Below are 144,179 nucleotides of genomic sequence, written 5' to 3'. Positions count from 1 at the left end.
ACTAGTGAACTATGAACCGATCGTTCCTCGTTCCCGGGAACTATAAGTAGACCGCCGCGACCGAAGTGAACTATGAACCGATCGTTCCTTGAAATTCGTTCCTCGGTCTTTTCGTTCATCTTGGTGAACCGTTCCTTTGCACCCGTTCGTCCGCGAACTACCCATCTCTAGTCAGGATGCAGCACGCGCCCTTAAGAAGAGCGGCGGCGTCGACATCAGAACCGCCGTGGAGGAAGCCACAGAAGCCCTCAAAGCCGTCATGGCGGCAGAGAGGCTGCCTTTGCAGCCGCCGTGGCTGCTGAGAAGGTAGAGGCATTGAGGCAGCTGCGTGCATTTCTGGCCTGCGTCCAGGAGAAGGGGTTGGAACCCCTGCGAACGCTCCTGAAAACTCGCAGAAGGGCGTTCGGGTGCCTGCCATACCGGCCGCTCCACCAGCGCCGCACAGGAATGGTGCCATGAAAACAACCCCCACCCCAACGGTATTGGCGGCGTCGCCGACCACCGTGCGGCAGCCCCTTCAAGGGATCGAGAAGTCAAAAGGGCAGCCTACATCGCGCATGCGCGAGAGAACGGCCTGCTGTTCTCCGATGAAACTGCGGTGCAGTACGCCGAGCAAGCAGACCTGCTCGAGGAGGAGCTGCGGCAGAACTGCGCCGCACAGTAGTAGGGTCGCCAACCAACAGCGAACTGCCGCCGTTCAACACCAGCCTGATGAAGCTGTGCCAAGTCACTGACGACACGGCACAGCGCACAGCAGAGGGCGTAAGGCAACGCACTGTGTTGCCGCACCGGACTCCTTTTACTATAACGACCAATGAGGTTGACACGGTATCTTTTTGCACGATACCAGCTATTAACATAACCTACTCTTGCATGAACTGTCGCAGTCAGAAAGACATCCGCTGTTGCTCTTACTACCTGACCTACTATCGCAGAGGTCTTCTTCACTTGGAGCTTGCCTTGGCACTTTTTTTCCCTCTGCCCTTCAAACCGCTACCCCTCTTCCACTTTCGACCAAGTCTATCTCAAGATGACCGCGTATTAATGGATAACCTTAAACAGACGTATGCCAGCATCGCAGTATCCACATCCTGCGACACTTCACTTTACTGAAAACTAACCCTTGCGCAGAGATGGCAGTAGACCTTTTGAGTTGGCCATCACCCTGATGTGGGCGTGGTGGGGCCTTACTTAAAGAAAAAAGAAACCACTCGGCAGACAGTAGAAGACGCGTACTAGCAGACCCGACTAGAAACCACGCCCTAGAACAGAGGCGCTGGAAGAGCCGTTAATAATGATCCATATGAACTCGTGTGAATTACTTTTATGGACATTGTGTAAACCGATGAACATTGAGTATCTGAATATCGCCCATCGCTTGCGACCCAAAGTTAAGTATTGTCAATCTAATTTAGTACAACAAAAACTATTAATGTGATTTGCTTGAATTGTTGTTTAGCAAACAGAAAAAAGAGCTTCCTTGGACACCCTATAAGAGAAGAGTGGGCAGGAAACAACAGTCACTCTCATGCTTCGTGTACGTAATAGACGGAAGACGGACAGAGTAGCAGAATGTTTAGGATTCTACTGAGAAAGTTAATCTTTAATTTTACTCCAGCCATAAAATCACGAGGACAGGACGAACAGCGAGTTGTACAAACTTCTTAATGGTAAGGTGATGCTCGAAGGAGCTTCAAAGAATTCAAGACTCACTGCTGAGACGATTGTGAATAAATAAGCAATAATAAAACATCTGGGATATTAAATAAAACATTGCATACAAATGTGAGCATGGAACGTGGAATCCTCGTATTATAGTTATGAGTGTACCAGTAAACTGTAACATGTAACAAGCCCACGCAGTGCTTCTTCTTAAGATAGACCATTAGAAGTTTGAATCCTGTTACACGGGGCTTAATAGAAACGTTGGTATTTAAAATAGAATATTTCATGCTTAATTGGTTGGAAGCTCGTAAGTACACATTACCATTTATTTCGCAAACGTATTATTCGTGGTCCCACCTTTACGGAACGTTTTTGATAACTATTCTATTCTTTTTAAAGGTGTCTGTTGATTCGGTCACCATTTCGCTTACGTATTTTGCATGTCGATTACGGGAGGGAACTTTGGAGTATTTCCGAACGCTCGCTGGCCGATTTCGATATCTTTCTGCTACGTGGGAGTTATTTAGGTTTCGCTGGCGATCTTAGGAGTATCGCAGCCAATGAACACCAAGGCCGCGGTGGTGTTACTTGAGCGTGTTGCATCTGAAGAAAGAAAACGAGGTGGTTGTAAGATGGCAGTTGTAAAGCGTCGGTTTTGTGGAAACAGTTGTAAAGCGTCGTTTTTTTTGTGGAAACAGTTGTATTCGTCTGGCGTGAGGCCGGTCGCTTGACGGCGCGTTCGGCACGGCCCTGTCCGTTGCCGGCGCGCCGTAAGGCACGGATGCTCGTACTGCGGCGTATCGCTTCCAGTCGGGCGTGCCGCGGCAGACCTCACAAGGGGAAGTAATCCGTCTCTCATAGCCTCTCCTTCCCAAGTGGCTCTTTCCACCTTCCCGTGGTGCCAGATGTTAAGCTCGGCATTCTGGCTTCCGACGAAAGGGAGAGCTGCGAGCCAACCCGATGCGAAAGCGAAGGGTGCGTGGCAGAGGGGGAGCTGTGTCAAGGAACCGAACATCAGTACCTCTCTGTTCGCAGGGCACAGACCAGCAGGTGCTCTGCATGCCGGACACCTCGTTTGTCGGCGTGGGATCGCGGCAAGATTCGGCAAGGGTGCTTCGCCGCGCCCCTGGGTAACCGGGGCGTGTTCTGCCAAACCTAGGAGGTGGTGACATTGCCTGGGCTAGGTCAGATGGGTCCAGACCGCTGAACGACTGGATGACCGACCCACCACCTGAGTAGGAGGAGGTCCTTGGCCGAGATGTGGAAGCCCGGGCTAGTAAGCGGCGAAGGGCGAGAGGTGCATCCGCCACTCTGGAGTGCGGGGTGCACTTGCTGTGGAGCGTCGGGTGAAATCGACGATGACGGAGCCACTGACGGGGACCAGTGCGCTGGCAACGGCGTGCTGAACCCAGCAGTTCGAAGAGTGCCCTTGGGCTTGGGGCGAGGCCGGTGGGCGAGCTGCCTTTTTGTCTCCCCCCCCCCCCCCCGCCAGAGAGGAGCCGGTCCAGGGTAAGAGACGGGCTCCCATCTTTTATCACTCGTTTATTCATCTTGGCGACAATTGAAACGAGTGATTCGTGTGCGTCGAAACGCGCTTCTACTGCGCCTGATCCGTCTCCCCAGGACGAGCTAGGAGGGTGAAACAGTAACACAAAGGCACGCCAGAAATTCACTGCTCTTAGAGCAGAATGTAAAAATTGGTAAGATAAGCCAAGTGGCTCTGTCTATCATAAAAAATGAACTTACAGCATGGGCCATTGCTCATGCAAAACTTGAAGGCCGGGTGGAAGAGGTAGAGAAGGAAAACAGCAGATTGCGGAACCAACCGGTCAAGACCTGGGCGGCGGTGGCTGCGCAAGTGCCAGCCAAGCCACACACAACCAAAGAGACAATAGACAAAGTAGCGAAGAGAACAGACACTGCGGTCTTTCTCCGGACTCTGCCTGGGCAAGACACCAGTGTGAAGAAAATTCAGGAGCTATTTACGAAAACAATAAATCCAGCAAAAGACAAAATCAGAATAAAGACGATTAAACCAAGTAAAAATTCGGTAATTGTGGAGGTTGCTGCGGAGGAGGACAACAATCAAAAACTGAACTCAGTAGTCAAGTGTGAACCTCCTAAGAAGAGAAATCCCCTAGTAATCCTTTACGATGTACCCACCATAATGACTGATGAGGAACTGACAGGCACAATAAGAGAGCAAAACTTTGAAGACGTAAACGAGGAGGAATTTAGAAACAGCTTTACATTAAGATTCAAGACAGGGCCTCGGGGGCTTGATGTTCATGACGTTGCTGAGGTCACGGCACCAATGTGGAGGAAGATCATGGCAATGGGCGGATTATACGTTGGCTTCCATTCGGTCAACGTCAGGGATTAGATCGTGGTACCTCGCTGCCACAACTGTGGTGACCTGGACCACATTCTAAGGCTTTGTACCAGGAAGTCGGCTTGTACGAAGTGTGGCACAAACGGACATAACCGCAAAGACTGCAAAGCAGCAGCGGTCTCCATTCCCTGCAAAACCCGCGGAAAAATGTCATGTGGTGCCACGGAACATAATTGCCCAACATATCGAATGCTAGAGCAACGTTTGATCTCTAGAATCGATTATGGCTGATCACAGCCCACAAAACAGGATGCCAAGGCGCAAGTCCCCGAGCAAGAGGAGGCGGGACGCTATGAGGGCAACCAGATTTAAAAACTTCTTGATGGCGCTCTGGGGCGCCACTAAGACAGAAGTAATAGACAAGGCCATCCAAACAGAGCCTTACAGGATTGACAACAGTATACAGTAGATCTCCCTGCAATGGGCAAAGATCCCACCCCTCAACGCCAGGGAACGAAGCCGACGGTCCATCTGAAGCGTCAAGGGCATCCTATGACTGTAACAACCCCAACAAAACTTAAGGGGCTCCGGAACGCCCTATACTTACAATGTTAAAATAACGCTTATAAATTACATTTTTCCTCACAAAGTATTTGAGGTAGGAAGTTGAATTTTTTACAGATTATTTATTGGAATATGGGCTACAACTTAACACAGGGATTTTACAAAATTTTAGTTCAGTTATTAAAGATGATTTTTTTTCAATTGTAATGAAAATTCACAACATTTTTTTGCAATTTTTTATTTATATATTCAAAAATATACAGTTTTTTGGAAAAAGGCTGTGTTAAATTATGCAGAAGGTACTGTGTAACATTTACTGAAAGTTTGAAACAAATATGTTTGGAAGATCCTTAGAAAACATGTAATTAGTATGAGAAAATAAAAGTTTTGGGAATCGAGCGACAAAGATTGGATTAACTTTTTAGTGCATTCCAGGTCCATAGGATGGATTATCTTCTTCCTCTGCAAACTCCTCCTCCAGCTTCCTCCTGTTCCTCCTCTTGTTTACTCTTGCTTGTATTTCTAGACTCTTTACAGCCCTGTCTGCAGCCCGAAGGCGTTCCTTGTCTAAAGCAAGCATCGCTCGTATCATGTTAGAACCTATCTTCATTCCCATAATTCTAAATACCTTGCACCTTACAATGTTGCCATCATTGAAAGTCGCAACAGCATCATACACACCAAAGTGAAGTGTTTCTATTCCAACAAATACAGTCTTGGGGATTCTCGACCATATAACACTATTTACACTTTCATTGGGGTTTTGAGTTTTTCCGTGAATACACTTTTTCAACAGTTCAGGTGCTGCTAAGTCTCTGAAAATAGGTTTTATCACCTTCATTATTGCATGAGGCAGACTATGCTTATGAGTGTACACTTCACCAGTTAGCAATCCTTTGTTATATTTACACCAACTGTCTTCTTCTTTGGGACACAAGCTATGTTGGGGATTTTCATCGGTTGAAGAAGTATGAAAAAAAAGAGCCCAAACAGCCTTCTTCATTTCGTCGACACTTTGTGTATTTTGCCTAATAGCCATTCCATAATAGTTCTGTATTTTGTCAATTACACTGTCAGTTAACCTTCCCTTCCCATCCAACCCTTTACCATCACACTGAGTTTTTGTTTTTTGTACGAAGCTTTCAGTCGCCGAAGTCTTGTTCCCATTCGCTTCTGTACGTGTCCAATACACTCAAATTTCTGCACTACAACATCATCACCACAGGGCTTCAGTCCTTGAACATGTTTGAAACTTTTAGAATCACCGTCACCAAGGTAATTAACATATCGCACTTTATCACACGCCTCAGAACGCTGGAATATACTGGCAACACCAGCCACTTCCATTCCTCCACTACTGCCACTATAGTTAGCTTTGCAATTATTTTCATGTGTACCTTTATATTTTTGTGGACATCTACAATACTTTGATATTACTGCTACATCTAAAACTTTCCCTGTATACATACTGGTGGCAGATACTACACCATGAAGAGATGTGTGTCCCCGTTTATGCCAGGTACCATCGAACGCTGCAGTCAAATCTCTGTTACCATTATTTTCCATTACTGCCTCTTCCACAGCGTTCTTCATAGATTCTATACAGACATATTCTACTTTAGACCCTATTAATTTATTATAGGTCGTAAACTTGGTTGGGGGATTTGAAAGATTCATGATGCCACAGAAAATTGCACCTGCAGTAGCACACTTACCAACTGAACGCAAGGAATAAACAAATCTAATGTTGTGTTCGTAGATTTTGCTACCATTTTCTTCAGTTGCAGTTACTGCAACACTGTTCCAAAAGGTGGTCATGTATGAACACTTCATATTTCAGTTGTATTTCACTAGCAAGTCCTACGTGCTTTATTATGGAGGGTTCCAGACCAACTTCACTACAATGAATACATCTTACACAGTTTGAAAAAATTCCTTTGAGAACCGACATATCAAATATTTCATTCACATCCGATTCGCCCATAAAACATTCATAGTTTTCACTCATTGAACCAAGCTTCTTCTGTGAAGTATTTTCTTTCCCACTTTGCTATGGGCAGGTGTACTTGAGAGGTTAGGTTCACTCACTTAGTTATCGTCTTTATTGTTTACAGTAATAACACTTACCTTTGGCTTTCCAACATTTCTCCATTTCTTAAAAGCCTTCAGAGGATTTCTAATAACTTTACTTTTACTCATTATTATACTTCAACAAAACAGAGACTCAAGAAACAGAATTAATTACGAATATTTTCGAGATAACGACAGAGTAAATAAACATGAAACAATCGACAATCACACCAGCGATATATATTGAACCATCACAGGTTAGCCACAACACATACTTTATCTCACATCACTAAAATGTACCTGATGAACACGGACGTTAATAATAACACCATTTGACAGCAGTTTAACAGCGCCACAGTGGGTCACGCCCATGTAGAACACATGTCAAAAAAAATTTAAAAATAGTTGTAGTCTTCGGAATTGAATAAGTTATATATCTATTAAAAGGTAATAGTCTGCAGATTCAGAAAACGCAAAAAAGTAAAAATTGAACTTTTCATGATTTTGAGCCTTTCCGGAGCCCATTAAAGAAAACCAACCTATTCAAGACAACGCAGTCACAAGTACAAGCCTGAAGTCCAGAACGCAGAGCTCTCCAGTGGTCAGATTTCCATCTATGGACCTGGTAAAGGTGTACCCCAACATCGAGTACACGGTGCCACTGGCCAGGCTGGAAGAGCCGATTACCCTGGCCACTGTCTTATTACATGTGGTCCGTGTAGGACATGAAGAGGGTAGGAAGGTAACCTTCTCGGTAATGGAGGCTGTGTACAGAATTCATCTAAAGTCAGTGAATCACCCCACTGACTTCGGAGCCCTGCGGGACCTGCTGAAAAAAGTCTTTGAGAGACATGGTGAGAAGTTTGACCTCCTGGACATCTAGGAACAGGCTGTACTGGCAAATGGACGAATTGCTTTCGACTGGAGTAAGACCTGGCCAGACGACCACATGCACACATACTTCCCATGACGACTGAAATAAGAATTGGACAATTAAATATCCACAATAGCCGACTTGTTATGCAGGAGCTCTGTAAAGAGGTGGAGGAGAGGAGACTGGATGTGCTCTGCCAACAGGAGCCGTACTCCCAAGCTGGAAAAATAGCTTTTGCTGCCGCAACATGGCTAATTGTCAGCAGAGAGGAGGACCCTAGAGCGGCGATAGCAGTTACAAATAAACTTCTGAGGGTCACCACGCTCTCACAATTTACAACTAGTCACTGCAACGTCGTGGAGCTTCAGTCCCCAGTTGGAGTAATTACTCTCATAAACATGTACTTCCAATACGGAGACGAGTTTGAACAGCATTTAGAACACCTGGAAAGAGTTACCACGGCTTTGCGGGGACGGAAGATAGTCATAACAGCTGACATCAATGCAAAATCCCCCCTGTGGTACAGCGGCACCAAACGGTGATAAAGTGAAAGAGTTTATCATGGCTTCACAGCTCGTGGTGCCCAACAAGCTGGGCAATCCTCCTACCAACGCAGCAGGAGGAGGACAGGGCACGAACATAGACGTATCCCTAACATCTCATAACGCAGCAAATCTCATACAGAGCTGGAAAGTCGTGAGCAATGCCACCACAAGTGACCATAATTTAATAACCTTCACGCTAGGTGAAAGGGAGTGCCGCTGGACCATGGGATGGGAACGCCTAGTAAGGGAGTGTGACATTCCTGCGTTACCGGAAGGTGACGTACATCAAGACATAGACGTGGACGAAAGAGCTGACGAACTGGTGGGCGCAGTACACAGAGCGGTGAGGGCCGCTGTACCAACCAGTAGGATGGCCATGGCGGCCTCACCGTCACCGTGGTCGGCCGAATTAGAGGCACTACGTCAGTCTGTAAGGAGGAACTACCAGCGCAGCGCAGTGTCGTCTGGCTGGAAAGGCAATGATGGCAGTTGCAATACAGGGAGGCCAAGCAGAGATTTCAGAAGGAACTACGCGAAGTGAGAATGCGTAGCTGGGAGAGCTACGTGTTGAACCAGTTGGCCTTAGACCCGTGGGGTCTCCCCTATAAATTAGTGAGGGAAAAAATCCGCTCTCCCCTGGAGCTATCTACACTCAGGCAGGGGGACAGGATGACGGAATCTTGGCAGGAGACTGCAGAGGTCATTCTCCGGTCCCTGCTGCCTGACAACAATGAGGATGGAGAAACCGTAATCCAGCAGCAACTGCGAGATACAGACCTAGATGATTACAACAACGACATGGCAGTCTACCCCTTCTCGGAACAAGAGGTGGCTGCACAAATAAGATCCCTAAAAAGAGGGAAAGCTCCAGGACCAGACGGCATTGTGGCTGAGGTGGTGCAATTTCTGGCACCCTAGTTAATCGCGCCGCTGACTCACCTCTTTAACGAGTGCCTCAGACAAAGGAAGTTCCCCAAGAGGTGGGAAACCGCGAACGTGGTCATAATAAAAATGGGACCAGAAAAAGACCCGGCTGAAGTCAAATCATACAGACCAATCTGCTTATTGGACCTGTTCGGGAAGCTTCCGGAAAAACTGCTGGCTGACAGATTGACGGCTCACTGGGTGCTGTGTGGGGTGAACGACAGGCAGTTCGGCTTCAGGCCGGGGCGGTCGGCATCTGAGGCTATCGCTCTGGCGGCTGAGGTCTGTGGCTCAACCCCGCATAAGTACGTCATCGGCATCATGGTGGATATCAGTGGCGCCTTCGACAACCTGTGATGGTCTTCGCTCTTCTCATGTCTGCGGGAGAAAGAGTGTCAAGGGCCGCTATATGGGTGTCTGAGGAGATATTGTAAGGACTGGGAGGTATGGCTATCATCCCCTAGCGGGAGAATTGGGAAAGTAATTACCAAGGGGTGTCCCCAAGTCTCTGTTCTGGGACCCCTTTTCTGGAACATCCATATGGAACCATTGCTAGACAGACTACAGCAAAGTGAAGAAGTGCTAGAGGTGATAGCCTACGCAGATGACCTCCTCCTGCTGGTCGGCGGTCGCAGCCGAGAGGACATCGAACCAAAGATCGAAAGGGCCATAGAGAAACTGCACAAATGGCGCCTAAATACAAATATGAAAATATCTCCGAGTAAATCTACATACTTACTGCTAAAAGGTGAGCTAATCAGGAATCCCACTGTTAGAATCGATGGCTCACCAGTTCTTCGGCGAAGGGAGACGCGATGCTTGGGACTCATAATTGACGAGAGATGGAACTTCGGGAAACACATAGAAACTGTAACCCAGAGAGCTCTCCAACTACTAAACAATCTCATCTCCATTGGACATAAAAGATTTCATCCCCCTCCTCATCTCATAAAACTTCATCATAATAGTATTCTAATCTCAGTAGTGGGTTACAGCTCGGGAGTCTGGGCGCACAGGCTCAAGCGGGTCATGCCCGCCGTGACAGTGAGAAGAGTCCAAAGAAGCATGATTCTGAGATCGGTGGGGGCCTACAGGACATCACCAGGGGGAGCCCTGTTAGTCATAATGGGGCTCTGCCCGCTAGATATCAAAATACGCGAGCAAGCGGCATGGTACGGGGCCAAAAAGGGGAGCAGGGAGAAAATAATAGAGATCATGGGTGTGAGGGTAGAGGATAAGAGAGAAATACGAAACAGAGGGGAGGAACTTTGGCAGAGGGTTTGGGAGGAAGAAGAAACGGGGAGAAGAACCTTCCAGTTCTTACCTGACGTAAAAGAGCGTGGGGACATGAAATACTTTGAACCTACATGAGGACTCATTCATTTTCTCACTGGTCATGGACCCTATCCGACATATCTATGTCGGTTTGGGAAAAGGGCAACCCCCGAGTGTGACTGTGGCGCGGCGGAGGGAACTGCCGACCATGTGGTTTTCGAGTGCCCTCTCTTCAATGATGTTGCGACAACACTCCGAGACAGACTTCCGAACAATGACACATACCATCTACTTAGACATGAAGACACTTTTCATACTTTGAATGCTCTGGCAGATGAGGTATCACGGAAAGTGTTAACAGAATACCTGAGGGACCAAGAATAGGTACCAATTCATAGACCTACCGATGGAATGGCCGACTTCCATCAGTTGGAAACCGCCACGTACGGGATTAGGGGGGGGGGGGAGGGGGGATCAATTACCACCCATTGTGACTAAAAGCACCGATGATGACATAGGTGAAGTTAGTATTCAGTAGGACTTAGATTAGGACATTAATTTAGGAAACTGCAGCGAATTCTAACCTTGGCCAGCCCAGTGCCAGGGGAATGCTCCTCGGGGTTAGCTCGTGGAGACTGGCTATTCTAAGTAGGTTTGTGTTTTACTGGCACACGTGTGACGCTGCAGTTAGTAGTCATTTCTAGGTTAGATAATTAAATAAAGTAGGTTAAACTAAACTGCCCACTCTTATAGAAAACTAACATACTGTAGTAGTTTAAACTGTAGTTCACTAACATAACTATAATATCAAGCTGCATTATAACCCAATTCTATGTATCAATTAATGGCCCACTAATCATGTTAGGAGGTGGGTTAATATGTATAAATAGTATTGTTGTAAAAATAAAAAATAAAAACGGTTGTACGCGTGTGAGCGAAGTCCTAAGTGGCCTCACCTTGTGTTAGAGTGTATCTTATTATGAGTTAGTGGGAGCTGACCAGTTTTGTGCGTGAGTTGCATGTTATTGTCTGTTGATGCGAGCAGGCTGTGCCGAGTCGGAAGGGACCGGTTGGAAGCAGTATGAATCTGACAAGCTGTGGCCTCATGACTGAATTTCCACTCAGCGGAAGAAAAAGAGTTCATGATGTTGGTACTGTTATTGAGTCTGGCTGCAACATTAGTTTTGAGAGAGCTAGCTGTATTTTTTGAACTGATTTTGACAAATACCTGTTGCTCCTCGCTATGCATTCTGTTCAGCAATCCGAAGTAAGATGTTACTGCTTTCCTTTCCTTGCAGCTTGGCGTATAACTAGTGGCAGTGTGACTGATTAGGTTTTCTGACAAACAACACAGCAGAGTGACAATTAGGCTGAGCTCAATATTCAGCATTGGTCACGTTCACGGCCAATATGTATCCCTTGTATGGAAGTTAGTAAATCATTGTTTTCTTTCACCAAACTGGTGGGAAATAGTTCTTTATTTTGGTAATACTGCCGATTCAGTATTTGAGCTAAATGTAGCTGCATTAAGTGCAGCAGATGCTACATTTCGTTTTAATTTATAATGGGTTTATTGTAGTAATTATTCTAATGAACGACAAAATTTATGTTAACTTTACAGTTAATTCACTTTGGTCAAGCGAATGTTCTCATGTCATACTTTTTCTAAGGTAATAAATATTTTGTGATTCATTTTAATGTGGATTATTAATTCCACTGCCTCAGTAGGGTGTCGATGAGGAATGGCAGTTGTATATTAGGGTAGAAGTAAGTCACGTTGCCAAACGACTAACCTGCGTCTGCCGCGTTATTATCTTATTTTTTCGGGTTCTTTGTCGTTGTCAGTCCCTGTATGAGTAATCGTATCTGTAATTTAATTTTTTTATTATCTTATCTGATGATACATACTGGCCATCAGTAGCGTACAGAGGTTGTTTGTTAATCGAGGCACACTAGAACATCTCTAGAAAGCTCATAGGTTGTACCGTTGCGCAATACATGTGTTTCTGTCTGTCCAAACGTTCTTGGATTTAATCAGTTACTCATAATCGATATAGATACTTTCTTTTTAACAGGCACCATACGCTTTCAGCCGTGTCAGAATCGACTAATAATTATGATATACGCTCTGCAGTGAATTTATTACTGGTCTTACATTTTGATTGTAGTTATGGAAAGATATTAACAGTTTCTTAATTGATTTTTGTAAAGGGCGAAAGAAATCAACTAGGTGCGCTCCAATATGAATAAATAACTTGTAGAATGAAAATAATTGTAATGTATTCTACTTATATTCCTGCAACTTGTGCATATAACCCTTTCATTTATTGTTAAACAGAAACACTTAACTCTATTTTTGATTGTTCATTAATATGGGAAAACGCAGTAATATTGCCCTAATTTAATTCCTGTACCACTGAACAGTTGGGTGAAATAGACGGTACTGTATGTGGTGTCACGAAAAAACTGAAACCACTGAAACTTAACAAAGTTCCACCGTCAAATGGAATTCCTAGCAAGTTCTACTCCGAATTTATTGTTTAGTTAGCCTTTTTGGACCTGTAAGCTATAGTATATTGCCCAAACAAAAAACTTTGCCCAGTGGTTGGAAGACAGCACAAGTCATGCCCGTCTACAAGAAGGGTATCACAACATGAACTTCCATTATACTTGACCTCCATTTGCTATAGAATCTCAGACATAATGATTGACTTTCTCCCGCATTATGGATTCCGAAAACGTAGATGATGTGAAACCCAACTCACACGTTTTCTCAGATGATATATAGCAACCCATGGATGAAAACAGATTGATGAAGTATTTCCCGATTTCAGAAGAGCATTTGATTGCGTACCATGTCTACGATTCTTATCAAAACTGTGATCGAATGGGGTACAAAGCGAAATTTGTGGCGGTGTTGAGAATTCATTGGTAGGAATGATGCAGCAAGTTATCTTTGATGGAGTTTCATGGAGACATGTAGAGAAATAAATTTATTAAGTATGCACCAGGAAAATGTATTTTTTTGCGTTGTTGTTCATGTTGTATATTACACCTTGCGAACAATATTAATGGCAAGCTCACAATCCTCGTAGATGATGCAGTTATCTATAATGAAGTAGTGACTCAAAGTTGCTGCACACATCACATATTGACTGCCATCTTGATAAAATTTCGAAATGGTGCAAGGATTAACAACTTGCTTTTTTTTTTGACAAATGCGGCAGTGTGAAATTTGCTAATCGAAATGACTAAAATATCGCTGAGTCACAGTTATAATTGGCCAACTCATACGAAGATTTGCGTGCAACAATTTGAACAGACATGAAATGAACGATCACATAGTTTCAGTCGTAGGTAAATCAGGTGGGAGACAAATGGTTCAAATGGCTCTTTGCACTATGGGACTTAACTTCTGAGGTCATCAGTCACCCAGAACTTAGAACTACTTAAACCTAACTAATCTAAGGACATCACACACATCCATGCCTGAGGCAGGATTCGAACCAGCGACTGTAGCGGTCGCGCGGTTCCACACTGTAGCGCCTAGAACCGCTCGGCCACTCCGGCCGGCAGGTGGGAGACATCACCCACTTAATCTAGCCGATTATACATGCAAATGTAGGTGTGGAAACCTAACTGCCGATTCAGTTTTCCATTTTTTGCCGACTACGAACTGTTGTTGAAATTTCTGCTCACAGTATCACAAATTCCAGAAAAATATTCCGTCATTCTCCAGCAAATGTCACTTCTTTTTGTTTGTACTCGTAGACTTCCATTCACCGTTACAGAAATAAATCTGTACCCCCTACACTATACTGAAAAGGCGTCTGCTGATATCCCGTGCAGCAGGTTCCGTTAACTGGATTTTCGACTCACGCCAAAGTCTATATTTTCCTCCTGAATACAGGACAATTTCGCCCCTGGCTCCGAAATACTAGGCAAATGCAGTCAGTGTACATAGGGGGCTGTATACAAAACTCTCGAGCGAACCTCCATGAGTATTACACTCCAGCGCGTCATCATACGCATCTTCTGTCAATCTCACAGACAAGAGTGTAAGTTTCTTCACTAATGAGCCCCATTCCAAACTAAGCCGCAGTGACTCGCAAAGGCTATGAAGACGCCCAGGACTGTGGTGCCTCTAACCCGCCATACTGCCCGACCACTTTGGTTGTCATCCGCGTCATACTTACAGCACAGCGGTACGTCGACGATAATCCACGCACCACTATTTTGTCCTTCAAGGCAAGCCATCCTGGGATTATGTTTCAGCCAGATATTGCCCGCCAGCAAACTGTGAAAGTTCCTAGCGCTTGTCTTGGTGCTCGACAAACTCTGCCTTGACCAGTAAGGTAACCAGACCTCTCCCCGATTGAGAACGATTGGAGCATTAAGGGCAGGGCCCTCCAACCATGTCAGGATTTCGACGATCTAATTCGCCAATCTGACACAATTTGGCACGATATACCTCATTAGGGTAACCAGAAACTCTGTCGATCGATGACAAGCTGAACCATTGCTTGCTTAATATCAAAAGGTTGTAATATGAGTTTTTGGCTTACTCAGTTTGTCAAGCTCTTTCTCGTGAATAAGTGTACAGTTTTTTGAAATTGTAATCACATTTATTTTTGTATTTCAGTGTACACCAGAAGACACTGAATGATTGGAAAGAAAGGCAGCACAGGTTTTTACGATCCATGGGAGAAGTCACAAAGATGTGGAAACAACTGAAATGGTAGACGCTTCAAGATAGCCTCACACTGTGTGGCCTCTAAGGATATGTACAACTCTCCAGGCAGCAACAGTTCTTCTGTTTAGTTTCCTGCGAGATTTCTAACTTCGGGTAGGATACTACGAGATGTGGCTAGAAAAAAACCGGACTAGTGCTGGTGAAACAATAAAATGAATGCAATAAGGCTGAATGTCGCGTGGCCTGTCATGTGACTCTCGCTCCGCCTACTGCTCGAGTTTCATCTGCCTCCTGCACTCAGTCTGCCCGTGGCGTCTGTTTTAAGTAGTTGACGTTTTGTCTGTGCGTCGGAAAATGTTGAGTGTACAGAAAGAACAGCGTGTTAACATCAAATTTTGTTTCAAACTAGGAAAATCTGCAAGTGAAACGTTTGTAATGTTACAACAAGTGTACGGCGATGATTGTTTATCGCGAACACAAGTGTTTGAGTGGTTTAAACGATTTAAAGATGGCCGCGAAGACACCAGTGATGACACTCGCACTGGCAGACCATTGTCAGCAAAAACTGATGCAAACATTGAAAAAATCGGTAAACTTGTTCGACAAGATCGCCGTTTAACAACCAGAGCAGTGTCTGAGTTAACAGGAGTTGACAAGGAAAGTGTCAGGCAGATTCTTCATGAAAGTTTCAACATGAACAAAGTGTGTTCAAAAATGGTTCCAAAGTGTCTCACAATTGAACAGAAGGAACGCCGAAGAATGATTTGTTCTGACATCCTGGAAAACATTGAAAGTGATCCCACGTTCTTACAAAATGTTATTACTTGCGATGAATCGTGGTTTTTTACTTACGATCCCGAAACTAAACGCCAATCGATGCATTGGAAAACTCCTGGTTCTCCACGACAAAAAAAAAGCACGAATGTCAAAATCGAAATTCAAGGCAATGATGATTGTTTTTTTTTTTTTTTTTTGACATCAAAGGGATTGTGCACATTGATTGGGTACCAGAGGGACAAACAGTGAATCAGCATTACTACATTAGCGTCCTGGCTACCCTACGTGAGCGAGTACGGAGAAAACGAAACGATTTGTGGAGAAAGAAGTCATGGATCCTTCACCAAGACAATGCCCCAGCACACAGTGCGTTGTCAGTGAAGACGTTTTTGGCAAAACACAACATTCCCATCTTTGATCATCCACCCTACTCACCTGATTTGGCCCCCTGTGACTTTTTTCTTTTCCCTAAAGTCAAGTCAGCTCTGAAAGAAACTAGATTTGAGACCGTAGAAGCAGTAAAAGAAAAAGCGACGGAAGTAATGTATGGACTTACCGAAAATGATCTGCAGCATTGCTATGAACAGTGGAAAATTCGTATGGAGCGGTGTAGAGACCGAGGAGGAGAGTACATTGAAGGAGATAACATGAAATTGTAAATAATTGTAAATAAATGTTTTTTCCAGCATCAGTCCGGTTTTTTTCTAGCCGCACCTCGTATCTTCGAGCAGTTATACCACTGCTCCTTTTTCTGTCAGATGGAAAAGAGATCTTGGTTTCTCGTTCTCTGGTAAGGACCAATTACATACACTACTGGTCATTAAAATTGCTACACCAAGAAGAAATGCAGATGATAAACGGGTATTCATTGGACAAATATCTTATACTAGAACTGACATGTGATTGCATTTTCACGCAATTTTGGTGCATACATCCTGAGAAATCAGTACCCAGAACAACCACCTCTGGCCATAATAACGGCCTTGATACGCCTGGGCATTGAGTCAGAGCTTGGATGGTATGTATAGGTACAACTGCCCATGCAGCTTCAACACGATACCACAGTTCATCAAGAGTAGTGACTGGCGTATTGTGACGAGCCAGTTGCTCGGCCATCATTGACCAGACGTTTTCAATTGGTGAGAGATCTGGAGAGTGTGCTGGCAAGCGGAGCAGTCGAACATTTTCTGTATCCAGAAGGGCCCGTACAGGACCTCTAACATGCGGTCGTGGATTATCCTGCTGAAATGTAGGGTTTCGCAGGGATCGAATGAAGGATAGAGCCCCGGGTCGTCTGAAATGTAACGTCTACTGTTCAAAGTGCCGTCAATGCGAACAAGAGGTGACCGAGTGGCTCCCCATGCCATCACCCCGGGTGATACGCCAGTATGGCGATGACGAATACACGCTTCCAATGTGCGTTCACCGCAATGTCGCCAAACGTGGATGCGACCATCATGATGCTGTAAACAGAACCTGGATTCATCCGAAGAAAATGACATTTTGCTATTCGTGCACCCAGGTTCGTCGTTGAGTACACCATCGCAAGCGCTCCTGTCTGTGATGCAGCGTCAAGGGTAACCGCAGCCATGGTCTCCGAGCTGATAGTCCATGCTGCTGCAAACGTCGTTGAAGTATTCGTGCAGATGGTTGTTGTCTTGCAAACGTCCCCATCTGTTGATTCAGGGATCGAGACGTGGTTGCACGATCCGTTACAGCCTGTCATCTCGACTGCTAGTGGTACGAGGCCGTTGGGATCCAGCACGGCGTTCCGTATTATCCTCCTGAATCCACCGATTCCATATTCTGCTAACAGTCATTGGATCTCGACCAACGCGACCAGCCATTTCGCGGTACGGTAAACCGCATCGCGATAGGCTACAATCCTACATTTATCAAAGTCGGAAACGAGATGGTACGCAATTCACCTCCTTACACGAGGCATCACAACAACGTCTCTCCGGCAAACGGCGGTCAACTGCTGTTTGTGTATGAGAAATCGGCTGGAAACTTTCCTCATGTCAGCACGCTGTAGGTGTCTCCACCGGCTCCAACCTTGTGTGAATGCTCTGAAAAGCTAATAATTTGCATATCACAGCATCTTCTACCTGTCGGTTAAATTTCGCGTCTGTAGCACGTTATCTTCGTGGTGTAGCAATTTTAATCGCCGGTAGTGTAAATTTCGAGGAGCTACTGCGCCGTATACGGAATTATAGCTTTATAAATAGCTGCAAAATACTAACACGAATTCTTTACAGACGAATGGAAAAACTAGTAGAAGCCAACCTCGGGGAAGATCAGTTTGCATTCCGCAGAAACACTGGAACACGTGAGGCAATACTGACCTTACGACTTATCAAATTCATGGAGAAGAAATAAAAACTTTGAGGTTCGCCGATGACATTGTAATTCTGTCAGAGACAGAAAAGGACTTGGAAGAGCAGTTGAATGGAATGGACAGTGTCTTGAAAGGAGGATATAAGATGAACATCAACAAAAGCAAAACAAGGATAATGGAATGTAGTCTAATTAAGTCGGGTGATGCTGAGGGAATTAGATTAGGAAATGAGGCACTTAAAGTAGTAAAGGAGTTTTGCTATTTGGGGAGCAAAATAACTGATGATGGTCGAAGTAGAGAGAATATAAAATGTAGGCTGGCAATGGCAAGGAAAGCGTTTCTGAAGAAGAGAAATTTGTTAACATGCAGTATTGATTTAAGTGTCAGTAAGTCATTTCTGAAAGTATTCGTATGGAGTGTAGCCATGTATGGAAGTGAAACATGGACGATAAATAGTTTGGACAAGAAGAGAATAGAAGCTTTCGAAATGTGGTGCTACAGAAGAATGCTGAAGATTAGATGGGTAGATCACATAACTAATGAGGAAGTATTGAATAGGATTGGGGAGAAGAGAAGTTTGTGGCACAACTTGACCAGAAGAAGGGATCGGTTGGTAGGACATGTTCTGAGGCATCAAGGGATCACCAATTTAGTATTGGAGGGCAGCGTGGAGGGTGAAAATCGTAGAGGGAGACCAAGAGATGAATACACTAAGCAGATTCAGAATGATGTAGGTTGCAGTAGGTACTGGGAGATGAAAAAGTTTGCACAGGATAGAGTAGCATGGAGAGCTGCATCAAACCAGGCTGAGGACTGAAGACCACAACAACAACAACAAAATAGATGAGCTCTTAATGTAAACACGGCTTCCACCTTCCACATATTTTATGGTTGCAGAAAAATTCTACCAGTGAATCTCTGACATTTACCAAACAACGTCGCCATTTTCCTGGAGCAAACCAACATAAGCGTTACCGTTTCACGCTAAAAAGTAACGTTACTTTCAGAAAAGTAGGGACGCAAGGTGCAGGCATGAATGGGAAGTGCACATAGCACCCAAATTCTTGGTGCAGTCGTGCGGAGGTCTGTCTCTAATCGTAAATGGGTCAGTGATCGTCAAACCTTTTCGATTATGAGTCAGTACTGAACGTTGTTGGGTGACATCTAGTGCAGCAAGGGTAGGGAGCCGGCCGGAGTGGCTGAGCGGTTCTAGGCGCTAGTGTCTGGAATCGCGCGACCGCTACAGTCGCAGATTCGAATCCTGCCTCGGGCATGGATATGTGTGATGTCCTTAGGTTAGTTTGGCTTAAGTAGTTGTAAGTTCTAGGGGACTGATGACCTCAGCAGTTAAGTCCCATAGTGCTCAGAGCTATTTGAACCAAGGGTAGGTAGGAGGGAAGGTCACTCAAGTGGCAATCAAAGACAAATTTAACTGTCACCAAACCATGGTTGTTGATGGAAACTTGCCTTTTACACACTTCTAATATACGTGTTATGTAACACAGCAAATATTTTTGAGTGAGAAGGAAAATAATATATCGGAACAACATCATTTTTCTGAAGGCTTAGATAGTAGCCAATTTCCCGTACCTAAGCGGATACTGTGGTCAGTACCATCATAACAGGTCTCCATATTTGTTTTTCCGATGTCTGGGTACATTATCTAAACGTCTTCATGCCCTGCAATCTGAAAGAATACCATTCTGCTTCCGCATACCATTTTGTGTCAGAATTTTGTATTAAGCAAAATAGAACGGAGACGGTTGTAAATAATACAACTTAATTGAGTCAGAATTGTCACATCGTGGTAGAATAGCGGATGATAGCTTTGTACATGAAATACTTTAGAAGGCAGTTATATTCGGTATTGGGGTGAACACATTGGCCACTTTTCCTAACGTGTAGTTTTGCCACTTTCCCAATTCGATACCATGACAGGCTTAGCGTTCCACAGAAAAAACTGTCAGGCTCAAATAAATAACGTGTAACTATATTTGTAGGTCAAATGACGTAGTTTAAACATTGTTACAGGGAAAACTGTGACTCTCTATACAAGTGAGATAAAAAGATGATATAAATGCCTTATCTTACCTCAGACGACACAGAAACAAAATCGTTTCTGCTACGGAATCACGAAAGGATCTCAGCGCGTTGGTGTCAATGACAACAGAGGCAATGTGCAGGAGAAGTACCAGGCAGGCAGCTTTGCTTCTCAGGGAAAAAATACGGAATGGCCACTTTTCCCCTTCTTGGCCACTTTACCACACCTGTTAATAGGTAACCTACATAAATTAGTATGTTATATTAGTTAATAACAGTAATCGTAGTATGAGACACGATAACGAAACTTATGTTTAGAATGTCAGATTTCCATTACTCACTGCAATGTATTACAACAGCCTTAATGTGATTCCATACTACTTGGTACAAAGACGAAATAAATTTGAAGATGAGTGTCTTTATAACGTGCATTCATGAATTCATATTACTTCCGTTTGACATTTATACCGTGGCAGCAGATCGGCGCTAGTTGCACATGCTCGTGACTTGTCGGAAACGGAAGGCAACTTATAAAATATTTCCCCTCTCACAGTGGCTGCTTTACACACCACTTACCACTGGCATAAGGAGCATACGTTAATTACCTTGTAACATAACATGAGGTAATCGGCAGTCCAGAATTGCTGTGAGGCGAGTTGTATTTGACACACAGCAAAGCGCTAGAGGGCACAGGGCACGCGGAGGCCAGCCTGGTTAGTTCACGTTTTCCAGCCAGTCACATGTAGAGAGAATGATCACGTTGCCGGAAACGGGTAAATCCTAGAGCTGGGAATTTGGTCGGCTGATACTCGCATTACCATTGTGCACAAAATGCTCCAGGAAATGGCGGAGTGTCAGAAAGTCTTAACTATGGCGAAGTTACAGCTCTCTGAGATTCGACAATAACTTGAGCGAAGACAACTTACTCTCTCCTCTATTTTTAACATACAGAAAATTATTAAAGATTTCATTACAATCTGACGCTTCTTGAGCGAGACTAAATAGTTAGCCTGAGCAGACGTTGATGGAGTCTCGAAGGGTGCTAAAAGTATGAGGTATTTTTATGTTTCTTAGCTCATAGAAACGGCCTGGCAGCGAGTCGATCACTTAGTAAATCTTGCTGGACAAGCCAACAGCCATACAGGACAGACAGGGCAGCCCCTCATCAAGAAAGGTTTCCAGTAGAACAATGCCAATGCCGTGATACCTGCTGCAGCGCCAGCAGAAGCCTGAGCTGGGGCAATGGTCTAAAGGAATGTGTCTACAGATTGAAGTCACAAAAAAGGCATTGTGTGCAGAGCCACACGTAATAAAAATTCATATGTTTTTATGTTCACCAATAGATTAAATAGGCTGTCTTGGTTGTATAAGAAAAATCTGGCTATGAGAAACGTTTGGAGATAGAATCATTATTACACCTCACAGCTAGGACTAACAAGCTCCAGGGCACAAGTGATTTAGATAAACATCTTTGGGATTGTATCTGTTCGCTTGCCGCCATGCAAAGACACATGACTTTGGAAGAAAATCATCCCTTCCACCTCTGTAAAAACTTTAAAAAAAAGCCAGTAACTGACGGTTTTTTTTTCAGAGATGCAGGTTTCTTAACTCTTGCTCTGGTTTGACATGAGTTTATAGTGTCATGTGGGAGCGGAGATTTAGCGCCTCCAGAGCCCTGTGATTGACTCAAGATGGGGTGAAGGTGGTGTCATTCATGCACTATGTGGGGAAATGGAAATTTTTTTTTGGAGAGGTGCAAAGCTCTCGGGTGAGGAACTTTGGTCTGGTAAGCACTTCTGGTCGAAGTTCTGGCATGTGTGGTTGGTACTTCTGACCTGTCATGACACTGACTTCAATTGCGAGTAGTTTAGACTGGGGAGCCTGTGGTGACGTTCTTACTGTACCGACAGTGTGACTTCAAAGTCTCGGACTACTCGTTTGCTGGCGGCTCACTTATTCATTTTTGGATTACCAGTTTTGACGTTTGGTATCCTTGTGTGCTCTGTCGTACAAGTGAGCCAAATTGGTCCTTGGTACTACCAGCGAGTGGATGTGTCACACATTGAAATCTAATGTGATTTCAGGGCTCTGGTAGAGTGTAAATTGTGATCGGTCTGCCTGATAGCTAGACCGTGAGATTTTACCATTTCTTTCGTGGACGCGATCGGTTCATATCTGCCGCCTCTATGTGTCACCTCTTCCGCACACATTTCGCCAGCTGCAAGTCACGTTGCCGCACGAACCAACAGGGTAATGTACTGCCGCTCCACCATTTTCAAGGCGTACAGATCTCAATCGCCACTTGCTCTCAGCCGCACCTATGTAGAGAAACTTCAGTGGATTTGATCAATCAAAGACTGCTAAGCGTCAGGCCAGTTCAGCTTGCGTTATCCACATTTCTAGGACCAGAGTTTAACCATCTTTGCCACCCAGGATCCACCCAATGTAGTCTTAAATCACACACAATGACACAATAACATCTCTGTATCAGACAGCAATAAACTGTTCTGTACGTAAGGTTTGGGATAAATTTCAGGGAGCTGTTTATATGCGTTACTTGTGATGCATTGGATGCGTTTCTCGTGTAATACGTGTAGTTTCTTTATAATTGTATTCCGCATTAAATTTGTTGTGTCGAGGTCATCATATCTCACTAAAATTTTAATTGCTTAGTGCAATTATGAGTGAACATTTGCTGGCACATGATCCAGTAGTGTATTGAGCTAAAACGAAAGCTAAGGGGCGATATCTGCATAGGGTACTGTTAGTTTTAAACTTTAAAATAAGAGACAATAAAATTGGAAATAAACGATAAATTTTTTGTTGATTTATGGCATTGAAAATATTTCATAGCACGAAATACATGTCTTCTAGTGGGAACATGGATGGAGTGTTTGAAATGTCGAGCTGAATCAGGTGTTTTGTCAACGCTATAAATCATTTTTGACTGCCATTCTGCCTGTGAATACATCGACTCTACTGTGCAGGGCGCTTAGTGCCTGATCCGTGGGGATTTGAGATGTCAAATTATGTATTGTATTTCGACAGCTATCGTCCTTCATCACTGATGGTGACTGCGGATTGACGCGTGTTTCGGCGCAGTGCATGGCCAAAGGGGTCATGAACTTCTGCAGAGGCGACTGGGCTGCGACCAATCTACACTTCAACGCCAGAATACTGATCATGTGGTGTGTCTGTGTTAGGGAAATGGTATGTTGGAGTGCTCAAAGCAAAAGGTGCTGCTAAATGGGAGTGCTCAAAGCAAAAGGCGCTGATATATGAGCGCAAAAGCTAATATGCCATCATTTCTATAATTTGTTTTAGGTATAGTAAATGTGGACTAGATCAGAGAAACAAATATAGCAGAAAACGAATAGTAGCTTTAAGATATAAAATACCGAATGCAGGAGAAGATGAAATATGTAGAAAGACAAGTAGAGTTCGAGTCTCGGTCCCGGACACAGTTTTAATCTGGCTAGAAGTTTCCTAGTAGAAATATTTGGGTAACAAGAGAGATACTGATTTAATTCATGAACGGACGAAACATAAAAATGCTGAAACCGAAGCAGGCGAAAGGGAATACAAACGTCTGTGTTGTTGCTGCGTTTTGACGCAGCTCTCCATGTTACTCTATCCTGTACAAGCCTCTCCATCTCTGAGTAACTAATACAACCTACATCCTTCTGAACCTGCTTACTGTATTTATCTCTTGGTCACTCTCTAAGATTTTTCCCCTCACACTTCCCTTCAGTATTAAATTAGTGATCCTTTGATATCTCAGTATGTGTCCTACAAACCGACCCCTTCTCCTACTCAGGTTGTGCCACCAACTTCTTTTCTTCCCAGTTCTATATAGTACCTCCACATTAGTTAAGTGATCTACCCATCTGATCATCAGCAGTCCTCTGTAGCACCACGTCTCAAAAGCTTCTATTCCCTTCTTGTCTAAACTGTCTATCATCCCCGTTTCACATCCATACATGGCTACACTCCATACTTTCAGAAAGAACTTCCTGGCAGTTAAATCTACATTGGATTTTAACGAGTTTCTCTTATTCAGAAACGCTTTTCTTTCCATTGACAGTCTATATTTTATATCAGATTGATATTTTCACCCTGCAGCGAAGTGTGCACTGAGATGAAACTTCCTGGCAGATTGAAACTGTGTGCCGGACCGAGACTCGAACTCGGGACCTTTGCCTTTCGCGGGCAAGCGCTCTACCATCTGAGCTACCCAAGCATGAATCACGACCCGTCCCCACAGCTTTAATTCCGCCAGTACCTCGTCTCCTACCTTCCAAACTTCACAGAAGCTGTCCTGCAGACCTTGCAGAACTAACATTCCTGGAAGAACGGATATTGTGGAGACATGGCTTAGCCGCAGCCTGGGGGATGTTTCGAGAATGAGATTTTCACCCTGCAGCGGAGTGTGCGTTGATATGAAACTTCCTGGCAGATTAAAACTGTGTGCCGGACCGAGACTCGAACTCGGGACCTTTGCCTTTCGCGGGCAAGTGCTCTACCATCTGAACACACTCCGGTGCAGGGTGAAAATTTCATTCTGGAAACATTCCCAGGCTATGGCTAAGCCATGTCTCCGCAATATCCATTCTTCCAGGAGTGCTAGTTCTGCAAGGTCTGCAGGAGACCTTCTGCGAAGTTTGGAAGGTGGGAGACGAGGTGGGTAGGGCTATAAGTGCTCTAGTTTTCTACATGTTCTAAGTGCTCTACTTTCTTACATTTTACTCTACGTCAACGATCAAGAAATCAAATTGACAGGAAGTGCAAAATAGCTAAGCAGGAATGGCTAGAGGACAAATGTAAGGATTTAGAAGCATGTTTCACAAACGGAAAGGTAGATACTGCGTAGAGGAAAATTAAAGAGGCCTCAGAAGAAAAGAGAAGCATGTATATGTATATCAAAAACTCAGATGGAGAACCAATCCTAAGCAAAGAAGGGGATGCTGATATGTGGAAGAGGTATATAGAGGGTGTACGTAAGGGAGATGTCCATCAAGACAACATTATAGAAAGGTAATTGGACGAAGATGAAGAGGAGGTGAGAGATGTGATACTACAAGAATGATCTATGTCGGAACAAGGCACCGGGAGTAGATGATATACCGTCGAAACTACTGACAGCCTTGCTACTCTATTCTGTGTGAGCCTTTTCAACTACGAACAACTACTGCCACCTACATCCTTTTCAAACTGCTTACATCTCTTGGTCTACCTCTACAATATTACCCAGCACACTTCTCTCCAGTACCAAATTGGTGATCCCTTTATGTCGCAGAACGTGTCCTGTCAACCGATCCCTTCTTTAGGTCGAGTTGTATTACAAATTTCTTGTTTCCCCATTTGTATTCCGTACCCCCTTAATAGGTACATGATCTACCCACCTGACCTTCAACATTCTTCTGTAATATCACATTTCAGAAGCTTCTATTCGCTCCTTGTCTAAACTGTTTATCGTCAATGTTTCACTTCCGTACATGACAGCACTGCAGACAAATACTTTCAGAAAAGACTTCATGACACTTAAATCTGTGTTCGATTTTCATAAACTTCTCTTCTTCGGAAACACTTTCTTCTCATTGCCAGTCTACATTTTATATGCACTCTACTTCGGCCATCATGAGTTATTTAGCTGCCCAAATAGCAAAACGCGTCTAGTACTTCAAGCGTCTCGTTTCTTAATCTAATTCCTCATGGATCAACTGTTTTTATTCTACTACATTCCATTATTCTTATTTTGCTTCTATTGATGTTCATCTTATATCCTCCTTTCAGAACACTGTCATTTACGTTCAGCTGTTCTTCAATTTTCTTTGCTGTCACGGACAGGATTAGAAAGTCATCGGCAAACCTCAGAGACTTAGATCTTCTCCCTGAAGTTCATTTCCATCTCGAAAATTTTCTTTGGTTTATTTTACTACTTGTTCAATGTACAGCTTGAATAACATCGATCATATACTGCAACCCTGTCTCACTTCCTTCTCAACCACTGCTTGCCTTTCATACCCATCGACTCTTACAGCTGCCGTCGCATTTCTGTTTCGCAGGTTCTAAATAGCCTTTCACTCCAAGTATTTTATCCCTGTTGCCTTTAGAAATTCAAAAAGAATATTCCACTCAAGATTTCTAAAGCCTTCTCCGAGTCTACAAATGCTGTAAACGTAGGTTTGCCTTTTCTTAACCTAATTTCTAAGATAAGTTGTAGGGCCAGAATTGACTTGAATGTTCCGAGATTTCTCCGGAATCCAAACTAATCTTCCCCAAGGTAAACTTCTACCAGCTTTTGAATCTTCTGTAAAGAATTCGTCTCATTATTCTGCAAACTTGACTTATTGAACTGATAGTTGGGTCATTTTCACACCAGCCATCGACTCATTTCTTTGGAGTCAGAGTTCTTACATTCTTTTGAAGTCTGAGGATATTACGCCTGTCTCATGCATCTGGCTCACACAGAATAGAGTAGCATGCAAAGCTGCTTCGGACTCATGATCACAAAAACAGCAAGAACAAGAAGCTGCGACATATTCTAGGATATATACGTTGTTTCATACACCACCACAAAGATACTTACACTATTGTTCTAACACGCATGAATCTTTTTATCGCTTGCGTTCATTTGTAAATCATCATATTGAACTCTGAACTATTTTGAGCCGTTGAATATTTAATGTACTGTGGTCACTAAATGGACTTCGTCTTCGAGTGTCTTTGATGACTATTCGAAACGCTCTCATTGTAACTGTAGTGCATCTGACAAGGGTATTTTCCGTCTGGATTTCAAGTGAATAGCCTAGGACCACTTCCCTTTTGTTTGAAATGTTCGTTCTTGAATGAGCATTATTCAAAATAGTTCTCTGTCATCTTCATCAATTACAGACTTTACAATAGAACCATGATTATTAAGTTATTCATTTATTTTTTATTTTTTATTTCTGTGTATTTTATTAACTCGCAATTCTAGCCAATGCAGGATCGCAGCTACATGTTATTATTTGCAGCGAATTGGCTGCGGGGCATGAAAACAGATGCGGGCAGCTTGATCCTATGACTACATCGAGCTATTCTTCAAACAGAACCCTGCATAGCCTCTGTAACTAAAGTACGAGAAACTGCAAGTGAAGATGTAGATGCTTTTCTCGTATGGACGGCTGTTTAGAAGGGGACCTACTCAGCAGTGATCTTTAGGTATCGTCGTAAGCTCATGGCCGAGTTGACCAATGTCAATAAAATTAAATATAACTTCAGTTATTACTGTATCTGTAAGTATATTCCTTTGTTACTTATAAGGAAAAGTACAAAAGTACACTATTAAGAAGCTCTTGACGTTGGTTGACGTTTTTAGATTTTACTGTTAGTTGCCACTAGAATTAGAGTGTCATTACAAAATACGGTTGAGAGATGCAGGCTGCACGAACACTTGATTCTGGCCACGTGCGACCCATGAGCCGCAGTTTCACGAATACTGATGTACTGTTTTTGGTGTGTTAACAAGCCTCGAAAGATGATTCCGAGCATAGACCTTGTAAGAATGGTTGTCAGTACGAGAAGGTGCCCTCTGAACTGGTCTAAATCAAAGCGACGTCATTGCAAAATTGAGACGCCTATGTACGACAATGTTCATAATCTGTATTCTGAGCGAAGAGATAAACGCTATCTACAGATTAAGGCACAGAGGCACCCCACGGAAAATTCAACAGGACTGCAACCTCCCTTTCGAAACCTACTTGATGGGGTCTATCGATGTAGAGAGACGCAATTATGTCTACAAATTCAGTTATGCCTCTATACTTCCTTTATGAACGACAGCACAAGCCCGCCAAGAGCCATTTCGGGTTAAGAAAGAGAGCAAGGTTACAACTGGAACGGAACTGACGTCAGTAATGACGGGATGTCTTCACTGAGGATTGTATAATTTGTCTGATGCCTGATTCTCATCCCAGTAGAGTTTAGAGGCGCAAGCAAGCATTCCCACCGGTTCAGCAGGGAAATGGACCAGTCATGTTGTAGCCTAGTACTTAATATTAATGCTGCACTTCTGCCAGCGCAATATAGGGTACTTAAGGAGATGAACAGTTTCGACAAAGGACCATCCTACAAATTGTGAGATTGTGTTCGTTTCAAGACAATAATGCAGTACTACTCTACGGCATCTATTAAACAATGTTCTTGCGTATGCGTACATCGTTTACGGTACTTGCGGATAGTGTTGCTTAGCTACCGTTTCCTTGGCGTCAAGTGGGATTAAATGCCTGTGCAGCTCACTCTCACTGTCCACTCAGAGCTAGGGGTTTTTCGTAATATTGCGCGGATTGGCAGCTTGTCCTGGGAGCTGTGGTTGTGCGAACTCTGATGTTTATCTTGTGACACAACAAACTACATTACAACATGGGTGAAGTATTTCGGTCATCGTGCTTGCGGGGCCCAAGCAGGGCTTAGGAGGGCGTGTCGGCGGCCAGCACTGGCGGTACATCTGACCAGTGGCAGCGACCGGCAGCCACGTGGACCTATCAGTGTCAAGCTAGCGGGCGTGACATCAGTTCCGACGCTAGCATTCTACTTCGTTAGCGTTTGCCCACCTACACCGCCAACTTTAGCAGACACACAGAAGGAAAACAAGTCTAATTAAGGAGGTGAGCATCACAATATTGCCAATATGCAGATATGAGTTCTAATTAATATATCTGAGAAGAAACAGAACCGAAATGATTTTCTTAACTGAAATTCAGAAAATCTTTAATAGCTTTTACAAAATTTATGATTCAAAAGAGATCAAGCACGCAAAGTTTAGCTGCTAGTCTTGTGCATCTATTGAACTACACATGTTCTATACTGTACTCAATTAAGGAGTGAAACGTTTTTATTTGCTGTTTATTTTAAAATCGATGTAAAATCTGACGCAAGACACGTACATAAGCGTGGCAGTTTTAGTTGGTGTATGTCATTACACATCACTTCTATCATTTAGTTCGTAGAATGGAACATTTTATTGAGTGTTATAATTAATTATTTATAAACACGTATAATTTCGCCTGTGGCTTAAAAGCGATAACAGCTATCATTATTCTGATTTCTTCTGTGGAAATAGAAGGAATAACCAAGCAAGAAAATGGCGCGATACCCACATGTATTGAGATTATGAACTGATCTTCAGCGCCGCAACAAATTTTTAGCATCTGTTTAAATTATAAGTCTACTGTTGCACATAAAATTAAGTTTAAGGCATCAGTTTTGATTAAAATTATAGGGTGCAGCTAATGACACAGCCACGATTTGGATATCATTTGCGTATAAATAGTTGAGAATCAGGATGGTTAAAGCACAAAGTCATTAAGTGATGTAGGTGCGGGGTGTGTTCTTGGAGGGAGGTCCGATGCCTGAATAGGGATGTGTCCATTTTGCAGTTACTTTCGGTTTCATACGAGTTTGAAGACGCAATATCTATGCTAGGCTGAGCCATGACCAACAACAAGCGTCTTCAGTGAGTTTTCCGCGTTGTTAGTTCACAGAACTTATATTCCTGCATGTGTAGCTGATTCTGGACTCTGAATCTGAGCACTGAGTTTGGACTTTAGATTGCCGGTGTTGGGCTTTTAATTACTTTCTTTGTCACAATGATACTTTGGTTTATTGGAAAGTGTGTGGTGAGACTCACATGTAAGTGGGGCTGGGGTGCAGCATCTGTTAAATTTTAGGTGTGAACACTGTGTGGTGTTTAACGTGTCGTGGCATGTAGAATGTCTGTCTGTATGAATCGTGTTACTGTACTGATGTATTGTAAAGGCATGCAAACGCTGTGAAATGTATCGTACGAAACTGATAAAGCTTTTTTGTGTGCAGTAAATCATTGAATGTGGGCATAGTTCAATATTGTACGTTACGTGAAACTTTCAAAATATACACAGAAAACAATCTGTGTGGATACTGAATGTATTAAAATGCAGAGAGCTTTACCTTTGAAACTTGCTTTAAATTGAAGCAGCATGCACATATGTAATAGTAGTTCTCTTTGGTGGTAAGATTCTATTAATTTTTCATCTGATTTATCAGAAACCATATCTCACCTACACGCACAAACTACAACAACACGGTATTAAAGTAGCTTTAGTGGGTAGAGCTACAAGTTCCGGATAGTAAACTCTCAAGACTATGTTTTTATTAAACAATAATTATAGTTATTTAGTAAAATATCCAACTCTCATGAGTTACGTCCTAGCACGAACAACTGTGTGTAACATCTAGTAATATTTAAAACTTCTCACGATAAATATTTCCTTTCTTTAAGTGATGATAAAACGTCGTCTTTGCCATAGATTCTATTAGGACATACAAGCACGATGTTTTTACGTAAAATCCCTTCAAATTAAGCAAAATATCTATTGATTCTGAAAGTGTTTTATTAGTATTAATTTTTATAAAACAAGTCTGAGTTTAATATTATTAATCAGTTCAGAAATATAGTGAAATAACGCTATCTTTCTTAAGATAGGCGACAACAATACGAATATGCGCATCTCGCGCGTTGTTTAAAATATTCATAGACACTTCTTAAAGCACAGGCTGGTGGGGGTTAGCAAATACTACAATAAGAAAGTGCAAATTTAGATAAAATTTCATCTGTTGCTTGAAATTACCAAATTACACTTAACAGGAATCACGTCTGGCCTCCAGCACACTCAAGCTACATCAGAAATGGAAGAAGAGGAAGTGAGAACAAAAAAGTCATACATGCATTTGTTCTAAGAATGACAATGATGATAGATATAAGAGTTATTTGTAGGTCATGACACATTTAATTAATATTTTTCGTAATATTTTTCTAAAGAAAATTCGTCATTATCCCTTTTTGTCACTTTATAACTCATAACGAAGGTTTTCGTGGTAAATAAAGTTTACTTTCACGAAAGTTTATCACAGAAAAGTCTGCTCCAGGACGCAAGCACAGCAACTGCCCATGTTTCCCTGGTATTTATTTTTATTATTTCTATATAGTGAGCTCGCTAACCACCATATTGGAGACTCGAGCTGTTTTAAAATCACTAAAGTCTGTACTTACGTTCATCAGCCTATGAATTAATGTGTGAATCTTAAAGACAATAAAATTTTATTAGTGAAATTATAAACGATTGAAGTTGGAGTGTGTTAGTTAACGTTGGACGCATAATATTCAATCTTGTAAAAATTAATCTGTCTGATTAACATATGAAAAGCAAATTTAAAAGTTAATTTCACTTTGAAAGGCAACATGTTATGCATCATTCCGCTGGTCATGGTTTGGCCAAAGACTAACATGGATCTGCATCACGTGATAAGTACCTAACTGTGATAAATTTAATTGTGGAAGGGTATCAATTTCAAAAGGCTACTTTCAGTTTCCCTATTTAAGATTTTAGTGTCTGTTATTCCCTGAATTTAAGCCTCTTTTTTGTGCTTAGGACGAAATGAGTGCTTTGGGGATCCTGCGTAGTGCCTGTCATTTCCTTGTCATGTTAATATAATTTGTATTCTGTTTTTGCATATGTTAGATACTGTATTGAATCATTCAAGTGTTTTGGATGTCTACGGAAAGTTAAACAATTACTGTGGAAGTCCCCATGGTTAATGTAACATATAGTGTTTGTATGTGTGTTTCTCTAAAGTAGTATCCGTAATGGAATTCTCACGCCAACAAATGATTAAAAATGATCCTGCCGTTGACAGTCTACACGTAACTATTTCCATGAAACGAAGTTTCGTTTTGTGGTAATACTTTACTTTGGTTTAACACATCAAACCAGTCACTGCTATCAGGATGCTACTAGAGTGCATCACAGCCTGATATCGTATAATATTTATTCTCAAAAAAGACAAGTAGAGAGCAAAAAATAGCATAAATATCAAGTACACGATGTCAGATCCTGTCCTATATGTAATTTAGAATTCGGTAAAACATATGTTTGACTTTCCTCAGATTATGCCCCCCCCCCCCCTCCTCCGCCCCATCATTAGATGTACACAAAATTGGCTATATTGATCAATGTTGTGAACGGCATTTTCAGAAAAATCTCAGTCGACAGTGAAATGTGAGTGTTTCTCCATCTGACGAACCAGAGTATGCATATCACGAATAGAAGTATGAACGGCAGCTGCAAAGATGATCTCTCTGTTGCCTCGTTGGTCGCTGTGCAGATGATATGTGTGGTGCACCTGTGATCCTCTGTCTACACAATGGATGTAATAAGCTTTATGCAAACTCCTAGCACTGAAGGTACTTCAGTACAAAACAGAAAATGAGTCAAGATTTCTGTTTGCTTACTAGCCAGGAACAGAGATATTCGACTCAAGTACTCTCTCATAACAAGTACTTCTGTGCGTCAGTCCACAGAGAGCTACAGATTAGTCACTTGTTTGAAGAGAATAACAGCTCTGTCACAGACAAAAGACTTCACATCTCCGTGTGTCAAAAGCAACATTTCTCAAAATGTAACTGCCATATTCTCCGCTGCAGCTCTTGCCAGTTAAATCTCTAGGTAGAATCAGAGAGGGAAGTGTCTTCGATCGATCTCAGCAGGGAAGTGTCTTCCGTCAATCCCTGATGGGAAGTGCCTCTCCACGCCATATCCCATGCACTCCTGGACATGTGTCTGTGTTTGTGCTCACTTACGAATCCCAGTGGCCGTTACAAAACATTATCTCCACACACATGGGTCTTGAATCTGCCAACCAATCATCTCAAGCTCTTACTCCTTTCTAAGGATTTTCTCGAATTTTCCATTTCCCCTCCTGCTCCTTAGCAGTCCATCAATCGAATATCCATTTGTGCTTTCAGGCGCGAAGTGTGTCTTGATGCTTCCGATTAGAAGACTGCTTGGAGGTCAGCTCGTGATCATCGTTTGTGACCCACTCATTCCTTGACACTGAAAAGATGACTTTTCACCTCGTTCTGCTCCAACTCTCTTTCGCCACATACACTAGTCTGAAATTTTTTTCCGTTCCACTAGAGGACAGCATTCCGTTCCTACTGTTTATGCTACGGGGCTTCAGTGGCTTTCAGCGTTGTAAGCCGCAGCCTGCTCGCTCTGCTCACTCTGGGCAGTAAATGTCTGCTCCTGCAGAACATAAGAAGTCTTCTCCCAGCCCCTCTCTTTGCTGGTAGTTGCTTCTGCGAAACCCGTGGCCTACGTCGCCCATTCTGTCAGGGCTGAGCTTAAGTTAACTTTCAGACATGCAGTACTACAAAATTTGTTAGTACATAGTGCTTGCCAGTATCAGCTAATGAACTTATTAATAATCCGATAGTGCATTGTCAACAATGATCTAATATAAATGTATATCGAGAAGAATATACGGAATATTAAATGTATGTTGCCAAGATCTTTCTGCATTGCAGTAGTATCTGGTACATGTGCTATAGGTCCTTCACTTTTCTGGTATGTTTTTGCTCATAAAACTAGCTGGTAACGCCAGTCGGTTGGTTAGTACTCCCCTTTGAAGCCTGGAAGTGACATATTCTAATACTTAAGTCTTCACAGTCTACCTCACAGATATATACTTTGTTTAGAACTATAATGAAAAAATAGGCAACCAGTTCCATAAAAGAAATTTAATTTCTTTACCGGTTTCGGGCAATTAGTGCTCTTCTTCAGAAAGCTGTACAGGAAAATACACTACAAATAAGACGAAGTCAGATAACAATATTAAAATTTGGGGACGAAAAGCTTAAAACATATTTAAAAAATTAATAGATAATAAACGGTACATACTTAAGCCGATCGCATTATTCGCTAGTGTCAATTATAAAATGTGTGCAGCGAGATGCCATGGTGCTAAAAAGTATATGCAGGAACGATAAGTAATGTAATATTGAATCCATTAATACAATTAGAGCTCTTACGTGCCTACAAGTAGTTCACAGTGTCTGCATGAAACTAGTGCAAAGAGTCGAAACAACAAGTGCAGAAGTCACACCAGAATATGAGCCAATCAGCCAGCGACATGCATATTTTGAAGATGGCCTCAAAGTAGGGGTGACATAACGATAAAATAATAAAACAAAACCAGTCATAAACAAAATTGTAAGTTTATAGAAGCAGTGTAGTAAGCAATAAAAAACATAATAATAAATCAAATAAGTTAATATCGACGACAAATGGTGCTATGGATGAGAAATTTGGAAACTAGTCTCCATACAGCTGTAGCGAGGTCAGTAGCACGCTTGTAGGGAACCTGTCAACTAAAACAAAGTGCGAAACGCATCTTGGGGCTGGAACATGTGACTGGAGTAAGTGGAGAGATTTTTATCTATCATAAGCTAATATTAAGTACCGGAAAGTGACAGTATAGGGAAAGAAGATTTGACACAATCATATAATAATGAAATATCTAGCACTGGAATACATGCGCGTCGCAAGTTCGTTTCAAAGAATTGTTTCAAGCTGCTTTAATATCAATTGTATGTTACTGTAAATTTTAAAACACGTTGGTGAATTGGTGTAGGGGTGTAAATGGCATGGCAACAGGAAATATGTCCGCGAAAACAGCGCGAGATGCATCAACCGGCGAAAAGCAATAACTGGAGTACGTGGAAAAGCAATTAGCAGTCAGTAGCTAAAACGAAGACTCAAAATTAACATTTATTGGCTGATTGGCTCACGTTCTGGCGTGACGTCTGTACTTGCTTCGGTTCTTTGTAATAGTTTTCCGCAGACGCTGTGAACTGCATGTGGGCATCTAAGAGTTCTTAATGTATTAATAGATTCAATATTGTATTACTTATTGCTCCTGCACTTATTTTTTACGACCATGGCATTTTACTGTATGCATTTTATTACTGACACTCGGAAATAATGCGATAGGCTTAAGTATGTACCATTCTTTAGCTTTTGATTTTTAAAATATGTTTGAAACTTTTCGTCCCTAATTGTAATATTCTTATATGACTTCCTCTTATTTGTGGTGTATTTTCCTGTACAGCCTTCTGAAGAAGGGCACTAAGTCCCGAAAGGGGTAAAACAATTAAATTTCTTTTACGCAACTCGTTGCTTATTGTGTCATTATACACGACTACAGTTGCTGGAGCTCGATAAAATACTTAATTTAGAATTTCCTAATTTCTATGTTTGAGAATATTAGGAGATAACAGTCTCCTCTATCTCCTTTACTGATAAGTACAAATTTTTTAGATGTCTACCATAAATTGTCTCATCTTTCAGCGACGGTGCCGTCCGGTCGGCGCCCTGGGGACCCATCTACTGGCTCGCCTCAGCCCCAGGTGTTACCGACGCTGCCTTCCATTATGCCCCATGGCGACGCGCCGCCGCCGCCACCTCCGCCGCGCCGTCGCTGCAACCGCCGGGCGCCTCCCTGGGTCACGCTCCGCCGATCGCTTCCCGTGATCAATTGTCCTCCGACATGGAACTCTTGCCCGCTCCGGACCGTATGTCGTCTTCGCCCGTCGGGTGCCCCGGCCCGATGGAGGTCGACCCTTCGGCCCCTCCTGTCTCTCTGCGGGCGCATACACCGCATGTTGGCGTGCACCCTGGAGCAGGTTTTCAGGCATTTCCTAGCTCCCCGCGGTCCGAATGGCAGGGTGCGGGTGGCACAGCCTCGTCTGTTGTTAGGCTCCCCACTTCGTCGCATACGTCAACATGGGGTCCTCCCCACGGCGGGCGGAAGCCTTATGCCACAACCGTTCGCCGATTTGCGGGGGGAGGAATGTGGTGTCACCGCCAGACACCACACTTGCTAGGTGGTAGCCTTTAAATCGGCCGCGGTCCGTTAGTATAAGTGGGACCCGCGTGTCGCCACTATCAGTGATTACAGACCGAGCGCCACCACACGGCCAGGTCTAGAGAGACTTCCTAGCACTCGCCCCAGTTGTACAACCGATTTTGCTAGCGATGGTTCACTGACAAAATACGCTCTCATTTGCCGAGACAATAGTTAGCATAGTCTTCAGCTACGTCATTTGCTACGACCTAGCAAGGCGCTATTACCAGTTACTACTGATACTGTGAGTCATGTAACGTCAAGAGCGACGTTCACCATTAATGGATTAAAGTTAAGTATTCCACCAGCTACGTCCGTTTTTTCTAAATTCTAATTTCCTTGTTCTGTTCCAGATCTCACGACAGCCTGCGTGAGCTAAAACGTGTGCCTTTCGGCTTCCTCTAGTAACACGGTGTTGGCTCTCCTGCCAACCACAACACTCTTCATTCACGCTTGCGATTGTGTATTTTTTTTCTCGCTCCTGTCTACCTACGCACTTGTGATTATAATGTAACTTCGCTTTCAATTCAGTATTTAGCAATTATTAACTTTTTCTCACTTGTGAGTTGGAGACCGAAAATTATTACTAGTAATTAAATTTCGTACAGTTTCAGTTAGAGTTACATATTCAAATATACAATTAACTGCAGTGTATTACATAATTCCAAACTTAATTTCACTGCGATCCTTGTCGCACGTGATTAGTATCTGGATGATCAAGCTATTGCATACTTTCGGTTAGCATTTATCATTGATATTGTAATACCGCAGCCACTTGCGCCAAGTCACCGCAAGTGGTCGTGTCGGAGGAAGGGGCCGGACTCCCTGGGACGAGTACCCGGTTGCAGTCATTCTGCAAGTACACAGTGGGAAGCGGGCCCGACGTCCTCGCTTCGCTCAAGAAGGGACACGATGCGAAGGGCCAGTCTGATAATGAGAAGTGTGCCGAGAGATGGTGGACACCTGCAGCCATTAGGATGGAACGCCAAGAATGTACGCGCGAAAGGCTTGGGTCAAATGGCTCTGAGCACTATGGGACTTAACATCTGTGGTCATCAGTCCCCTAGAACTTAGAACTACTTTAACCTAACTAACCTAAGGACATCACACACATCCATGCCCGAGGCAGGATTCGAACCTGCGACCGTAGCAGTCGCGCGGTTCCGGACTGCGCGCCTAGAACCGCTAGACCACCGCGGCCGGCTACGCGCGAAAGCATATGAGTTCTGCTGGCCTTGCGGCAGTCATTTTACCTGCCTTAGAAAACAGGAATGTGCTGACAATTCCAGCACCCCACGGGCACAGGGTGGAGTGTACGAACAGCGCAGGGAAGCGTGTAAAAGAAGTCAACATTCTTAAGAAGATGTTTTTTATCAACAGTGAGGACATTCCTTGTAAATGACGGACACCAACAGATTTTGAGACGGAGCCCAAACATGAGTCTGTCCAGGGTTAACTCAGATAGTGCAATTATAAAGAAGGGTTGTGTAGATGCTCTCCCAACAGCCTCGGAATGCACGAAAACATCTTAAGAATGTGAATGATGCTAATTCACGAGGCACCCACCAGCCCACGCCAGACAGAAAATTTCCACCCTGCACGGAGAGGCGCGGCGATAAAATGGCGATCTGTCCTTGGGCTACATTGAAAATTTCGTCCGCCAATGACAACGCCGAAATGAATCATCTTTCGAAGTGGAAGAGGAGTTGAGCTGAGAGATGGATGAGAAGGGAGAAAGGTGGAGTCGTGGAAACACTGCCGAAGCGAGAGGACATGGGAGCTCTTCCCCCAGCGCGAACATCCGCCCTCCTACGCCGTGATAGCATAGTTTTGGTCACGCAGCCGACAAAGTGCAGAAAACGTGGAGACCCGCCACAAAGCCGCGATTGCTGATGAGGACAGCCGACACTCGTAGCACAGCTCCGAGGCGACGTCCCACACCAAAGCAGCGCCTGCCTCTGACAGCACTACACGACGAACGATAATGAATAATGGTGAGACGATTGGTTCCTTCCTCCTTCCCCTTAATAACTGAGTCGTGCCCATGGCTAGTCAAATCGGCCCTGTGATTTATAATTTTGTTTTGTTTTAATTTCTTGAATTCACTACAATTTTGGCGCCCAACGTGGGGCCACCTGATTGGTAATTTTCATGGTATGTGATGTCACAAAATAATTTCTCGAGTTGACTACGACAGTATCGATGCCTTTTCTGCAAAATACGGAACGTGAGATCACACGGATCATTATATCACTAATATACTGATGAGTACGGGCGGGTTATAGTGTGAGATTCTCCCCTTTTCTTTCACGTACGGAATGCGGAAAGAATGATAGTTTAAAAGTCTCGGCCCGACCTGTAATTATTTTAATCTTGCTCTCGCGACTCGTACGTGAACGATACCTGTGGTGGGAGGGGGGAGAGTTGTAGTGTATTCGTAGATTAAGGTTTCTAAGATGACTGTCAATCAGCGACTGTTGTGTAATACAAAATTTTGAAAAACACAGGCCTCAGTCGCGAACACAATTAATTTGTGACCTAGATTTCGGTGTCACAAGGGACACCTTCTTCGGACAAAATTAAAACTAAATGTTACAGCATAACGTACCAAAAAATACGAAAGCTGCGGTCATACCTGACAGTTTTGTGTTGACTGTAGCAGAGGACACATGGCAGCCCCTAGTGGCTTGCACCTCTGTTGCATTTTATTTTAATTTCAACCATCTGACGCTGTCAGGTATGACCGTAGATTTCGTATTTTTTGGTACGTTATGCTGTAACATTTTGTTTTAATTTTGTCCGAAGAAGGTGTCCCTTGTGACACCGAAACCTGGGTCACTAATTAATTGTGTTCGCGACTGCGGGCTGTGTTTTTCAAAATTTAGTATTCGTAGATTAATTACTTCAAACTGGTCCTTCAAACTTCGTATGTAGGCCTTCTAGGGATAGGTCACGTTTGTCTTCAAGCCTCTGCCTGTCAGCTACCTCAGCATCTCCGTGAAAAATTCCAGTGCGTCAAATAAGCCTATAACCATTCGTGCTCACTTTCTTTGTATAAGTACAGTATGCCCCGTTATTCCTATTTGTCATGGTTTCTATAACTTAAGCAATATTCGGGGATGGACTGCGCGATAGTTTTGAAGGGAATCTTCTTTGTAAAATGATTGTATTTCCACAGTATTCTACGAAGGCATTGGAGTCTTGAACCTGCTTTACCTACGACTAACCGTATATAATCGTTCGATTTCATATACCCACTAATTGTTACACTGAGGTATTTGTTTGAGTTGAACAATTCCATCTGAAAAATCTTTGACATCTCAGTCATAGGACACTACGTGTTTTCGTTTTGTGAAACGCACAGTTTCACATTGCTGAGCATTTACAGTTGGTTACCAATCTTTACACCATTTTAAAATCTTACGAAAATCCCACTAAATATTTGCGTAGGTTTTTTCAGACAGTACTTCATTACAGTTAACCGCATCACCTGCGAAACTTTGAGGTCGTTGTTGACTTGAATAACGTAGGTTTATTGCGAATTACATCACACGTTTTATTTTTAAAATTGTGGACTTACATTTCATTTGTTAAGAAAGGAGATGGCCACAGCAGGCGGACTCGCAACAGTTTCAACCAAGGAATTTACTCTCTCTCTCTCTCTCTCTCTCTCTCTTTCTTATACACACACATGCGCGAGTGCGTACTTACCAAACTAAATTACAACGAACATTTACACTTCTGTTTATTCAGCACGGCCATGTGGATATTATTTTGCAAATTTTATAAAGTTATTGATATTGCAAACGCTTTAAGACTGTAGCAAAGTTTAGTAAGCAATCACGCATTACTCTGAAAATCAAAACCTCAAAATAGATCATGCACTTACTCTGTTTTCGATGGTACATTATCGTAGGCAACTACTGAAATATTTTATGGAAATACTAGTTTACGCAACTTGAGTTATGAGTAATATCAAATGCTAATCGTTAAAAGAGGGTAATGATACATGGAACATTAGCCCAGTTAACTCAAGCAGCCGTCATCCTCAGGTACTTTCTTGCTAAGGAAGATTTTTGCCATGAAAGCGGCTGAATCCTTTGCAGTTCTCGTCCGGTTCGGGCTATTGAAGTCCACCTCGTACAGTCCGAATTTCCTCCTGTAGAATAACAAAACAACACTGTAGATTCTTTCCGACAGCAAATAATTTACGAATTAGTTACATGAGCATATGTTGATAGAAGCTGTTTCGTGGTGCATGTGAATGGTAAGTAAATTTCCGCATTCCTATTGTTACACAATATTAAGGGCTCTGAATTATTGTGATAAGAGAAACAGTAGTCACCAAATCTCACATGTAGGAAGTAGGTGACTGTAATGTCACAGCATAGTTGTTGATAGCTGCAATATACCACCAAACATGGGAGTGGCCCTGTAAAGTGCTCCACGTGCATGAACTGTGTTTCATGATTAGGTAAAATTGAAACTTGAATAAATCTCGGAGAATAAACAAGTGGATTTATGGTTTATTAATGCAAGAATTGTCATTCTATTCTCTTCTCCTGACCAATAGAATTTCTGAAATCTTAGATTAATGAAATTCTTGAACAACTTTATAATCGTTCAGAGACAATGAACCATCATTACTCCAACATATCCTCTTAGGAAGGCGGTGACAGACTACCAGTACCGATAAAACAATGCGATATAGAGATGGAGTATAAATTTGATTTCCTGCATATAAACAGCTGTATCTCGGTGTGGAACACTTATGACGTTGTTTGGATAAGCTATCTTTTCACTGATCCCCTTCAATCACAAGAAATACCAAGAATGAGCGGGGAAGAGTGTATAATAGGCTACGACTACAAATAAAAGCATTGCGCTTAGAAACTGAAGAGGTTAATGAAACTGCGAGTTAACATATACGATAGCATTACAAATACGAACAACTTACAGGAGCAGATATCTAGGTAGTAAAGGAACTTGAATCTGCAAACTGAAAAAGGGATCTTAAGCACCTAGAAAATGTGATGCTCTAACTACGCGTAAAGACGAGATGAATAAATTTTTGAATCCTTTCTGTCTTGAATATTTAGAATATTTCAGAGGGATACGTATCCCTTTAAAACAACTCTACCTCATCTTCTTCTTCTTTCTTTTTCGATTAATTGCCAGCGTTTGCGCTAGTGCATCCAGATCTAGTAGAACTGGAATGTTGTATTTTAATCGGAGGTTGCGCTTCTACGCGACCAAGCCAATAACTTAAAGAATTTTCTACCTGTGAGGTACTACTCTACCTTCATCTGACCACTGACCCCTACCAAATTCAGTCTTTCCATTTCAACTTACAAATTTTCTAACTTCCTTACAACATTCAGACTTCTCATACACCATCCTCTGACTCACAGGACATCGTATTCTGATCTGTACATCACTCTTTTCCTCACGATAACCTCAGCATAGACTGTGCCCCCGAGGAAATCCGAATAGCTGACTAAATCGGCGTAATTTACAAAAAGTCGTCATTAATACTTTTCAAAATTCAAGCTGGATTTTGTGTATACTGAAAATAAAAGCCTCAAAAGGAACGGTTCCCAATGCCCGATGGCAGGACGAGGCACTCCTTATACAACGACTTTCCGGCTGCCTTTCTTGTTAAATCTACTTCTTAATCTACGTTCTGGTTCGGATCTAAACCAGCAGCTAGTGCTTTGGGACCGGAAGTCAAGTGCACTAACTCTAGAGCACCAAGCCAATAAATTGAACCTACAATCACAAATGTACATATTACTTGACATTCAGTTCCATATATTTTCAGGAGATTGCGGTACAATGTCATTTCGACGAGGACGTTTTTAGAGCGGGACCACAAACCCGGGTTGAGGAAAGGTGAGGAAGGAGTTGGTTCATGTTTATTTATTTCCGAAGGAATCATCCTTGCATATTTCTCAGGTGATTTAGGAAGATAAGAAAACGTAAATTAAAGTAGCTTAATAGGGACTGAGACAGCTGTACTCACGAATACGTTTTCATCTTTCCGACCACTGCGCTGCCTTGCTCAATTCAGTTACGTGGGAAGCAGAGTGATTACAGTTGTCAAAGCCGGAGAGCAATTTAAGACCACGGCACACGATGTCTTGAATCGTGTCATAGTAAAGATAACGAATGGAATATGAAGAGCAAGAGAACACTTACGTGAATCCTTCAGTCCATTCCAGATTGTCCATTAGGCTCCACGCAATGTAGCCAATTACTGGTACTTTGTCAATATTCACTGCTTGCTGGAGCTCTGTTAGATATTCCTGCAATTGGTGGTTATGTGTCTTCTTTACAAGAAACAAAGTGGCAAGGAATTGTAAGAGTGACTTAGGAGCAGTGTGTAGGGTCTTACCTTATAATATTGTATCCTGTCTATATCGTTTAATCCAGTGGATGTCTCAACTCCATTTTCCGTCACAAAGATAGAATAGCCGGGATACTCATTAACAATCCAGTTCAATATGTTCCGAAAACCCCATGAGTGTAGCTGAAACACGAAAATGTTTAAACTGTTTCATCTCAGTTTTAATAATAAATAAAGATTATTCTTAAAAAGTAAGTGAAAAATGTTCATTGTCAAAATATGTATTTTTTTGAATTCTCAATTTGTTTTAGATCGCTTGCTACGTAAAATACACATCCTCTTCAGTGAAGAGTAGGTGATTCGCCAAAGCAATATATCTGGCACATACATGAAGGACATCAAGAATTTTGCTATGTATTTCAAAATTGGAAATATATTTTATATTGTTTAAACCACTGGATCCTATTTCATTAAACAAGTCTTGGACATAACAGCGTACCGGCACCGTACAACAAATCAGAAATGATATTAACCTCTAAAGCTTGCTATTGAATACTGAATAAAGTAATTCATCTTACTACGTAGCAGGCGAATGCTAATAGTAATGTATGTTCTTGAGCAACAAATTGTATTTGTGATATACATTTTAAGTACGTAGAATATACCAGTAGGATAACCCCATGCAGTATTTATGTCTGTCTATGAAGTGACGTACGTTTTTATACCATACCTACAGAAATATCTCCAAATTTAATTTCTGGATGCCGGCCCACATTTATCAATTTAATGTACTATCAGTTTTGACTGTACAATAACATTTCTCGCTAGTTAATTTAGAAAGCCCAAGAAGACGTGTGTTATTTGTTGGGATTCACTCGAAACTTGGGCGTAGTGATGCACTTCACTTTATCAGTAATAGTACAGAGAAGAATAACATCCGTCTAGAATTAGTTTATACTGGTGAAACTCGACTGTCTCTGATTTTAGGTAAAAGCATGATATAATCATATTGATCAATGTAGGACAATTCATGCACAGAGTTTTAATGTATTATTAGTAAATAATAGGTACATGTGACAGTCGCTTTTTTGCAGAGAATCATGTTCGGTTTTGAGGAGTGTTGTCTGTTTACCAGATGAAAGAAGAAATGTTTATGTAAAATGCACCAAGACCTCGCAATATTTTCCTGACATTTTAGTCAATAAGGCTCCCTTTATTGTAAATAATGTTCATAATCATACGACCGCATCAAAACATTTTGCTTTAAATGCTAGAAACCAAACGCCAATATGTGCAAAATTGAAATGTTACGTGCTTTAGTCTAGAGATCAAAAGGATAAAAATTATCTGCTTAACTTAAAAATATAATTGTATTTTTTTGTAATAAATTACTGATTTCTAACCATTCCGTTCTTTCCTTCCATTAAGTGACTTATGATTACGCACATTGGCATGACTAGACCAGGATGGCTCCTAAAAGCTTTCCTCAGAAGCAGGCCATTTCTTGTTGGGAACGTGACATTAATTTTTTTTAAACAATCCCATGAAAATTAATATGATTAAGTCATTGTGATAAATTAGGAAACGTTATTATTATTGAAGCTTCCTGGCAGATTAAAACTGTGTGCCGGTCCGAGACTCGAACTCGGGACCGTTGCCTTTCGCAGGCAAGTGCTCTACCACTTTGCGAAGGCAAAGGTCCCGAGTTCGAGTCTCGGTCCGCCACACAGTTTTAATCTGCCAGGAAGTTTCATATCAGCGCACACTCCGCTGCAGAGTGAAAATCTCATTATTATTATTGACAAAATAAACAAGGGTAATCTTCTCATTAAGTCAAATATTGCTAAGTTAAAACCAGACAGCTAGTTCTGTGACTTCAGTTTTAATTCGTACAATTTTCGTCTAATTATGATGTCTAGCTTTTTGTTAGTCTTATTACAACAGTATTTCAGTTCTACTTTCCACTTCGCTGGAATAAATTATCCCAGTGGTAGTCAATGGTCCACAAACTGCAATTATTTCAATGAAGAAGGTTAAGGAATATCCCATTCCATTTTCCCCCTTCTTAAAACTTCCTCTGAGGCCATTGGCATTAATTCTGCAGAGAATAAAGTAATGAGACGGACGAGGATGAACAATCAAAACAGATAACTCGCAAACAAATTGTAAGACTGTGAAGCATACTAAAGATGAGAAACACAAAGTTAATAAGCATACCTCTCGTTTCTGCGTCCGACATAATCTGGACATGGAGAGAAGCGATCTAAATACTTTCATAAAATATTTAAAATCATGTTTTCACCACCCCTTTTAATAGTCAAGACCGCAAATGAAAACACATTAAAAGACGACTAGTTTTAACTATTCATACTACTATCTTCATACCTGGAATAAGAAGTAGAACACTAAATTTCAATTATAAAAAGCAAGCGTAGTGTCAGCTCATAAACTGAAGCTAGGACACAACCTCTGCAAATTGCTGTGCGTACGACACGGTTCATAAACGGTCCATTATTAGTATATTAATAGTTTATCAATACTATCTATGAAGTTTTTTGCATACAACATCGTTACATGAGCAACTACTTTACCATCAAAATACTATGTACAGCTATGCAGGTAGGTGCAGAACTGAGCTACACATTCAGAATCGTACGCAAATTTTATCTGACTGGTATGACCAACATTTTATTGACATGGACTTCCATAGGAGAATGCAATGTGAAGAGGAGACAACGTGTCCTAGGGTTATTTTACCAGCTGACACTAAGCTGGATTTTATAACCGCAATTTTCTATTATGCTTATTATTCCAGATCTGAAGATGGTTGTATGAACAGCCAAAACTATTTGTCTATCTACCTGCGATACTGGCGTATTTGTTGATCGAACAGTCCACGGGTGTAATGCCGGTCCACAGTGTCCAACGGGCGCAATATTTCGGTGATCAAGCATGTCGCCATAGTAAGGTCCGCTGACGAACTGAGCTCCTGAAGGCCCGGGCCCCAGGGCGCGCAACGACAGTCGCCGATACGCTTCCGTCGGCCTCTGTGGTAGCATCAACGTAATGGCACCGTCACCCCTGGTCGCCAGTACTGGTTCCCAAACCTTGGTGAGACTACAGCCGCAGTCTCGCTTGACAAATTATCCCTGGTGTGGATTTCGACGTTTCACTAACTACACTGTAGCAGTTTTTGGAAGACGACGTTAAAATGTGTATTCCATAGCATGATTCCCTGACAACAGTGCTCTGTGACCGCTAAATTGCTAGGGTACATTAGTCCAGAGTGCCTCTGGTGTTCTCGACATCGATCTTCTATCGTGCTCACTGTTTGTCCAACGTTCATCTAGCCACATTGGCACGGAATCTTAGTGCCCCGGCCTTCCGAAAAACCAAGCTCATCTTTGACAGTCCCCATAAGTACCAATTTTTTATTGGATGGGCAAAACACAGTTCTTACGTGGTGCCTTCTAAGTAAGCGCCCGACTTTTCCCGATAATGCGTAGTTTTATGGTCTAAAGGCTGTGACTAGCTCTTCGCCCGCGATTTCTTCGTGTCCGTATGTTGAACTGTAGCGTTTAATCTGCCATTGTGGATAACCATATTTTCGGAATACTGTTCTGAGGTGTTCCAGTTCGTGAAGCGGACTCTCTACGTTTGAGATTGAGTGCGCTTTATATACTAGTGTTTATAGTAAACCACTCCTATGTGCAGGTTGGTGGCAGCTAAGTGCGCCCAAATAGATATCAGTGTGCATTTTCCTCCGATTCGTCCTGTGGCCCAGAGTCGCACCAGCTCTTCTCCTGACCATGACGTCCAAGAATGGTAGGCTTCCATTTTTTCGGTCTCTGTACTGAATTTGATGTTGAGATTTTCGGAGTATAGATGGACAAGGAATTCAAGGAATCTGTCTCTTCCGTGGTGCCAGATAGCGAACGTATCACCCATTTGACGGAAGAAGAAGGTGGGTTCCCATCTATACGAGGTAAGGGACTCTTCTTCCAAGTTCTCAATACACAAATTCGATACCACTGATGAGAGTGGGCTGCCCATTGCGACTCCCTCCGTTTTCACATACTAATCTGCATTCAACAGAGAATACCTGAAGGTTAGGGCATGCCTGAAAAGGTAAATGGTCTTCTCTGACCAATGAGTTCTACTGACCCACATAGAGGTACTGAGGCAGCCTGGTGAATAAGGGAACGACATCAAAGCCCACCATGATTTCTGAGTCCAACAGGCTTAAACTGCTGAGGCCTTCCACAAAATCCAATGAATTTAGGATGCAATGTAGGCATTCACCCGCATAAGTAGCTCTTCCAGATATTTCGCCAGCAAGGACTACACCGATAACATGACGACTCCTACAGGATGATGAAAAATGACTTCATCAAGAAGGTGGAGAACAGGAGCAGGGGCGCTTTTGAAGCAAGTGGAGGTTGTCATGAAGAAATTGTCGCTGCAAGGACTTGTACCGCCAAATATTTATGCACTCCCCAAGGTCCACAAAGGTTGGGTGCCGTTACGCCCCATTGCCAGCAACATCACAGCTCCTACTTACGTGCTGGAAAAATCTTGACACTGTTACTAAGTCTTTATGTGGGTAAATTCCCACATCACACCCATAATTTTGTTGATTTTGTGAAATACTTTAACAACATCGGGCTGAAGGACTTAGATCTTATGGTAAGCTTTATTCAGCAAGGTGCCCCTATGTGAGTCACTAGAACTCATTGGTCAGAAATTTGACGAGAAGACCACCGACCTCTTCACCAAGTCCTAACCTCCAGAATATCTTGTTTAACGGAGAAAACTATGCGCAAGCGGAAGGAGTCGCAGTAAGTAGTCCACCATCGCCAGTGGTTTCGAATTTTTATATGGAGGACTTGAAGGAAGAAGCCCTGACGTCATCCTAGTGGAAACCAACCCGCCTTATCCGTTATGTGGATTACACGTTTGTCATATGCCCTCATGGGAGGAACAAACTCCTTGACTTCCATGTACATCTGAACTCCATACAATCCGACATCAGTTCACAACAGGGACCGAAGAAGATGGAAGGCTATGATTCCTGGACGTCGTGGGCAAGAGAAGTGCTGACGGCACCCTGGGCAACGGTGTTATCGGAAGATAACGCACACTGATATGTATTCACCCGCAGATAGCTGCCACCAACCTACGCAAGGGAATGGGATGTTAAAAACAACAAGTAGTACACATGGCGCATACCATCTCAGATGCAAAGAGTTTGCCCCAGGAGCTGCAACACCTTCAGAACTGTGTTCTGAAAAAACTGACACTCATAATGGCACATTATGGGCGCTCTTTGGTCCATCGCTACAGTCCAACGTGTGGAAACGGAAAAAAAACGCGGAGAAAGAGGTATTCACATCTTATATAAGATCGACCGTTGCGTTATCGGGAGAAGTCTGCCGCATACTGAAAAAGCGCCAGCTAAGAACTGTCGTTGGCCCGTCCAGTAAAACTCAGGCATTATTACGGAATGTAAAAGATGACCTCTGTTTACGGGAAGCCGGGAATCAGATTCCGTGCCAATGTGGCCAGGCATATATTGGACAAACAATGGGCACCATCGAAGATAGATGCCGAGAACATTAGCCGCACACTCGAATAACGTACCCCAGCAAGCCGGCGGTCGCGGAACACTGTTTGTCATGCTATGGAGTATGAAAATATCAGGATGTTAGCTTAGACTTCCATGTACTGGGACGGGGTCGTTAGAGAAGACATCAAAATTGCACCATGGATAATCTTACCGATCGGGACTGTGGCTATAATGTCAGCAAGGCTCGGAACCAGCCCTAGGACTAATTAAGAAGACGCCTAGCAAACACAACGATCTAACGAGCATGGCGGGCACAGTAACTACATCGATGTTATCACCGACGCCAACACAAGCGTTTCCGCAACTACTGAAGCGCACCCTTGGGCGCGGACCGAGGAGGGAACGGCTTGCAGGTGGAAGGGATATAAGTTGGCGGCGCACCCATGCCTGATAAGTGATCGAACCCTAAGGTACTCATACGGCCCGCTCTTCCGCTCTAATGGATAATAATAAAGAAACAGAGAGACAGAGAGACACAGAAGGATGAGAGAGAGAGAGAGAGAGAGAGAGAGAGAGAGAGAGAAAGAGAGAATGAGAGAGAGAAAGAAAGATGAAAGAGAGAGAGAGAGAGCTCAGCTTGTCAGAAACCTGACCATGTCGATATGCCTGATAAACGAAATATTGTGACTGTTGACACTATGACCCACATGTATACCCGTAAGTTGTTCCGTCATTTTCTGATGTGTTTTCGTTTGTGATCTAGTAATGAAATATATCGTGAAAAAATTTCTTAAAAATCTTTTTTGTATAACATGTCTTTTGAGGAGAAAAGGCACAGAAAACTTACAAAAGGTCTTTTATTACTTCCGTCTATAGGAAGGGGATTAGGCAGGGCTGTGGAAATTAACAGTGCATAGGAGATATCCTCAATAGCACGATTAAATGGGAAAATCTTAAAGGAAGGAATAGAGATGGAGGCTAAAATATCAGAGAACAGAATGGTTTTAGACCAGCGTGCTTATGGAATATTCGCATTGCAGAATCTAATAGAGAATAACCTTCTTGGATTTGCAGTAGCGTATGATACGCTGCCACAAAACAATTTGTGCCCCAGTATCAAGTATAGTGATGTATCAACTACCTATATCAAAAGAGTTAAACATTTCTGTAAGGACAACATGAGTGCTGTCAAAGTAGGAAATTCAGTGTCACCGGAGTTTCCTGTCAGAGCAGCTCTATTCCTAGGGTGTGCTATAGCACTGATGTTATTTAAAATCGATGTAGCGGAAACACTTAAACGGTGGAGGAGCAAATGTGACGGCGTGGGAGTCCCTGTGAGCGACGAAATCTTGCACACACGTCTCTTCACTGACGACCAGGCCATCGTAACAGGAAACCAGGATGTTGCTCTGAACATGCTTCGGAAGTTAGAAGAGGAATATGAAAGATGGTGTCTCACGATTAGCTTGGCAAAAACCGAAAATTTGGAGTTTTGAAGACAGTATTACAGGAAGTCTGGAGTCTGCAACCAGCAAGATTGAGGGATGGAAACCTCTTAAGTGTCAAATAGTTAGATATTACCGAAAGGAAGAAAAGTGAAGATTACATAAATAATAAAATAGGTCAGGGCAATAGGATCGTACTCCGTCGCTTGGAATAACAAAACAAGCAAACAGGTGACACATCGTTCATTTGTTGAAAACATAGCTACGTACTAGCAAAGACGTATGACATAAATAAACATCAGAGTAACAAGCTACTCGCGCTAAAGATGGACTTTTGGAGGTGAATTTATGGCATCACCAAGCTAGACCGTGTACCAAATACCAACAGATGACCGGCTAAGGGTTCCGGCAAGTCAATAAGAGACACCACAGAGACGTGTAAATTGTTTTGAATGTCTAGGGAGGACAGGCAGCAGTCGAAGGCCAAAAAATGTGTGGCAGTGGACCCCGCAGAAAGAAGAAAGCGTAGTGATCTAGGAGGATCTATGAACGAGGTGTGCGGAACGTGGTGGATGCCAGAAGGCTGCAAGAAGGAGGCTAGCGTATTCGGAGGAAATGGAATACGTGAAGCGAAATGTGGTGCCAGCCTTAGGATTCCGACAATGTGATGACGAGAAAGTGATGTAAAAGACAACCTGTGAACGGTGATGGTGTCGTCATAAAAAGAGATAAAAGATTTACCTTTTTGAGCCTATTTGGAGGTGAAGCTCTTGCAGTTACGTCCTCTGTTGACATACTGAAAATGACTTTACGTCTTAAAATTACAGTTGCTGAAATATTTCACGACCTAGTAGATCATGCCTATAATGTATTGAATATGCTAGCAGAGGTATTTGTGATGCGAAAATTTATTGTGACTCGCCACCAATAGAGACAATTATACTAGCGATGTTAATTTTCCAGGAAGCTCATATGTAACGCGTCGTCAGTACATTGCACTTTCTGTCCAATTTACCAGACAGATTTGTCTTGACACTATCTACAATGAACACTAGTTACGCACTCCATTTCCTTCCACTATCTTTCCTTCATTGAAAAATCCCTTAGAGGATGTTTGGAAAACTCCCATCGCCAACCGCTTACAACTTAAAAATGAGTATGTACTTGATCCCAATACGCAAGAATCGTTTAATGCTATATACGATTATTTACCAAATCAGGGTAATGTATATAATTTTATGTAACAGGAATAAAATTGTTTCTTAAATGCATCGGAATGATACTAGTATTGGATGACATCACAAGAAAGTACTATATAACTTACATACTTTGGAGTGTTCTCTTCAGTTGGTTTTGTCCCATGGAAAATAATTTATCTGGGGGTTTTCCATACAATAATGACTCGTGATTTCTGAATACGATCTACAACAAAGAATTGTTGTTGTAGTCTTGAACCAGAAGACCAGTTTGACGCAGCTCTCCACACTATCCTATACAAGGCTATTCGTCTCTGAATGACGAGTGCAACGTACATACTTTTGAAACCACTTCCTGTATACACCTCTTGGTAAAGCGCTAAAATGTTAAACCCCGCACTTCAAATACTGAGCTGGTGATCCCTTGATGTCTCGGAATGTGTCCTACCAACAGATTCCTTCTTTTAGGCAAGTTATGCCACAAATTTCATAACTCCCAACACAATTTAGTACCACTTCATGATCTACCCATCTAACTTTCAGCATTCTCCCTTAGCCAATAATTCTAAAACATTTGTTTCTGTCTAAACTGATTATTATCCACGTTTTAGTTCCATACAAAGCTACACTCCTGGCCAATAACTAGAGAAAAAACTTCATATCATTTATATCCACATTCAATGTTAACAAATTTCTCTTCTGCAGATAACGCTTGTCTTGCCGTTTGCAGTGTATATTTTATATCCTGTCTACTTCGGCCATCATGTTGTTTTTCTGCCGAAAATAGCAGAACTCATCTACTACTTTCAGTGTCTCGTTCCCTAATATAATTCTCTGAGCAGCAACTAATTTAATTCAACTACATTCCATTACTCTTGATTTGATTTTATTAATGTTCTTCTTACATCCTCCTATCTACACGCTGTCCATTCCTTTCAACTGCTCTTCCCAGTCCTTTGCTGTCTGTGATGGAATAACAGTGTCATCGGCTAACCTCAAAGCTTTTTACTTCTTCTCCCTGAACTTTACTTACAAACCTTTCTTCCTTTATTGTTTGCTCAATGCGCAGATTGAACAATATCAGGAATGGGCTACAAGCCTCTCTCACTCCCTTCTCAACCACTGGTTCCCATTCCGTTCCCTCGACTCTTGTAACTGCCTTGTGGTACCTGTACAAGTTATATATAACCTTTTGCTCCCCGTATTTTACCCTGGCAGGCGTATAACTCTTATACTCGTCTTCTTCGGATGTGATGTCAGTTTATTCATGTCTTAAAATGTGGAAACAAACAGCTGGAAGAAACCGTAATGTGTGATATCTCAGAACACGAATATAGTTTATTGACCTTCACTTAATACGAGTATGCAGCAACGGTGTTCGCTGTCAACTTACGCCATTTCTGACGGCAGTAGCGCCCGTGTCGCCAGCCTTTGAGGGTGACGTGGCGTTCACTTCATCAGTTACGAAGTCCGTCCAGTAGTGGTTCAACCCGAAGAAGTCAGCAGCTCCTGCAACAGTCAGTTAAATAGTGAAGAGCATATCTCAACAACTGACCGTTATGCCAGTGCCAAATCAGTAACATGTTAGTGAGAATTTTCCGCAGAGCAAGAGCAAGTGGAGACTTAGTAAGAGTCGATGTCACTTTGGAAGCTGGTAAAGGTTTTTTAAATTACCGCTACCAGTCACAAACTTTGTTAACTATAGTATTATTTATTTATATTGATAGATGTTTCGAGGGAATACCTCATCTTCAGGCTAAATGGCATTACAAAAACAATTTCACGCATACATTATACTGATGTTACACAGTCTTTTCATAAATGCTGTGGTTATTCTCTTACTCAGTTTCCTCTTCTTCCACAAGATAACCACAGCATTTATGAAAAGGTTATGTAACATCAGTATGATCTTATCGTGAAATTGTTTTTGTAATGCCATTTAGCCTGAAAATGATGTATTCTCTCGAAACATGTAGCAAAATAAATAAATAATACTACAGTTATCAAAGTTTGTGACTGGTAGCGGTGGTTAAAAAAAAACTTTTACATATTTCTTAGGACACTCACGGTCGAAAAATAGTCAAAATGACAGTAGATATACTATATGAAATACTCTCGTCTTATTATCAATTTCGTTCCCTTGAAACAAGGTCTATATGTTGCAAAATATGTTGACTACAATGCCCGACTGGACGCCACTACACTAAAAGTTGTCTCAATTGGAAATTACATAACCAGGGTAATTCATAAAACGAGCTTTTGAATGCTAAGATATAAGGTTTTACCACCACTGCAACAATTGAGTGTCAAAATGCATATAATTTCAATACATGAAAACGAATTTATCATTCGCCTTATGTCATTGCAAGGGAGCGCGCGCAGCTATCGCCAGGTAACTCGCTGACAAAACCAAAGGTTGCTCTTTGGATAGTTATAAATTTTCGCACTAGGCTTCAGGTACCTCCAAGACAGTGAAACTTTGCCCCCCCCCCCCTCCCCCTGCTCACTACAACCATCTTTACCCTAATAAGCTAGAATGTCATTCGATCATATCTGACGTCTCAGTGGTAAAAAGAGAGCTCCGCAACGGGGTACCTCAACTTGTTACCCTGCAAATTCAACCACTTCGTCACGATTTTAGTGAACACGAGATCATCGAGACAGGACCGTGAATCAATTAAAACCTGTCGGCTGACCGGATGAGTCGTCTTCTCCCTACGCCTGTTAGTTGTGTCCGGACATGTTGTGACACCGACGAACGGCAGCTTGAAATACGCACTGCGGCACAGATTTAGGCCGGTAGGGGAAGTATTAAGTTCTGGGGACATTCACCTCGTCTTCAATGCGACCTGTAGTAGAGATCGACTGGTCAGTAACAGCTGTGGACTTAGTGAATGTAACTGCAGACCATTTGCGTCCCTTCATGGTTGATATCTTCCCTGACGGTGATGGCATCTTTCAAGTGGCCAGTATCGTACTATACCGGTTTAAGAACCATGACAGTGAGTTCACTGCACTTACCCACCAAATTCGCCTGTTTTGAACACGAACTGGACCCCGTAGCAACTGCAGCCAGTTCTGCGCCCACAAACTGCAGGTTAATGAATTACGTTGCATGTACGTTGTCACCTGGTACTACATACCTCCAGAACCTACCAACATCTTATCCAAACCATACCACGAAAGTGTCTGCTGCAGTGCATTCCAAAGGTGGAGCAACATGATATCAGACATAATAATTTGGTCTATCACTGTATATCATTCGTCAATTCACGAATGGGGAAGAAACATTTATGCAGAACAATGATTTCGCATTGCAGTATGGAAGTTGAAAAACGTCACCGGGCACAGAGCTTACAAGGGGACCACGCCTTCCCTTTATCACCGTCTTCGTCCAGATTGAAGTTATATCCAGCATTTGGCCGCAAACGAAAGTTAAAAGAAGTGTTAATTTAAGGTAGCCAAAAGTTTAGAAAATAATATCATTTTTGAGGCGTGTTGGACGAACCGTGATACATTAACTTAGTCGTCACTAGGCAACGGACAGAGCAAAGAAAGAATTACAGAATTGCAATCTGAAGGTCGTGCGATCGACTCACTATGCAGAAAAAATTATTTTCAATTCGTTCGTTACATAAACTGCAAATCAACCGAGATAATGCTCATTATATTGCAGCTGATGTGATAAAACGCTATGTAAAGGGGAGCAAATTTCTTCTGATAAATGACTCTTTGGGAGGAAAATCCACAATTATGTGACGAGATTTTTGAAGATGAAGAATGATTGGCGTTGTGCAGTATTAAAGTGGGCCACCTGCCCCCACATACACTCGCTAGTGCAACCCTGCGATGTCTGTTTTTCTCGTCAGCTAAATAATTTTATCAAATACCTTCAAAACTGCTCTTATTTCTTCGAGAGAGAAAAAGAAAGCAAATCCCGAGCAGACTATTCCAAAATATATTTCATTGCACATCAGCTGTCCTTAGCAATATTAGGCGAAATGATGATGTGGTTTACTGCCAAACTGCGATGAGAGAGAACCTCTCATTACAGCAAACCAAGTTAGTTTTTCATTAGAAACTGTAAGATATGCGGCGTGTACAATGTGTGTAAGATGCTGGAAACATTACAGCTTCCTCTTATTTTACGATGACTATTACCCAGCATATACAGATCATCAACACTAGAAGTATCTAACTCTACATACGAATTCCTCGTGTACGCATTACGATCCCTTCCCAGAGATTTTTTCGTAATCTCAAATTTTCCTTTGTCTCTCGGTTTCATGCCTTTGATGAAAACGTTAAGAAATACAGCACACAGTATTATATCGGTTTATTTGCAGTGTAAGTAATGTAAACATTGAAAATTAAGAAAAAGCATCCGCAGAGGAACTGCAGCCCTCGACCTTCGGATTATCGGTCTGTACTGTTTTTCGTGGGGGAGCCAACCGCTGCCCGGAGCCTGCGAAGATGTAAATGGTTCATACCCGTGCCAAAAGTGTTATTTAGCTCCCAGCTCTGTCACTTTCATTTCTGGCCAAGCGCTAGACACTCCATGAATCTGGACGATATAGGTGATGACAAGAAGGTGCGCTGGCCTTGTTATCTCGATCGCAGGATCAGTACCATTGCACGTTTGAAGTACACATTGAGTGCGTCCGTATTCACGAGTCGTGTTACACGGCAAAATACGATTTCCTCGAAAACCACACGAGGCCACACATACTTCTGAACGGCGCAGCTCATGCACGTGGTGGTGATTTCCCCAGTGGGGGATGCAAATTGCGATGAAATGTCGGGTCTGTCATTGTCTGTAACAGTACAGAAACCTACCGTCCTTGAAATAGCATGCGTTGATTTTGCCTCTTGTATCCGCAAGAGACCTAAATTTCAACATCGGGCTCTGCCCCTTCACAACTCAGATGTGATTGAATGGTGATACAAATAACAAAGGAGAGCATAGTAAAACACTCTTGTTCACGAATATTAAAATACAGTGACAGAAAAATAATCGCAACATCAAAATATAGTTAATGTAAAGTCATGAAATTCCACGAATGCTTTTGTCTAGGTAACATATTTATGTGATTAACAAATGGCTCTGAGCACTATGGTACTTAACTTCTGAGGTCATCAATCTCCTAGAACTTAGAACTACTTAAACTTAACTAACCTAAGGACGTCACACACATCCATGCCCGAGGCAGAATTCGAACCTGCGACCGTAGCGGTCACGCGGTTCCAGACTCTAGCGCCTAGAACTGCTCGGCCACTCCATCCGGCTATGTGATTAACATTAGAAGATCACATGTTAATATAAGCGTGAGATAAGCCATTGCAAATGTGAAATGCCGGTACATTAATAATCCCTGGAACTACCAGAATGCGGATTGTAACCATGTAAATGCGCAAGCATTGTGTTGAATAGGTGCCAGATATCAGTTTCTGGGTTGGATTTCCATGCCTATTGCACTTGGTGGGTCTATACAGGATCGGGTAATGTTGGTTGTGGATGACGCTGGAGTTGTCGCCCGATGATGTCCCATATGTGCTCGATTGGAGACAGACCTGGTGGTAGAGCAGGCCAAGGCAACATGTCGAGACCCTATAGAACAAGTTCGGTTACAACAGATGCATGTCGGCGAGCGTTGTCCTGTTGGAAAACAGCCGCTGGAATGCTGTTCATGAATGGCAGCACTGCTGGTCAAATCACCAGACAGATGTACAAATTTGCAGTCAGGATGCGTGGGGTAGCCGCGAGAGTGCTCTTGTTTTCATAGAAAATCACACTCCTGACCAAAACTCCAGTTTATGTCCATTACGTCTAGCATACAGACAGGCTGGTTCTAGGCCCTCAACGGGCCTCGTTGTAACCAATACACGGCTATAAATGGTGCCGAGACAGAATTAGCTTTTCACTAGAAAAGGCAACAGATCTACATCCTGCTCTTGAGTGAGCTCTCGCTTGACGTCACTGATATCGCAAACGGCAATAGTTTGGGGTCAGTGGAACGCACGTTACAGAGTGTCTGGTTCGGAGCTGTCCTTGAAGTATCCGTTTTGTAACAGTTCGTCGTTTCACTGTGGTGCCAACTGCTACTCATACTGCTGCAGGAGATGCTGTACGATGCACCAGGGCCATAGGCGGAATACGGTGGTCTACCCTCTTGGAAGTGTTGAGGGATCGTCCGAAGTCCGGTTTCCATCCACCGTAACAATCATGTAAAATGGCTACGTTCCTCTGAAGTCATTCTCTATCATCACAGAAGGAACATCCAGCTTCTCGTAGCGCTATTACACGAGCTCCTTCAAACTCACTGAGGTGTTGACAATGGTGTCTGTCACCTTAAGGGTATTCTTGACTAGCATCAACTCACCATGGCCACTCTCAATGGTAACTTACGCACACGACCATTACAGTGTGTATTTAAAGCAAATGTGATTTTCATTCTCATAGTAACGCTATTAGCACCAATCTTTTGCGACTGGTGCGAAATTTGAATTGACACCATCTTTGAGATGTAGAAACACGCCTACCAACTTTTATTTATGTCGCACAGATTCTTCTCGGTATTGCGATTTTTTCCGTCAGCATAATTACTCCTGATTCTTCTTAGTTCTTAACTGAACGCTGTAGAAGAGATTTTGAATTATATCGATTTTATATTTGACAAATTCCCTTTGATCCACTATCGTCAGAAGTTTCGCTATCTGAATCCAATGACAGTGACAACATGAGCGTTCAGAGTGCGTCATTCTCTAGACAGAGGACGAGGCTTGGCCCAAGACATCCATCCTGTAACGATACTGATAACACTTTTGTGTGAAGCCACTCAAATCCTTTTTATGTTGAATAATGTTTACTGAAGTTAGGATCAATCACAGTCTATAATTCTATCCATTTGTGTCTTGTCAGTGGCCGTTATCGATTGCAATAAATAAAATATCATCCCTAAGACAATTCTCATTGGTAAATGCTACCTGCCTTGGAGGATTAATGCCACATTTCAATGTGTATGAACGTGGACAGGGGAAGCCACTAGCCTCAAGATGTTGGAGCTATGATTAAAGCCAATACCTTCTACGTTAGCGCGAATCAATAGCACTGCGATCATCGGATGGCATACCACCTACAAACGAAGGATTTGGTTACAAAATTCACCACTTCCCCTTACTACATTGTATCACAGTCTTCTATAATATCCGTCCATCGAATGGCTACGTTAAACCCCACAAAGTTCAGTTCTTTCCAATGGGAAGTGCTTGGGAGCCATCCCACCCACCCACCCCCCTAATCAGTCATTAGCAAGCAAACTCAACACCATCTTCTTCAGTCAACCATCACTTCGGTCGACTGTGAAAAGTTTTATTGAACACATCACGTGCTGTACATGAAGTGAAATTCACAACTGACATCATTAAAAATTCTTGTCTATTAACTGCATCATCTTCAGAAGACTTCATTACAAATTTAAATAGTAAACACATTCTGTACAACGCTTGTGATTTCCCTTCAATGTATTTTCTGTTGAGTGTAAGTACTGGTTAAAACGCACGTAACTGAATGTATTTGAATGTGCGAGTGTTGTGTGTGTGTGTGTGTGTGTGTGTGTGTTTGTGTGCATGTACCTCTGATGTACTTCACTTCCTCTGGCGTAAATATTGGCAGCCTCGAACGTGGTCGACCCTCCCTCTTGCTGTTGGCGTCTACTCTCTGGCGCATTATTGCCGGATAGTCACCTTCTTGGCTGAAGATGGGATGAGCGAAGTGTCCTGCCTGAAACAGGGAGTGTTTGAGTACAATCGCCGGCTAAATTTAGACTATGTGGAAATGTTGCTCGTGTACATTGAGCTAATTTGTACGCTAATGAAATTACTACTGAGAATATTGAACCCACAAGGCTTCAGACCAATGAGACTTGTCAGCTGAGTAACATCACAAAAGAATTTTACCCGTATTTCCTCACGGAATTTACCTCAAACTGCTGGTATCTGTCGGCAGCCACAACGTCTTCTGTCGAATTCGTAAGTGGGGCACTTCCTTGGACATCTAATGAAATCCCAACACTACCTGAAACGCAAAAAGTTCTTACTAAATAATTTTACGAAGCACAAAAAGTAGCACACATTTAACGTGAAACCAACTTGAACTTTATGTTGTTTTTGCGCACCGTTTAAATTGCAACTGAAAAAAAAACAGACATTTAGGATGATACTGTACTTGTATATTGTCATATACTATGTCAATGTATTAATTCGATTTCCTGCTCTTGTAGGTACACACTATTCATGGAAAGTATATACACAGTATGATACAATTTATTCAAAAAGGAAGAAAGGTATTTTAGGGTTTAACGCCCCTCGACATCGAGGTCATTAGGGACAGAGCAGAAGCTCTGACTGTTTTCAAGGACAGGTTCTAAAAATGGTTCAAATGGCTCTGAGCACTATGGGACTTAACATCTGAGGTCATCAGCCCCTAGAACGTAGAACTACTTAAACCTAACCAACCTAAGGACATCACACACATCCATGCCCGAGGCAGGATTAGAACCTGCGACCGTAGCAGTCGCGCGGTTCCGGACGGAAGCGCCTAGAACCGCTCGGCCACCGCGGCCGGCTCATGGACGGGGAAGGAAACTGCCGTGCCCTTTCTAAGGAAACATCTAAGGATTTGTCTGGAGGGATTTAGAGAAATCACAGGAAATCCAAATCAGGATTTGAACCGATTCCTCCAGGATGCGAGTCATTGAGTATTTCAACTGAGGAACAAAGCGGAAAAAATTCTACTGATATCGCGATTCTTTCCTTAGTGGCAAGCCCCTGAACATCAAGTTTTATTTCTTAAGGAACGATAAAATAAGCCAGACTCATAGGCGTTGAAGATGTCTTCCGCATCACATTTTTCAAGTATACCGTTCTTGTAGTCGTAATCGGTAAAACTAGATTCGCTTCACCGCAAACGGATGCACGAGGAATTGCATGAATATCTGTACATATTACACAAATGATTTGTGTGTGTGTGTGTGTGTGTGTGTGTGTGTGTGTGTGTGTGTGTGTGTGTATGTGTATGTGTATGTGCGTGTGCATGTGTGCGTGCGTGTGTATGAGTGCCTGAGTGTGTATGTGCTTGTATGTGTTCCACGTCTCCTAAACCACTGAATTAATTGCAGGCAAACGTGGTACACTTATCCTTTATCGTCAGGCAAGAATTGCTGTGGGAAGAAGCACCTACCTATCATAGTTCAGAATATTTGGCGTCATAAAGAGGTTCGTGAAAAACCACATGTCGTTTTAGTTTATTATTTCTTTGGTACGAACTCTACTCTGAACACATTCAACAGATTGCATCCACATACGCCGCTGAATGCACGTGCACAAATATATCACTGTACGACACATAGTTCAAGAGATATGACGTCATTAATACTGAGATAAGTGACAAAATGCCACCTGGTTAAAAAAAAATGGCTCTGAGCACTATGGGACTTAACTTCGGAGGTCATCAGTCCCCTAGAACTTAGAACTACTTAAACCTAACTAACCTGACGACATCACACACATCCATGCCCGAGGCAGGATTCGAACCTGCGACCGCAGCGATCGCGCGGTTCCTGTCGCCTGGTGCATGAAGTTTTTTAAAACTAATGACACGCGTAAGAGTCGATGTAACTTAAGGAAATCTCTGACAGCTGGTCACACTTTTGACAGCTTTCACCTACCAAGCGCAAACGGCTGTAGGCGAAAACAGCAGCCGTTTACAGCGCTATGAAGAGGCGTTACCATAGAGACGATCGTAAAATCGCGTTTTAGACACGCGAAGCAGTTGCCCCCAGCGTATAGAAACTGTCCAGGATAATGTTTCTTCTCCCGGATGCTGTACTTACACATATGTTCATTATGCACATTTATCGTGCGACTGATCATAATGCCAAAGATATTTTCACGAATACATTTTACAGTAGAAACACAGTTCACTTTTTGTTTTCGTTGGAACATTAGCAACATGGATACCCGGGCAACGCCGGGCTTGTCAGCTAGTATATAATAATAATGACATTTCTCGCGTTAATCAAATTCACTAGAGTTGTTATGAGCCTAAAATTACAAACATAAGGCAAAATAGGTATTATTATTCATAATAATAATTTCCTCACACTGGAACTGTTAATTTGACCTGCAGTTAGTGTAAATATTTATTCGTAAGAATACTGGCTTCATATCTTTATCTGTCGACAATAGAGGTGAATCTTAAGCGCATATTCCGCGAGGGGAATAGAAGAGCAGGTGCCCTCCGCTCCACACCGCATGGAATAAATCTTCGCTAACCGAAATCGCACCATGTGCCATAGTACACAGAGTAGACAGTCCACATCAGTTTTAATTTTTAGGATATGCTGAAAGCTGGAGAGGAATTTATGGGACATACGGCGAAAAAACGGTTCAAATGTCTCTGAGCACTATGGGACTCAACTGCTGAGGTCATTAATCCCCTAGAACTTAGAACTAGTTAAACCTAACTAACCTAAGAACATCACAAACATCCATGCCCGAGACAGGATTCGAACCTGCGAACGTAGCGGTCTTGCGGTTCCAGACTGCAGCGACTTTAACGGCACGGCCACTTCGGCCGGCACATATGGCGAATGTTTCGCGAATTATTCTAGCACATGAAGTCAGCTTTACGGAAGAAGAATTTGACTTAATAATTTTGAACTCTCTGTACAAGTTCTGTCCTGCTCAGTGGCGGTTTAATGAAAGATATTGAATAAAGATACGTTAGTTCGTCACAATCTTTATCTGCGCTCTGAGTATGTTACTATCATTTCCTTCTCCGGCTGTACAAAGCCGAACCTGAAATCTAAAAATGGAAATTCGTATTACATAAATGCACAATATACGTACACTGGAAAAGAATATAGAACTCTGAGACTTTTTGCTATCTGATTTGTTATGCTGGCTACAAAACACGGCCCATCTAAAACGTGAATTCGCATTCGGTAATTAAAGGAACGTGACACCGCACCCAACACAGGAGTTGGTAGCAGGTAGTGCAGCGGCGCCTGGGGTCGATGCAGTGGCTGGCGTGACGAGGACAACGTGTTATACTGGCCTCACATAGCGCCCCGTACCTTCCACTGTGTGCGATATTCACTCGCTCACTATGCACTCTTTATGTTGCCGAGATGGAGACTATTTCGCCCCAACGTCAACGTTCTGAGATAAGTTGGCGACGTTTGTATGTAATCCCAATCGTCGTGCTTTTGGGTGACAACGTTATGGCGCAGGTGTCAATATGGCCACATGGGAGCTTGGAAGTTGACTCACATTGCCACAGGATAAATTTGCAATAGGAATCTCCACGAGAAAACGACACCATTACTATTCATCTGACCTCCTGCTTCGTCCTTGCAACTTTCCCTTACAGACGCATGCTTAGCTACTTGGCGTCTACTTTGACTGCAAACTCACTTGCACGTGTCAAGTTGCGTTACAATAGACAAGGTGGAACACACTGCGAATACATCGCGGATGCTTGCGAGACTATGGTGGGGAAAGGAACCGACTCCTGTTACCTCTGTGTAAGGTCTTCGATTATGGCAGCATCGTCTATGATAAAGCGTCAACATCAATGTGCAACCCGATGTCTCCAGTATAGATGATCTATCTTATCCCTGGAGCCAAGAAATCTATGCCCACAAAGTACCACCAGTGGAAGCGTCTGCCATGTCGATCACCATACGACGACAAATATTGTCCGATAATTTTCTCTTTAGTCGGTGTTCCATAGTTGACTGCGCCTGCCTCAAGGAAGTGCTTCAGTTCTGGGGTCTCACACAGGCTCCTAACAGATGAAGGACGAAACGAACTCTTTTACCGCTAGTCCTGCAAAGCTAGAAACTCCTTTGTTGTCGCACTCTGTTTTGCAGCCCCGGAGTCGTACTTGCCATCCAATTTCGGAAAGGGGATGAACATTAATCTCGACGTGGAGCACTTCCTTACCCGACAATGGCCAAAGTATACTTCCACCGATAAGGCTGGATCTAAAATTCTGGCCCTCTAACGACACATACCAAATGTTTGTACTGTCGCTTGAATCTCTGTCTACACGGCGGAGTTACTGACAAATAGAAACAGTATTTAATATGGCAGGAATGTCTTCCGGCTCCTATTGATCCTTGATTCCCAAAGTTGCAGAAAACATAGTTCTTGAGTTTGATAAAACGCCCCTTTTTCAATTATGTTGCTATGCGTGTCATTCTCCTCTGAGATCGAACCGCTTCGAACCATGGGTAGCAATTTCGTGTTTTCTTTTTTTAATGTACACTAATGACCATTAAAATTGCTACACCACGAAGATGACGTGCTACAGACGCGAAATTTAACCGGCAGGGAGAAGATGCAGTGATATGCAAATGATTACCTTTTCAGAGCATTCACACAAGGTTGGCGCTGGTGGTTACACCTACAACGTGCAGACATGACGAAAGTTTCCAACCGATTTCTCATATACAAACAGCACTTGACCGGCGTTGCCTGGTGAAACGTTGTTGTGATGCCTAGTGTAAGGAGGAGAAATGAGTACCATCACGTTTCTGACTTTGATAAAGGTCGGTTTGTAGCCTATCGCGATTGCGGTTTATTGTATCGCGACATTGCTGCTCGCGTTGGTCGAGATCCAATGACAGTTAGCAGAATATGGAATCGGTGGGTTCAGGAGGATATTACGGAACGCCGTGCTGGATCCCAAGGGCCTCGTATCACTAGCAGTCGAGATGACAGGCATTTTATCCGCATGGCTGTAACGGATCGTGCAGCCACGTCTCGAACCCTGAGTCAACAGATGGGGACGTTTGTAAGACAACAACCATCTGCACGAACAGTTCGATGACGTTTGCAGCAGCATGGACTATCAGCTCGGAGACCATGGCTGCGGTTACCCTTGACGCTGCGTCACAGACAGGAGCTCCTGCGATGGTGTACTCAACGACGAACCTGGGTGCACGAATGACAAAACGTCATTTTTTCGGATGAATCCAGGTTCTGTTTACAGCCTCATGGTGGTCGCATCCGTGTTTGGCAACATCGCGGTGAACGCACATTGGAAGCGTGTATTCGTCATCGCCATACTGGCGTATCACCCGGTGTGATGGTATAGGGTGCCATTGGTTACACGTCTCGGTCACCTCTTGTTCGCATTGACGGCATTTTGAACAGTGGACGTTACATTTCAGATGTGTTACGACCCGTGGCTCTACCCATCATTCGATCCCTGCGAAACCTACATTTCAGCAGGATAATGCACGACTGCATGTTGCAGGTCTTGTACGAGCCTTTCTGGATACAGAAAATGTTCGACTGCTGCCCTGGCCAGCACATTCTCCAGATGTCTCACCAATTGAAAACGTCTGGTCAGTGGTGGCCGAACAACTGGCTCGTTACAACACGCCAGTCACTACTCTTGATGAACTGTGGTATCGCGTTGAGAGGTGCATGGGCAGCTGGACCTGTACACGCCATCCAAGCTCTGTTTGAATCAATGTCCAGGCGTATCAAGGTCATTCTTACGGCCAGAGATGGTTGTTCTGGGTACTGATTTCTCAGGATCTATGCACCCAAATTGCGTGAAAATGTAATCACATGTCAGTTCTAGTATAATATATTTGTCCGATGAATACCCGGTTATCGTTTGCTTTTCCTCTTGGTGTAGCAATTTTATGGCCAGTAGTGTATATAAGAAAGTTATCTTTGAACTTCACACTCTTATCATTGTCCTGTTATGGAAATTGCACTAATACACCTGGGCACTATTGTAACTACTACTGCCTCTCTGGTGTTCGTCTTTTAGTGTTTTTATTTTACATTAAGGACTTATAGTTTTACATTGAACTCTTTTTTATTGTCCTTCTGTGGAAATTGCAATTATGTTACATGAGCCGCTTTTGTAATTACTGTTGGCTGTATAGTCTTTGAGGTCCTACGCCAAAAATAAATAAATAAATAAAAGCAGTGGCTGTCGACGTAGAACCCGCATCTAGAGGCGGACTAGCGCTGGGCCTGCATCGACGTTGCTTTGGCCCCACCGTAGCGCAGCCTTAGTGATGGACGCCTGTTTACTTCGCGTGGGGAAAGTCTGTCGCCCACAAACGCGACACTATCCAACACTGTACCGTCAGCTGTGATGTAAGCAGCCAAGTCAATAGCCGTTACGGCAGGGCGCCCGACGTGTGAAAACACATTACGCGCGGAGCGTACCGCTGGTCAACATGTCCTGCATTGGGAAATACGATCGCTACAGAGCCTCGTCCAGGCGGAGTGCTCTGATGCTTGACATTCGACAGTGGCTTCTGGCTCCGCTTGTACGTCACCTTACGTCTTTTAGTTGAGGTGAGACAGGAGTCTGCATTTGATTTAAATATTCTTTCTTGTAGCTCCTGTTTTTCCAGTCCGATGCTGCTAGTTACTCTGTTTGACGCTTTACTGTTTCGCGTACCTTGTTTCACTTCGCGTTTTAAAAGTTTAGTCTTTCCACAGTACGAGTTGTCTGATGCATTGTGTTCTGATCGTTAACTGTAAAAAATGGTCCAAATGGCTCTGAGCACTATGGGACTTAACATCTATGGTCATCAGTCCCCTAGAACTTGCAACTACTTAAGCCTAACTAACCTAAGGACATCACACACATCCATGCCCGAGGCAGGATTCGAACCTGCGACCGCAGCAGTCGCGTGGTTCTGGACTGAGCGCCTAGAACCGCTCGGCCGGCGATCGTTAACTGAAAATGATTTTATGTTGTGATAGTATCTCGTCAATCCCGGAGAGACTGTTAGGGCAGCGATTTTATTTATACGGTGGAAACTTATATTTATCTGACCCTCATTAATCCGGATTTCAGCTCCATTCAGACAGTTTTTTTAAATAACCATCTACGACGAGAATCACTGCAATTAAATACATCTAACCATCGTACAGACCCTGACGAGGCGTCAGTCAAGAAGTAAAGTGTAGAGCACTGTAATGGCCATGTTTGTTGCGATTATAAAATGGCAGCAAATAAAATGACGGTGCTTTCTTGAAAGGACAACAGGTTATATGCACTAGATGTAATGAGGAACTGTTGGAAAACGTTGCTGCTGTATATATTCCTGAAACATTTGCAAAGATCCCAGGATCCATAGACGGAGGATGCGAAATAACGTTGGCTGCGGAAAGATTTTTGACGGCGGAATTATCGCCATTTGTTCGGTTGCGGCCAATAGCGATAGTCTTGATGGATTAACTGAAGACGTTGGTGGTTATAATATCTCAGGAAATTATATTATGACACATACAGCGACAACAACGAAGCTGAATTAAAACAATAGTTAAAAATATTTTTTGGAGTTGATGTACAGTTTTTATGAATTTTCAGAAATGCATTATGCAGTACACTGCTGTGCAGTATATTTTATTAGAGACGATCGATTTCGGTCTGAGATCAGAATACAATCAGTACAAAAATACATCTCACTACGTATTTGCTTAACTGGAATGACAGTTAACAGATGCACATTGTTCCATCACTGATAGTGAAGGAGACAATGTTACGCATACAGGGTAAACATTAATAAAACCGACATACGCAGTGGCGGATTCGTGACTGGAAATAGAGGAGCAAAAGCTCCTATGGAAATGTGTCCGGGAAAGCATCGTTGTCGTGGCGCTGACGAATGACAGTTCCTCAGACCACGTGCCATGTGCCCCTCGTGCGTTGCAGGCTGTGTGATTGATGTAACGTAATTTAAGCAGCAGAATCGTCCGGTATTCATGTTGGAAACAAGTAGAGATGGTGTTTGCGTACGGCCAAGCGGATGAAAACGGTCTAGAGGCAGTACGGCTATATCAGTACAAGTACCCTCACAGACACCAACGACATAACATTTCATTTCAAGCCCTTTTTTGGCGTTTGTGGGATCTTGGGTCCTTTCACACAGACGAACGTGTAGAGAGGCGGCGGACTGTGTGTACACCACATCTGGAGGACCCAGCTCTAGAGACTGTTGAGACGAACCCTAGTACAAGCTCCAAATCTTGTGTAGGCATAGTCCGCCACTCCACGAACGTTCGTCTCTGTGAAAAAACACAAGATCACACAAAAGCCCAAAAAGTGCTTGAAATTTTGTACGATGTCTGTGATGGTACTTCTTTTTGTGTAGCCGCGGTGCCTCTCGACCATTTCCTCCACTTCCAATCACGAATCTGTCCCTACAGTTCAACGATTTTATTAATGTTCACCCCGTATATACGTAAAATTAGGTCCGTTTAACCTCATAGACGTTTGAGTCTATGAGGTAAAATACAGACAATGTTACGTTACCTAAGGACCTCACACACATCCATGCCGAGGCAGGATTCGAACCTGCGACCGCAGCTGTCGCGCGGTTCCAGACTGAAGTGCCTAAAATCGCTCGGTCACAACGGACGGTCGTGATGGAATAATGTGCATTTGATAACCGTTATTCCATCCACGCAAATTCATAGCTGACATGATTTTTGGATAATATGTTGGTCTTACCCTAGATCGAAATCGATCGTCTCTAATAAAATATAATGTTACAGTTATGTATTGCATAATGCAGTTTTTAACAAATAATGGTTTGTTTGGAACCGCCATGCAGAAACAACTTCAACCGAACAATTCTTTGTAAATCGCCTACGAGACCGGGCGGAACGTAAACGGTATATTTAGCTCAATAGGAACTTCATGAGTCTTCCGGATGACGAACGTTACTCTTAAGCATTCTCTAACCAACATTTACGTGAAAACAATGTATAATATGTGCATATCTAAAAAATTAAATATTAATTCTGTGCTTCTAGCATTTGAAGGACGTCTTTCTTTATACATTCCAGATTCTCTGGCTTCTTAATTACTCAGGTGATCTATGATTCCATCTAGCCCAAATATACGCGGCCTCCGTACCATTCAGTTTTATTACTGAGGTAGCGATGTTAATAGCTGCTCTGGCTCTTTAGCGGTACATCTCTGGCTGCCTTGCTGTTAACAGGCATGGAATTGGAATTAAGTTCTAAACTTTCTGATCCATATCACCTTTATCTTCCTGCGCCAGGCAAAATATTCCGTTTTGTGTCTATTCTTAACAGTCAGCCGTACCAATTTTACTTTTCTTTAAATTTACGTTTTTTTATTTAATTATTTAATTTTTTTATAAATTGTACATATAGGTTTGTGAGAAACACTCCCGCTTATGGTGTCGAAATAAAATAGAAACATAAAGTGCTGCACGTCTTTCTGATTTTTATTAAGCGCTATGCTTCTGTTTATGATTCGAAATATTTATTTCTCTTTTGGTAGTCCGAGGATTTCGTATATTTTAGGTACGTATCCTGTTCAAAAAATGGTTCAAATGGTTCTGAGCACTATGGGAAGCTAAGACGAAATGGCTGCAGGAAAAATGTGAAGACATTGAAAAAGATATGATTGTCGGAAGGACAAACTCAGCATACAGGAAAGTCAAAACAACATTTGGTGACATTAAAAGCAACGGTGGTAACATTAAGAGTGCAACGGGAATTCCACTGTTAAATGTAGAGGAGAGAGCAGATAGGTGGAAAGAATACATTGAAAACCTCTATGAGGGTGAAGATTTGTCTGATGTGATAGAAGAAGTAACAGGAGTCGATTTAGAAGCGATAGGGGATCCAGTATTAGAATCGGAATTTAAAAGAGCTTTGGACGACTTACGGTCAGATAAGGCAGAAGGGATAGATAACATTCCATCAGAATTTCTAATATCATTGGGGGAAGTGGCAACAAAACGACTATTCACGTTGGTGTTTAGAATATATGAGTCTGGCGATATACCATCTGACTTTCGGAAAAGCATCGTCCACACAATTCCGAAGACGGCAAGAGCTGACAAGTGCGAGAATTATCGCACAATCAGCTTAACAGCTCATGCATCGAAGCTGCTTACAAGAATAATATACAGGAGAATGGAAAAGAAAACTGAGAATGCGCTAGGTGACGATCAGTTTGGCTTTAGGAAAAGTAAGGGGACGAGAGAGGCAATTCTGACGTTACGGCTAATAATGGAAGCAAGGCTAAAGAAAAATCAAGACGCGTTCATTGGATTTGTCAACCTGGAAAGTAGCGTCCGACAATATAAAATGGTGCAAGCTCTTCGAGATTCTGAAAAAAGTATGGGTAACCTTTAGGGAGAGACGGGTCATATACGATATGTACAACAACCAAGAGGGAATAATAAGAGTGGACGATCAAGAACGAAGTGCTCGTGTTAAGAAGGGTGTAAGGCAAGGCTGTAGCCTTTCGCCCCTACTCTTCAATCTGTACATCGAGGAAGCAATGATGGAGATAAAAGAAAGGTTCAGGAGTGGAATTAAAATACAAGGTGAAAGGATATCAATGATACGATTCGCTGATGACATTGCTATCCTGAGTGAAAGTGAAGAAGAAGTAAATGATCCGCTGAACGTAATGAACAGTCTAATGAGTACACAGTATGGTTTGAGAGTAAATCGGAGAAAGACGAAGGTAATGAGAAGTAGTAGAAATGAGAACAGCGATAAACTTAACATCAGGATTGATGGTCACGAAGTCAATGAAGTTAAGGAATTCTGCTACCTAGGCAGTAAAATAACCAATGACGGACGGAGCAAGGAGGACATCAAAAGCAGACTCGCTACGGCAAAAAAGGCATTTCTGGCCAAGAGAAGTCTGCTAATATCAAATACCGGCCTTAATTTGAGGAAGAAATTTCTGAGGATGTACAGCATTGTATGGTAGTGAAACATGGACTGTGGGAAAACCGGAACAGAAGAGAATCGAGGCATTTGAGATGTGGTGCTATAGACGAATGTTGAAAATTAGGTGGACTGATAAGGTAAGGAATGAGGAGGTTCTACGCAGAATCGGAGAGGAAAGGAATATGTGGAAAACACTGATAAGGAGAAGGGACAGGACGATAGGACATCTGCTAAGACATGAGGGAATGACTTCCATGGTACTAGAGGGAGCTGTAGAGGGCAAAAACTGTAGACGAAGACAGAGATTGGAATACGTCACGCAGATAATTGAGGACGTAGGTTGCAAGTGCTACTCTGAGATGAAGAGTTTAGCACAGGAAAGGAATTCGTGGCGGGCCGCATCAGTAGACTGATGACCAAAAAAAAAAGTGCGACTTAACATCTATGGTCATCAGTCCCCTAGAACTTAGAACTAATTAAACCTAACTACCCTAAGGACATCACACAACACCCAATCATCACGAGGCAGAGAAAATCCCTGACCCCGCCGTGAATGGAACCCGGGAACCCGGGCGCGGGAAGCGAGAACGCTACCGCACGACCACGAGCTGCGGACAGGTACGTATCCTGGATGTCTAACAACACCTATCACCATTCCTACACTGTTTTCCTCAATTCCGCTATTACAAAAACTTCGGTGGTGGTGTGCACCATTTCTGGGAATCGTTAGGAAAAATTAATTCGATAAATATAAAAATAATTGTGCAGAATGGAGATGGGAATCAAAAGCAGTTAGCCCTTGCGAACATTCACGTTCTCTGCACAAACTGTACGACCAAACGTTCCGTGCTTCATTTGAGAGGTCACACTGGTCATTGCATGTGTAGCCGAGTTACTGTCCTACATAAGCAGTTGGAGTGTTGCCTCTGGCACGGGAAAGTTGGTCGATTTTACTTACGTATCGCAGTGTTGCTAGCGTAACCCTTTCGCCGTATCATCCGTTAAGTTTGATATTAAAGTGTAATTGCGTTTATAAATGTCAGTTGGATCCATTGTTACTACATTTTTACTGGAGTTAAATTAATATACTAAATGATTTTGGTATGGTTTTATTCATTTCTGCAGAATGAATGCCCAGTTTGGTGATTAGATGGTGCTGACCTTCAAAATGTATCGAGTGCGTGTCGTGAATTGTTACAAATTATTATACCCCTGATACATTCTTTCCCGTTTTAAAATGTGTGTTACTTCCACAGGTCTCGCAAAGTTCTGAAGATGAACACGTTTTTAGTGTATTACTCTTCATGTTACTTGTCTTGGTGCCTGCAGACCACACAGGTCTCTGTGAACGTTCCATTTGAAGAAACAAGCTCAAATGAGAAACCTGGGAATATATTACAACGCAGCATGCATCGCTCCTGTCTTACAGCACGCACACACGCACAGAGGCATTGAAGTAAATGGTCTTAGTGCGCTTTATGCGCGTAAGGAACGACCAGAAACTGGTTCAACGTGAAGAGCACTTTCCAGTGCACAAACACATATACACACACCCGCCCACTCACCCACCCACATACCCACAAACCTACACCCTACACACACCCACCCACACTCACCCTCACACACACCCTACCACACACACACACACACACACACACACACACACACATATATATATATATATATATATATATATATATATATATATATATATATGTACACCACGGACGCTGCCGTTGGTGGGGAGGCTTGCGTGCTTCAGCGATAGAGATAGCCGAACCGTAGGTGCAACCACAATGGAGGGGTATCTGTTGAAAGGTCAGACAAACGTATGGATCCTGAAGAGGGGTAGCAGCCTTTTCAGTAGTTGCAGGAGAAACAGTCTGGATGATTGATTGATCTTGTAACATTAACCAAAACGGCCTTGCTGTGCTGGTACTGCGAACGGTTGAAAGCAAGGGGAAACTACAGCCATAATTTTTCTACAGGACATGCAGCTTTACTGTATGGTTAAATTATGATGGTGTCCTCTTGCGTAAAATATTCCGGAGGTAAAATAGTCCCTCAATCGGATCTCCGGGAACGGACAACTCTAGAGGACGTCGTCATCAGGAGAAAGAACACTAGCGTTCTACGGACCGACGGGTGGGAAGTCAGATTCCTTAATCGGAAACATAGCATAGAAATTTTAAAATGAGAAATGGATAGGTTAAGGTTATATATAGAGGGAATTAGTGAAGTTTGGTGGTAGGAGAAACTAGGCTTCTGTTCAGATGAACGCGAGGTTTTAAATACAAAATCAAATAAGGGTAATGTACGAGTAGCTTTAATAATGAATAAACAAACAGTAGCACGTACAGCAAAGCGAACGCCTTATCGTAGCCAAGACAGACACTAAACCCACGCCTACCACAGTAGTACAAGTTTATTTGCCAACTAGCTCCGCAGATGATGAAGAGATTGAAGAAATGTTTGATGCGGTTAAAGATATCATTCAGATAGTTAAGGCACTCGAATATTTAATATTCATGGGGGACTGGAATTCGATTGTAGGGAAAGGAAGAGAAGGAGAAGTAGTAGGTGAATACGGACTGGCGGTAAGGAATGAATGAGGAAGCCGCCTGGGAGAATTTTGCACATAGCATAACTTAATCATAGTTACCACTTGGTTTAAGAAACATGAGAGATTTAGGAGCCAGGTTCTAAATTGTAAGACCACAATCTATTGGTTATGAACTGTAGATTAAAACTGAAGAAACTGCAAAAAGATAGGAATTTAAGGAAATGAGACCTGGATAAACTGAAAGAACCAGAGGTTGTAGAGAATTTCAGAGAGAGCTTTAAGGAACGACTGACAAATACAGGGGAAATAAATGGTTCAAAATGGTTCAAATGGCTCTGAGCGCTATGGGACTTAACATCTGAGGTCATCAGTCCCCTAGAACTTAGAAATACTTAAACCTAACTAACTTAAGGATATCACACACATCCATGCCCGAGGCAGGATTCGAACCTGCGATGTAGTGGTCTTACGGTTCCAGACTGAAGCGCCTAGAACCGCTCGGCCACTCCGGTCGGTGGGAAATAAATACAGCAGAAGAAGGATAGGTAGCTTCGAGAGATGCAATAGTGAAGGAAACAGAGAATTAAGTAGGTAAAAAGACGATGGCTTGTAGAAGTCCTTGGGTAGCCGAAGAGATATTGACTAATTGATGAAAGGAGAAAATATAAGAATGCAGTAAATGAAGCAGGAGAAAAAGAAGACGAACTTCTCAAAAATGAGATCGACAGTAAGTGCAAAATGGCTAACCAAGAATGGCTAGAGGACAAATGTAAGAATGTAGAGGCATATATCATTAGGGGTAAGATAGATACTGCCTACAGGGAAATTGAAGAGACCCTTTCAGAAAAGATGACTACCTCTGTGAATATCAGGAGCACAGATGGAAAACCAGTCCTAAGCAACGAGGGGAAAGCAGAAAGGTGGAATGAGGATACAGAGAGTCTATACAAGGGCGGTGTCCTTGAGGGCAATGTTATGTAAACGGAAGAGGACGTAGCTAAAGATGAATGGGAGATATGATACTGCATAAAGAATTTGACAGCGCACTAAAAGACCTAAGTCAAAAATAGGCTCCAGGAGTAGACAACTTTCCATTAAAAGAACTGATAGCTGTCGGAGAGCAAGCCATGAAAATATTCTACCATCTGGTGAGCAAGATGTATGAGACTGGCGAAATACCCTCAGACTTCAAGAAGAATATAATAATTCCAATCCCAAAGAAATCAGGTGTCGACATGTGTGAAAATTACCAACCTATCAGTTTAATAAGTCGTGGCTGCAAAATACTAACACGAATTCCTTACAGACGTATGGAAAAACTGGTAAAAGCTGACCTCGGGGAATATCAATTTGGTTCCATATAAATTGTGGAACACGCGAGCCAATACTGACCCTACCACTTATCTTAGGAGAGGGATTAAGGAAACGCAAACCTACGTTTCTGGCATCTGTAGACTTAAAGAAATCTTTTTGACAATGTTGGCTGGAATATTCTCTTTCAAATTATGAAGGTGGCAGGGGTAAAATACAGGGAGTGAAAGGCCGTTTATAATTTGTACAGAAACCAGATGGCAGTTATAGGAGTCGAGGGGCATGAAAGGGAAGCAGTGGTTGGGAAGGGAATGAGACAAAGCTGTAGCCTATCCTCGATGTTATTCAATCTGTATATTGAGCAAGCAGTAAAGGAAAAAAAATAAAAATTTTGAGTAGGAATTATAATCCATGTGGAAGAAATCAAAACTTTGAGGTTTGCCGATGACATTGTAATTCTGTCAGAGACAGCAAAGGACTTGGAAGAGCAGTTGAACGGAATGGACAGGAGGATACAAGATGAACATCAACACAAGCAAAACGAGGATAATGGGATGCAGTCGAATTAACTCAGCCGATGCTGAGGGAACTAGATTAGGAGATGAGACACTTGAAGTAGTAGATGAGTTTTGTTATTTGGGCATCAAAATAACTGATGACTGTCGAAGGAGCGGGGATATAAAATGTAGGCTTGCAATGGTAAGGATAGCTTTTCGGAAGAAGAGAAATTTGTTAACATAGAGTATATATTTAAGTGTCAGGAGGTCTCTTTTTGAAAGGATTTGTATGGAGCGTAGCCATCTATGGAAGTGAAACATGGAGAATAAATAGAACAGACATGAAGAGAATAGAAGCTTTCGAAATGTGGTGCTACAGAGGAATGAGGAAGATTAGATGGGTAGATCACGTAACTATTGAGGAGGTACTGAATAGAATTGGGAAGAAGAGGAATTTGTGGCACAACTTGACTAAAAGAAGGGATCGGTTGGTAGGACACGCTTTGAGGCATCAAGGAATCACTAATTTAGTACTGGATGATAATAATCGTAGAGGACCACTGGATGACTGCACTAAGCTGGTTCAGGATGTAGGTTGCAGCAGTTACTCGGATATAAGATGTTTGGACAGAATAGGGTAGCATGGAGAGCTGCATCAAACCAATCTCTGGACTGAAGATCACAACAACACACACACACACACACACACACACACACACACACACACACACAAACACGCGCGCGTGTGTGTGTGTGTTTGTGTTTGTGTTTTTGTGTGTGTGTGTGTACTGAAGAGCCAAAGAAACTGGTAAGCCTGCCTAACGGCATGTAGAGCCTCCGCGAGCACACAGAAGTGATATGGAATCCACTAATGTCTGAAGTAGTGCTGGACGGAACTGTCACCACGAACCCTGCAGGGCTGTCCATACATCCTTAAGAGTGTGAGGGGGTGGACATCTCTCCAGAATAGCGCGTTGCAAGGCATTCCAGACATGACCAATAATGTTCATTCTGGGGACTTTGGTGGTTATCTGAAGTTTTTAAACTCAGAAGAGAGTTCTTGGAGCCACTCTTTAGCAATTCTCGACATTTAGGGTGTTACATTGTTCTGCTGGAATTGACTAAGTGCGTCGGACGCACAATGAACATGAACGGATGCAGGCGATCAGATAGGACGCTTACGTACGTGTCACCTGTCATATTAGTATACAGACGTATTTGGGGTCCCATTTTACTCCAGTTGCACAGCTGATTCTCCACCAGCTTCAACAGTCCTCTGTTGACATGCAGGACCATGGATTCATGAGGTTGGGTTCATACCCGTACAGGTCAATTCGCTCATACAATTTGGGTCGAGGCTCGTCCGACCAGGTATCACGTCTCCAGTCATCAACAGTCCAGTGTCAATGTTGACGGGCCCAGGCGAGGTGTAAAGCGTTGTGTTATGAAGTCATCAAGGGTACACAAATGGACCTTCGGCTCTGAAAGCCCATATCGATCATGTTTCGTTGGATGGTTCGGATTCTGACACTTGTTGATGCCCTACCGCTGACATATGAAGCAATTTGCGGAAGGGTTGCACTTCTGTCACGTTGAACGATGATTCCCTTCAGTGATGTCGGGAATTTGATGATTTACCGGATTCCTGATATTCACGGTACACTCAAGAAATGGTCGTACGTGAAAATCCCCAATTCATCGCTATCTCGGAGATGCTGTGTCCCGTAGCTCGTGCATCAACTATAGCATGACGTTCAAAGTTACTCAGAACTTGATAACCTGCCATTGTAGCAACAGTACCCGATCTAACAACTGCGCCAGACACTTGGTGTCTTATATAGGTGTTGCCGACTGCAGCACGGTATTCAGCCTGCTTACATATCTCTTTAGTTTAATACGCATGTCTATACCAGTTTCTTTTGCTCTTCAGTATAAATTTTGTACGACTCCTGGAACCATTTGCCATTTGTGAGTAGCCGTTATGCCCCATTGAGGAAAAAAAAACCCTGACAATAGTTTATTTTGACAGCATGGAAAAGCACTGAGAGGGGAACCTACTTTGTTATAGATAGGTAGCATTTACATCTACATCAGCACTCCACAAGCCACCTGATGGGGTATGGCAGGAGATCCTGCTAGCATTAACTGACGTCCCCTTTCCAGTTCCACTCGGTAATGATTATTGGTAAGCCTCTACATTGCGCCTAATTTCTCGAATTTTTTCGTCGAGGCCATTTTGCGTAACGTTTATGGGTGGGAGGAAGTAGTACGTTGTCTGAAACTGCCCAAAAAATACTCCCTCGAAATTTCAACTGCACATTTCACAGAGACGGACAACCTTCTCTTCTAGTGCGTACCACTGGAGCTTGTTGAGCAGCTCTGTAACGCTCTCCCGCCGGTCTGAAAGAGCTTACGACGCCTTCTACTAGATCATTTATATACATTGTAAAGTGTAGGGTTCCTCCCACTCCATAAATCACGTTTAAATTTATCGGTTTTGTTCCGTCAAGAGCGATATGTTGAGTAGTTTCTCCAACGAAGTCCTGAACCCAGTCGAGGATCTCGTCCGATTCTCGTTAACCTCGTATTTATCACTAGACGACTGTGCGGAACGGTGTCAAATGCCTTCATGAAATCAAGGAGCACGACATCAACCTGACGACAGCTACAGTGCTATGGATCTCATGGAGGAACAAAGCAAGCAGAGTTTGGTTAGATTTCTGTTTTCAAAATCCATGTTGCTTTTTATGGAGTACGTTTCCGTTCTCCGGAATGTCGTAAGTCTTGAGCTAAGACAACTTCCATAATTCTTTAACGGATTGAAGTCAACTGTATCGGCCTATAATTAAACGCGTCTCTCATACTACTTTTCTCTAAAACTGGAATGATCAGCGCTTTTTTTCCCAGTTGCTGGCTACCATTCATTGCTCCAGCGAACTTGATAAGCTGCTGCTAGAAGGGAAGCAAGTTATTTCGCGGAATCTTTGTAGAATGTTGCAGGTTCCCCGTCTGTTTCTCATGTCTTTCCAATGCTAAGCGGTTGTAGTTGTTTTTCTATTCGGTTATTTAAATATCTGACAATTCGACGTTCGTGCGGTGATTGAAGGGAGGCTTTCTATTGCGATTTTGAAACATTTTCAAAAGACCACATTCAGTACCTCAACCCTCTTTCTGATACCTTCCGTTTCTGTGCCCGTATGGTCACTGAGTGGCTGAATAGATGATTTCCATCCGCTTACTGATTTTACGTAAGACTTAAACCTCTTAGAGCGTTCTGTCAGATCTGGTGATAAACTTTTATTTTCTAAGTCATTGAATGCTTCTTTCATTGATCTCTTTACCCTTATTCTCACTTCGTACAGCTGTTGACTTCTCTTGAGTCTGTGATGAAGCTCTGTTCATCCAGCAGCACCGTCGGAGACACGGGCGTATGTGCAGGGCCCAATCTCGCTTCTCAATAGGAACAGTCATCCCTATAAAGAAACTCCATCGTGCACAATCGACTTCTGGATATATCGCCGCAAGAACAGGGTGAACATAGGCTATTGCTACTCTACTGTTTGTAGAAAGTGAAACACTACGAAGCAATAGTCTGCAACATGCCACGATAAGAGGATGTGTATAACAGCAGGAGCATAATAAGTGATTTAATTGGGATACAGGTAGCAAGCACCTAAGCCCAACAGCTCCCTCGTTTACGTGACGGTACAGGTCACTGTCACGCAATATTCAGTCGTTGCAGGGACGTGATACGAAGTGCCAGTATGCCTCGCCGAGATTACCGGGTGGAATATCGGCATGTGAATGCTTTCGAAATGGGCAGAATGACTGGTCTCCGGCAGGCGTGTCTGTCGTTTCGTAACACTTCGGCTCTTAGAGTGCACACTGCTTCAACACTAAGGCGTATTTGGAACCAGTGGGGAGAAGAGGAATGTCCACAATGCCGTCAGGGACGAAAATATGTGAGCACAGTGCGAGATGACCGCCATCATATTCTCTTGGCCGTAACGGACAGAATAGCCACATCCACAGTGTTGATGCGATGTAGGAGCACTGCAACAGGTGTGGAGGTGTTCGTAGAAGGTTAGACGCCTTCTTCTGCGTGCGGGACTGATGGGACGAATGCCATTTCGTCGGTTTCCGTTAACCAAAACCTACAAACGCCACAGACTGCTCTGGACACTCGAATGCCGAACTGGGATTCTGAGTGTCAAAATGCAGTGTTTTAGGACGAGTTCCGCTTCAATTTGTCCTGCAGTGATGGCCGCATAAGCGTTCGACGGCACCGTGGTGAACGCAATCGTGCAGACTGTATTGTTAAGCGGCATAGGGGACAAACTCCAAGTGTGATGGATTGTGGTGTTATTGCCTATAACAGGCGATCTCACGTTCTACGTCTTGAGGGCTAAATCAGGGAGGTTCTACAGCCCTGAGCATTGCCCCTCCCGCAGGCCGTTCCACATGTCATATTTCAGCAGGATAACGCCAGCCCCCACGTGACGAAGCACGTGAAAAACTTTCTTCGTAGAACGGCGGCCACTGCTTCCCTGGCCTACCCGTACGCCTTACAAGTTGCCCTTCTAAAATGTCTGGGATATGGTCGGTCGGTAGCTTGTTATTACTGTTCCTTCTGCAGCCACAGTTAAAACTTAGTGGGCACGCCTACAAAGCGCTTGCCAGAGTATTCCTCAGAATCATAGTCAGGCACTCTTTAATCCTATGCCATGACGTCTAGCAGCTCTGACTGCACAACATAGTGGTGCTACTTCTTTCTGAATTTTCACAATCACAGTGAATATAAAGGTGTATAAATCTAATCATTAGTAGAGCGTCATGTCCCCAATCGGAATAATTTTCACTGTGATCACATCCCTCGGTCTCGATGTTCCACTTTTTCCTAACAGCACTGCACTTGGTAGCAGCTACCATCAGGAGAATCCTTCAGCCGAAGCAGATTTACACAACCAAGAAAGGGCAACGGACGGGAGATTTGACGAAATCCTCTCCGGCTTCCAACCGGGTAGCTGCGTCGAAAATCCGCGACGTTTCGGTGAGTGTCGTTCTCATCATCTTCGGGCGAAGATGATGAGAATGACACTCACCGAAACGTTGCGGATTTTCGAGGCAGCTACCCAGATGGAAGCCCGAGAAGATTTCATCAGCAGTATTCACCGGGAAAGCCTGCATTCAGAGACGGGAGATTTGTCTAGTGAAATACCGATCGTTTAAAGATTAGTGTTGGTTCCCGCTTATTCCTAGAAGCAGACAGGCGTTCAAGACAGTGTGAGGCAGTGAGCTGTGCGACGCGCGCCACGCGCCGCCTCACCGTTCTGCGCGGCCCTGTACTGCTGATGGTACAGCCGGTAGACGCGGCCGTGCGCCCTGAGCAGGGTGTGCGCCGCCAGGTAGTCGCCGACGCCCGGCGCTGGCTGCGAGGGCGCCCGATCCTTGCTCGCGTAGCCCTTCACGACCATAGCTGGCTCGTTAAAAGTGATCCACCACTTCACCTGCAAGGATGAGTTGCGTCAAACTGTCACTGGAGACATGTCGTAACGCCGATGTTCAAAGGCGACCTGCTAGTACTCACCCTGTCGCCGAAGTTTTCAAACAGCACCCTGGCGTATTCCACGAAGTAGTCTGCCATCAGGCCGTTGGTCCATCCGCCAATGTACTGCAGCGCTTGTGGCAGATCCCAGTGATACATTGTCACCTGCGTCAGAAATGCACTCGTCGAAGAATGAATAACTTGGACTACAAAGGGTAGAAAGGACATACCTAACAAAAGCGGAAACGATCGGTAGACACAAATATCTTCGTAGATAGTTTGAAACAAAAAATATTGCTTTTCAAACTTTACTGAACCTTTGCAGTCATGTTTTGTCTCAGCACTAATTGGAAAACTGTTCTGACATGTGAAATTCACACAATTCTTGTTCAACATGTGAGGTTCATTCCATCAGTTATGGCAACTATGATGTATCATGCGAACATGTGGCGTCATCATAATCGCAGTTAATACTTTTGAAACCCAGTGGCAAACAGTGTAGAACTCAACCGACAGATTGCGACTACATCTGTTGATTGCTCGTTGCCAAGGCCCGAAACACTCAGTGTGACCTTGGCCACGCAACAATATGGTTGTAAACAGACTGGAGCAGCGAGTTCAAGTGAAAATTGCCTTTCTCGCTGTCAGAAATGCTGCTCAGTGTCATGCGGAGCTACAAGCAGCTGTGGGGACTGCTGGATAACACAGCCATACTCCATGATACAGCTCACACTGCAGGCGTCACCAAGAATTGTGTACAACGGTGGGGTGGTAAATCCTCCCCCACCCACCCTACTCACCGGACCCCAATCCATGCGACTTCGACCTCATTCCACAATTAAAGAGACCATTGGATAGGAGGACCTTTGTAAACAGGGCGGATATTCTCACGGCATTTCAGCCACAAGTGCCACACATTGATAGCAATGCTAGTGATATGTGGCGCCTTCCCCATCGTTGGCAACGCTTTCTGGATCCACTCTAGTCGTATTTTGAGGGACTGTAGTTGATTTTGTTTCATTTTTGTTCCATTTGTACTCCAATACAAAAAATTTCCGCAGAGTTCCAATGCGTGTGTTTCATTTCACCCCCTGCCTTGACCTCCTGTAACGAAACTCTATTTTACGTTGATATCCAGACACACAGTGTCTTGCCATTTCAACGCACATCCTAGAATTCCCATGATGTCACATTATTAATGCGAAATGCTATTAATATTTCCCACAACGAAACTTCGTCTCGAAATTGGTCATATTTTAAGTACACCAGCGGCAAGACGCAGTCAATATCTTCAATTTGTGATAACAATGTTGATGTTACTGATGGCAGTGCCACCAAAACAGAATTACTAGTCAAGGTTTTACGACATTCCTTCTCCAAAGAAGATATAATTTTCCCAAATTTCGAATCAAGAACTACTGCTGAGATGAGTAACTTAGAACGACATGTCGTCGGTGTAGCGAAGCAGCTTAAATCTCTTAATAGAATCAAGACCTCCGGTCCAGATTGTATACCAGTCATATTCCTTTTAGAGTATGCTGATACAGTAGCTCCTTATTTAGCAATTACATACAACCGCTCATTCGTCGAAAGATCCGTACCTGAAGGCTGGAAAGCAGCACAAGCCACCCGAATAACCAAGAAAGGAAATACGAGTATCCGCTGCGTTACAGAGCCATATCACAAACGTAGATCTGCAGTTCGATTTTGGACCATACGCCGTATTCGTACATCAAGAGTTACCTCGGAGGAAACGATGTATAGACAAATACCACGGATCCACTCAATATCATTCTTGCGAAACACAACTAGCTTTTATCCTTAAAAAGTAATGAGTGCTGCCTGCAGAGGATGTCTAACTGATTCCATAATTTTAGATTTCCAGAAGGTCTTTGACACCATTCCTCACAAGCGACTACTAGTGAAATAGCGTGTCTGTAGAGTATCGCCTCAGTTGTGAGTGGATTAGTGATTTCCTCTCGAAAATAACTGAACGAAGGTCAGGAGTCTCACATTAATAGAGATCATTTGGAACACTGAAAACATTCCACAAGACTGGAGGAATGAACTGATTGTCCCATCCACGAGAAGAATGATAGAATGGAATGTGAAAACTACCGTGGTATCACTCTGTTCAGTATTTGTTATAAGATCTTCTCAAACTGTCTTCTAGACCGAATCCAACCTTTGGAAGACACTGTTATTGGAGAATATGAAGGAAGATTTCGTCACGGGAGATCTACTATCGACCAAATCTGTGTCTTACGCCAGATCGTAGAAAAAAGGTAGGAGTTTGACCAAGAACTACACATGCTCCTTGTCGACTTCAGAAAAGCGTATGATTGCATTCATCGGTAAAGTATGCTGAGATGTCTGGAAGAGTTTGGTTTTGTCAAGAAAGTAGTAAGCTTCATGAAGGTCTGTCTGATGGATACTACCACAAAGGTAAAATTGGAAATAAGGTAACTGAGGCATTCAAAACAAATATTGAACAACGGCAGGGCGATGAACTACCTCCTGTTCCTTTCAATCTCGCATTAGAGAAGATAATGCGAGAGATGTCATCTAATGAACTCACGGGAGTCCAGACCGTGGATGTGGACATGCCGATGATACAGTGCTACTATCTGGGAAGCGAGAAGGATTAGAGGAAATGGCTGACATTCTTGAAGCAACAACGATGAAAATAGGATTTCAAATCAATCGTGACAAGACGGAACACATGGTTCTACACCGCCGACATAATGATACTCAAGAGCCACTTCCACTCCTACAGACAGCTGAAGGTTATTATCGTCAAGTCATGGAGTTGAAATATCTGGGCCCAGTATTCTGAGATGAACCATTCAGTAAAATGGAAGTACAGGCAAGACTACAGGCAGGTAATCGCTGTTACCACGACCTTAATTCTCTCCGCAAAACCAGAAGTTTGTCAAGACATTTCAAAATAAGCATCTACAAAACAGTCCTAGAGTCGGCAGTACTATACGGATGTGCCACCTGGAGTACAACCAAGCAAGATCTGAACAGACTAATGATATTTGAAACGAAAGTCCTTTGGAAGATTTTTGGACCAGTTTACGATAATGAGAGTGAAAAATGGAGGATTCGTCACAATACAGAGTTGTATCACATTTACAAAGAACCGAACATCGTGGCTATAGTGAAGGCAGGGCGACTCCAGTAGGCAAGGCATGTTCCTGGAATGCAGGACAACCGACGACCGAAAACGGTATCCAACATCAAGCCAACGGGCAGAAGGCCTGTAGAAGACCCAGAACTCGATGGAGTGACTGCGTGTCCAAAGACCTTCAGAGAGTGGGCCTGCTGGAAAGAGAGCAGAAGGGAGCCGAAGACATATAACACATCACAGCTGAGGATCCCGCATGCTGTCTGTTCATATAACTGATTCGCCTAGATGACCAATGGATCCTCCTTCTTCAGTGTGGATGCATAAAAGCGTCCGACCTCCCACGTGAATCTCAGAGTAGCGAGCATGGAGGAAAGGGACAGGGACGGCGAACAGGTGGCGCACGGCTGGAATGTGGGTCGGCCGTCATGCGTACCGAGGTAGTCAGCGCACTTGCGGTAGTCACTGTGTCCCGGGTTGCACAGTGGTTAACGCAACTGCCCAGTAAGCAGGATATCCTGGGTCCAAAAACTTGGTCTGGCACACTTTTCACTCGTTGCTGCTGATTCCGCGTCATGTCTCGATGCAGCTGACGTCACTCATCCCTTGCCTTTCCTTTCCTTTTTGGCACTCCCCCTTCTATTTACATATAATTCTCGGATATGACAGGAACGATCGGTTTATGCAATATACTTCATGTGGTTATTTGCCATATTCTGAATTGTTCCCAAGATAGAACGCAATAAATGCACTTCGGCATTTAGTTTCTTCATTATTGGATAGACTGTCAGGTATAAACCTGTACACATGACCAACTGTTAAGAAAGGTCACACCGTCCGTTTTGTAAAGTTTGAATTAAATATACGTATGTTTAACGCATTCACCTCCAAGCAGTGTAACGTTACACGTATGTAGGCGAGTGACTGGGCCATTTGGAAGTGATATGAGGAGAACTGAAGTTGTTGTGTGGTTGAACGCTAGCGGGTCCAGGGCTCAGGGCCCACAGCACCACGTCCGGCTAGGCGAGCGCTGCAGGTGAGTCCAGGTACAAATAAGTGCAGCGTCGCCGGAAACAGGTAAATCCCAAAGCTTTCAGTGTGGGCTGTTTTGGCTCGCATAACAGTTGTGCAGATGACGCACCAAAAATGGCGGATGTGATGCAAGCAAATAGATTGTATCTTAAGTGGTTGAGAGTCTATAATAATTCACAGTTCAGCATTAAAAAAATTCTGAATACAGCTGCGCCGCGCGGGATTAGCCGAGCGGTCTAGGGCGCCGCAGTCATGGACTGTGCGGCTGGTCCCAGCGGAGGTTCGAGTCCTCCCTCGGCCACGCGTGTGTGTGTTTGTCCTTGGATAATTTAGGTTAAGTAGTGTGTAAGCTTAGGGACTCATGACCTTAGCAGTTAAGTCCCATAAGATACATTTGAACAATACAGCTGTGAACTCAGTAAAATGGGATGCATCAAATGACACAACAATATTTCAGTATCTTTAAAACTAAACAAATTAATAATTCACAGCGAATAAACGTTTTAACAATGAACCTCCGAATTAACATCTTTTAAAAAAAATGGTTCAAATGGCTCTGAGCACTATGGGACTTAACATCTATGGTCATCAGTCCCCTAGAACTTAGAACTACTTAAACCTAACTAACCTAAGGACAGCACACAACACCCAGCCATCACGAGGCAGAGAAAATACCTGACCCCGCCGGGAATCGAACCCGGGAACCCGGGCGTGGGAAGCGAGAACGCTACCGCACGACCACGAGATGCGGGCCATCTTTTAAAAGCTTCATGCGATTTCTATTTACGTTATCTTAGACGATACCATTGCACAATAGCTATAAATCCTAGAACCTATATATCTTTAACTATTTTATGTCTTGATTTATCATTTTTTTTAAAACTTTCCATTATATAAATGTTTGTCAGAACACCGTATACAGCATAAATACAGAGCAAATGCATGCAGCGTGAATGCTTCACGATTTGTCATATTTCTGTATTTATTTAATGAACAGTTTACTATTTCGCCAGGAACTTTACATAATTTTCAAACAAAACTGATAATACAAAACCACGATAGTTTAAGAAATGGCCTGTCGCATGCTTTAACTATCACCACCTTTGTAAAATAGTGTCAGAGAAGGCCTAAATAATAGATTTAAAAACGTTTAACGACAATATATTTTCATTCATCGTGAGTGTACTTGCGCAAGAATACTTGCTTCTTTACTTATGAACAAATCCTTATATATAATTTTTGTGAATCGTCTGAGTGTGACCGAATGTTTATAATATTTATTTATTTAAATACTGTTGTAATGTTTTAGTTAAGTCCGGAAACTTGATCAGATTATGTCTGTAGCAGTTAAAAGTGATGTAATTTTGATGAGGACGGCCTTTAGCCAATGGGAAACACTGCGAGAGTGAAGCGGAGCTGCGACTTTTCGAGTGAAGAGCTCAGGGGAGCGACTCTGGGCAGTTTTTCGCGACTTCTGGAAGGAGGCAGACCTGCAGATGAGTGGGCAATACATTCTGTCGACGAATGGCTGCTGCAATACTCTAACCTCCGAAGGGACCTTAGATTTCGAGAGGTTTGAATGTGCTCCAGAGTAGAACTCTTCACCTTTTCCGCTTGTATTACGCAAATGAAGACAGATGAGTGTGAGTTACTGTCCTTTGTATCGCGCGTGTTACTTTGTTAATCATCATGTTGAACTCTGAACTGTTCTGAGCTGGTGAATATTTCGTGTATTGTAATCACGAAATGAACTTTGTTTTTGTATATCTTTGATGACTGTTTAGTTTGGGGATTTTGTTGCAAATATCGTAAGGCTCTCAACATAATTTTGCTGCATTTGATAAGGATATTTTATGTCTTTACTTTAACTGAATATCGTTGGCCCACTCCCATTTATTTGAGATGTCATTTCTTGAATGAACAGCATTCAACATAATTCTCTGTCGTTTCCATTTTTTACAGACGTTATATATAATAATTTATCTTCTGCTTATAATTCTGTATATTTTATTAATTTGCAGTTCTAGACAACGCTTAGAGTAATTGCCTGCGCGATAGCAGCTACAGATTATAATTTGTAGAGAATTAGCTGCAGGGCGGCATGAAAGCAAATGTGCGTGTGTCGCCTTGTGAGTACATCGAGCTATTCTTTTTAAATATGTTTTTCTCGGGAAATACCTAATTTCACACTAAATATGGCTTTGTCTATCAGGGACACATCGACAGAAACAGTAATAGATTCATTTTTCGCCATTCTGTTTGGAATGGAAAGGATTCGGTGAGTAGTGGGGCTGTTTGAAGATGAATGACTATGTACCCTGGCATTGGAAGAATGTTTTCTGCAATGTTAAGGGACATACCAGGTTTTCCGAAATATTACAATGCGACTTCATCTCGCCAGAAATTTTTAAGAGTTCATCTCTGCACGAAATATGCCGTGTCGAAGCTTAAACCGAAGTCAATACAGCTGCTCTTTGCACTGGGATATGATTTATCTAGAATCCCATGATTCAGTGGGTCAGTCAAATCTAGTCTGTTTGAATGAAAGACTCTTATCGCAGCGCGTAACTACCACTCTTTCTGCTGATAACAGAAAAGTAATATTGCTTCATTCCTCGGTACAATGTGGGATTTTTTGCCTCATCTAAATGCGTAACATTTCGATATATTCAAATTAATTTCATCTACTTTTGCCAATGTCAGCGGAGTTTTCATTCTGAAAAGCACATAAATAGAGAGAGAGAGAGATACGCAGTAAAATTAATCTCTCAGCGTGTGTCATGCCTGCCTTCAGAATTAGTAATCAGATCAATAGCTCCCTGAATTGAGTTTCGGTGTAACGAATTGTTTTAAACCGGATGAACATACAAAACTCATATTTATCCTAGCAGACAAGTGTTCTCGCTTCATCGCATCGCATCATCATGGAAATTTTACTGAAGTGCAAATTCAGCTTGTACTTTTCCTAGAAACTGAAAACTACGTGAGTATATCTCACGTAAGTAATCTGAAGTCATGTATTCCACAAAACGCGCTAGAGTTAGCGTCCAACGTAACATTTTGACTTACCATGGGCTGGATACCATTGTCGAGCAGTTCATTGATGAGTTTGTTGTAGTAGTCGATGCCCGGCTGGTTGATGATGTCCACATCTCCAGTCGGCAAGATGCGAGGCCAGGAGATGGAGAAGCGGTACACGTCCACCTACATCAGTATGTCAATCTTTTGAGAAATAAGTTACTTTGTGTGGCAATGCACATTCGTCAATAAGTAAAACCTTAATAAATGCCATTTCAGTACGTTCTTTTGTCAAAATGGGTATTTTACTTAACTGATCGTGTGCTTTCGGAAGCACACACAGGGGATCATTCTAAAGATATATTATACTATGTATAGGCACTATATACAGTATAGTGCATACTATAAGAGTGCACAACAAATAAGATGAGACCAGGCTGCAAGTATAAAGCACACCATAAACTGATCCAGGTTTCCTCCCGTTCAGAATGTCCTACAAAAAACTTTGGGTAAGGTTTGACAGTTTGGGCACCTTACCCTAAAAGAACTTAGGCCATTGTACAAGAAAGTACTTACTGAAAGGCGCTGTAGAAGGGATGGGAATAGGAAGAAGCAGAAGAGGGAGGAAAATAATGTTGATAGATAAGGTTAACAGAGAAGTGCCACAGAGTTATACAATTATTGAAAATTGTCTGAAGGAAGAAAACGGTGCAAAGACGTTAGTATGGGTCATCGGGAGACGGCTGAACTTGCAGTCTGAGTCATAATACGACGACGGAAATGGTGTACACCTCCAGTATGCAAACGGGCACCCTGTCCTGACGAGAATTTTAGCGTATGCCGGAGTGATGGAATTTGTTGTGGATGGATCTCAAAGGAAACAGCCAAAGCGTGACAAGGACAAACGATATGGATCTTGGACTGGTTAAGAATAGGAAACCGAAGTGCACAAGACTGGGACGAAATGGACAACAGCAAAACAATGAGTTAAAGACCAGAAACATTAACATGATGATATTAACTGAAATTACAAATGAACTAGAAGGAGAAAAGGATTTGGTTGATCATGTAATGGCTTTCAGTAGATAGAGTCAAACTACCACAACAAAGTGAGGAGTGGCATTATTAAGTGATAACAAGTGGAAGAACCAAATTCACTGCTATACATTGATAATTGAAAGAATGACGTCTATAACGCTAAAATTAAAGAGAGGCTATCTCGCTTTTTTAGATTTCCGTTTCTCTGAAGAATGCAGGAGAGAATAAACTCAAATATTTTGTGAAGATCTTGAAAAGCAAGTTGCCCAAAGCAGAAGATACTCGTATACTCTTACTACAAGTCGAAACCTTAAGGCATTTGTGTGATATTTGCCAATAGTTGGAACAATAGGAACTTTTGGAGAGCAGATAATAAATAACAATGGACACGAATTATGTCAGTTAGTGACATATAACGAAATGGAAATTACCAGAGAAGGAAATTCATAATTTCACGTGGAGTGCAAAGGGCTACAGACTGATTTTTGCCTATATCGTAGCGAACGGAACTCTCGGAGGTCTAGTACAAGGTGTAAGAGTACATAGACGCAGTACGAAGTCAGATAATTTCATGGTGACAGCCGAAGTGAACCCGATTTCGAAATTGAAGAAACAAACTGCTACAAAGAATAAACTAGTAAACGAAGTACTCAAATTCTACCTATTGCAACAACACAGAGTAAGAAGTCTGTTTCAACAGTGACATTCGCGTTATTTACAATGTAAATTCACAAAATGGGAAAATGTTGAATCATGTGTGTTCAAAGCTGTAGCGAAGGCACTAGAGATGAAAAAAAAGTTTAAAAGGAAAAAGGGGGTCAAAATGTGAATTCAAGATATGGCAAATGCAATTAAAGAGAGACAAAAGGCTTGCGTTACAGATCTACAGCACGATACAGAAGAAACGGAAGTGCGGTGTTATGAGTAACGTAACTCAGATAAGAAAATGGTGGGAGAACGGATCAGTAATCTTGGGACAGAATGAAATCAAACATTAAAATGATCTACCATTTAGACAAGAGATGACTTACAAAATTTTGGAACAACTTAACAAACAGGAAAAGATTCTGCACGATTATACGTAATAGAAAACGAAAAATGGGAAATACAGTGTCATGAACTGTGAGTAAAATGCAATGATAAAACCGAAATAAAGACCATTTCAGAGCAGGAAAAAGAGCAAAATGATGAAATACACCAAGGAGACAATATTACACTGAAGGAGATGCAAGAAGGATTAAAGCAGTTGTAGAGTAGAAAAGCTACAGCACCCGATTATATGAATGCAGAACTTATTAAGTGTCGAGGTTTAATGTCCCAACTGAGACTGTTGCATTTACTAAATGAATGCTGAAAATGGAAGATAAAACCGACCCTTCCAGAGTGGCGGGCGTAATATCACTCTATAAAAAGGAACTGAAAATGATGATGAATATTTTAGACGAATAAGTCTGTTGAACACCGGCTATAAGTTATAGGCATAAATAATAATAACAGAAAGAAAAAACCAGCTGATTCCTAATTACTGTAGGAAGAAAGGTTCTAGAAGAGGACGATCAAACATGACAATATTAAAGTAGTGCGGCAGATAACTGAAAAGAGGCGAGAGTATGATCTGGAGAATTATACTGTACTGTTTTGAAGATTATGCAAAACCTTAGTTACAATGAATAAGTATATTGCTGTGGATTGTAATGGCAAGACGATTTAATGCTAAACAATGACTACAAGTGATAAAAAGTTTGACAATAAACAACGAAATTTTAATTACTACAGGTAAAGATAGATTAGGTCCAATACCAATTAACAGAGGCGAATGACAAGGGTGCAATCTCCCACCCACTTTATTTAATGTATACACCGATGACGTTGGTCAATGGAAAGACCGAGGGTGATTTACAGTTCGAAACTCCCTGGTATATTGAAACTGCTTTTGGAGGGTTGATGAGGTACTGGCGCTGTTAGAGCTGTGAGGACGAGTCGTCAGTCGCCCTTAGCTAGCTCAGTCGGAAGAGCACTTGCCTGCGAGAGGCAGAGGTCCGACACGCAGTTTTAATCTGCCAGAAAGTTTCATATCTGCACACACTCCGCTACAGAGTGCAAAATTAATTCTGACTTACCGTTTGCTCTACATCCTTTGGAATTAATAGGTAAGCCTTGTAACTTGAAGGTGAAGGATTTAGGAAATGAAACCAAAGTTATGGATTTTAAAGGAAAGCACTTAGTAAGTTCTAAAATAATGCTAAATCAAAAATTGTCTGAATAGCTACCACACTTTAAGTTAGTAGTTAGTGATGTAAGCTATGAATTGGATGATGTCATCCCTACTAAGTGGAACTCGTTGCAAATGTAATGTGAAACTATACACAGAACGTTAGCCAATGAAACCACAAAAGACATAATGAAAATCTACAAAGTAATGGCAACATATATGCTCACGTACGGAACTCAGACCTTGACAATAATTAAGAAAGATCAAAGAAGGATGTAGTTAGTTGAAATGAAATTTTTAAGGATGTAAATGGATGTACTTCGATTGATCAGATAAAGAATTCTGACACAAGGAATAGAATCGACATAACAAAATGGAAGGTGCATACTGAAAGAATAGTGGCAGAAAGAGAAGTCGGACATGCAACAGACAACAGACGTATAGAGAAGAGAGATAAATGAAGGCCCAGGAAAAGGCAGGTTTTGCGAAGAAAGAAAATTTATAAGCCTGCTCCTTGAAATGAAGAAGAGAAAGGAGACGAAGCAGGTGAAGATATACTGAATTCTCCACTTTGGGCTGATACTCACGTTCAGAGCCTTCAGCATCTGCACGTCCTCCTTGTACTTGTGGTAAGAATCGCAGGCTACATCCCCGTTGTCGCCGTTTGTTCCGTATTCAGGATGCTCGTGAAACATGTGATCCCAAATATTCTCGCCCTTTCCTAAAAAAGTAAGATCGTTCTTAAAAATTACTGTAAGTCACTGGAAACAATTCATTCTTCAGTTATGAAAGTGTGAAACATGTAGTAGTTAAGAGGAGACATTGCCACTATGCATTACGTGAAACTGGAAAAACAGAGTATAGTTCAAATGTCGCAATGGTTTCTAGGTAAATGACAGTAACAGTAGCCACATGAATTTTTCTCAGTTCTGATTTCTGCCACGATTTATTGAAGTTACACTCGCATTACACGAGGGTATACTCTACTTCTCGCTACACGTTTCTCTCACATATATGTTATACAGACATGGCTCTGGAAACGCTTTTGTTACCGCATTATACCGTTTCATGCATGAGGTTGAAAAATTGTCTCCAGGACACCTCTAATTGAGTCGTAATGCCTAGGCTCAGCGGTAGATATTTGGTTCCTTACACTGTCAATAATGTTGACCCATGATGTCAATTTCGGTAATCAGTAAGCGTGTCAACGTGCCACTAGCGTTGCTTTGATAATGGCGTCCTCTCAGTTTTGTAAGAACCGTCACCTATACATGTGTTGTCTGTAAATAAGACTTAAACTAATAAAACTTTCTTCGAGGTCCAGAATTCGATAGAAATACCATCGAATCAAATGCCTTTCAGTATGCATCTTGCGTTTGCAATCGGCTATCGATGAGGATACATTTCCATATGCCCTCTTTCTCACATCCCCATAGCTACACTGTAACAGATATGCATGAAAATAAGAATTGAAGGTAGGAGACGACATAGTGGCAGAAGCAAAGCCGTGAGGACGGGGCGTGAGTCGTGCTTGCGTAGCTCAGTTGGTAGAACACTTGCACACGAAAGGCAAATGTCCCGAGTTCGAGTCTCGGTGCGGAACACAGTTTTAATCTGCCAGAAAGTTTCATGCAGGAAAATGTATGCACAGAACATTAGCGAGGAAAATACAACGCGTTGATTGAAACTCGCGCCACACTAATGAATATTGCTGTGTATTCCGAATAAGACACAGGCAGGGCAAAAGCACCCCAGGCGCAAAAATGCGAGCTGGTTTTACCAGTGAGACGAGCGGCGCTGAGGATGACGATATCGACTTCGCTCAGCCAATTGCTTTCTGAATACAATCCGCCAATGACCGGACGACGACGGACAAAAGCCTGCTCGGAAGATAGAAGAGCAGCTCTCGCCCACTTAGTTATAGATCATCGTCCAAGGCTGACTTACACAGGGAACGACGTTTAGTTAAGTCTTACACGTGAACAGACAGTTGCTGTAAATTGCATTTGCTGTGTACTGTGAAGATTACCTAGGATTATTTGCAATTACAAATTGATGGCCTTTTTTGGTTGTATTATATTCAGTGTTGCACACTTCGTTATTCGACAAGTCACAAAGATAAGTAAACCTTTTTAACGCATTTGTCTAATTCGGTTACTAATTTGTTGAGTGTTTCAGAACATTCTTTCTCCTATCCTGTTACCTGACTCTGGGGCATAGCTGTGTAATAGTGGCAAGGAGAAATTGCCTTAGGGTGTACCGCAACAGAAGCAGTTTCACGAACTAACAAATTCGGCCTACCGCGACAACAGTGGCAACTCGGCCTCCACAGCAGTAGCGACGAGGCCTTTACAATTGTGGCGACGAAAGTTCACAAAAAAATATTAGTAATAGTTTGTCGCTATAATGGAAGCAAATGTGAAGAAAATTCAAAAACTTTCATAACCTTTTTAGACCCGGGAAAAGAGTTCATCAATGTATAAATGTGCAACGTCTTCGAAATTTTGGGAAAAGTAGCTATAACGAAAGATGGGTAATATACAGGGTGATCAAAAAGTCAGTATAAATTTGAAAACTGAATAAATCACGGAATAATGTAGATAGAGAGGTACAAATTGACACACACGCTTGGAATGACATGGGGTTTTATTAGAACAAAAAAAATAAAAGTTCAAAAAATGTCTGACAGATGGCGCTTCATCTGATCAGAATAGCAATAATTAGCATAACAAAGTAAGACAAAGCAAAGATGATGTTCTTTACAGGAAATCCTCAACATATCCACCATCGTTCCTCAACAATAGCTGTAGTCGAGGAATAACTTGTGAACAGCATTGTAAAACATGTCCGGAGTTATGGTGAGGCATTGGCGTCGGATGTTGTCTTTCAGCATCCCTAGAGATGTCTATCGATCACAATACGCTTGCGACTTCAGGTAACCCCAAAGCCAATAATCGCACGGACTGAGGTCTGAGGACCTGGGAGGCCAAGCATGACAAAAGTGGCGGCTGAGCACCTCGGTATAATATGTACAGAACCAAGAGGGAACAATAACAAGGGAAGACCAAGATCGAAGTGTTCGGATTAAAAAAGGTGTAACACGGCGATGTAGTTTTCCACCCATGCTGTTGAATCTACACATCGAAGAAACAATGATGGAAATAAAAGAAAGAAAAGATCAAAATTCAGGGTGAAAGGATGTCAATGATAAGATACACTGATGACAGTGAATAAGAAATGCAGGATCTGTTGAACGGAATAAACAGTCTGATGAGTATAGAATATGGATGGAGACTAAATCGAGGAAAGACAAATGTAATGAGAAGTAGCAGAAACGAGAACAGTGAGAAACTAAACGAGAAATTTGGTGATCACGAAGGATATGAGGTTGAGGAATTCTGATGCTTAGACAGCAAAAAACCCATGACGGACGGAGCAAGGAGGACATCAACAGAAGACTAGCACTGGCGAGAACGGCATTTCTCGCCAAGAGAAATCTTCTACTATCAAACATGGGCGTTATTTAGAGGTAATAATTACTGGTAATGTACTTCTGTAGCACAGTTTCAGAAAACCGGTACAGAAGGGATTCGAAGCATGTGAAACGTGGTGCTGTAGAAGAATGTTGAAAATGAGATGGAATGATACGGTAAAGAATGACGTGGTCCCCCACAGAACCGTCGAGGAACGGAATGTATGAAAGTCACTGACAAAAGCCGAAGGGACAGGGTGGTAGGTCAAATGCTAAGACATCAGGAAATAACTTCCATGGTACTAGAGGAAGCTGTAGAGGGTAAAAGCTGTAGAGGAATATTTGAATACATCCAGCAATTAATTGATGGCGTAGATAGCAAATGTTATTCTGAGATTAAAAGGTTGCTATAATACTCGTATTAAGTTCGTCTCCGAACTGAAGCCTCTTCATATCACCGCACCGTTAACTTCCAATGTGAATCATACCACAAAATTTAATCTTGAAAGGTAAAAGGTAATCATCCAATTTAAGAATGATTAAACGGACTCTTTAATACAGGGTGACTTTTCAGCAGTAACAGATGTAGACATTTACAGTTAGCTTCAACTGTATTCCACATATTTTTTCACAATATTTGAATAATAAAAGCTGCGAATTCCATGCCCAAATTTACAAACACTACTAGCTTGTACCATAAATCGATACAGAGACACCAATATTTTATTCACTCATCAGAAAATGGATAATGAACAAAATACTGTCATCAGAGAGAACAATAAGCGCTGAGGGCATACTCTGATAAAAACAGAACTTGATATGCTGTAGCATATCATATCGATACCTTCTTTAAACCATTATCTCGCAAATTGCTCTATTTCGGACTCATGTTTACTGCTACGTTTTGTTTCTATCGTCGAATATTTTCACCTGGGTCTTGTTTCGCTATTATTTATGGTGTTGTTGTTCTGGTCTCCAGTCTGAGGACAGGCATGACGCAGCTTTCCTCAATACTGTTTCTTGTGCAAGAATCTTCACCTTTACATAACTATTGCAACCTACACCTATTCAAACTGCTTACTGCATTCATGCCTATGCCTGTCTCTACCATTGTTACCACCCCTCCCCCCTGTCCCCTCCCCCAAACACACACACAATTTCCTTTATTGCCAAACTGAATTTATGTATCAGGATATATCCTGTCAACTGACCTGTTCTTTTAGTAAGATTGTGCCATAAATTTCTTATACCGAATTCCGTTCAGTATCTTCCCATTAGTTATTCGCTCTACCCTTCTAGTCTTTATCATTCTTGTGCAACACTGCATTTCAAAAGCTTCTATTCTCGTCTTGTCTCAACTGTTAACCGTCCACGTCTCCCTCCACTCAGTGCGAATACCTTCGGAAAAGGACTCCTAACATTTGAATTTATATTCCACGTTAACAGATTCATCTTTTCCAGAAATTCTCTTCCTACTATTCCCAGTCTATATTTTATGTCCTCACTGCTTCGGGCCGCCCAAATAGCAGAATTCGTCGACTAGTTTTTGTCTATTTCCTAATGTATTCTCCTTAGTATCACCTTCATCTATTCGAATACATTCCATTATCCTTGTATTATTTTTGTTGATGTTCATCTTATAACCTATTCTGAAGACATCATTCACTCCGTTCAGCTGTTCTTTCAAGTCATTTACCGTTGCTGACAGAATTACAATGCCGCCAGCAAACCACGAAGTTTTTATTTCCTCTCCTTGAACTTTAACGGCCTCTCTAAATTTCTCCTTCCCTCCCTTTACAGTTTGTACAGTGTACTGATTGAATACCATATCTTGTCTCACACTCTTCGCAGCTAATAAGTACGTTTCACGTCCATCGACTATTATAGCTGCAGTCTAGCTTCTGGATAAGCTGTACGTAACTTTTCGCCCCGTGTGTATTATCTGTGATACCTTCTAAACATCTTACAGTTATTCTAGTCAACATTGTCAAAAGCTTTCTCTAAATCTACAAAAATGATAAATGTACGTCCCTTACTTTAACTGATCTCCCGAAATAAGAAGTAAAGACGTCACGGCTGGAAAGAATTCGTGTTAGTATTTGCAACAACTGTGACTTATTAAACTGATCGATCGAGGTTATTCACACCTAACAGCACTTGCCCTCTCTATAGGGGTAATTATTACATTCATCTTGAAACGTATGGGGACTTCACGTGTCTCATATATCTGGCACACCAGGTGGAATAGTTTTCTCATGGCTGGCTCAGCAAGTCTGAGGGAATGTTGTCCACCCCAGGGACATTGTTTCAACTTAGGTCTTGCAGCACACTGTCAGGTTCTTAGTTGATACACACTGTGTACAATTCAACGACTTTTCATATCAACAGCTAAGGCTACGTACCTTGGATTTTCTGTCACATGTGATGAAGGTTTCTTTTATGTGGATCGTCCGTCTTAATTTATTTATAAATAACACATTTTTCAACTTCACTCACATTTACAACAATATTTAGTTTGGGACGATGCATTTCGGTTGGATTCTGTTATTATCTGCTGCCCATTGTATTATTACATACCATTTCGTATGATTATATTTGTCACAGATTCCACGTTTCCACAAAGTTACAGTGAAAACATGACTGAGTATCGCATTAACAATTACTGCAAATCAGCAATAGCTGTCTCCGTAAGTGGTACTGGGTACTGGATTCACGATAACTGAACTTCACATAATCCGAGAAATATGCATACATTATCTAAAGGATTCATATAAATGAAAACCTCAAAATGTGGAAACAAGATGCTGAGTGATAAGCTTGAAAGTAATATTCTAATTATTTTTAGAATCTTCTCCACATTTGAATTTCTATTTCACTAACAACTCGGAAATATGGGCATTTATTGGGCCTTTGTTTAACACATCTAACTTTTAACATGATCTAGTGCCCGTTATGTCAGTGAGAAATTCAGTTTTCCGAACTAATTGTTGTTAAGTTCAATTGCAATAATACATTTGTTGAAGTTCAGAATCGTACCATTACGAATATATTTGTCTCCAGTATAAACATAGACATGTGGAAGTTTTTGGCATATGTACCAGCAACTTGGATGTGCATTTTTACCACATTTAAGAAATATTGTGGTTCACTGAATAAGCGCCACGAGAAAGTACAGAAACGTTTGGATTGTAACTCGCGAAAGAACGAACGAAGAGCCACCTAACCATACTGGCATAAAAACCACCAATGACATGTCCTGTATACTCGTATAAACTAAGCTATTATCATTGTATGGTTGGATGGGCATCTGATGATGACAAGATGCTGCCGAAATGCTACGTGTCAAACTGGACATTGATACTGGACGTGAATGTAGCTTCAATGCATGTTGTTCATAAAAGCAAATATTGTTACATCTACATTTGTATGGTCCCTCATTTCTGTTACAGATCGTAGAACATAATTTATGCATTGGTGTTAATTTTATTGTCTGCTTCTGCAGGTCAGAGGTCAGCAAGAGTGTTTGCCATGCGCAGGATACGAGTTCCATTCCTGGTACTGCCAGGGATCTTGGGGGGGCTGGAACGGTGTTCACTCAATATCGTGTTGGCAATTCAGGAGATACTTGAATGAAAAATAGCGGAAATAGCTGCACCTAGGTCTAGAAAGCCGATAACGTGCTGGAAGGACCCTATTCTTAACGAACGTGCCTCTATTCCGCATCCAAATGATACCATTCGCAGGGGATGAAGTGGCAGTCGGTTGGTCGCGATTAGCATGTCTGAGCCAGAAGGCGGAGGCTTGCAGTCTTAGCTTCGCTTAATTTTATTTACTTGTCTTCTGTGTCGGTTCCGTGGATGAGTTATATCCGTAATATATAGAAGGAAAACATCTGGTACCAGTGACAAATCGTGATGTTCATTCGATATCGCGGATCGTTTTGACGTGCTCAACACCATATTGAAGTCAGTTTTTGTACATAGGTGTTCCTACTGGTTACCACAACAAAAATATTATTTCCTTTAGTAACAATATAGAGCGATTAACGCAAATACCTGTAATGAAACTATATAATAGGTATGTGATCAGTTGCACAGGATGGAAGATCGAATAATTGATGTCATATAGCTGAAAATGTGATCATCACATTGCTTCGCGTACACTACGGATGACAAAATTATGTTAAGCACCTGAAGATGGACCTTTAAACTGAGAGAAAATATTTGTTCTGTCGTATCTCGTTGGTATTTTTGTATCACATTTTTACGTTTTCCCCTCAAAAATTTCAGCGTACGGTATTTGTTCCCAGTTGTCATGATATGCTATGAGAATCTGTCATCAACCACGTACATCCTTTCTCATTTTATTAGATGTACCATCCACATAATAAGGCGGTGACACAACGGTATGTACACCAAATGCAAGTAAAAATAAAGAAAAATATTCTATTCCATTCACTGTTTCCACACATGGTTCAGAGACGTGACAATTAACCCCTTCGCCAAAGACAGATGACGGTAGTGCTTCAGAAATCTCACACAGGGTAATATGACACACTTTCACTTCGACAAGAGATACTGACTCTCGCTGTCTAGTTTCCACTTCATTTTACCTACCTGCAATGAATAACCTTGGCATGTCATGGACCATTCTCACCATGCAATACAGGTCGCTGCTGAAAATTAGCGCGCTCCATCTCTCTGCAGTGTTAGTCATCCGTTTCTCATAGATCCTTCTACACCCTATCCGACTACGTGTTACAGTTACGTCCAACAAATAAAGGGCTTATTTGAATAGTGGTACAAGTCCATTTTCGTTTATAATGAGATTTAGACTCCTAAAGTTAAATGAGCGATGAAAAATCTGCAGTTGAGATACCAGAAATATTCAAGCATATGGCTTCTTGCTAGAGATGAACCTTTCTTTCTGTTTGTTTGGCTCATTAATTTCAGAAGCATTATTGACAGAAAAGTGGAGGTAATGGACTTGTACCACTATTGAAATAGGCCCTTCGTATCTGCATTTTTACATTACCGGATCTTCCACGCATTTACTTTTTCAAATTGAGTATACTCGAAATCTGTGGTGGTCTGAAGTAGACTACAGCATTAACTCGAGAGGTATATTCATCGAAGTCCCACTTCGGACCCAACATATATATATATCTGATTATATATCTTTCAGTCTTATTATACACTAACAAAGTCATATCACGACTGAAGCTATAGATTTTCAAAGAATTATCATCACACAATCACAGTGAATCTGAACAAATAATCTTAACCCACACCATAGTAGTTATATCTGAATACATGATTTCTCCTGAAATTCAATTCTATATTAAGATCTTTTTCTCCAACAACTGGTGTCCAAGATGCTTGTTACTGAATGTCTATACTATGCCGAAAATGGGAATTGGGATACACCATGTTTCATGACTTCCCTCTGTCAAATCTAAAATATCTTTGTTTTCAATTTTAGAAAAGCTTTCAAAGTTTTCACAATTGTCGCCAACACTGTACTATATGCGCACTAATTCTTTCAAATGATGAGCTTATATCAATGTTGCGAGATAGGATTCGTCTGGTTTTATTAATGTATTTAAAGTGCTTCACTAAGTAAACTACAGTGCAATTTTAAAATTAGCACTCACCGTCTTCGTTCCATGCTCCCTCTACCTGGTAGGAAGCCGTTCCGCACCCCATCAAGAAACCATCTGGGAACTTGTTGTCTGACGCCCGTGTGTAGCCGAGAGTCACCAAAGCTGCAATTAAGGTGGGCGCCCACATCTTCACCAGCACTGATCGCTCACGACTCGCCGCGAGGTGTTATTTATATACGTGGACTGACATGCTGAGTCACACCACTACTTATTCGGCGTAAGAAGGAGCTATGAAACTTTCTATTCACCTTTAAGCATGTGAGATGGTGCGTAATCTTCGTGTGAAGCGCCACAAAATATTTTGCGTTTAATCGCATTTTAACGTTGGTGTATTGGCATTTGTTTTCTAAAAATATGTACTTCCTTCTCAATAGTTTTGCTAATATCTACAGGAAACCAGCATACACACATGCCACAAAGAATAAAACCTCATGACACTCACATAGGCACAAAATGGCATCATACACAGCAAAGCACAATAGAGTGCACATAATCTCATTGGAAACAGCTGGTCGAACCGAAACATCGCTAAGGCAGTTACTTACTATAATAATTGCTACAGTATAAAATTAATATATGAGGTAAATAGTAAATTCAGTTGCTATACAACCAACTATACAGGTAAATCAACGCTAGATTACGCAGGTAACAGAGAAATAGGTGAGCAATCCATTTTTAGGAAAACTGTCATCTACCAGTGGCTAATCTTTACCAGGAACAAATGTCAAAATTAGCTTTTACACCAACAAAAAATTAAGGACATCGGCATCCATAATATCGAAGATAACTTCAAGCCATATAGCCAAGCAGAAACATACAAACATAACTGTAATTCATGTTCGAAGACATACATTTGCAAAACATGAAGAAATTCTTATACACGTTTCCGGGATTACATGGATGCAAAAGTTAAGCAAATCCATATGTAGCTGAAGGTGGCAGCAATAGCTTACAGCTTGCAAACACTGCACCTGTCCTACAGAGCAAAAAGGAAGAACTTACTTGCATGAAGGAATTGAAATTTATTCTTACAAACGAGATATCCTAAATGACCAAACAGAGTTACACGACAAAATTTTTCTAAGAAACTTCCATAACTTTCGCGTACATGCATACACTAAATACAGGTATGTAGAAACACAGTCCAATGCATATAGTAGTTCTACATCCAGGAGGTCTGTTGTTGCGGCTTTTTTTTTTTTTTGTAAATTTTAGTCAAACTGTGAGAAAAATATGTAATACCAGTTCTTTTACATAAAATGTATCACTTTTTTCATAATAATCGGTATATTCTGTTTAAACAGTCACTACTACATTTATTTAATGACAATACAGAGCACTCAACACAATCATGTAACACAGAAGCTTAAACTAGAAATAGTAATTTCAGAACCTGCACTTGGGAGTTGACCATTTATATAATTTTTCAGGAGAACAAAGACGTCAGTGGACCACATGGCTGATATTACACTGTTTTTATGCAACTTGGAATAACAGCAATCAGAGTAGAATGTAAGTAAACCTGACAAGTAATAGATCGTAAATATGTAAGTAAGAAGTGTAGCAACTAAACAGATTTGTTAATTTGTACAGACCAGCTGCAGCATCCAAATCGCTGTCTATGCATTTAACGACGAACTTACTGTGGTAGTGTATTACACAATACCAGATGGGCGAAATCTCAAAACGGTAACTGGAATAAATAAAAATACATAAAAAGTGGATGGTTGCTGCATTTCTTAAAATAATCTTAACATTTCATTTTCAGTGTGAAACACAACTGGCATTTTATTCGCAGGAAGTGATGAGTTCTACTGACAGGGGACCTCGATTCCACATTTCTAGAAATCCAGATTAGACAGAGTTTTTCAAAAGCGGCTTCTAAGTAAATTGCATGCCTATTGAATATATTCTCAGTTGTGCGACTTAGTTTGTGAAATAATGTCAGAAAGGCCACAGATCACAGTAATTGACGTGAAGTCGTCTATGAAACTGAAGTAATACTGGGATTCACCAGGCAGGTGGAACAAGGCCTCGCAATCTTGCAGGAGGTAGTCTGAGAAGCCCTCATAGAATAGTTGCACAGACGCTATCGTTCACCGTCTAGTAAAGTCATCGGAAGACCAGAACGAATTGTAAAATGATTTAGATAACATATGTGTATTTCTACTTTCAAAAATAGAACGGGCCTCTGAAAAGACAGATTTAATCGACGACGAACTGCCTATAATCAGGGACTAAGATTTGGTACAATAAATATACAAGCATTGATTGGAAAGGTGGAGGAGATGGTAAAAATGATGGAAAAAAGGAAGTTAGACCAATTGGGGTTAGCTGAAATGAGATGGAAAGGAGAAGGAAGAGAGAACAGAGGAAAGGCTACCAACTGTACTGGAGTGGAAATGAGTAGGGAAGGAGAAATAGAGTCGGAATAGTAGTAAGAGATGGATTAAAAGAGGAAGTGAAGAGAATAAGTGATAGGATGAGGAAGACCAAAATATCACTCAAGGGGACGATCATAGAGGTAATACAATTGTGTGCACCGCAGGTGGGTTGCACTTCTGAGGAGAAACCGGAGTTTGAAGAGGAAATACAGAACCAGGTAAGAAGGAAGAGTGTGATAATAATGGGGGATTTAAACGCACACGTTAGACGAGAAAGACAAGGCTGGGAAAGTGTGCTTCGACCAGAGGGTTGGGGCTGCCGAAATGAGGAAGGTGAAAGACTATTGGAGTTCTGACAAAGGAATGGCTTGCTGATTGGAAACTCTTGGTTCAGGAAAAGGGAGAGCGGCAAGATTACCTGGTACAGTCAAGACTTAAAGAGAAAATCGATAGTTGAGTACTTCCTGTAGTGACATGAATAGGAACATCATTGACATTAAGATATTACCATCAGAGGCCTTGGATAGCGACCACTGTTTGGTAATGAACCTGAGAGGGACTAAGGATAATAAAAGGGCCAAAAAACCAGGAAAGACGTATAAAGGTATGGAAGTTGAAGGAGGAAGAAAGCGGGCTACAGTACCTAAAAGTAGTAAAGCAAAGCATCCCAAAGGATGAACTAAGAACGGTAGAAAAGAAATTGGGGTAGGTTCAGGGGGATATTAGAGAGTGTTGTGGAAGAAATACGTGGGAGGACAAGCAACAAAAGAGATGGAAAGAAACACTCTGTTGGAATAATAAAACAAAGAATATAGTACAAAAGAAGAATAGAGCCTTCAGGGTATGGTTCCAGGAGAGAACAGTAGAGACAAGGGAAGAGTATTGGGCAAGAAAGAAAGAAGCAAAAAGAGTAGTGGCGGAGGAAAGAAGAAAGTGGATAAAACAGTGGACCAGAATGATGGAAGAGGATATTGAAGGTTCAAAAAGGGTGTTATTTTGGATGATTAAAGGTGAGAGGATAACGGTACGACAGATTATGCTCGAATGGTGAACAAAAGAGGACCAGATGTAGAGAATAAGGAGGAACTCAAGAATATGTGGAAGGAGTACTTTGAAGAACTCCTGAATCTGAATGGGGACCTGGATGAGGGGGAACAAGCCGAGGAGAAAACGGAGGAGTAACAGCAAATAGAAAAGACCTTACATGGGGAGAAGTGGAAGAGGCATTGGGCGAGATGGAGGGAGGGAAGTCACCAGGTCAGGCTGAGCTAAGTGTAGAGATGGTGAGAGCAGCAGGAGAATTGGGGATACAATGGCTATATCGAGTAATGAAAATTGTGTGGAGACAGAAGATCATCCCAGAAGACTGGAAGAAGAGAACAATTGTCCCGGTATTTAAGAAGGGAAATAGAAAAGAGTGCAAGAACTATCGGGGGATAACACTGATGAGTCACTGAGCTAAGATTTTTGAGGAAATTTTGGAAGCACGAATTTGGGCGAAATTAGAAGGAAGAATGAGAGAAGAGCAACATGGCTTCAGAACACGAAGGTCCACGGTGGATCTCATTTTTGCTGTAAGAGAACTGCAGGAACAACACTATGAACATGGGATAGATCTACTAATGGCCTTCCTGCACATTGAAAAAGCGTATGATTATGTATGTAGAAGCAAAGTGTGGAAAGCCCTGGAGAACAGAGGAGTAGCGAAACAGATTATTTGGAAGATAAGGGAAATGTACCATGGTAGTGTGAGCTATGTGAAACTGGGAGGAGAGAGATCAGCTTGGAATGAATAGAAGAATGCCTTGAGGTAGGGAAGTGCACTTTCACCATTACTCTTCATTGTAGTGATGGATGATATAATGAGTACAGTAGCACAAGTAATTGGTGAAAGGAAGATGAAAGCTATGATGTTTGCAGATGATCTGATGATTTGGGGGAATAAGGAGGAGGAAGTATAAGAGCAGTTAGATGTATGGGAACGAACAGTACAAGAATATGGGATAAAATTTAGTACAAGTAAAAGGGAAACGATAATCACAACAAGAATGAAGAAGAGAGGAACAACTGAAATAACAATTGGTGAGGAACGATTGAGGTAAGCGGAGAGTCTCAAGTACCTAGGAAGCCTGATACAGGAAGATGGAAAAAAAGACAGAGAAATAAAGGAGAGGGTGAGAAAAGCAGATGCATTTCGGAAGAGTGTCAGAAGCCTGACTTGGAACAAGGAAGTACCCCAAATCAATAAAAAGCTTACATACCCGTCCTACTATGTCCCAGTCCTGATATATGCATCAGAAACCTGGGTTATGAAAGGAAGAGAGAAAAACAAAGTACAAGCTAGCGAGATGAAATTCTTGGGAAACAGTATTGGAGTGACAAAGACAGACAGGTCAAGAAACGAGAGGATCAGAGACATAATGAAGGTGGAACCATTACAGGAGGAGACAGAGAAATCAAGGCTGAGATGGTGTGGACAGGTTACGAGAACAGAGGAGAAGAAGATACCTATGGGGATACAGGAGATGAAACTGGAAGTAAAGAGACCAAGAGGAAGACCGAGAGACAGATAGCTGAAAGGAGTAGAGAAATGCGTCCAGAAGAAAGGAGAAGACTGGACCAAGGTGAAAACGGAGAGATGGTGGCAACACAGAAGACGACGGAGAGGACTATGTTCCATACAGACCAGGCCAGAGTCTGGAAACTGTCCAAGATGATGATGATGACGATGATGATGATGATGATCTGTGTGGTGCGAAGAGTGGCTATTGGCAATAAGCAATGAAAATTAGGATGCTATCCACATGCATACTAAAAAAAATCAATTACATTTAGGTTACACGACAAGTTACACAAAATCGAAAGTATTTAATTTAGCCAAATACTTAGGGATAACAAATATGAACAACTTAGATCAGAATCATGATACCGAAAATTATGACGGGAAGACAAACTGTAGACTGCATTTTCCTGACAGGAACTTTAGAGGATTTAACAACTCCAGTAAAGAGACCGTCTACACTACGCTTGCACGCCATCTTCTGGAGTACTGCTGTGCTCTGCGGTATTCTTACCAGGTAGGACTGACAGAAGAATAGTTTAAAGAAGGGTAACACGTTTTGTATTATCACGAAACAGAGGACAAAATGTCAACGTGACAAGCGAATTGTGGTGGCAATCATTAAAAAGACCTTTGTCGTTTAGGTGAGATTTTTTAACAAATTACAATAATAACCCCCATTTGCATTGGAATAAATGGCCATCCTGATAAAATAAAAATCAGAGCTGCCAAGGAAAGACATAAGTGTTCATTTTTCCTCACGCGCTCGTCGAGATGCAAACGGTTGACAAATAGTTGAAAGTGGTTTGGAGAGTAGCTATGAAAATGTAGATGAAGAACGGTAGCTCCCACAACTGAAGTGGTATAAGTTTGTATGAATAACGTATACTGGTTATGTTTGATCTGTTTACGGTGAATAAAAATTTTCCTGTATCTGAGTGCCTGTTGCCGGCCGGGGTGGCCGAGCGGTTCTAAGCGCTTCAGTCTGGAACCGAGCGACCGCTACGGTCGCAGGTTCGAATCCTGCCTCAGGCATGGACCTGTGTGATGTCCTTAGGTTAGTTAGGTTTAAGTAGTTCTAGGGGACTAATGACCTTCGAAGTTAAGTCCCATAGTGCTCAGAGCCATTTGAACAATTTTTTTGAGTTCATGTTGCTGGGCCTACCATTTGAAAACCCAGCCCCTAATGCTGAAAGGTGTTCCTACATTACTTCAAAAGCGGTCGTTAATAACTAGCCAGTGATTAAGAGAGTGCCTCTTATTTCTAGTAAGTTGCTATTGCAATAACATATAAAATTCTGTGGACCTGTGAAGCATAGTACTATCAAAATAAATCCGTTAAGATATTTCAGTTCCTTAATGCAGTGCAACACGTGCTTGTTGTCTAAATCAACCATTAACCTTCATATCTTGAATAACAGAAAGAAATAACTTGTGCAATAATCGTCATCTCGTTACTCTAGAACTACATCTCCTCTCTGAAAGCCACGTTATAGTTTGTGGCGGATGTGTTATAATTTCTCCCTTTCCTCCGCCATTCACCAATTGTGCACGTGAAGAATAAATCTCCAGTAATACTTCTAATTTCTGTGATTTTTTATCATCATGGTCGAGCCATAACATGTACGTGTGACAAAATAATGTTCCCCGACTCTACCAGGAACTAGCGTTCGCAGAATTTCAACAATAATACCCTTCGCAAAGGAAGCGACGTAATTCTTTTATCATCTGCCTTTGTAGCTCGATAAGCATAGTCGTAATGCTCTGACCGTTAGCAAACGAAATCATAACGAAATACACCGCTCGCCTTCGGATCTTCTCTGTCTCTTCTGTTAATCTGTTCAATAGCTACTACATATCTTTCTGTTGTTATGTTTGCAGCACTTTATCGTCAATAGTATAATCGAGTAATGAGAGGTCTTTCAGTCTATTTATGTGCAATATGAAGATTTACTTTCTTTGAGAAACTGCTCCTAGTCCCTTTGCCAAATGTCGAGTCGCTGTGGGACTTAATGCATCTTACGAGAGTTTTCTGCCTTTGAAATTTACTTACATACCACAGTACAACCCTTGGACGATCTTACGGAGCTTCTGTCTGTGATTCACAAATCACGACCGCCGCGCACACTTTTTTAAATTCTTGAGATTAGTTCGATGCCGCCCCCCTGACTTTGTCTCTTATGCCAAATTCTACATCTCTTAGGTAGCGCTCATACACAACGCCCTCAATCATTTGTTGGGCGTATTCCTATATTTGTTTTTCCCTGTCGTCTGAACCGTGGACATTCTTCCCTCATACCTATCATCAAGTTACTTCTTCTAATCATTGATTTCTTCATTTCCTTTTCTCTTCGTTTCTGCGGTGGCTCTTCTAATTTCATTTGTTATTCGTCCATTTAATTTTTAAGATGCTTCTGTAACATCACATTACAAAAGCACTATTTCCCTTCCATCCTGGTACTCCCACAGTCTTTGATTCCCTACCATACAATGTTGTCCAGACACACGTATATTACCACAAACGCCTTCCTCAAATTATGGCCTACGTATGATACTAGTAGATTTCTGTTAATAGCGAATGCTCTGTTTCCCTTTTCTAGTCGCTTCTTACGTCCGCCTCGCTTCGTGGGTCATACGTTGGTAATCCCAGCGTAGCAGATTCCCTTTGCTTTGCCTACTACATCGTCTGCTATCTTTATATCAATATCACCAATAATCTCATTTCTGCTACTCAATATTTTCTCTCTGTCCATATGCAGCACGCAGTGCAAAACTGATTCCATGCAACATATCCTATAGCTCTTCCTCATTTCTGCTGAAGATAGCAATTACGTCGGCGAGTATTTAAACCCTTATCCCTAAGACTTCTTTGGTTTTAGCCACTGCTCCTTGGGTCACAGTTCTAAGAGTAGGGGAGAAAGACTGCACCCCTGCCTCAAGCCTTCTTTAGCACGGGGAACTCACCCACAGTTTTTCAATCTTACTGCACTCTCATTGTTGTTGTAATTGCACATTGTCCCTTTTTCACTATAATTTATACCAATTGTTCTGAGAATTTCGAACATCTTATAGTATTTTACGTTGAAAAATGCTTCTTCTAAGTTGCCGAAATCTATTAAATTGTCTCAATTTTTTAAAGTCCCAACCCATCCTTCTCCCCCCCCCCCCCCCTACACCTGTGTACGAAATCCATGTTGATGTGTACAGAGGAGATATTCTGTTGCTCCAGTGACATGCCTCTAGAATGGAGATAAGTGCTATCGTATAATCTCTCGAGAACGCCCAGATATCTCATGTGATCTAGACGCCTTTCCACTATTTCACGCCGGCCGGTGTGGCCGAGTGGTTTTAGGCGCTACAGTCTGGAACCGCGCGACTTCTACGGTCGTAGGTTCGAATCCTGCCTCGGGCATGGATGTGTGTGATGTCCTTAGGGTAGTTAGGTTTAAGTAGTTCTAAGTTCTGGGGGACTGATGACCTTAGAAGTTAAGTCCCATAGTGCTCAGAGCCATTTGAACCACTATTTCGCAGTTTTTGTTGATTTTCCATTCCCCGATCGCTTATCTCTATATCTACCAGTTCAACATTCGGGTGATGATCGAAAGGAGGGACCGAATTACGATTTTCTGCAGTGAAACAATTTCGGGAGACCGACTTTAGCATTTCAGCCTTTCCTCTGTTATCTTCTGATTCGGTGTCATTATGCTCACTAAGCTATTAAACAGATAATTTCAATCGTTTTACTGCTCTCACATCAGACCAATACTTAATGAGTTTTTTGGTCACATCGTCTGGAAAAATTTTACTTTGACGTTTCTCGCATTTTCCTCCCAACGTTCATAATGGGGAAACTTTGCCTCACTCAGTATGCTTCCGAAATAGGATAGAACCGTGCTAATATTAGTACGAAGTAGTTTTTGTCAGTCACTATTATACACTCAGGAACACTGAAAATAGTACACCCAGAGGGATGAAAGGTACAATCATGAAACTTTGCAAATAAGTACAGTGAGATACGATGTCCATAGTTATGCAAGTTTGGTGTCAGTGCACATGTTTACAAAGCCTACAATAACGCTCCATTCCGGCAGGAAACTCCATTTAAACGGGGCGTAGCCGACAAGCCATACACGTGAAGGTCAGATCCCCACTCGAGGAGGTGGAGAACGGCACGTAAACGTGGTAGACGTTATCTCTCACAGTCAATCGAATTTGTGAGGGTCCTAATCACCGGAAAAAAAGCGCATGCTGGCGACACGCCGTGTGGCTCGCTAGGTATAGCGTTCGGAATGTTCCGTCAGACGATTTTGGGAGCAGTGAGCACGAGATGGCAGCTACGTTTGACCCACCGGGTCTGGAGGGACCAGGTAGACGAAGAGGCAGGCTGATCGAAGGATCGATCGACTAACGATCAGGGATCTAAAGTGACTTGCCTCACGATACAAGTTGATTTACAGGAGTCAGTTGTTTCACACAACATTTCCTGATGCCTTTCGAATGCAAATTTGAAATCCAGGCGTCCTTGCCATGTACTGCTGTCAACACCGAGACATACGCGACATTGGTGCCAAACCAGATAGGCGTGGACTGCTAGAGACTGGCAAAACGTGGTGTTTAGTGACGAATCCAGATTCATTTTGGGGCGGATGCAAACAGCATTCGGAGGTAGAGGCAACCGTGTGAAAGGTACAGTTCCACCAACGCTGTCCCGCCTCGCACAATCCACACAGCAGGCGTAATGGGTTGAGGGCTATAGCCAGTCCCCTATAATTGCGCCAAGTGGTACCCTAACGTAACAGCATTATGCTGATGACATTCATCAGTCCCATGTGAGATCTGTCCTTCATTCTCCTCCAGGGCCACTTTTCTAGTATGATACTGCTCGTTCGAATAAAGATCGAGTTACTCAAGTCTTACTACGTTATGTTCAGACTCAAACATGGTCTGCTTCCTCCCAGGACTTGTCCTCTATTGAGCACCTTTGGGACCAGCTGAAGCAGCAGGTGTCGTCGTGACTAAGAGATGGCTGTTCAAGATTTGTGGACCAGTCTGCCTCAGTACAACATCAGAAGTGTCATCAACTCCACGACGAACCGTTTATCAGCATGTATTGCAGCAAAAGGCGGTCCAACGCGTTTTGGTGTTGCACTGTATTTCCCAATATGGACTAATTGTACCTGCTCTTTTCTTGACTTCGTGATCAAGTGAATCTCTCATCTGTATCATTACGTTTTATAAATTTCATTTCCTTCAGACGTTCCCCTCTCTGCAATAGCATGAACACAAGCAAGCGCTACTTTGCAGTGCACGAAAAATTCCATTACTGCCACTTGAGAAGGACTTGAGTGGAGTACCGCTTTATCGGACGCAATGACTGATAATGTGTTTTCCATTCAAGTGCCTCAGAAAAGATAACACTCCGTCGGTGCTACACAACGTCGGACGTACCTACCTGCGGGACTTAATGTCCTTGTTTTTGGGCTGCCGTTGCGATAAACTTTCATGGAAAAGAGTAAATGCAAAACAATATTACAGAACTGGAGAGCAGTTTCCAAACGTACAACCCTTCAAATGAAAAATTACTGAAATTCTCCAGCCTGTATATTAATTAGTGGAGCAGAAGAAGGTCAGAGGTTAACGTGTCATCCACGTCGGCGTTATTAGAGACTGAGCTCAGGCGGAAAACGGTGGCTGAAGGAAGTGGCAGCGACCCTGGATATACAAAATATTATTTTACGAACTGAGCGGTTGACTGCTGTACGCAATCATAAAATAGAATGTGCAATACAGCAGATAATGTTATAAGGCGATCTTTGAAACGTAAAACTAGGAAAAGCACCAACACAATCAGTAAATAGAAAGCTAGAGAGGATTTTAGGAATGTTTATTGCAGGCAGTCCCTATGTATATAGAAATTTATAGAGGATTATTGGCGTCTTATGAGATACAAGTGGAAACTATTAATTTTAGTCTGCTGTGTCACTTTAGACATTGGCCCATTATCGAAAATAATAAGAAATTAATATTTTAGCGCTGATGTGTACACTTGTTTGTGGAAAGCCATTGACCTTTTATAAGCTATAAGTATCATCCATTAATCAGAATTTGAAGTTCCACATTAGACATATGTACAATGTCGAAAAAGCAACAAAAATTCTAAACAGCTTAATAATTTTAGGGATCATAGTATCATTGACAGGAAACAAACACGTTTTCAGTGGAAATGTTGTTTTTATATTATGCGTTTCCATGGAGGTCTACTTGAATCATTCCTTCTGGTTTGCTAGGTATCTTAATTTCTTATTTGAATTGCCAAAAACAGTGAATTTCAGAATGACACTTGAAACACGGTGAAATTTTATCAAAGATCAACTTGTATATCACTGCATCCAAATTGTCGTGGCCCTCTTTCATATTATTTACGCCAGAAACATGTATAAGTGTGATATCTACGATAAAAAACGAGAATGAGAACGAACTCAAATCAGTATTCAAAAATTCCATGATGAATTAAAGGGCAATTAACGTTCGTGTGGATGGAGAACAAATATCTGATAGAACAACATTCTGAATACGCACGATACAGAGTACTTTACTAAAGCAAAAACCGTGCGGTTGCAATTGCATTGAACGAGATAAGTATTCATAGACAACCAAGTACTTCAATACTGTTCTGCTACTTGCCAATTATGGTTTGGAATCAGTTCGATTAACACAACAGAAAAGATGGGTGAGACCTCTGGTACAATTCTGTAAGAAAATGAAGGAGGGCACACATACTATTAATGTTCTGAACGAAGTCTATGACGCACCATACTGCAGCTTAACAATGGGAACTTTACATCTACATCTACATTCATACTCCGCAAGCCACTCAACGGTGTGTGGCGGAGGGCACTTTACGTGCCACTGTCATTACCTTCCTTTTCTGTTCCAATCGCGTATGGTTCGCGGGAAGAACGACTGTCGGAAAGTCTCCGTGCGCGCTCGAATCTCTCTAATTTTACATTCGTGATCTCCTCGAGAGGTATAAGTAGGGGGAAGCAATATCTTCGCTACCTCATGCAGAAACGCATCCTCTCGAAACACCGCGATGCAGAGTGCCTCTCTTGTAGAGTCTGCCACTTGAGTTTGCTTAACATCTCCGTAACGCTATCATGTTTACCAAATAACCCTGTGATGAAATGCGCCACTCTTCTTTGGATCTTCTCTATCTCCTCTGCCAACCCGACCTGGTATAGTCTGTCGGTAAACTGAAGAGCGAGCGAGCGAGTCCCCACTCTGCCTACCCTGCTACGTCACAGTACGCTTCTACAGGCTGTTTCACAACGTAGTACAGTCCCCGCCGCGGCGCGCGCTTTAAATCTGTGGCGATGCCGTGTACAGACACGTCCCGGCTGCGTTTATTTTTGGACAAATGCGTTAAGAGTATAAGGCAAACAAAAGACGATAGCTTCTTCAAAACAAAACATTATAGACTAAGTAATATTAAGATAAGAACGGAAGTCAGGATTCTACTACAAACATAGAACCGAATGCCTATTAATGTGAATGTATGTTCCTCTATTCGTAAGACGAACCAGATATAGTGCAATCAATCTGTAGAATTTAAGGCTTGTTCTTACTTTGTGTTTCTATTAAAAGGCAGAAGTTTTCTTTGAAGCGCTGCATTAAAACTTAAAGATTCTTGCAACACGAAGAGTGTTTAAAAAGTAACCAGAAATCTTTAAATTCGTGTGTTGTATTAGTTCCATTCGCACTGTCTTTGTAAACATGTCTGAAAAGTATTTCCAGTTAAATCCCATTTCACCCAATGTCTTGTGTAAAACATCTTTCTGCCAATGTTTAATGGCGGGAAGTAATTTCCGTAATATGGGCGCTATTTTTTGGTTTCCATCGTTTGTCGAATGACTGATTTTGTGAAACTGTCTATAACGATGGGTTTCCTCCCTAAATTATTAGTTTTTCTTCGCGGCGATTCCAGTAAACCATGCGCCTTGTTTTCGCGTTCCTTCCTTAAAATGCGCCCTATTGTGGCGAGGCTGACGTTTGCATTAACTGCAGTCCTTTGTTTGGGACTGCTAATATTAGCCAACAGTTCTTTGTGGGTCGCCTCTTTAACACACGCTGTAGTAACGTTAGAGACGATCGAACGCTCGTTACCTCGCAAATACCTCCTCTTCTTCGTATTCTGCACATTTTCTTGCAATGCAGGGCGATTGTCCATCACTTTCGGGTACTGAAATATATCAGTGAGTACACAAAGCCAACTGACTGACACTGGCAACTAAGATCCCACGAACAGAAACGACGTGTATCACTGCACGCCGAACTACACCGCGAGACAGGTAACGGGCAACAGATTTTGGGTGGCCCTGTAGGCCAGTGGCAGGGTTCTTCGGGAAAGGCCACTTCCCCCACCAGAAGCGCTGCTCGCTCTTGAGTTTACAGACTATACGGATCTCACATTGATGAGCAATTCTTAAGTATAGGTCGAACGAATGTTTTGTAAGCCACCTCCTTTGTTGATGGACTACATTTTCTAAGGACTCTCCCAATGAATCTCAACCTGGTACCCGCCTTACCAACAATTAATTTTATATGATCATTCCACTTCAAATCGTTCCGCACGCATACTCCCAGATATTTCACAGAAGTAACTGCTACCAGTGTTTGTTCCGCTATCATACAATCATACAATAAAGGGTCCTTCTTTCTATGTATTCTCAATACATTACATTTGTCTATGTTAAGGGTCAGTTGCCACTCCCTGCACGAAGTGCCTATCCGTTGCAGATCTTCCTGCATTTCGCTACGATTTTTTAATGCTGCAACTTCTCTGTTTACTACAGCATCATCCGCGAAAAGCCGCATGGAACTTCCGACACTATCTACTAGGTCATTTATATATATTTTGAAAAGCAATGGTCCCATAACACTCCCCTGTGGCACGCCAGAGGTTACTTTATCGTCTGTAGACGTCTCTCCATTGAGAACAGTATGCTGTGTTCTGTTTGCTAAAACTCTTCAATCCAGCCACACAGCTGGTCTGATATTCCGTAGGCTCTTACTGTGTTTATGAAGCGACAGTGCGGAACTGTATCGAACGCCTTCCGGAAGTCAAGGAAAATAGCATCCACCTGGGAGCCTGTATCTAATATTTTCTGGGTCTCATGAAAATAACGCGAATTTGGTCTCACACGATCGCTGTTTCCGGAATCCATGTTGGTTCCTACAGAATAGATTCTGGGTTTCCGAAAACGACATGATGCGCGAGCAAAAAATATATTCTAAAATTGTACAACAGATCGACGTCAGAGATATAGGTCTATAGTTTTGCGCATCTGCTCGACGACCCTTCTTGAAGACTGGGACTACCTGTGCTCTTTTCCAGTCATTTGGAACCTTCCGTTCCTCTAGAGACACGGATGTTAGAAGGGGGGGCAAGTTCTTTCGCGTACTTTGTGTAGAGTCGAATTGGTATCCCGTCAGGTCCAGTGGACTTTCCTCTGTTGAGTGATTCCACTTGCTTTTCTATTCCTCAAACACTTATTTCGATGTCAGCCATTTTTTCGTTTGTGTGAGGATTTAGAGAAGGAACTGCAGTGCGGTCTTCCTCTGTGAAACAGCTTTGGAAAAAGGTGTTTAGTGTGGTGTCACCGCCAGACACCACACTTGCTAGGTGGTAGCCTTTAAATCGGCCGCGGTCCGTTAGTATACGTCGGACCCGCGTGTCGCCACTATCAGTGATTGCAGACCGAGCGCCGCCACACGGCAGGTCTAGAGAGACTTCCTAGCACTCGCCACAGTTGCACAGCCGACTTTGCTAGCGATGGTTCACTGACAGAATACGCTCTCATTTGCCGAGACGATAGTTAGCATAGCCTTCAGCTACGTCATTTGCTACGACCTAGCAAGGTGCCATTACCAGTTACTATTGATGCTGTAAAACATGTACCGTCAAGAGCGATGTTCACCATTTATGGATTAAAGTTAAGTATTCCACAGCTACGTCCTTTTTTGCTAGTCTAAATTCCTTGACCTGTTCCAGACCTCACGCCAGCCTGCGCGAGCTAAAACGCGTCCCTTTCGGCTTCCTCTCATAACTGGGTTGGCTCTCTTGCCAATCCATAACATTTAGTATTTCAGCTTTACGCGTGTCATCCTCTGTTTCAATGCCATCATCATCCCGGAGTGTCTGGATATGCTGTTTCGAGCCACTTACTGATTTAACGTAAGACCAGAACTTCCTAGGATTTTCTGTCAAGTCGGTACATACAATTTTACTTTAGAATTCACTGAACACTTCACGCATAGCCCTCCATACGCTAACTTTGACATCGTTTAACATCTGTTTGTCTGAGAGGTTTTGGCTGCGTTTAAACTTGGAGTGAAGCTCTCTTTGCTTTCGCAGTCGTTTCCTAACTTTGTTGTTGAACCACGGTGGGTTTTTCCCGTTCCTCACAGTTTTACTCGGCACGTACCTGTCTTAACGCATTTTACGATTGCCTTGAACTTTTTCCATAAACGCTCAACATTGTCAGTGTCGGAACAGAAATTTTCGTTTTGATCTGTTAGGTAGTCTGAAATTTGCCTTCTATTACTCTTGCTAAACACATAAACCTTCCTCCCTTTTTTTATATTCCTATTAACTTCCATATTCAGGGATGCTGCAACGGCCTTATGTTCACTTATTCCCTGTTCTGCACTTACAGAGTTGAAAAGTTTGGGTCTGTTTGTTATCAGTAGGTCCAAGATGTTAACTCCACGAGTCAGTTCTCTGTTTAATTGCTCGAGGTAATTTTCGGATAGTGCACTCGGTATAATGTCACTCGATGCTCTGTCCCTACCACCCGTCCCAAACATCTGAGTGTCCCAGTTTATATCTGATAAATTGAAATCTCCACCTAAGACTACAACATGCTGAGAAAATTTGTGTGAAATGTATTCCAAATTTTCTCTCAGTTGTTCTGCCATTACTGCTGCTGAGTCAGGAGGTCGGTAAAAGGAGCCAATTATTAACCTAGCTCGGTTGTTGAGTGTAAACTCCACCCACAATAATTCACAGGAACTATCCACTTCTACTTCACTACAGGATAAACTACTACTAACAGCGACAAACACGCCACCACAGGTTGCATGCAATCTATCCTTTCTAAACACCGTCTGTGCTATTGTAAAAATTTCGGCAGAATTTATCTCTGGCTTCAGCCAGCTTTCTGTACCTAAAACGATTTCAGCTTCGGTGCTTTCTATCAGCGCTTGAAGTTCCGGTTCTTTACCAATGCAGCTTCGACAGTTTACAATTACAACACCGATTGCTGCTTGGTCCCCGCATGTCCTGACTTTGCCGCGCGCCCTTTGAGGCTGTTGCCCTTTCTGTACTTGCCCGAGTCCATCTAACCTAAAAAAACGCCCAGTCCACGCCACACAACCCTGCTACCCGTGTAGCCGCTTGCTGCATGTAATGGACTCCTGACCTGTGCAGCGGAACCAGAAACCCCAACACCCTATGGCGCATGTCGAGGAATCTGCAACCAACACTGTCGCAGAACCGTCTCAGCCTCTGATTCAGACCCTCCACTCGGCTCTGAACCAAAAGTCCGCAGTCAGTCCTGTCGACGATGCTGCAGATGGTGAGCTCTGCTTTCATCCCGCTAGCGAGACTGGCAGTCTTCACCAAATCAGATAGCCGCCGGAAGCCAGAGAGGATTTCCTCCGGTCCATAACGACACACATCATTGGTGCTGTCGTGAGCGACCACCTGCAGATGGGTGCACCCATGGGCCCGAAAGGATATTTCTATATACAGTCTTCCCCTGCAAATTTTATTCGATCCTATTTTGAGGAGATCTAGTGTACTTAAGAGCCTCTGCTTGCCAGTAACTCGTGGCATCAGAAAGTCACGTAAGGTGCTTCGAGTACTTAGGCTTGTACCTATTCGAACTCTGTGACATCTAATATTGAGTTGAGAGTACCAGTAGTTTGTGACGCTCGCGCTTATACAACATAGCACGTTATGATAACTGTATTTTTAGCTCAAAATAAAATCATATTATTCTGTAGTGCTTGTCTAGAATCTGAATTTACGTGGTTCTTACTTCACACATTTTCATGCCTCATTCCAAACAGGATAAAACGTCCAGGCTGAATAGTGAAGGGGTTGTACTACAACAGTTCTACTAAGGTTATAGAAGCGTACGGTTGTGGCTTCACGAGAAAATATTCGGCGTCAGTCATAGATTTGAGTGACCCTTTTTAACAGTTATTAACATTCCCAATATCGGAATAAGGCCACGAAATTTCTCATAACCTCCTCTATGTTCGCTGGTGAATAAGAGGAATTTGTGTCTGACGAATACCGCAACTCACCACCGCAGGCCTTGCACACGATGAATTTCACGACTGCTGCTGTCTCGTTATTGGTTGTACGCTACTGCTGTCTATAATGTGTCGACCACCTTCACATTGACAGCTTAGCCCCAACCTTCATGTGCAGACATGGAAAGTCGTATTGAAGATGGCCGCTAAAGAGCTCTAAGTTGTGCACGTGCAAAACCTTATCGCCAGCACCATTATCATCGTCATAATCGAAAAGATGAAAAATCATCATTGCAACTTCCAATAATACCGAAACGTCGCGACTTCACAGCAGTCGACGTAAACAACAAGACAATAAATCGTTAGTTTCACAGTGGATACCAGGAAACGCGATCAACACGTCCGAAAATATCAGACTTCTGAATGAACTCCTCGCCCTCTGATGCCTTCCATATCATTACTGACCACAGTATGGCGATATGTACAGCGGTCGGTGTAATGAAGGTGAAAATAAACCGGCACTCTTAATGTAGTTCAGTATAGCACTGTGTTTGCAATCGAAAAATCGAAAATGCCTGTGTGCAATGTTCGGTCTCTCAACGTTCTACGAATGGTAAGTTCAAGCTTACACTGAACGAGTATTGTCACGTTCTGGCAAGAAGAAATATCAGCATGGTATGTTGGGCGCTGAATTCATGTGCCACCCATTGAGGTCACACGATAAATCGATCGATAAAGTGTGTCATTAAACTTCGATTTGCACGTACTAATCGTCAGCGGTCATCATGCTGTACAGGCTGACATTTCGGCTACTACGAATGAATAAATTTACTAGATTAACGAATTCTTTCGAACGAAATGTTTCTATCAGTCATGAGCATATTGATGAGTGTTTTACCGAATACATCAAAATTAGGGGACTGTGGTAAACGAGCACTAGCTGGCGCCTAATAGCGTCCTAGGTATGTGTCCATAGAGGACGGATTAAACGTATTTAGTACGCACGACATGGGTGTCACCTCATTCCATGCTTCTTAAAACATTGTAACACATTGATAGCTTGACGCACGTACAGTTATTCTACAGTAGATGTTATCAGCAATCTAAGGAAGCAATACAGCAGTGTAAATCACTTAAGAATGAAATAAATAGAAAGTGCGGGGTAGCTATGGGCGAAAGGCTGCTGGAAGGATGTGAAGAAATAGAAAAAAAAAAAGATCTTTGAATGAAGTGACTGAGTGTATAGAAAAACCAAAACAACCTTTGGTGAAATGAAAAGCAACGGTGGCTACTTGTAGAGTGCAATTGGAATCTACTGTTCAATGTAGAGATTAAAGCGGACAGGTGGAAAGAGTGCACTGAAAGCTTGTCAGATGGAGAAGACTTGTCTGAACACTGGGTAGAAGAAGAAACTAGTTTCGATTAGTGGAAGGACGTAGTGCATTCAGTATTAATATTAGAATTTAGGAAAGGTCTGAACATTAAATCAGAATTAATAAAATCATTGGGAGAAGTGGCAAGCAAACGGCTGTTCAAGTTGGTGTGTGGAATCTATCAAACAGCCGGTTATTCAAGTTGGTGTGTGGAGCCTATGAGGCGGGTGACGTGTCATCCGACATTCGGGAAATTTCATCCCCAACATTCCGAAGATTCCAAGAGCATACAGACCCAAAAACTATCACACTATCAACCTAACACATCATGCATCCCAGCTGATAACGAGAATAATATGCAAAAGAACGGAAAGAAACTGAGGATCTGTTAAACGACAGTCAGTTTGCCTTTAGAAATGGTAAATTCACCTGAGAGGTAGTTCTGAATTTGCATCAATTATGAAAGCAAGAGTGAAGAAAAATATAATTACGCTCATTTGATGTGATGATCTGAGAGAAGCGTTCAACAGCATGAAATGTGCAAACAGTTCCAAATTCTGAGAGCGATAGGAGTAACTTACAGCTAAAGACGGGTAACGTATAATACATACAAGATCCAGGATGAAACAATAGACTGAAAGACCAAGAATAAAGTGCTTCGACTAAAGAGTGTGTACGACAGGGATGCAAATTTTCGCCCTTGCTGTTCAATCTAAATACCTTAGAAGCAATAACATAAATAATAGAAAGGTTCGCTGATGGCATTACTTACCTCAGTGAAAGTGGAGAATAGCTTCAAGAACTATTGAATCTATTGAACAATCGAATGAGTAGAGAATATGGATAGAGAGTACACCAGAGAAAGAGAACAGTAGTCAGAAGTTGCAGAAAAGAGAATAGCTTGACACTTTACATCACAATGGGTAGTCAAGAAGTAGACGAAGTCAAGATATGCTGCTAACTTGGAAGCAAAAAACCCAAGACAGACAAAGCTAGGAAGACATAAAAAGCAGACACACAGGCACAGAGGACATTGCTGGCCAAGGGAAGTCTACAGCTATCAAAAATGAACCTTAGTTAGAAGAAAAAATTTCTGAGGATGTACGTTTCGATGATGATGATGATGTTTGGTTTGTGGGGCGCTGAACTGCGCGGTTATCAGCGCCCGTACAAATTCCCAACATTTGCTCAGTCCAATCTCACCACTTTCATGAATGATAATGAAATGATGAGGACAACATAAACATCCATTCAGCTCGAGGCTGTACGTTTCGAGGACAGAATTGTATAGTAATCGTGGACAAAGGGAAAACCGAAACAGAAGACAGTCGAAGCGTTCGAGATGTGGTGGTACACAAGAATGTTTAAAATCAGATAAATTGGACAGATAAGGAATAAGGTGTTTCTCCGCTGTATCACCAAAGAAAGGAACGTATGGAAAGCAATGTCAAAAAGAAGGGACAGGTTGCTAGGGCATGCGTACAGGTATGAGGAAGCAAACTTCATGACGCTAGAGAAACTGCAGAGGTTAAAAACTGTAGGAGAAAACACAGGCTGGCACACATTCAGCATATAACTGAGGACGTTGGATCCAATAGCTAGTGAGAAGCGATATTGTTTTTGTGGCGGAGCGCATGAAACTAGTTACAAGACCGATGACATAGACAATAAAGAGAAGCTCTCGCCATCGGCGAAGACATAAAACAAGTAGTGACACAAGTGTTCCGCAATAACGTCCACACCGTCCTCTACTATCAAGGGTGCCTTTGATTACTGCCGCCTGTTCAATGAAATCCCAGTTTAATGCCCCAAAACTGCAGTATCAGTAGTGCCAAAGTGCTGTTTCAAGAACAGATAATGTACTCATCTCAAGTTCACTGATGAGCTTAGACTTCGGGAAACTCTGCCCTCGGATCTGTGGCAACAGGGCTTGTTATCATCAATCACTTGAATAACGATAATAAAACCAACAGCTGTAGTGGAATACAATGTCGTTTATTTAACACATGCTAACAGTTTCGACGACAAATAGTGTTATATTCAGGATTGTGCTTATGGAAACACACGTAGCGTGATGCCAGAGTGTGAGATTACATACAACGTAAATCACAGTTTATGACAAAATGGGGATCAATAGCATCATAAAATTACGTAATTAAAATACGTTGTTGTCATCCATACAAAAAATCAGCAATTAATTTACATTGCAACTTTTTTTAATGCAATGGAAACGTAGACCAGTGACGTAACTGACCTGAGGGAAATACACACGTACAATGAGTCCCACCAACAAACCAAAGTCACATCCATCCCTAAGTGGTACACCTACAAATATACGATGTACCAATAATAAAACAAAACATTCTAATAACAGAATACCAAACGGCTGAAGTGAACATATGCAACACAAACCTAACGAACAAATGTTCATCGGAAATGCAAAGCCACCGAAATAATAGCATATACTTTAATGACCTCAAAAACATAAACAATGTACAATACGATCTTAAACCTGGTATACAAATACACATATGCTCAGTGATGTTAGGCGAATTGGTTCATAGAGTAGCAACTTACCAATATATGGTAGCCATATTACCGTAATTAACAGTGCCAAACGCCGATATTCAAGTATTGTACCTTAATTATTTGAAACTATTACCAGTTGGCGTTGGGAGAGCAAGTCCAAAGAAAACTCTACCATCTGGTGAGCAAGATGTATGAAACAGGTGAAATACCCTCATACTTCAAGAAGAATATAATAATTACAATCCCAAAGAAAGCAGGTGTTGAGAGATGTGAAAATTACCGAACTATCAGTTTAATAAGTCATAGCTGCAAAATTCTAACGCGAATTCTTTACAGACGAATGGAAAAACTGGTAGAAGTCGACCTCGGGGAAGATCAGTTTGGATTCCGCAGAAATGATGGAACACGTGAGGCAATACTGACCCTACGACTTATCGTAGAAAATAGATTAAGGAAAGGCAAACCTACGTTTCTAGCATTTCTAGACTTAGAGAAAGCTTTCGACAATGTTGACTGGAATACTCTCTTTCAAATTCTAAAGATGGCTGGGGTAAAATACAGGGAGCGAAAGGCTATTTACAATTTGTACATAAACCAGATGGCAGTTATAAGAGTCGAGGGACATGAAAGGGAAGCAGTGGTTGGGAAGGGAGTGACACAGGGTTGTAGCCTCTCCCCGATGGTATTCAATCTGTATATTGAGCAAGCAGTAAAGGAAACAAAAGAAAAATTCGGAGTAGCTATTAAAATCCATGGAGAAGAAATAAAAACTTAGAGGTTCGCCGATGACACTGTAATTCTGCCAGAGACAGCAAAGGACTTGGAGGAGCAGTTGAACGGAATGGACAGATTCTTGAAAGGAGGATATAAGAACATCAACAAAAGCAAAACGAGGATAAGGGAATGTAGTCGAATTAAGTCGGGTGATGCTGAGGGAATTAGATTAGGAAATGAGACGCTTAAAGTAGTAAAGGGGTTTTCCTATTTGGGGAGCAAAATAACTGATGATGGTCGAAGTAGAGAGGATATAAAATGAAGACTGGCAATGGCAAGGAAATCGTTTCTGAAGAAGAGCAATTTGTTAACATCGAGTATAGATTTAAGTGTCAGGAAGTCGGTTCTGAAAGTATTTGTATGGAATGTAGCCGTGTATGGAAGTGAAACATGGACGATAAATAGTTTGGACAAGAAGAGAATAGAAGCTTTCGTAATGTGGTGCTACAGAAGAATGCTGAAGATTAGATGGGTAGATCACATAACTAATGAGGAGGTATTGAATAGAATTGGGAAGAAGAGGAGTTTGTGGCACAACTTGACTAGAAGAAGGAATCGGTTGGTAGGACATGTTCTGAGGCATCAAGGGATCTCCTATTTAGTACTGGAGGGCAGCGTGGAGGGTAAAAATCGTAGAGGGAGACCAAGAGATGCATACAGTAAGCAGATTCAGAAGGAGTAGGTTGCAGTAAGTACTGGGAGATGAAGAAGCTAGCACAGGATAGAGTAGCATGGAGAGCTGCATCAAACCAGTCTCTGGACTGAAGACAACAACAACATTACCAGTAAAATATTGAAAATTTTCTGTAAACGCTCTATCTCTCAGTAGTACGTACAACAGTGATTGATTTTTACACAAATGCCAAACATTTTTTCTATTCCTGAGAATCTACTAGCATTTGTGACTTATAGGCAACCTTCTTAGTCTCTGGCAAACATATTTTCAAGCAGTATGGCTTTGACAATGCCTGCCTGTATGACTTCTTCGCACTTTTTGCCTACGATAAATGGTAGTGCATTATCGACACGTTTCTTATTGTCTGCCAGGTCCTTTGCAAGGTTTTCAGTCTTAACTGAACACAAAGCATCCGGAATTTTACCCCTTGTATGGCTCCAGCATGCCTCCATGTTCACATCTCTGGCACTCACCATATAAGGTCCAACTTTACCCCATCCTTGGACCCTGGCGATGGGAAACTGTAAAAGTGGCCACTGACGGAGGCATTACAACTGTGAAGTGAGGTTCCAGTGTCTATCACATTATGTTTCCTTATTTCTGTTTGTTTTCCTTATTTCTGCTTGTTTTTATAACTATTTCTCTGTCATTCAGACAGCGACGACTCTTATTTGGCTTCGTTATAGCGTTATTTGCTATCGATCAGCTAATCTTAATTAATGGTTTTCGTCAACCGTCCACGAACAACAAAGTAATTTGCGATTGACTAAAAGTAAATTGTTGTAGCACTTTGAGGTATGGTAACTCCATCCTGGTTACGAGTCTTGCCAACGTGGACTCTTCGTGCCCATCCTACATTCGATACCTCTCAGAACAACGTAAATTTTAACCTTAATTTAAAAGTATTACATGTGTTTTCAGTATTTCTGATATTCATTAAAGGTTTCACGCTCGCTGACACAACGCAGAGGGGTGCACGGCAAACAATTATCATTCTGCACTAGCAAGAAACGGATTTAATGTATGAGATGAAATGAATTTTCTTAATGTAGATGCAGTTTTCTAAATTTTGTAGCTCTTGTTTAAACATCAGCTTGGAAAGCTAATCTCTTCTAGTATTGTTTTTTTCGTGAGTAAGTTTTGTGGCTCGCTGCAGGAAAGGTTACGTTTATAATATGTTAAATTATTTCCATAATGGTGAGTAGAACCCATAGGGCAGTAGTGTTCGAACTTCATAATTTTTCATTACTGCTCTTTGGGATACTCTGTCGAGCCCAGACAATGTCGAAACTGCAGTCTATAAGAGGCAGGAGTACTACTGATCATCACATATCGATAATAAATTTCTTAATTTACATAACTGGTTTTGGATTTGGTTGCAAGCTAAACAACTTCCTTACGTGGTGTATTTTTGTTAAGTTTTCCTGTCATAACACACTTGTCTCACGGTGGGCAAGAAGAGGCAGGGGTGAGGGGAGGTAATACATCAGGATTTTTGCATGTGTTAAGTCAATACGGAAGACTTGCTTGTATGTGGAAGAAGGTTCAAATGGCTCTGAGCACTATGGGACTTAACATCTATGGTCATCAGTCCCCTAGAACTTAGAACTACTTAAACCTAACTAACCTAAGGACATCACACAACACTCAGTCATCACGAGACAGAGAAAATCCATGACCCGGCCGGGAATCGAACCCGGGAACCCGGGCGTGGGAAGCGAGAACGCTACCGCACGACCACGAGCTGCGGACGTGGAAGAAGGCTGTACCGTGAGCTAGGTCATAGTGGTATCTGAGTTTCGTCCAGTGCCCGACTACCAATAGGGAGGAAATATGAGCGTAGCTTTAATGTATTGCTCACTCTTAGTGCAGCTTAACCTCACGTTAGTGAGTAAGATGACAAAATTAATACGATACAAAATGGAATGTTTGATGCAGCCTGCTACGAATCCCTCTCCTGCGCCAACTCCTTCACTTCGCAGTATCATTTGCAACGTAAGTCCTCGGTTGTTTGCTGAAAGTACTGCAGTCTTTGTCTTCCTCTACAGATTTTACCCTCTTCAGTCAGTCTAGTGCTATGAGGGTTATTTCCTGATGTGTTAACACGTGTACTGCCATCCAGTGCCTTCTTCTTGCCAGTGTTTTCCATACGTTACTTCCTTCACCGATTTTGTGGAGAACTTCCTCAGTCCTTATTTTCTCACTCCACCAAATTTTAGACATTCTTCTGTAACATCGCATCCCAGACGCTTCGTTTGTTCCCGTTTTCCCACTGCCCATGATTCACTATCATGCAGTGCTCTGCTCCAAACGTACATTCTCCGACATTTGTTCCTCAAATGAAGACCTACGTTTCGTACCAATATTTGCCACGAACCCCCTCATTGTCTATGCTAACCCGCCTTTTATGTCCTCTTTACTTTGTCCGTAATGGGTTATTCTGCTTCCAGAGTAGAAGAATTCCTTAACTTCCTCTTCTTCCTGATCACCAGTTTTCATTTGAAGGCTTCACTATACCTATTTCTGGTACCTCTTATTACTTTTTCTCCGCTTTATTCTTAATCCATATTCTGTAGTAAGTAGACTGTTCATGCCATTCAACAGGTCCTGTAATTCCACTTCATTTTTACTGAGTATATCAATATCATTAGCGAATCTTATCACTGATATCCTTTCACCCAGAATTTTAATCCCACTCTTGAAACTTTAATTTACGAGCATCATTGTTCCTTCGATGAACATAGTGAACAAAAGGAGTAAAAGACTACGTCCCAGCGTCACACCCCTTTTAAACCGACCATTTCGTTCTCGGTTGTCTATTCCTGTTGTTCCCTCATAGTAATTGTATGCATTGTGTATTACCTGTCTTTGCCTGCTGCGTACTCCCGTTTCCTTCAGAATTTCGAACATTTTGTAGCATTTCACTTTATCGAACGCTTTTTCTAGCGCAACATATCCAATGAACGTGTCTTAATTATCTTCCAGTCTTGCTGCGATTATCAAGCGCAACATTAGAACTGTCTCTCTGGTACCTTAACCTTTCCTAACGAGAAATTTATCGTCATCTGACTGATCATCACTTTTCTTTACCGTTATTTCGTATATTATTCTTGTCAGCAGTTTGGATGCATGAGATGTGAAGGTGATTGTGGATGGTTCTCGCACTTATCTGCTCCGGGTGCCTTCGGAATTGTGTGGATGTTACTTTGCCGAAATTCTCATGCTACGTCTTCAGTCCCATAGTCTACAGACCAACTTAGAAAGTAATTTTGTAGCCATTTGCCGCAATGATTTTAAAAATTCTGATGGAGTGTTGTTCATTCCTTCTGCCTTATATGTCAAGCTCTCCGGAGCCCTTTTGACTTCTAATACTGGATGTCGTATGTCATTCCTACAGATTCCGATTTCTTCTTCTATCACGTCGTCGGAAAATTCCTCCCTCTCAAAGCATCTTCATTGTACATGTTCCATCAATCCGCTTTCTTCTCTGCGTTTAACAGTGGAATTCCCACAGCATTCTTAATGTTACAACCCTTGCTTTCAGTTACATCGAAGGTTGTCTTTACTTTTCTATAAGGTGAATCAATCCTCCCAGCGATCGTTTCTTCGCCTACTGCAACTAGGGGAGGAAGCTAGGAACACGATTAGGAGGCCTGGACGGTACCCACTGCTGCACGGTTTGTGCCTACCCGACAACTCAGCCACACGACCATATTCCACTGGGACGAATTATGATTTGAAGAGATGGAAAACAGTTTATATCTGATAAAACCTGCTTCCAACTCTATTATTGATGATCAAAGTAATTCCCTTAACACATGAATTCTCGATCAAGTGTGAGGTACGGGTGACCTACATCAGTTTCATAGTTCTGAAGACTGTATCCATTTCACACACCAAACATCGATTCGCACTTTATACGTTTGCCTTCTATTTGGACAATGAGACTAAAAGTATCATCAACGTGTGAAATTTCAATGAATAACAAATCGCTTAGCCATAGTGCAAGGAAAGAAACGAAGATATTTCTTTCTCTTAGACTGATAATAGTCTCAATCAGTCCATCTAAATTAAATCTAAAGTATATGGAATAAACGAGATTGTCTGATAATGCAGAATGATTGAGAAAATGAACTAAACCGTGGCAGGTACTTTACATTGTGCTCTTAAGACTATGACATATTTTAATTTACTTATTGTATTTTCAACGTAACTTGACATGCGGCATTGGAAAACAAAACACGCCAAAAGACATAAGGAAGTAGATTTGTCAATAACGTCTGCTTGCTTTTCGAATGACTTCAGTTTTTATGCGCGATCTCATCTTCTACAAAAGATAAATATATCCAATGCACTTGCTTCATTCAGAATGAAGCTCCACGTGGGTTTGATGCCACCTCTGTCTATTATTTTCGTTGTGTTCTGAGGTACCTCCAAATTCGCCGTCCTCATTTTCGCTGCCGTACACGAATTTAACACCCTCAGCTTAAGTTACTTCGAAGTGCTGATCTTGTGCGTATTCATTACTCAGATTCTGAGACCTAGCTTCCTCGCAGCTGAGAATACTGTATCGTAAGAGATAAATAATCACCTGCACTTGCAACCACTGTTCTCGATTTTCATCCTCACTCAACTATGTGATGCAAGAATTTAGCAGTGTTGTATTTCGATTTTTTCCCTAGCCCGAGGTACTTCGATTGAGGTGATGGTTTTTAATTTTTCCATCATGTCCTTGTCATTGTGCTCTGTCAGAGATCAGGTAATATCACCTCGCATTTCCATCATACTTAAATCCATTTTCTGACACAGCGACAATAACGATCATGTTTCTTTCAATTTTCGCGATACTTAGGATTTACCAATCACAAAATTTCTTTGAAGCTGCTAGTAACATCAATACAGACATGAACAGTCGGTCTTTTCTTCGCACATTTATAGCCAGGTCCCCAAGTGTCGCCCTGATCTGCCACATATCTAAATATGGTCCAGTTCCATCACAACTTAATTTGATCATAATTTTCCCTTCAGCAAGTATTAATTCCTGTAAATCCTCTTTAAAATTCAAAGCACGATCGAATCACGTGATAGCTGTTTCACCACAGATATTAAGTTGTCTTATGCCGTATCGTTCTCCCAGAAACCAAGCTACCCAACACTGAAAGTGAAATTAAGATTCCAGTTATTGTCGTGGCTTTGACTCTTTTTAATGTCCTTAAAGTAACAGCGCTACACCCACTTTCTCCTCTTGTCGTTTTCTTGTTTTGGCCGTCCCATGTCTTTCTGAGGCGGGGCACACTTCAGCTTCTTCACTTACTTTTCTTCGTTTCCCACTGTGGCAGGATCAAAACCACAGCCTTGAAGCACTTTGGAGCACTTTCCCCTTTCTCAATTTCGTCTTTCACGGAAACTACTGTTTTATTGCGTTTATTCTCCTCATTTTATTCTCCTCATTCACAGGAAATATCAGATCAATAACGACCACAACCCAAGTAATAAAATACTAAACACGTTTTGCTAGAGATAACAAATATAAACAGATAGTTACCTTACATGGAAATTCCGTCGTACGAAAGGCCATCGCACTGTGGTCTCCCAAGACTACAGCATAGTCTGAACTCGCAAGGAACTAAATAGCCGCCGGCCTGAGTGGCCGAGCGGTTCTAGGCGGTACAGTCTGGAACCGCGAGACCGTTACGGTCGCAGGTTCAAATCCATTTAAACTAAATAGCCGATAATACTGAATGTCGGATTATTTATGGTTCGACAGTCCATACGCTATCGTCCTCTTAGGGCTATTCTGTACGAGCGCTGCAATGTCAGTGGTGACAACACTCAAAACTGGACGTTAAATGTACAAACTATACTGGGCGCTAAAAATACGAGTGAGTCAGTTCTATGCACCACGTTTCTGGGGCGTCGACGTTTACTTTGTTACATCACAGTTTCAAAAATAGTCACTTCTCAGTAAGGATGGACCGTTTTATGTGTACTACAAATTTATGAAGGCCAAGACGCTGGGGTACACACCCGGTGCTTTCAAGTAGCCAATCAACAGGAAAGTTTCATTTAATGTTTCAACAACGCCGAATGTGCTAATACGAATTCTTTCATTGTTATCGAATGTTGGTTGCTTCTTATGACGAACTTATGAGTGCCGTTTGTCAACATATAAGGAAGAATGTCACAGTAATGAATAACTGTATTGAACCTGCAGAGAGACTGGTAATTACAACGAGGTGAGTAATTCCTTAAAATTGTAGTTTCTTTTTCCCTTATTTAGAACAGTGTGGAAATAATACGTGAAAGTGTTGGTGTATAAGTAAATGTAGAAGTAAATCATTTGCTTGGTATGTTCATTGCTCTTGTCTGCGTGTTTCAGAAATGTGGCCTCGGCAATGAACTTTGGCGATTTAGAATTTTATTTTCAAGTGTCAAGGAAAACTACTCCGTTAAATATTTGGATAACATGCGAGGCTCTGTTGGATGTTCTGCAACCCTAAGACATGCCCACGCCAAGGAAGGAAATGTGGCTTGAGAAGGCGCTTGAGCATGAAGATTAAGTAGCAACCCTAACTGTTCTTGGCCGATGGATGGTAGAAATATTCGTTTGGAATGTTCGCCAACTCCTAGTTCTGAGTGTTTCCACTATAGAAGATATTATTCTCTTGTGTCATTGGCTATAAGTGATGCTAAGTACAATTCACAGCTACTGAAGTCGCTCCATATTGTCGCAAGGATGATTCATGTATTCTCAAGGATTGCAATTACTACAAGAGACTCCACGCGGAGCAACTATCTCTTTCAGAAGATAAACCCCTTCGATAACCAGTACATATGGTACTTCTCGGAGACGAGACGTTTGGGTTGCCGAGACATGGGCTTAACCAAACAAAAAATGGCCAAAAATTACAGACATAATCGTGGATGGACGCTCTGTGGAATGCACCCAAGAAATTTTGAGCAACAAGTGGAATACTCTACATTCTTGTGTGCTAGAAGACAAGAAATTGGCTACGAAAATCCTTCAGATTTGTAGTATTCTTCACAACGAGGTCAAAATAACGCGATGTATTCATTTTCGAAGATAGCTTGTAAGCTACATTGGGGCTATTCCTCATTTCAACTCCAAGCTCTACATAATGTGAAAGTTTTAAAAAATCTGTCAATGAGTGCAGTAACGATATTTTAATTGTGAATATATTCCAATGTATAAAAGGTCGAAATTCCACTACACGAACAAAATGTCTGAAACAAACATGGTGAAGCTATTCCATCCATTCAAGATTCTATTCCGCCCAGTGTATTTGTGTTTGTCACACGTAAACATTTTTCGTACTTTTTACACCCACACACACAACGTGAAACAATGTAGCACATTGCTGACACTTTATCCAGAGGAACTGCCTGCGATAATTGTTACTAATTGATTCGTATCTTCCTCGGACCTTGAAGCACATGGCTTTTTCCTTTTGTATTACAGACTATCTGAAAAAAAAACAAGAATACGTATTCCCTAGAATTTCGCAGAAAAACATCAATTAAACTAATAATCTGACTGGGCGGAAGTAGCCACTCGTGTACGAGGTGAAATAGCCCCGTGTGCAGTCATTTCAAAAGACGAGGAAAATCAGATCTTTCTGAAAAAAAGCCAGCAATATTTGTTGATACGAACACTGCATAACCTATGTTCCTAAACCATTAACAATAAAACTAAAATTTCACTTTATTGTCCATGGTACATTTAAATTTATTAGGTCGTGTTCCTTAACTATAACAACAAGCCATCACGATTAGCTTATCTCTAGACTTTGTTCTTCTGTCCAATCAGTAACGTAACAAAAAACACCCTCATTATAACCACATGTGGCGACACAGAGATACTGGTACACACCGAAGGCAAAGCGATCTTGACTTTTTGAGGAACCAGCGGGGTGTTGCAGGATTTCTTTCAGGCGGATTAGCACCTTGATCGGAATAGCGCCGCTGTACCCTATGCAATATGGAAGATGCACGAGGAATTTCGCCAGTGGGAAGGCGAACAAATGGGCTGCAAGTAAGACGCTTTTCTGCAGTTGTCCAGGAGCAACACCTGGACAAGCGTAATATGCTAAAGATCTTGACAGGAGTGAGGAAAAGTTTTTCTATAGTTGTTTGTTCGCTCTCAGTTTTGATATTGTTTTACTTATAAATGATAAAGTAGTGCTATTGGTGTCTATTATTATTGGTATCCAAATCTGTTACTATTTTGTCGCATAAACGGTGGTCTAGCGTAGGAAACATGTAGCGAAATATCGTTCGAGATAAAAATAGTTATGCTGTATGAAACAGATGTTTCAAGTAATGCTTCAGCAACACAATTAACGAAGACATTTTGTTTTCAGTATCATCCAATGTCGATTCTTTCTTTGGATGAATTGCTTAGTGCCATATGTGAATACAAACGTAAGAATTACATGGTAATGAAGGAAGTTACAGAACCTGGAGAGAATGAAGTAACACGTTATTTTATTTCAGTATACTGACAAATAATGCTAATCATAACAGTATTAAACATAATTAGTGTGTTAAAGTATCACAATTAATTTTATGATCTTTGTTTGTAACACCAAAATCTTACATCTGAGGTTGAATTTATTTGTCTTCAAAGTTAAGACATGAAAAGATTACAAGGAAAACTGTTTCAATAATAAACAAAGATACTGAAATGCTGACTGGAAGATTCAATGTGCACAATAGTTACATTTTCAGAATTTTCTTATTATTCGCTCTTGGCTCTTGTACATTTTGTATATTACATGTCTCTCCCTAAAGCGTACCCTTATTTTTCTCAGAATTTCGAATATCTGGCACCATTTAACACCGTCGAACGCTTCTTAGAAATCGACAAATCCTATGAATGTGTCTCGATTTTTCTGTGGCCTTGCTTCCGTTATGATGCACATCGTCAGAATTGCCTGTCTCGTGTCTTTACCTAATTTTAAGCGAAACTGATCGTCATCTAACCCATTCTCAGCTCTATTTTCCATTCTTCTGTATATTATTCTTGTCAGCAGCTTGGATACATGAGCTTGTAAACTGATTGTGCGGCAATTCTAGCAGCTGTCAGTCCTTGCAGTCTTCGGAATTGTGTGGATGATGAGATGTCGTCTCACCAGACTCGTACATTCTACTCACCAACATGAATAGTCGTTTTGTTGTCACTTCCACAAATAGTTTTAGAAATTCTGGTTGAATGTTATTTATATCTTCTGTCTTATTTTATCTTCAGTCCACCAACGCTCTCTTAAATTCTGCTTGTGATATTGGATCCCCTATTTCTTCTAAATAGACTCCTGTTTCTTCTTCTATCACATCAGACAAATCTTCCCCTTCATAGAGGCCTTCAGTGTATTCTTTCCACCGACCCGCTGTCGCCTCAGCATTTAAAAGTGGAATTCCAGTACCTCACTTCATTTTACCACTCTTGCTTTTAATTTCACCGAAGATCGTTTTGACTTTCCTATATGCTGAGTCAGTCCTTCCAACAATCATTTCTCTTTCAATTTCTCCACATTTTTCAAGCAGCCATTTCGTCTTAGCTTCCCTGCACTTCCTGTTATTTTCATTCTTCAGCCATTTGTACTTCTATGCTCCTGAAGTTCCTTGAACATTTTGGTACTTCCTTCTTTCACTGATCAGCTGATGTATTTTTTCTGTTACCCGTCGTTTCCTCGCTGGTACCTTCTTTGCACCTACGTTTTTCGTTCCAACTTCTGTGATTGAGCTGTTTAGAGATGTTTGCCTAATGAGCTATAACTCATTAATGTAACTACAACCTTACTGAACTTCAAGCGTGTCTCATTCCTTAGTATTTCCGTATCCCACTTCTGTGCATACTGATTCTACCTGAATAATCTTTTAAGCTTCACCTTACTCTTCGTCACTATATGTGCTGCTGGGTAAGCCTTACAATCCAGTATCTGATTTCGGACTCTTTCCCTGTCCGTGAAATAATCTAACTGAAGTCTCCCCGTATCACTTGGCCTTTTCCAAGGATACCTCCTCCTCTTGTGGTTCTTGAACAGAGTATTCGCTATTACTAACTGAAATTTATTACCGAACACAATTAACCTTTTTTCTCTCTCATTCCTTATCCCAAGCCCATATTCTCCTGTAACCTTTTCTTCTACTCCTTCCCCTATAACTGCATTCCGGTCCCCCAAGAGCATTGCATTTTCATCTCGTTTTACGTACTGTATTATCTTTTCAATATCCTCATATACGTTCTTCATCTTCAGCTTGCGACGTTGGCGTGCGTAACTGTAATATCGTTGTCTGTGTTGGTTTGCTGTCGATTCTGGTAAGAACAATCCTATCACTGAACTGTTCACAGTAACCCACTCTCTGCCCTACCTTTAGGTGACTTGATTAAACTTAATATATTTTGGAATTTGACAATCATCAAACGTTTCTTGTGTTATACAAAACAGTGAGTTAGGTTTTGTATATTTATCACATCCCTGCTTTATCTTTATTAGCAATACTTATCACATACCAGTTTGAACGCATGGCTTCGCAAACATTGTTCCAGCACTTCGTTTTCAATTGTTTATCGATGTAGGCCTTCGATTCGACAACATAAATGGCTAACCGCTTCTCAGTTTAAAATGTCAATTTCTCCTTTTCAAACAATTACCAACAACAAATGACAACTCGATGGACCGAAATACGGTCCCTGCGCGTTACCAACGCCTTGAATAGTATGGTACTGAAGTTTAAACATATCTGCTTATATTTATATTGGTGAAAGTAGATCCATAACGTTTCCTGTGTTTTTAAGTTTGTTAGATGCTAAACTTCAGTCTTCCTGTTTTGAGTCATACTAGACCTTACAGTTGATAACTTGCGTAATGCCAACTGTTGGCGACACAATAACTGCGTGAATGTATAAAGAAATCATACTGAGATTGTAAGAAAGTAATGCTCTGTCTGAAACTTATTGTTATCAAAAACCTGACTAGGAACTTTGATGAAAGACTGATAACTTTGATACTAAAGTTGGTTCCTGGGAAATTTTATTAAAGAAAGACTCTGTTTGCCAGACTATTTCGCTTACCTGTATCGCACTGGACAACGCCGTGAAAACTGTTCTCATAGCTATATAGCATCTGCGCAGAGCGAAATCACCTCTGACTCGTCTCTGTGCAATGCAGCTTCTCTGCCGAGGCTGCGCGCACATGTCTAGCAATTCACACCCTGTGAGAGCGATTCAAGATGTCCTAAACAAGAAAAATTGTTACGAAAATTTGCACACAGACCTTCCAATGTCACTGCAGTCGCGTGTTTACGTGACAGGTTGCGTGGCTAGCGCTCTTCCCCCGGGCTGATGCTGAATCATCGATGCCGGAAACAGTCATATAGTTAGCCTCATTGTAGTGACATTGCTCCAGCCAGCGATTTCAACCCCTCGATCTTAGCGCTCTTATGTGACAGCCCTTAATGTAGCGTTTGTCTGACTCCTGCACGCACCCATGCGCGCATAAGCGAGTGAAAACGCGCTTACACACACGCACTCGCACACACCCACACCCATCCACCCAGCCACCCACCCACCCAAACACACACACACACACACACACACACACACTTCAGCTTACACACATTCCAGCCTTAATATTTAAAATAACTTTTCTTTCTGATTTATATAGTGTTCTTCATAGCTGTAGGTTTCTATTCATATAAGTTTTGATACCTCCGCGCACGGCCACTTTCGGGAGCTAGCAGCGCTGCAGCCGAGGAGGAGGAGGAGGAGGGAATTGGACACCTGTGACGAGCGCCCAAGAAGAGGACACTGCAGCCATTCTGCAAGCACACAGCGAGAAGCCGGGCGGACGCCCTGGCCTCGTTAAAGAAAGGAAAAGAAGGGACATGTTGCGAAAAGCCTGGATGACAATGAGAAGCACTCCGAGAACTAATGGACACCTACAGCCATTAGGACAGAACATCAAGAGTGTAAGCACGAAAGTATGTGAGTTCTTCTGGCGTGCCAGCTATCGTATTATCTGTCTTAGAAAGCATAAATGTGCTGACAATTTCGGCACCGCACGCGCACAGGGTGCTTCGTACATGAAGCGCGGAGAATTCGCACGTAGAGGCAAGTGAAAGAAGTCAGCGTTCTTAAGAAGATGTTTCCGTTGACAGAAAGGATGTTCCTTACAAATCACGGACGGCAGCAAACTCTGAGACGAAGCCCAAACCATGGGTCTGTCCAGACCTCACGCAGAGATAGCGGTTACAAAGAAGTGTTGGGTGGCAGCAATCACAACAGCTTCGGAATGTAGAGAAACTTGGTAATAATGTGAATCATGATAAAGATACGGATTCCCGAGGCACGCACAAGCTCACGCAAGATAAAGTATTTTCACCCTTCCCCGGGAGAGGCGTGGCCATAAAGCGGTGCACTGAGTCCGCCGATGAAAAGGAGAAAATGTCTAGAAAGATGTCTGTGGAGAGAAGAATAGATCTGTGAGACGTTGCGGGAACGAGAAGACACGAAGGATCTTCCATCCATCACCAACCTACGCCTTCCGACACCGTGATATCAGAGCTTTGGCCACGCAACCGACAACGGATAGACAACGCGGAGAACGTACCTGTGTCTCGCCGCAAGGCCGCGATTGCTGATGAGGACAGGCGACTCTAGCAGCACCGACGCAACGCCTGCCGCCACAGCGGTACACGACGAACAGCAACGAAGAATGGTGAGACGATTCGTCCCACCCTCCCTCCTCCACCCACTCTCTGCCCTTAACAACTAAGTCGTGTCAATGAACAGTCAAATTGGCCAATAGATTTATAATTTGGTTTTGGTTTGGGTTGAAGACACTGAAATAAAAACATTTATTTTTGTGTTTGAATCGTCTAAGCAAACTTTTCCATCTATACATCGGCACATTTACTTGATAACTTCTTGTGTTTGATTTCATTTAGATATTGATATAGTTAATTCTTGGTGCCCAATGTGGAGTGATCTCTTTGGGAATTTTCATGTCATCCGACGTCACTAACAGTTACTGAATTCACTACATTTTTGGCGTCCAGTGTGGGGAGATGTCATTGGTAATTTTCATGTTCCGTGACTGCACTAACAATTCCTCTAATTCACAACAAAGTATATACACTGAAGCGCCAAAGAAACTGGTATAGGCATGCATATTCAAATACAGAAATATGTAAATAGGCAGAATACGGCGCTGCGGTCGACAATGCCTATATAGGACAACAGGTATCTGGCGCAGTTGCTGGATCGGTTACTGCTGCTACAGTGGCAGGTTATCAAGATTTAAGTGAGTTTCAACGTTGTGTTATAGTCGGCGCACAAACGATGGGAAACAGCATCTCCGAGGTAGCGATTAAATGGGGATTTTCCTGTACGAATATTACACGGGTGTATCCTTTATATCAGGAATCCGGTGAAGCATTGTATCTCTGACATCGCTGCGGCCGGAAAAAGATGCTGCAAGAACGGGACCAATGATGACTGAAGAGAATCAGTCAAATTGATTGAAGAGCAAACCTTCCGCAAAGTGCTGCAGATTTTTAATGCTGGGCTATCAACATGGCCGGCCGGAGTGGCCGATCGGTCCTAGGCGCTTCAGTCTCGAACCCCGTGACCGCTACGGTCGCAGGTTCGAGTCCTGCCTCGGGCATGCATGTGTGTGATGTCCTTAGGTTAGTTAGGTTTAAGTAGTTCGAAGTTCTAGGAGACTGATGACCTCCGATGTTAAGTCCCATAGTGCTAAGAGCCATACCATACCGTCAACAAGTATCAACGTGCGAACCACTCAACGAAATATCATCGATAAGGGCTTTCGGAGCCGAAGGCTCACTCGTGTAACATTGATGACTGCACAACACAAAGCCTTACGCCTCGTGTAGGCCCATCAATACCGACACTGGTCTGTTAATGCCCGGTCGGACAAGTCTCGTTTCAAATTCTTTTGAGCAGATGGACGTGTACGGGTATGGAGGCAACCTCATGAATCCATGGACGCTGCATGTCAGAAGCGGAATGTTCAAGCTATTGAAGGTTCTGTAATGGTGTGGGGCGTGTGTTGTTAGAGTGATAAGGTACCCGTGATCCATCTAGAGACGACTCTGACAGGTGACACGAACGCAAGCACCCTGTCTGATCACCTACATCCATTCATGTCCATTGTGCATTCCGACAGACCTGGGAAATTCCAGCAGCATAATGCGACACCCCGCACGTCCAGAATTGCTATAGAGTGGCTCCAGGAACACTCTTCTGAGCTTAAACACTTCCGCTGGCCATCATACTCCCCAGACATGAACTTTATTGAGCCTATCTGGGATGCCTTGCAACGAGCTGTTCAGAAGGAAAAAAAAAAATTTAAATTTGTGGTAAGTTATATGGGACCAAACTACTGGGGTCATCGGTCCCTAAGCTTACAAACTACTTAATCTTACTTAAATTAACTTACACTAAGGACAACACACACAACCATACGCGAGGGAGGACTCGAACATCCGTCGGGCTACCACGCGCGGTTGTTCAGAAGAGATCCCCACCCCCTCGTACTCTTACGGATTTATGGGGAGCGCTGTAGGATTCATGGTATTAGTTCCCTCCAGCCCTAGTTCAGACTGTAGTCAAGTCCGTTCCACGTCGTGTTGTGGCACGTCTGCGTGCTCGTGGAGGGATGAGAAAATAAGCAGAAGCCACAGGGATGGATATATAACTGAACACTGTAATGAATGGAGAAGTAAGGAGGACGTCTTCATCCATCAGAGGATACTGAACGGCTTATCATAGCGATTTATCAAATTATAGGCTATTATGTTTTGCCTGCCCCAAACAGCGGCAAATATCTTTATACTTTGATCATGTTCGTCATTACAAAGAAGTAATTATCTACTGTGCTCCAAGGTTTACTTGAGTCTCAGTTCGCACTCGAGGCCAAGCTTTCCCTGTAAGCGAAAGCCATTGCTAACGGAAACAAAGGACATGGGAAACGAATTTCGCTGCTATACTCCGACAGATTTGTTTCTCACATTCGCGTATCAAAGAACTGAGTACCGGATGCGTGGAGTTATTGTTGTGCAGACGTTTTAGCGAAGAAGTAATCTGGGTCCCCAGCGCCGACGGTGTCCCCGTAGAGTTCGGGAGATGAGCTGCCGGGCGCAGGCCGTGTTTGTGTTTGGCTCCGCGGGCGGCGCCTTTGATCTGGGCGGAAGCTTGTGCTGCCTCTGCTCCAGCGCGGCGATCGGTTTTTGTTCACGTGCAGAGGCCAGCCTTGCGTAGGAGATGTTTGCCCACCGATGAGGGACACACCTGACTCTTCTGTAAACAGACACGCAGCGATCGGACCACTTTAGCTTTCGCAGTGGAGCGAACTGGCAGGTTATTTCACAGATACCTAAACAGCAATTTAGTGCAGCAAACAAAATCCGTTAACGGATACTTATGTTCTTCCATCACCATTCCATGTCGATGCCGTACTTCAGAAAAGATTTTCTCAGAAGTACACTGATGAACTTATCAGATTTTCTTTTAGTCTCCGGCAGGTAAAGGAAAACAAATACCAATCGTTGGAGCTATGTAGCAATTACAATAACACAGCTGTTTAATCAAAATAACTCCAATGTGGCTGTCTGAAGTGGTAAACGCTGCTAGGTTTGTTTGTGAAATGAAAGCAAAGCCCACCATTTGCGGCACAGTCGGCAGGAAATCCGGACCTCTGATACAGAGCCTAACGGTGGGTCTGAATTAGAGGCTCAGACGCTTCTGCGATCATGAGTGCTGTAGATTCCTCGACTGGCGCCATAGGCTGGTGGGCTCTCGGCTTCCGCTAAGTATGTGAGCAGTCCAGTAAGAGACTGCTACACGGGTAGCGGGGGCTGTGTGGCGTGGACTGGATGGTTTTATGGGTTAGTTGGTCTCGAGGAAACACCAAAGGGGCCTCCTCCTCGAAGAGTGCAGATCGAACACAGAAAGAACGTAGTAGATATAGGAACTATTGGTATAATCATCCGATACGCCTGATTTATAATAGTATGAACAGAGCGTACCATGATTTAGGCAAATTTCTTCATGAAAGACTGAAAAAATCGTTCGTCTCCCAGAACAATTATTTCATCCTTAATAGTCACGCCTTAGTTCATAAAATAAAAGATTTAGAATGCAGCCCAGATACTCTTTTCACTAGATGTCAAAAATCTTTATACAAACGTTCCCGTACAAGAAACGCTTAGGATCTTAAAAAAAAAGAAATATTTATGCCATTTCAAAAAAAGAACTTTCAGATAAACAAGTCACTGACTTCATGACTCTAATCACAATCTTAGTCAAATAGGACTACTTTGAATTTAATGAACAATTATATCAGCAATCCGATGCTCTCGCTATGGGGAATCCGATGGCTGGTGTCCTTGCTAACATTTTCGTTAACTTTCTGGGAGAATAATTCTGCAACCGTTTCTCAGCTACAGCGCTGGATAATTTCCTGTGGCATTCTTGTTGCTATGTTTTCCCTTTCCTTCGGTTTTACTTTCTCATGTAGCATTTTCCTTCTTTCCTGCTTTCTTTGAGTGTGTGCTTCAGTTTTATTAGGTCTGTCCGCATTCGTTCCTTTTAATGTGTGTCAGGGCGCTGATGACCTCGATGTTGAGCGCCCATAAGCCCCAACACACACACACACACACACACACACACACACACACACACACACACTATTTCAGATACGTCGATGATATATTAGTCATCTACAAAGGATCTGGTGATGGTACTGACCGTATTTTCAATCTGTAATGAACTTCACGAGAAAATATCATTCACTCGAAAACGAGGCCCAACAACTGAACATTCTTGACTTGACGCTAACAGTAGAACAAAAAAAATCTCTTTAACGCTTTTCGTAGAGAAACATATACTGATCAGATCGTACCGGCTCAGTCTCATAAAAACGCTTTCTTTCACTCTGTTATTCTCAGAGCTACTTCTATTCCACTCTCTAAAGAAAAATTCGAGGAAGAAATTAATTTGATTAAAACTATAGCTGTTAATAATTAATACGAACCTGCCGTAGTTGACGACATCCTTAAAAAGAACACTGTTAAAAGAGTTACTACACTCGGCACCTGTATCACTGAGTCCAACCAAAAGAAGATGTTCTTTTCTATTCATTTCTTGGGACCCTTCTCCCATCATATTCAACGCCTTTTTCATAATAAGTACAACGAAAATGTCGCTTTCTCTACCAATAATAGTTTGAAAAGAAAATTTTATTCTCAACTTAAAAATGACTTATTCCCCTTTGAAAAACTTTTGTGTCTTTAACATTTTTTGTGACACTTGCTCTTCTTAGTATACCGGACAAACACCACGTGCCTTTAAAGGCTGTGGCCAAAAGCTTTATGTAAGTATCTTTTAATTGTGCTGTCTGCAACTTGAGCAATCTGCCTTTTCTCAAACTGTTGATATTCCTACCTAGATTTTCCATTGTTTGATTAACTTGTTAAATATGTGTCGTTGAGTCTGTAAGCTTGAAGAATTTTGGGAAAAGTTTAAAAAATGTGCTGAAAGTTTGTTGTAAGTCGCTTAGTCGTCTCATTATGAAACACTGGATGGATATAGTCTGCGTGGTTTGCGCCCAACTTTAAAAAAAGAAGAGAAACCGTGTATTTGTGCGGCGTCTGTTACGGGGTCTCTAAACGAGCGGACGCTTTTGTCAAACGCGCACTTCTGTAGCCAAGGATTTGTCAAACAAGCCCGTACACATACAAAAAAAGTTTCTCCTTTTAACCACACTTGGTATTTTGACAGGAGTGAGAACGTCCACAAATGTTGACAAAGAGTCCTGGCATTGAATTTGTCACTGTGTTTAAATAACACGAAGGAAACAGGAAGATGGTCCAGGTTCAAAATGGTTCAAATGGCTCTGAGCACTATGGGACTTAACTTCTCAGGTCATCAGTCCCCTAGAACTTAGAACTACTTAAACCTAACTAACCTAAGGACATCACACACATCCATGCCCGAGGCAGGATTCGAACCTGCGACCGTAGTGGTCTCGCTGTTCCGGACTGGAGCGCCTAGAACCGCTCGGCCACTCGGGCCGGCACGATGGTCCAGGGAATGGCTTGAAATCAGAAAGAGATTTAACCAAGAAAATTTACTAAAGGAAATGTTACTCTCAGAACATGATGATTACATCAAGTGTCTTTGAATGCGGAAGGCAACTTTAAAAACTTGGTAAGGCTATAGAATAAATAAAACTTATCTGTGAGATTCACTGTGTATGGGTCAAACAAGCCGTATATCTAACAAGAAAGTTTCTCAGTTTAACCTTGTTTTTGATGCAGACGCTGAATTTTGACGCTAGTGGGAATGGCTACAAATGCAGATAAAGCGTTTCTAACTTTGCGTCTGGCACTGTGTTTAAAGAAGAGCAAGAAAAAATAAGGCGCTCTTGATGGACAGTGAAACGTTTTGTAGCATGCTCAGAGTTACTCCGGCCTCACATTGTAGAAGAAAGCGCTAGTTTACGAAATTTTATTTTCTTCTTGGTTCTAATGACAAACTGGGAAGATATAGCCCATATCGTCTGTGGAGTAACCGAAATACTTCGATTTCTTTTTTCATTTCCTGCAGTCCCGCTTGTATGTCATGCGTAAAATATTGATTTTATTTATGACCTCTTCTTCGTAATATATGACTGGGATAAATATGATATTATACCTCTACCATTTTGGTAATTGTCGCCGATATTTTGTTTTTATCCTTCATCCAGTTTCTGTGGTTGTTCAAAATGGTTCAAGTGGCTCTGAGCAAAATGGGACTTAACATCTGAGGTCATCAGTCCCCTAGAACTTAGAACTACTTAAACCTAACTAACCTAAGAACATCACAAACGCCCATGCACGAGGCAGGATTCGAACCTACGACCGTAGCGGTCGCGCGGCTCCAGACTGTAGCGCCTAGAACCGCTCGGCCACTCCAGCCGGCTTCTGTCGTTGTAGAAACTCACCATACAGTGGGATAAATTGAAACAAAACAATTTTTTACCACACATATACGACGAAACAGCGACACAAACAACGCCCACCATGTTCTCTAACATCCTGTCAATCAAAATTTCTCGCAAACGCATCAGTCTCGATACTTGACAACGCCATCAGACACCCCCATACGCGGTCAAATATTTGGCAAACATTGTTAAGTTTGACTAAATGTTTGACCATTAACGGGCTCCTTCACGTTGCCTCAAACAAACACAGTTTAGAACTGTAACGCTGTTGTTGTGTTACTGTCTGAAACTTCAGTAAGAGTATATCGCTTTATGAGCAGATAATGACAGTATTTCAAAGTTTTAAATTCTGTCAACAATCACGCGAGATAATCGAAATCAGATTATTTTTGCCCTTTGGAACCCATTCGACCTGCAAGTGGTACGGCGTTCCAAGTTCCGAGATAGTCGCTTACAATACAGATGGTCTAAACGATATCTTCAGAACTGAACAACGAGTGAAACTGCATAATAATCCAACACAGCTCTGAATAAGGACGGCATCTAGAAACCGCTAGTGAGGTGCCGGGAACCCTCCGGCAGTTTCTGGGCGCCACTGCGCGCTGCCCCTGGGGCGTGTGGCTGCTGCAACTACAACTACAACCACAGCTGCAGCTTCAGCTACACACAGCCAGGTGACAGCTGAGCCGGCGGCTGTGCACCGGACGCGCGCCCACAAAGCTGTGCTTTCCCTGTCAACACGCCAGCCGCCACTGTGCCGTCTGTGACGTCAGCCGCCGGCCACTGCCGCAGGCCGCGGCCTCCCCGCCGCGTCAAGGATCAGCGTCGTGTCACGAATCAGCTCACTGCCGCATTACCTGCTGACCGATCTACGTGCAGAGTGCAGCTGACACATTAACGACTTCCGTAACTGTAAATTACTAAATAAAGACTATACTAAAAAAAGCTTATTACAGGCCATGACAGTGTCACTAAAGGGTAGTTATTAAATACGGTTTTCCGACATTCCTTCATCAAAGAAGACGAAGTATACAGGGTGTTCGGAAATTCGTGTTACAAATTTCTAGGTCCTGTAGGGGGGCGTGAGTACATAATACACTACTGGCCATTAAAATTGCTACAACAACAAGAAATGCAGATGATAAACGCGTATTCATTGGACAAATATATTATACTAGAACTGACATATGATTACATTTTCATACAATTTGGGTGCATAGATCCTGATAAATCAGTACCGAGAAAAACCATCTCTGGCCGTAAAAACGGCCTTGATACGCCTGCGCATTGAGTCAAACAGAGCTTGGATAGCGTGTACAGGTACAGCTACCCATGCAGCTTCAACACGATACCAGAGTTCATCAAGAGTAGTGACTGGCATATTGTGCCGAGCCACTTGCTCGGCCACCATTGGCCAGACGTTTTCAGTTGGTGAGAGATCTGGAGAATGTGCTGGCCAGGACAGCATTCGAACATTTTCTGTATCCAGAAAGGCCCGTACAGGTCCTCCAGCATGCGGTCGTGCATTATCCTGCTGAAATGTAGGGTTTCACAAGGATCGAATGAAGGGTAGAGCAACGGGTGGTAACACATCTGAAATGTAACGTCCACTGTTCAAAGTGCAGTCAATGCGAACAAGAGGTGACCGAGACGTGTAACCAATGGCACCCGATACCATCACGCCGGGTGATACCAACACCGACTCAAAGGAAGGCCTCGGCGCTTGTTGGTGACGTCACGTCAGCTAGGCACGGCGAACGCCAGGTCTGTTGCAGGCAGAAACGCCTGGGCGTACTTATCACTATAAATCTCTTATTTTTGGACAAAATGTTTGGTATTGTTTTGGAGTCTGCAGTTTTATTTAGATGAAAGTTTTTCTTACTATCGTAAAGCTACAAATGAAGATCATAGTTCTGTATTACTGTCGAAACAAACGTAGATCAACATGAGAAGATGCTTTGCCCCATTGCAAGCTTCGGAAATTTTACATTCAAGTAACTATATTTACTTGATCCATTTCGTTATCGAAACTTACCCCAACCCCCTTACAGTTAACTCGTTTGTTTTATTTATTTTCGTTTGACACCGTCACTGGAAATGTGAACTAACTTACATGTGTAAATGTCCAACTGTTGCCAGTCATTAGATTACAGTCGTTTTCAACGAAAGGAATTCTAAACAGGAAACAAAATAGCTTCATACATCGAAAATACTGCTGAGCTTAAACTTTTTTAAACATGCACATTAGAAAAGATAAATATTCCCCCTTGCAACTGAAAGGAGAAACTTTATAAGATAAAAAAATTTTGTTTGATAAAACAAGTATCTCTCTTTTGCCTCTTCTTCTGTCCCCCACCCCCTCCCCCAGCGCGTACAATCGCAAGATATTTCATTAACCCTCAGTGCTCCTCACCCCGTAGTCAACCAAGATACCTAAAGACGAGCACCAATATGTTCACAGTTTCTTGTAAAGGCAACCCAGTGCAAAAGTAACTTCCTCAGATTTACAAATAAGGTAAAGAAGCACGAATGCTGTTGCTGCTGGACCATGAAGTTGTTTTTGTATGTCAATCCTTAAAACAGGTGGAAATATAAGTTCAGGAGTACACTATTTGTTAAGAAGTGTAATGAATTGCACAATTAATTGACTGCAGAAATCTCTCGGAACATTGTGTGTTGGTCAACTACCGCCAATAGTTTCACATTTTCCTGTGTCAGAGAGGGGGACACCACCATTATGAGCATGCCTGCAACAGACCTGGCGTTCGCCGTGCCTAGCTGACGTGACGTCACGAACAAGCGCCGAGGCCTTCCTTTGAGTTGGTGTTGGTGATACGCCTGTGTGGCGATAACGAATACACGCTTCCAATTTGCGTTCACCGCGATGTTGCCAAACACGGATGCGACTATCATTATGCTGTAAACGGAACCTGGATTCATTCGAAAAAATGATGTTTTGCCATTCGTGCACCCAGGTTCGTCGTTAAGTACACCATCGCAGGTGCTCTTGTCTGTGACGCAGCGTCAAGAGTAACCGCAGCCATGGTCTCTGAGCTGACAGTCCATGCTGCCGCAAACGTCGTCGAAATGTTCGTGCAGATGGTTGTTGTCTTGCAAACGTCCTCATCTGTTAACTCAGGGATCGAGACGTGGCTGCACGATCCGTTACAGACATGCGGATAAGATGCCTGTCATCTCGACTGCTAGTGATACGAGGCCGTTGGGATGCAGCACGGCGTTCCGTATTACACTCCTGAACCCACCGATTCCATATTCAGCTAACAGTCATTGGATCTCGACCAACGCAAGCAGCAATATCGCGATATGATAAACCACAATCGCGGTAGCCTAGAATCCGACCTTTATCAAAGTCGGAAACGTGATGTTACGCATTTCTCCTCCTTACACGAGGCATCACAACAATTTTGCACCAGGCAACGCCGGTCAGCTGCTGTTTGTGTATGAGAAATCGGTTGGAAACTTTCCTCATGTCAGCACGTTGTAGGTGTCTCCACCGGCTCCAACCTTGTGTGAGTGCTCTGAAAAGCTAATAATTTGCATATCACAGCATCTTCTACCTGTCGGTTAAATTTCGCATCTGTAGTACTTCATCTTCCTGGTATAGCAATTTTAATGGCCAGTAGTGTATTTTGAATAGGAAACCATGCTTAGAAACGTACCACTGCCGTACTACGACTTCATCAATTCAAATATTTATGTCACCGCCTTCTTCCTAAGGAACTGAGTTAGAAGTGACGCAGCACCAATATTAGGTAACAATTATAAAAGAAGTGTAATGTAATATCCACTTATCACTTACTTACTTTTGGTTGTATTGACTCTTAGACAGTACGTGTTTACATTATTCCTA

At 42.2% G+C, this 144,179-nt stretch overlaps 1 protein-coding gene across 1 annotated transcript; it reads right to left on the bottom strand.

Moving 5' to 3' along the window:
• Nucleotides 1-39,885: 39,885 nt before the first annotated feature.
• On the bottom strand, nt 39,886-98,790 carry LOC124805704 (myrosinase 1-like). Its single transcript, XM_047266274.1, has 11 exons — nt 98,655-98,790; nt 90,117-90,250; nt 86,331-86,465; nt 79,142-79,264; nt 78,881-79,061; nt 58,392-58,486; nt 58,045-58,192; nt 51,806-51,921; nt 42,254-42,388; nt 42,058-42,164; nt 39,886-40,018 (listed from the first exon to the last, which is right to left on the bottom strand). Exons 1-11 carry the CDS (start codon nt 98,788-98,790, stop codon nt 39,886-39,888), a joined length of 1,443 nt encoding a protein of 480 aa, XP_047122230.1.
• Nucleotides 98,791-144,179: the final 45,389 nt, after the last annotated feature.

This window comes from Schistocerca piceifrons, chromosome 7, assembly GCF_021461385.2.
Source record: "Schistocerca piceifrons isolate TAMUIC-IGC-003096 chromosome 7, iqSchPice1.1, whole genome shotgun sequence".
Lineage (NCBI taxonomy): Eukaryota > Metazoa > Arthropoda > Insecta > Orthoptera > Acrididae > Schistocerca > Schistocerca piceifrons.
Note: the sequence above shows the minus strand (reverse complement) of the source record. Positions and strands in the feature narration are given on the sequence as shown.

Coding starts and splice junctions, on each gene's coding strand:
- LOC124805704 (XM_047266274.1), bottom strand. CDS start 98,790: ATGTGGGCGCCCACCTTAATTGCAGCTTTGGTGACTCTCGGCTACACA. Junction 86,466..90,116: donor AGATGCTGAAGGCTCTGAAC/GTGAGTATCAGC, acceptor ATACTGATGTAG/GTGGACGTGTACCGCTTCTC. Junction 42,165..42,253: donor ACAGGATACAATATTATAAG/GTAAGACCCTAC, acceptor CACCAATTGCAG/GAATATCTAACAGAGCTCCA.